General features: G+C 40.4%; 3 protein-coding genes across 3 annotated transcripts in view; 2 read left to right on the top strand and 1 right to left on the bottom strand.

The window, feature by feature from the left end:
• The first annotated feature begins 7,420 nt into the window (after nt 1–7,420).
• On the top strand, nt 7,421–65,850 carry meis1a (Meis homeobox 1 a). Its single transcript, XM_037543152.1, has 13 exons — nt 7,421–7,669; nt 23,932–24,053; nt 24,953–25,091; nt 25,186–25,236; nt 25,649–25,699; nt 26,040–26,186; nt 31,373–31,481; nt 35,897–36,042; nt 49,911–49,987; nt 58,014–58,072; nt 59,689–59,778; nt 61,306–61,393; nt 63,268–65,850. The coding sequence occupies exons 1-12, from the start codon at nt 7,658–7,660 to the stop codon at nt 61,350–61,352; spliced, it is 1,050 nt and encodes a 349-aa protein (XP_037399049.1). The 5' UTR covers nt 7,421–7,657; the 3' UTR covers nt 61,353–61,393; nt 63,268–65,850.
• Nucleotides 65,851–78,378: 12,528 nt separating this feature from the next.
• etaa1 (ETAA1 activator of ATR kinase) lies at nt 78,379–85,228 on the top strand. The gene is made up of 6 exons (XM_017720688.2): nt 78,379–78,793; nt 79,976–80,122; nt 80,236–80,309; nt 80,619–80,728; nt 81,150–82,894; nt 84,621–85,228. Exons 1-6 carry the CDS (start codon nt 78,532–78,534, stop codon nt 84,740–84,742), a joined length of 2,460 nt encoding a protein of 819 aa, XP_017576177.2. The 5' UTR covers nt 78,379–78,531; the 3' UTR covers nt 84,743–85,228.
• Nucleotides 85,229–97,331: 12,103 nt separating this feature from the next.
• The window catches only part of ppp3r1b (protein phosphatase 3 (formerly 2B), regulatory s1ubunit B, alpha isoform, b), a 39,804-nt gene continuing 29,915 nt past the window's right edge, over nt 97,332–107,220 (bottom strand). The window contains exons 4-6 of the mRNA XM_017720681.2: nt 107,019–107,078; nt 105,381–105,565; nt 97,332–101,791 (exon numbers count right to left, since the gene is read on the bottom strand). Coding sequence (XP_017576170.2) covers nt 101,594–101,791; nt 105,381–105,565; nt 107,019–107,078 — 443 coding nt within the window. The 3' untranslated portion in view covers nt 97,332–101,593. The remainder of the gene's footprint in view (nt 101,792–105,380; nt 105,566–107,018; nt 107,079–107,220) is intronic.

Raw genomic sequence — 107,220 nt, 5'->3', positions numbered from 1 at the left:
TTATTCATTGTAATCAACATAATCAAGAATTCCTCCAAGAAATGTAGTCCCTTTAGACTATGGTATCATTGCCTCGCAACCACGGACAGTTGAATATGAGTCTGTCATCACTGAATACTTCGGTCATCTCATTAACGTTTTAACTTTATGTCGTAGAACATGGAACATTTGATGACCCAGCACTGTTTATAGCAAAAACCTTCACTTTATCAGTACTTTTAGATCACCAAATTACAACCATAAGCTTTATTTAGCACCAAGCTAATGCCCCTAATACCAGCTGGGGCTGAATCTCAAATGGCTCCCTGCTCCCTGCAAAGTGCACAACGTAGGGATTTAAATACTGGATCCTGCATCCCAACAGTGCTTAATTTAGCAAATAATAACTTGGGATTCAGCCACTTCCATACTGGAAAAATAAGGCACTACCTGGCTGTAGTATCACTATTTAGGGAATATGGAGACTCAACGTGGTTTCGAGCTACTTCTCACTGAAACGTGAACATTTGAAGCCTGTAAATCATTCAAGTGACAGTCTTTAGACTTTAATATTGCCGTTTTACAGAGAATCATATCGCAATTACATTATTTTAAGCATGTGATATTAATGATGGAGCTTTCTAGAATGTTTGCTATCTTTTAGCCTGTTAGCTCACTGACCAGCCTTGTTCTAGTTGAGAAAATAAGCTGTCAGCACCTTAGTTTGAACCAAAAACAGGTTCTTACTTTATCAGAGCACTCGGTGGTCCACACAAGCAGCATTAGCATGCAGCATGCATTTGTAAAGTATTGTACTGCACTTATGTAGTTTATAGTATTTCTTTGTTCAGTTCTGTTCCTTGTTCTCTGGGTATCAACTGTTTCTAGCAGTATCTGAGCTCAGGACCGTCTTTCTCTCTAATCTATTGTTAACTAGCAAAGATACTTTCTCTAGATAGACAAAGCACTTCTTGTAAATCACTCTGCATAAGAGTGTCTGCTATATGCTGTAAATGTAAATGTAAATGCAGTGTCAAAGATTGTTCCATTAACAGTAAACAAACATAAACAAGGATTTTTCGTGACGTGGCGCAGTGATACAGAGTTCAGCTGCTGTGAGGCCGTCATAGGTGTGTACAACAATATTTTACAAGGGATTTGAACACGGCTCAGCCAGTCAGATTTTAGGACCTGAACTATTCATTGGATTAAAGTCAGAGCCGGTTTATGAAGAGCCTCTTGCGGTTTCCCCATTTTATCAAAAATATGACTGCTAAACAGCAGAAGGCACCTGCGAGCAAGTCCTCAACGGATGGGAGTGAATGGAGCTCAACTGCTAAAAAGGAAAACGTTTCTTTAATTTCAGAAAGTAGAAGGATGTATTTAAAAACAAAAACAAAAAAAATCAAAGACATCTCACCTGTATGTTTCCTTCTTTCTGCAACAAGCCGGTTTTGGGCAGCAGGACGCTGGCATCACTGCTACTGAGTGCTGATTGGTTGGTGAACGGAGCAGCCCATTGGCTGTTTGTTCTCACTGACGTCATGAAGGTACACGAGGCGCCGTTTTAAACTCCTATAGCTCGAGTTCAAAAACTAAAAATATGACTGCACCGTTAAATGTTTTCTACTGTTCTGCGTTCAGGAAATTAATGTATTCCTGTGTAGTAAAAATCTTTAAACATTTATAAACCGTGATTTTGCTCATACACTCCATCTTAACCCATTCATTTTGGACTTGCTCAGAGCGCCCTCTAGTGTTTGAGAAACGTGAAAGACACAAGAACTACAAGCTCTCTGTTAAAATGTATTAAAAACACTGAAAAACTCATGAGTGTTTATAGCCATAGTGTAAATACATGGCTGTTACAAGCTAATGATATGTTTCAGATGGAAAGCGAATGAAGAATGAAGTCAGTTTGTCATAGAGTTCAAGGGCAAACATTACAGACAGAATGTTTTAAAGTGCTGGGACTTTGTATTGTTGAAAACATTAAAAAATCTAAACTGTGTATCTCCTGCAACTTGTGGTCATATCAGGCACATGCATTATATTTCTTGCTTAGCTCCCATGTTTCCTGTAGTCCACTGCACTGCACATTGTGGTGGGACAGTGTGACTGCAGGAAAAACACAAAGCAAATGTGATTGGACTATAGAACTGGTCTTTCTGCAGAAGTACCTGCTGCAGAGTCTGATGATCCACTTCTACACAGTGATAATGAAGTCCATCCTCACATCATCCATAATCTCAATCTCGCATGAATGAGCTAAACTCCAGTGCATAATCAGGACAGCGGAGAGGATAACTGGATGTAGTCTACCAACTCTTCAAGGTATCTACAGCTGCAGGGTTGTGAAAGTGGATGTCACCTCTTCCTGACACTTCCCTCTAAGTAGAAGGACACAGGGCCATAAAAACCCGAACAACCAAACAAGCTAACAGCTTTTCCCCCAGAGCTCATCAACCACAGTGGACACCTCGCCCTTTATAACTAAACCATCAAAACTCCTACTGTATTACGGTAACTCCTCTGTGACATAATGCTTATTTGCACAGCTGAACAGATTTTCACTTTTACAAATGTTCATTCCACTCTGTAATAATCTGTCTATAACAGTTGTTATAGTATGTCTACTCAAACATGCATATGTGTAGATATTCATAAATCTCTGTAGGTCCTTTCACACTGGCCCTTTATTATTTATTTCTTGTTCTTTATTCTATTTATTGTATTCTTGTTTTATTTGTCCCTTACCCTCTTAGAAATGTTGGTTCTTCAAAGGTTCCTTAGTAAAGACAGTGGTTCTATATAGAACCCTGAACACTCAAATAACCATTTGCATGCTTAAACAGTTCTTTCCATGGTGAAATGTTTAGATTCCAGATGCAGAATATGTTGTATATGGTTCTATATAGAACCTTTTTACGTAGCACCAAAAAGGGTTCTGCTATTGTTCCAAGCTTGACTATGCAAAATAGAAGAACCCTTTTTGGTACTATATGGAATCATTTTTGGAAAGGTTCTAGAACCATATACAACACATTCTCCATCAATTTAGCATGCAAAGAACAGTCATCATCTGAGGGTGAGAATTGCACAGCGTTGTACAGCAAGAAGCTCATTGGTTGTCAAGCCGGTCCAGAACGCTGGTGAGCAGTGGCTCCCGATCAAGGCAGAAGAGGTAACAGCATCAGACTCACAGGATGGGCAGCTGATCAACTCGGCAAAGAAAGGAAAGAGAAACGCAGTCAGTTCTGTAAAGAGCGACTGACACAGATTACAGTATAACAGAGCAGCAGAGACTCCAGCAGGTCTAGACCTGACAGGGAAGACTAATCACCAAAGGCTTCACTGTACAAGTAAGTTTTTAGCCTATACTTAAAAACTGAGGCTGTGTCTGAGTCCAGAACATTAACAGGAAGATTATTCCAGAGCTGGGGGGCTTTGCATGAGAAAATTGTCCCCTCTTTATTAATTCTAGGTACCAGTAGTAAGCCAGCACCTTGTGATCTAAGTAGGCGTGATGGTTCATAGTAGGAGAGAAGTTCACTCAGGTACTGAGGAGTGAGTCCGTTTAGAGCTTTATAAGAGAATTTTATAATCAATGTGAAATTTAACTGGTAATCGGTGTAGGGCTGATAAAACTGGGCTGATATGGTCAAACTTTCTGGTTCTCTGGACTCTGGACTAGCTGAAGCTTGATAAGGCTTTTGCTGGGACATCCAGACAGCAGGGCATAGTAATCCAGCCTTGAAGTAATACATGCATTACTAACTTTTATGCATCCTGTAGAGATCATGCATTTCTTAATTTAACAATATTGCGGAGATGCAGGAAGGCTGTTCTAGTAATATCAGTTAAATGTCCATCGAAGGACAGATCAAGGTCTATCACCACACCCAGATTTTTTACAGAAGAGTTTGATTTAAGTTTAAGTGTAAAGTTAGACAGTTTGTTTCTACCTGCTTTTGGACCAAGAAGCAGAACCTTTGTTTTATCCAAGTTAAGTAGGAGAAAGTTACTAGACATCCAGTCTTTTATGTCTTTTATACAGTCCTCAATCTTGCTAAGTTTAATTTTATCATCCAGTTCACTTGATATATATATATAACTGAATGTCATCGGCATAGCAGTGGAAATTTATGCTGTGTTTACTGATAATGGTGCCCAGTGGTAGTATATATATTGTGAATAATATAGGTCCTAAAACAGAGCCTTGTGGAACACCATACTTTACTTTTGCGAGGGCGGATGATTAACGAACTGATAGTGATCAGTGAAGTAGGACCTGAACCAGGAAAGAGCTATTCCTGTTACCCTGTTACAGGGTTTAATAGTCTATCTAGTAATATAGCATGGTCTATTGTGTAAAATGCTGCACTAAGATCGAGGACTAGCATAGACACATTTTCTTGGTCAGAGAATAATAAAAGATCATTTACAATTTTTACAAGTGCTGTCTCTGTACTATGTGGCCTAAAACCAGACTGAATTTTTTCCTGATTCCTATACAAATAGGAGCTTAATTGTTTTGCTACCGTGTTTTCCAAGATCTTAGATATAAAGGGGAGAATTGAGAGAGGTCTATAATTTGATGCTTCACAGGGAGGTTACCTTTCTTATTTAGCAGTCTAATTACTGCTAGTTTAAGATTTTTTGGGATGTATCTAAGGCTAAGAGAGGAGTTTATTATTGACAGAATAGGCTATAGGACTGTTGTCTTTACTAAAGAACCCTTGAAGAACCATCTTTTTAAGAGTGTAGTTAAATATTTGTTAATAGTCTGAGCGCTTGCCTGGTCTGCTCAGCGTGTTACATGTGCATGTGTGCACTAACCAAGACGAGAAATCTTTCTATGTGTAACTTATTTGGTGACACAATGATTTTGATTCTGATTCTTCTGATTCTTCCTCAGTTATCACACCTCATTTAACTCATCAGCTCAATATGAAAAGTTTCATGAGTTGAATTGGACTTTGTGAGTTGAAGTGCTGTGTGGAGCAATGCCATAGTACGTGCGTCAGGCTCAAGTCCTCGAATGAATGGGGTGGTACATTGTGTTGCGTGTGATCGTGTGATGAGGTCCACCAGATTTCTGCATAATTCACTGGTTGAGATGTGAACAAAGTCATTGTTTGCTTAGTACATATTGCTGCATTCAAGCAGCCAATCAGGTTGCAAGGTTCTGTGAGTGAGTCACATTGCAGAAATCTACTAATCAATCAAAGTGTGGAATTCAACTAGCCATTGGGGTTACAGGAATCCACTATCCAATCAGAGGGCAACTAGCCAATTCAACTAGCCAATTAGGTTGTGGTCAGAGAACAGCATTCAACAAGCTAATCAGATTGCAGGTTCCACTGGCTAAAGACCAGCAGCTTAGTCAATCCAGTTGGGTTCTACTAACCAATCAGAGCACAGGATCCACTTGCTAATCAGAATGCAGCATTGAACAAGCCAATCAGATTTGCCTCAGCTGCCAACACGTGATAAGGAATGGTTGCCAAAAGCACTATAAGATGTTTTGCATGGTGCATTTGATGTTGAACGACTCCATAAAGGGAAAACGTTGTACAGACAAGTTTAATGAGTTGCGTTGCTAATCTTGAAGTTAATTCTCACTGTACAAGTGAATGTAGGTCATTTGGTTCAAATAGCCTGCTCTATGGTGCAGACAGGGCGATATTCATTTGTGCCAGCAAGGGGCGCCAAATGCATTGAGTAAAATCGAGCTTTGCGTTTTATGAAAGATAATGCAAACAAAGCTCCGTATTTATCGAGATCAAAGCGATTCTAAGACCACGTGCCTGAGATGTCAGGGTAAAAAAACCTCTTTTGTCCTGGGTGGGTGGGTCCTGTTTTGTGTAAGCCATCTTTTTTATATCGTTTATGCATCTTTTGTAAAATGTTCTAGTTTGAGTTTCAGTAACACGAGGTTGCATCTTCAACATTTCTCTTATACATCATGACGAACTGACCAAAAGGGCAACTTTATAAATCAGACCATCACTAAAATGTAGACTTGTATATATTTTTAAGGGTAAACTTGGCTTTAAGATTTCCCACCTTTACGAACAGCCTAACTTCTGATATAACGAAGAGAGTAACGTGAATTTATTCAGTATTTCTATTTTTCTGCTTTTCACTGTTTTAATTCATCTGCACCCCGAACAGAGGAGACATGTCGTTTGAGGCTATTTGTGAATTAAAACGTTTTGCAACGGCAAAAACCGCCAAAACTACTCAAACTTGAACTGTGTTTTGTCTTTGCGTGATGCCAAGGTACACATCAGAACTCTCATCATGTGGACACGACGAGAAGGAACTGTTTACTTGCGTATTTGAGATCTGACGAAGTAGAAAACATTTGGAAAAAAAAATATATAGCACCTCACTTTCAGGTTCTTCAGAACATTGCTGAGAAGATCCAAGCTTCCACATAAACTAACTCTAAAAGTTCATTTCATTTACTTCTAAAAATACCCCAGAAAATCTGAGGTCTAAGGCTGCGTTCACACCGCAGACAATACTAATTAGTTTCGTTTTAATCAGCTCTCCAGCTCTGTTTAGGATTCTGTTTAGCTTCCAAGCCACCAAGCACTTATATTCATTTCAGTAGTTTCAATGCTTGCTGTGGTAACGGCTTAAGCCTGGCCAATGACATACAACAATGGTTCTATGAAGGATTATGACGTCAAATATTTCAAGAGGGCTATAAAAAGACGGAATACATTTGAAATCGGATCCGAGCCTAAAACGTGTAAACTGAAATGCGATTTGAATCAATCATATTGCAAACCCATGTTTTTTTTAATATCATTATGATTTGTATATTATGATTCCATGTAACCAAAATGTGTCCAAAAATGCGATTGAATTAGTGTTTTACAAAGTCCTTTGAAATTGTTCCTGTTCTGGTTTCACCAAAACAATTCGGATTTCCTTTAGATATGCAAATGCGTCATAGGTTCAAAATGTAACTTGAATCCTATTTGAAACCACATGTCAATGTGACAATGTCTCAATTTTTTTAAAAACACTCTTTAGATTTAATTCATAAAAATCTAAACCTGATATGCAAGAAAAGCGGATTGGCGCTGCGTGTGTGAACACGGCGTAAAAATCCCATTCCATAAAATCTCAATTTCACAATAATTTTATAGGCCTGTTAGGCGTTGTTTCCGCGGTCGCACACTGTCACACATACGGTCCACTCGCTGCGGCTCCTTTAAGGCCTCCAAAACACCCTCCTCCTCCTCCTCCTCAGCCCCAGACACACTATTGCATTAAGAACAGGCGAGTTGAGTGATCGCAGACGGGAATGGCGCTTCATCTGGAGTTTATGGACACTATTGATCACTTCACTGATCGATATTGATTAATACCTGCGGGGACAAGAGGAGGAGGTGGAGCGGGGGGTGGGGGGGCAGGGGGGGCATTTCAGCTAGCACTAACCGGCCTTCTGCCCCAAAGCCTGCGCGAGCCTCTCGCTGGATTATGTTGTTGTTGCTTTCAAGGAGCCCACGAGTCACGATCGGGAACAGAGCCTGATGTAGTGTGTGTGCGCGAGTGTTTGTGTGCGTGACAGTGTGTGTGTGTGTGTGTGTGAGTGTGTGAGTGTGTGTGAAGGCCGAACTCGGACGGAGCGGCACGCGGGAGCAGCAGCCTCGAGCTCATGGCTCAGCGGGTGCGTAAAGGAGGGCACGAAACAAACCTGGGAACGCTATCTAGAACCTGGAAAACGTGTGTTTGCACGTGCTGGATTAACGCGTTGGATTAAGTCTCGCGGGCGGGGATTAAGACCTGTAGTGTTGGATTAACACCTACACCGCTGGATTAAGTCGTGTCGTGTTGTGTAAACGCGATTACGGTCGGATTAAGTCCAGTAGGCCTGTTAATAAACACTCACAGGGCGTCATTAATTTGCAGTGGTCATTTAAATGTAGCTCGTCGTCCAATGAGTGAACTGAAAGTGTTGATTCAGCACTACGCGCTGATTTAGCACCGCAGATATGAAGTAAATATCAGACAGAATTTAAGCTTAAAAAGTCAACCATTGTAAAAATTGATTTGTTGTAAAAAATAAAAATAAATGTAAAAAAAAATTCTGCGAACTTTTTTTGAAGTTCAGCCCAATTTGAATTTGAAAGCAGCCACGTTCTCATAGCTCTGAAGTGAAAGAGATTACAGTAAAAGTGGTGCTTTAAACTGAGCAAGCTGGCTCTGATGACGTCTTAAAATTTAGATTTTAAATTTCAATTTGAATTTTTTGAAATAATGATCGCATAAAATGGGCAGATTTTTGTTCTGTTAATTCACAGAAATTCAGTGAAGTCAAACTCTCAAGGCAGCCCAGGCACCTACGCTCCGAGTTAAAAATACTGTAGTTATGAAAAAGCATCGTGTAGTTATTAAATAGGTAATAATCAAACGCTGTTTCTGTTCACACAGAAGCCTGAATTTTGATCGGCACGGTGCAAATCCACGTTTCCAAATGAAGATAGTTAGCGATCAGTTTGCACGACCAAATGTAAACTCTTGGCTTTTTTAGGACCAAAGAAGGTTCTGCTACTTGTAACCGTTTCATTGCCCCATAAAAGCTTTTAAAAAGATTTTAAGAAGGTTCTGCCTCCTCAGAAAAACACTTCACCCTGCAGGGATATTTTTCTGCCCTCATGGTTCTACATGTGACCACAGTCTTTACTGAGGAACCCTGAAGAACCGTATTTAGGGTGTGTGGAGCGCTCTCAGGACTGTGTGTGAAGCTCTTTGGGCTTTTGTTGGATTATTTTGGCTCATGTCGGCTGGTTGTTTGCAGGTTCAGACTAGGTTAAAAACGGCGTCTTCAATTGTGGCAAAAATTGTGATGATTTTTTCTTTTGTGTGTTTGACTGGGCAGTCATGGTCAATCACTGATCTGCTACAACAACCTAATCTGGGAGCTTTTCATTTAAATATTTAAATATTTAAATATTTAAACATTTAAATATTTATTTGTTCATTTCAAAAAATCTCATTTTGTTGACACAAAAGTTTCTTGGCTTTTTAAAAACGAGTTCATTTCTGATTCGGTTGCTTAAAGGAAAGGAAATGTCGGAGGAGATCAGCTAAGAAAGCAGAGGAACATCTGCTGCTTTCAGTGATCACAGCAAATATGGGTTACTATCAGAATATCAGGGGTTCTGTATAGAACCCAAAGAAAAGGGTTCTGAGACTTGTAACAAAAAGAGGAAGCCGTTTTGGGCGCTATAGAAGCGTTCTGGAGGAGGCGACGGGGTTCCTGCCGTGGAGAAGATCCGAGGAGCCTTTTAAAAGTTGCTATTAATGTTCAACTGAAAACGGTCCTCAGGGTTTCTGCTCTAAAAAGTCGAGGCTGCCTGAGTCCACTGAGCTCCTGACGGCCAGTGAAATGTTCCCGTTAACCTTTTATTTCAGGTTCTAGGAGCTCTTTTGCTCTTTTTGTTCAGCTTTTTTTGTCTTAAAGCATCGAATCATTTTTTACATTGTGCTGAATTTTTAAACTGTCTTTTTTTTTTTGGTCAGATCTTTTAGAGAACCAGTTTTCCATCCGCTCAGAACCACGTAACCGCGTAAACACTCACTCGGTTCTCCGAGTGCTCTCTGTTCTAGGCACCCATCTTTACAGGACCCTCGAAGAGCCGTGGTCTTTAGGGTGAGGGTCCACCAGACGCACGTCAGGCTGATGAGATCCGTGTATTTATTTATTATATTATATATATTTCGATGCTGCTCAAGACTTTTAAAACCCTTTTCTCAGCCCGAGTGGAAGCGCGTTCGCTCGGCTGCAGCGCCGCGCCAGCTCCGCCAGCCTCCTGCTGACCCGTCCTCCTCACCGGCGAAGACGGCGAAGCGCTCCGTCGTTCCGCGCGCGCTCAGAGGGTCCTATCATCTATGATTTTTTTTTATATGACGCCACTCTAAACAGCGGAGCGAGGGCGCGCGCGCGCGCGCTTTACCGGCCTCCATCCTAAATGCAGGGAGGACGTTTCAGGTTCGCCGCCGCCCTGCGGTCTTCGCCCCTCGCGCTCCGTCACTGAAGGCCGTTCTAGTGATTTGTGTTTATGGCGCACACGGTCGCACGCAAAAGTTCGCGCACTCCCGGTCAAATGAGCTGCTGTTGATTTTGTGATCATGTCGAGCCGAGACTGCACCTCTGCTGCCCGCTCGCTGGAAAACACTGAAGCCTTCCTGTTTGATCAGGCTATACACTCTTTAAAAGAAGAACACATCCTGTCTCTAACCAGACGCACCCGCGTGCTCAGTGTGTTCAGAGTGTTCAGAGTGTGTTCAGTGTGTGTTCAGTGTGTTCAGAGTGTGTTCAGTGTGTTCAGAGTGTGTTCAGTGTGCTCAGAGTGTTCAGTGTGTTCAGAGTGTGTTCAGTGTGTTCAGAGTGTTCAGTGTGTTCAGTGTGTTCAGTGTGTGTTCAGTGTGTTCAGAGTGTGTTCAGTGTGTTCAGAGTGTTCAGAGTGTGTTCAGAGTGTGTTCAGTGTGTTCAGAGTGTGTTCAGAGTGTTCAGAGTGTTCAGAGTGTGTTCAGTGTGTTCAGAGTGTGTTCAGAGTGTTCAGAGTGTTCAGTGTGTTCAGAGTGTTCAGTGTGTTCAGAGTGTGTTCAGTGTGTTCAGAGTGTGTTCAGTGTGTTCAGAGTGTTCAGTGTGTTCAGTGTGTGTTCAGTGTGTTCAGAGTGTGTTCAGTGTGTTCAGAGTGTTCAGAGTGTGTTCAGAGTGTGTTCAGAGTGTGTTCAGAGTGTTCAGAGTGTTCAGAGTGTGTTCAGTGTGTTCAGAGTGTTCAATGTGTTCAGAGTGTGTTCAGTGTGTTCAGAGTGTTCAGAGTGTGTTCAGAGTGTTCAGTGTGTTCAGAGTGTTCAGAGTGTTCAGAGTGTGTTCAGTGTGTTCAGAGTGTGTTCAGTGTGTTCAGAGTGTGTTCAGAGTGTGTTCAGTGTGTTCAGTGTGTGTTCAGAGTGTGTTCAGTGTGTTCAGTGCGCTTAGAGTGTGTTCAGTGTGTGTTCAGTGTGTTCAGAGTGTGTTCAGTGTGTGTTCAGAGTGTGTTCAGAGTGTGTTCAGAGTGTGTTCAGTGTGTTCAGAGTGTGTTCAGAGTGTGCTCAGAGTGTGTTCAGAGTGTGTTCAGAGTGTGTTCAGAGTGTGTTCAGTGTGTTCAGAGTGTGTTCAGAGTGTGCTCAGAGTGTGTTCAGTGTGTTCAGAGTGTGTTCAGTGTGTTCAGTGTGTTCAGAGTGTGTTCAGTGTGTTCAGAGTGGGTTCAGAGTGTGTTCAGTGTGTTCAGAGTGTGTTCAGTGTGTGTTCAGTGTGTTCAGAGTGTGTTCAGTGTGTTCAGAGTGTGTTCAGAGTGTGTTCAGTGTGTTCAGAGTGTGTTCAGCGTGTTCAGTGTGTTCAGAGTGTGTTCAGTGTGTTCAGTGTGTTCAGAGTGTGTTCAGTGTGTTCAGAGTGTGTTCAGAGTGTGTTCAGAGTGTGTTCAGAGTGTGTTCAGTGTGTTCAGAGTGTGTTCAGTGTGTTCAGAGTGTGTTCAGTGTGTTCAGGGTGCTCAGAGTGTGTTCAGTGTGTTCAGTGTGTTCAGAGTGTTTTCAGTGTGTTCAGTGTGTTCAGAGTGTGTTCAGTGTGTTCAGAGTGTGTTCAGAGTGTGTTCAGAGTGTGTTCAGTGTGTTCAGAGTGTGTTCAGAGTGTGTTCAGTGTGTTCAGAGTGTGTTCAGTGTGTTCAGAGTGTGTTCAGAGTGTGTTCAGTGTGTTCAGAGTGTGTTCAGTGTGTTCAGTGTGTGTTCAGAGTGTGTTCAGTGTGTTCAGGGTGCTCAGAGTGTGTTCAGAGTGTGTTTAGTGTGTGTTCAGAGTGTGTTCAGAGTGTGTTTAGTGTGTGTTCAGAGTGTGTTCAGAGTGTGTTCAGTGTGTTCAGGGTGCTCAGAGTGTGTTCAGAGTGTGTTTAGTGTGTGTTCAGAGTGTGTTCAGAGTGTGTTTAGTGTGTGTTCAGAGTGTGTTCAGTGTGTTCAGTGTGTGTTCAGAGTGTGTTCAGTGTGTTCAGGGTGCTCAGAGTGTGTTCAGAGTGTGTTTAGTGTGTGTTCAGAGTGTGTTCAGAGTGTGTTTAGTGTGTGTTCAGAGTGTGTTCAGAGTGTGTTTAGTGTGTGTTCAGAGTGTGTTTAGTGTGTGTTCAGAGTGTGTTTAGTGTGTGTTCAGAGTGTGTTCAGAGTGTGTTTAGTGTGTGTTCAGAGTGTGTTCAGAGTGTGTTTAGTGTGTGTTCAGAGTGTGTTTAGTGTGTGTTCAGAGTGTGTTCAGAGTGTGTTTAGTGTGTGTTCAGAGTGTGTTCAGAGTGTGTTTAGTGTGTGTTCAGAGTGTGTTCAGAGTGTGTTTAGTGTGTGTTCAGTGTGTGTTCAGAGTGTGTTCAGTGTGTTCAGTGTGTGTTCAGCTGGCGACGACGCGTTTTTTTTCCTTTTTAGACATTTGTTTTGACATATAATTAGACATTTATATATTGAAATATTTAGAGACCGAGTTTTGTAAAATACATTTTGGCTTCATTTTAACGCAGAATGTGCTGAATAAGCCAAGAATATGACAGACAACGTGTGTAAACAAAGAAGGTGAAACAAGTTAGCGTGTTGTTGTTCAACACATCCTTTATAAAGCGCGTGTTGATGCGTTATTAAACCCTTATATATGCTGTATAGCGCCGTGAAGGTCTCGTATGGTGTGGACTGTTAGTGAGCTGTTAAAATGTCACTGAATCGTTTTTGTAGAAGGTTCTTTGAGCGGGTTTTCCATCTTCGTGCGAACATCCGCATGGTTCTCTCAGACTTTACAGATTTACTGAAGAACCCTTTGCACATCAGAGGTTCTTTATAGAGGTTCTATGTGTGAAACAGGTTCACAGTTTAGTTTTAAAAATCAGTAGGAAACATCACATGTAAGTGTGTCTCTGTCGAGGACGTTTTCACTTATTATCCCTTAGAAAATCAACACAACTGGTGCGCAGACAAAACTGGGGGGGGGGGGGCTCAGACTTTCGCACGCGACTCTATATGTGTGTGTTGTTGTTTATCGTTTAGTGCTCTGTTACATGTCAGTACTGTGTGAATGCCAGTGTGTCAGTGTGTGCACGTTGTTGTTGCTGTTGTTGTTGCTGTTGTTGTTGTTGTTGTTGCTGTTGATGATGTTTTATTTGTGTGCGTGCTGTGTGTAAATATTCACCCCCCCTCTGCGCCAAAAGGGTCCATAGAAGAACCGCTTCTGATCTCCTCATGCCTGGTTCCTTAGCGAACGATTTCTTTTCCTACAGTGTGAAGAACCTTTCTAAAGTAGGACCCTCCACAGAATGCAAAGAACCCTTAAATTGGTGGAGAACCTTTTGATTATGTGACAGAAGTCTTGGAAAGCTTCTTCGCTCTCCAAGTCTCTTGTTCAAACGTGGTTCTTTAGGGAACCGAGCACCACCTTCTTCTGTGGCATCGCGAGAAGAACCCACTGTGGTGCTTCTTTATCCTTGAAGAGTGAACAATACAAGGTTCTTTCACCTGGAACAATCGTGGAATGCTGCCTTTGGTGCTTTAATTGGGCACGTAACCCTTGAAGAACCCCTTTTGAGGGCGTAGTTGTTTTTCTTTTTTTTCTTTTTTTTTCAGTACCAGGACTCCTTATGCCCCCACCTTATCCACCCCCTCCCCATCTCCTCCCCATCTCCTCCCCATCTCCCCACCACACTCTCTGCTCCTGTCTTCTGCTGTTATATTAGCCTGTTATTTTACTGTATTTAGCGTTTATTTACTCGTTCGGCTCTGCTCTGTTTCTGTTCTTGCTGTTGATTATTTTGTGTTGAGTCTGTATTCAGAGCCCGGATCTGCCCCTCTAGCCTCCCGCGATAGCATGTGTATATATTTATAGTATATATTTATTAATATTTAAATAGTATTATTTATTGTTATTTATTTCTCCTCTTTCTGCTCTGATTTCTGAGTGGAAGTCAGTGGACACGTCCTCCATAGAGATACACACCTAACCAGCGGTGGACAGTAACTGAGTAAATGTAATTAGTTTCTGTACTTAAGTAGTTTTTGTGTATCTGTACTTTACAGAAGTTTTTCCATTTTGGGGCGATTGTTTAATTTCACTCCACTACATTTCAGAGTCTAATATCTCACTTTTTACTCCACTACAAATCTGATGTTCCTTTTGGTTTATGTGTGCATAAAAACATAACGTGTTAGAAGAAGCGCAAAGCCAGAGCACCAATCAGGGCCCAGCGGTCACTTTGTTTAGAGCTGGTTTTGACCTGTTGGTCATACCGACCCAGTGCAGCAGGTTCAACGTCAGCGCAGCAGCGTAAAACTTTGGGAGAGTCTGTTCAACATAAATGATGAACTAACCTAACTTTGTGTAAATAGAGCACAATATAGAAATATGTCCACATATGCAGTCGAGACTGACGCGGCTTTTTTCTGAATTTCTACAAACACCATTTCATTTTATAGTAAATTAGCTTGAGTTAGTTTATGTTTATGAACAGAGGCCTACAGAGGCAATACAGTACACATGGTAAACTCATTTGTGAACCTTAAAGTAAGTTTTTATTAAACATGAATTATGTTAATCAGTTTTTTAGTACTTTTATTCAAGTGGAGGTCTAAAGGAAGAAATTTACATACTGGAAACATAAAATGTGCTAAAACTTTTTCACAGGCCACATTTCATGTTGTATTGTATCTGTTAAATTTGGGAGATAAGTGGTCAATGCTTGTCACAGCGTGTTCACTGTAGAGGAGAGCATTCACTGTAGAGGAGCACATTCACTGTAGAGGAGCGCATTCACTGTAGAGGAGCGCATTCACTGTAGAGAAGAGCGTTCACTGTAGAGGAGAGCGTTCACTGTAGAGAAGAGCGTTCACTGTAGAGGAGAGCGTTCACTGTAGAGAAGAGCGTTCACTGTAAAGGAGAGCATTCACTGTAGAGAAGAGCGTTCACTGTAGAGGAGAGCGTTCACTGTAGAGAAGAGCGTTCACTGTAAAGGAGAGCATTCACTGTAGAGAAGAGCGTTCACTGTAGAGGAGCGCATTCACTGTAGAGAAGAGCGTTCACTGTAGAGGAGCGCATTCACTGTAGAGAAGAGCGTTCACTGTAGAGGAGAGCGTTCACTGTAGAGAAGAGCGTTCACTGTAAAGGAGAGCATTCACTGTAGAGAAGAGCGTTCACTGTAGAGGAGCGCATTCACTGTAGAGAAGAGCGTTCACTGTAGAGGAGCGCATTCACTGTAGAGAAGAGCGTTCACTGTAGAGGAGCGCATTCACTGTAGAGAAGAGCGTTCACTGTAGAGGAGAGCATTCACTGTAGAGAAGAGCGTTCACTGTAGAGGAGCGCATTCACTGTAGAGGAGAGCGTTCACTGTAGAGAAGAGCGTTCACTGTAGAGGAGAGTGTTCACTGTAGAGGAGAGCGTTCACTGTAGAGGAGAGTGTTCACTGTAGAGGAGCGCATTCAATGTAGAGCAGTGCGTTCACTGTAGAGGAGCGCATTCACTGTGGAGGAGAGCGTTCACTGTAGAGGAGCGCATTCACTGTAGAGCAGTGCGTTCACTGTAGAGGAGCACATTCACTGTAGAGGAGAGTGTTCACTGTAGAGGAGAGTGTTCACTGTAGAGGAGCGCATTCACTGTAGAGCAGTGCGTTCACTGTAGAGGAGCACATTCACTGTAGAGGAGCGCGTTCACTGTAGAGGAGAGCGTTCACTGTAGAGGAGAGTGTTCACTGTAGAGGAGCGCATTCACTGTAGAGCAGTGCGTTCACTGTAGAGGAGCACATTCACTGTAGAGGAGCGCGTTCACTGTAGAGGAGAGCGTTCACTGTAGAGGAGCACATTCACTGTAGAGAAGAGCGTTCACTGTAAAGGAGCGCATTCACTGTAGAGAAGAGCATTCACTGTAGAGGAGAGCGTTCACTGTAGAGGAGAGTGTTCACTGTAGAGGAGCGCATTCAATGTAGAGCAGTGCGTTCACTGTAGAGGAGCACATTCACTGTAGAGAAGAGCGTTCACTGTAAAGGAGCGCATTCACTGTAGAGAAGAGCATTCACTGTAGAGGAGAGCGTTCACTGTAGAGGAGAGTGTTCACTGTAGAGGAGCGCATTCACTGTAGAGGAGCGCATTCACTGTAGAGGAGAGCATTCACTGTAGAGGAGAGCATTCACTGTAGAGGAGCACATTCACTGTAGAGCAGTGCGTTCACTGTAGAGGAGCACATTCACTGTAGAGGAGCGCGTTCACTGTAGAGGAGAATGTGCACTGTAGCGGAGCGCATTCACTGTAGAGGAGAGCATTCACTGTAGAGGAGAGCATTCACTGTAGAGGAGCGCGTTCACTGTAGAGGAGCATGTTCACTGTAGAGGAGCATGTTCACTGTAGAGGAGTGTGTTCACTGTAGAGGAGCACGTTCACTGTAGAGGAGCACGTTCACTGTGGAGGAGCAGATTCACTGTAGAGGAGCACATTCACTGTAGAGTAGTGCCTTCACTGTAGAGGAGAGTGTTCACTGTAGAGGACCATGTTCACTGTAGAAGAGCGTGTTCACTGTAGAGGAGCACGTTCACTGTAGAGGAGCACGTTCACTGTAGAGGAGAGTGTTCACTGTAGAGGAGCACGTTCACTGTAGAGGAGCATGTTCACTATAAAGGAGCATGTTCACTATACAGGAGCACGTTCACTGTAGAGGAGAGTGTTCACTGTAGAGGACCGTGTTCACTGTAGAGGAGCACGTTCACTGTAGAGGAGCGCATTCACTGTAGAGGAGCGCATTCACTGCAGAGGAGAGCATTCACTGTAGAGGAGGGCATTCACTGTAGAGGAGCACATTCACTGCAGAGGAGGGCATTCACTGTAGAGGAGGGCATTCACTGTAGAGGACAGCATTCACTGTAGAGGAGCACATTCACTGCAGAGGAGGGCATTCACTGTAGAGGAGAGTGTTCACTGAAGAGGAGCACATTCACTGTAGAGGAGCTTGTTCACTGTAGAGGAGCGCGTTCACTGTAGAGGAGCACATTCACTGTAGAGGAGCGCATTCACTGTAGAGGAGCACATTCACTGTAGAGGAGCGCATTCACTGTAGAGGAGCGCGTTCACTGTAAAGGAGCGCGTTCACTGTAGAGGAGCGCGTTCACTGTAGAGGAGCATGTTCACTGTAGAGGAGCGCATTCACTGTAGAGGAGCACGTTCACTGTAGAGGAGCACGTTCACTGTAGAGGAGCATGTTCACTGTAGAGGAGCGCATTCACTGTAGAGGAGTACATTCACTGTAGAGGAGCACATTCACTGTAGAGGAGCATGTTCACTGTAGAGGAGCGCATTCACTGTAGAGGAGCACGTTCACTGTAGAGGAGCACGTTCACTGTAGAGGAGCATGTTCACTGTAGAGGAGCGCATTCACTGTAGAGGAGCACGTTCACTGTAGAGGAGCATGTTCACTGTAGAGGAGCACGTTCACTGTAGAGGAGCACATTCACTGTAGAGGAGCACATTCACTGTAGAGGAGCATGTTCACTGTAGAGGAGCGCATTCACTGTAGAGGAGCGCATTCACTGTAGAGGAGCACATTCACTGTAGAGGAGCGCGTTCACTGTAGAGGAGCATGTTCACTGTAGAGGAGCGCGTTCACTGTAGAGGAGCATGTTCACTGTAGAGGAGCATGTTCACTGTAGAGGAGCGCGTTCACTGTAGAGGAGAGCATTCACTGTAGAGGAGCGCGTTCACTGTAGAGGAGCATGTTCACTGTAGAGGAGTGCATTCACTGTAGAGGAGTGCATTCACTGTAGAGGAGTACATTCACTGTAGAGGAGCATGTTCACTGTAGAGGAGCACATTCACTGTAGAGGAGCACGTTCACTGTAGAGGAGCATGTTCACTGTAGAGGAGCGCATTCACTGTAGAGGAGCGCGTTCACTGTAGAGGAGCGCGTTCACTGTAGAGGAGAGCGTTCACTGTAGAGGAGCGCGTTCACTGTAGAGGAGCATGTTCACTGTAGAGGAGCGCGTTCACTGTAGAGGAGAGCATTCACCGTAGAGGAGCGCGTTCACTGTAGAGGAGCATGTTCACTGTAGAGGAGTGCATTCACTGTAGAGGATCATGTTCACTGTAGAGGAGCACATTCACTGTAGAGGAGCATGTTCACTGTAGAGGAGTACGTTCACTGTAGAGGAGCATGTTCACTGTAGAGGAGCACATTCACTGTAGAGGAGCATGTTCACTGTAGAGGAGCACGTTCACTGTAGAGGAGCACATTCACTGCAGAGGAGGGCATTCACTGTAGAGGAGGGCATTCACTGTAGAGGACAGCATTCACTGTAGAGGAGCACATTCACTGCACAGGAGGGCATTCACTGTAGAGGAGAGTGTTCACTGTAGAGGAGCGCATTCACTGTAGAGGAGCGCATTCACTGTAGAGGAGTGCATTCACTGTAGAGGAGAGTGTTCACTGTAGAGGAGAATGTTCACTGTAGAGGAGCACATTCACTGTAGAGGAGCGCGTTCACTGTAGAGGAGCACGTTCACTGTAGAGGAGCACATTCACTGTAGAGGAGCGCATTCACTGTAGAGGAGTACATTCATTGTAGAGGAGTACATTCACTGTAGAGGAGCACGTTCACTGTAGAGGAGCGCAATCGCTGTAGAGGAGTACATTCACTGTAGAGGAGCACATTCACTATAGAGGAGCATGTTCACTGTAGAGGAGCGCGTTCACTGTAGAGGAGCATGTTCACTGTAGAGGAGCATTTTCACTGTAGAGGAGTACATTCACTGTAGAGGAGCACATTCACTGTAGAGGAGTGCATTCACTGTAGAGGAGCATGTTCACTGTAGAGGAGCACATTCACTGTAGAGGAGCACGTTCACTGTAGAGGAGCACGTTCACTGTAGAGGAGCATGTTCACTGTAGAGGAGCACGTTCACTGTAGAGGAGCACATTCACTGTAGAGGAGCATGTTCACTGTAGAGGAGCACGTTCACTGTAGAGGAGCGCGTTCACTGTAGAGGAGCATGTTCACTGTAGAGGAGCGCGTTCACTGTAGAGGAACACGTTCACTGTAGAGGAGTGCCTTCACTGTAGAGGAGTACATTCACTGTAGAGGAGCATGTTCACTGTAGAGGAGTGTGTGCACTGCAGATGAGCACATTCACTGTGGAGGAGCACGTTCACTGTAGAGGAGAGTGTTCACTGTAGAGGAGCGCATTCACTGTAGAGGAGCACATTCACTGTAGAGGAGAGTGTTCACTGTAGAGGAGAGCATTCATTGTAGTGGAGCGTCTTCAGTGTAGAGGAGCGTGTTCACTGTAGAGTAGCATGTTCACTGTAGAGGAGAGTGTTCACTGTAGATGAGCGTGTTCACTGTAGAGGAGAGTGTTCACTGTAGAGGAGCACATTCACTGTAGAGGAGCGTGTTCACTGTAGAGGAGAGTGTTCACTATAGAGGAGCAGATTCACTGTAGAGGAGAGTGTTCACTGTAGAGGAGCGTGTTCACTGTAGAGGAGAGTCTTCACTGTAGAGGAGCAGATTCACTGTAGAGGCTCACATTCACTGTAGAGGAGAGCATTCACTGTAGAGGAGCACATTCACTGTAGAGGAGAGCGTTCACTGTAGAGGAGCGCGTTCACTGTAGAGGAGCGCATTCACTGTAGAGGAGAGCATTCACTGTAGAGGAGAGCGTTCACTGTAGATGAGCGCATTCACTGTAGAGGAGCGCATTCACTGTAGAGGAGTACATTCACTGTAGAGGAGTGCCTTCAATGCAGAGGAGCACGTTCACTGTATAGGAGCATGTTCACTATACAGGAGCATGTTCACTGTAGAGGAGCACGTTCACTGTAGAGGACCATGTTCACTGTAGAAGAGCGTGTTCACTGTAGAGGAGCACGTTCACTGTAGAGGAGCACGTTCACTGTAGAGGAGAGTGTTCACTGTAGAGGAGTGTGTTCACTGTAGAGGAGCACGTTCACTGTAGAGGAGCATGTTCACTATAAAGGAGCATGTTCACTATACAGGAGCACGTTCACTGTAGAGGAGAGTGTTCACTGTAGAGGACCGTGTTCACTGTAGAGGAGCACGTTCACTGTAGAGGAGCGCATTCACTGCAGAGGAGAGCATTCACTGTAGAGGAGAGCATTCACTGTAGAGGAGCACATTCACTGCAGAGGAGGGCATTCACTGTAGAGGAGGGCATTCACTGTAGAGGACAGCATTCACTGTAGAGGAGAGCATTCACTGTAGAGGAGCACATTCACTGCAGAGGAGGGCATTCACTGTAGAGGAGGGCATTCACTGTAGAGGACAGCATTCACTGTAGAGGAGCACATTCACTGCAGAGGAGGGCATTCAATGTAGAGGAGAGTGTTCACTGTAGAGGAGCGCATTCACTGTAGAGGAGCGCATTCACTGTAGAGGAGTGCATTCACTGTAGAGGAGAGTGTTCACTGTAGAGGAGACTGTTCACTGTAGAGGAGTACATTCACTGTAGAGGAGCGCGTTCACTGTAGAGGAGCACGTTCACTGTAGAGGAGCACGTTCACTGTAGAGGAGCGCATTCACTGTAGAGGAGTACATTCATTGTAGAGGAGTACATTCACTGTAGAGGAGCACGTTCACTGTAGAGGAGCGCAATCGCTGTAGAGGAGTACATTCACTGTAGAGGAGCACATTCACTATAGAGGAGCATGTTCACTGTAGAGGAGCGCGTTCACTGTAGAGGAGCATGTTCACTGTAGAGGAGCATTTTCACTGTAGAGGAGTACATTCACTGTAGAGGAGCACATTCACTGTAGAGGAGTGCATTCACTGTAGAGGAGTACATTCACTGTAGAGGAGCATGTTCACTGTAGAGGAGTACATTCACTGTAGAGGAGCGCGTTCACTGTAGAGGAGCATGTTCACTGTAGAGGAGCGCGTTCACTGTAGAGGAGCATGTTCACTGTAGAGGAGCACATTCACTGTAGAGGAGTACATTCACTGTAGAGGAGCATGTTCACTGTAGAGGAGCACATTCACTGTAGAGGAGCACGTTCACTGTAGAGGAGCATGTTCACTGTAGAGCAGCACGTTTACTGTAGAGGAGCACATTCACTGTAGAGGAGCATGTTCACTGTAGAGGAGCACGTTCATTGTAGAGGAGCACGTTCACTGTAGAGGAGCACATTCACTGTAGAGGAGCATGTTCACTGTAGAGGAGCGCGTTCACTGTAGAGGAGTGCATTCACTGTAGAGGAGCATGTTCACTGTAGAGGAGCACATTCACTGTAGAGGAGCTTGTTCACTGTAGAGGAGCGCGTTCACTGTAGAGGAGCGCATTCACTGTAGAGGAGCGCATTCACTGTAGAGGAGCGCGTTCACTGTAGAGGAGCGCGTTCACTGTAGAGGAGCGCGTTCACTGTAGAGGAGCATGTTCACTGTAGAGGAGCGCATTCACTGTAGAGGAGCACGTTCACTGTAGAGGAGCACGTTCACTGTAGAGGAGCATGTTCACTGTAGAGGAGCGCATTCACTGTAGAGGAGTACATTCACTGTAGAGGAGCACATTCACTGTAGAGGAGCATGTTCACTGTAGAGGAGCGCATTCACTGTAGAGGAGCACGTTCACTGTAGAGGAGCACGTTCACTGTAGAGGAGCATGTTCACTGTAGAGGAGCGCATTCACTGTAGAGGAGCACGTTCACTGTAGAGGAGCATGTTCACTGTAGAGGAGCACGTTCACTGTAGAGGAGCACATTCACTGTAGAGGAGCGCATTCACTGTAGAGGAGCGCATTCACTGTAGAGGAGCACATTCACTGTAGAGGAGCATGTTCACTGTAGAGGAGTACATTCACTGTAGAGGAGCGCGTTCACTGTAGAGGAGCATGTTCACTGTAGAGGAGCGCGTTCACTGTAGAGGAGCATGTTCACTGTAGAGGAGCACATTCACTGTAGAGGAGTACATTCACTGTAGAGGAGCATGTTCACTGTAGAGGAGCACATTCACTGTAGAGGAGCACGTTCACTGTAGAGGAGCATGTTCACTGTAGAGCAGCACGTTTACTGTAGAGGAGCACATTCACTGTAGAGGAGCATGTTCACTGTAGAGGAGCACGTTCATTGTAGAGGAGCACGTTCACTGTAGAGGAGCACATTCACTGTAGAGGAGCATGTTCACTGTAGAGGAGCGCGTTCACTGTAGAGGAGTGCATTCACTGTAGAGGAGCATGTTCACTGTAGAGGAGCACATTCACTGTAGAGGAGCTTGTTCACTGTAGAGGAGCGCGTTCACTGTAGAGGAGCGCATTCACTGTAGAGGAGCGCGTTCACTGTAGAGGAGCGCGTTCACTGTAGAGGAGCGCGTTCACTGTAGAGGAGCGTGTTCACTGTAGAGGAGCGCATTCACTGTAGAGGAGCACGTTCACTGTAGAGGAGCACGTTCACTGTAGAGGAGCATGTTCACTGTAGAGGAGCGCATTCACTGTAGAGGAGTACATTCACTGTAGAGGAGCACATTCACTGTAGAGGAGCATGTTCACTGTAGAGGAGCGCATTCACTGTAGAGGAGCACGTTCACTGTAGAGGAGCACGTTCACTGTAGAGGAGCATGTTCACTGTAGAGGAGCGCATTCACTGTAGAGGAGCACGTTCACTGTAGAGGAGCACGTTCACTGTAGAGGAGCATGTTCACTGTAGAGGAGCGCATTCACTGTAGAGGAGCACGTTCACTGTAGAGGAGCATGTTCACTGTAGAGGAGCACGTTCACTGTAGAGGAGCACATTCACTGTAGAGGAGCGCATTCACTGTAGAGGAGCGCATTCACTGTAGAGGAGCACATTCACTGTAGAGGAGCGCGTTCACTGTAGAGGAGCATGTTCACTGTAGAGGAGCGCGTTCACTGTAGAGGAGCATGTTCACTGTAGAGGAGCATGTTCACTGTAGAGGAGCGCGTTCACTGTAGAGGAGAGCATTCACTGTAGAGGAGCGCGTTCACTGTAGAGGAGCATGTTCACTGTAGAGGAGTGCATTCACTGTAGAGGAGTGCATTCACTGTAGAGGAGTACATTCACTGTAGAGGAGCATGTTCACTGTAGAGGAGCACATTCACTGTAGATGAGCACGTTCACTGTAGAGGAGCATGTTCACTGTAGAGGAGCGCATTCACTGTAGAGGAGAGCATTCACTGTAGAGGAGCGCGTTCACTGTAGAGGAGCGCGTTCACTGTAGAGGAGAGCGTTCACTGTAGAGGAGCGCGTTCACTGTAGAGGAGCATGTTCACTGTAGAGGAGCGCGTTCACTGTAGAGGAGAGCATTCACCGTAGAGGAGCGCGTTCACTGTAGAGGAGCATGTTCACTGTAGAGGAGTGCATTCACTGTAGAGGAGCATGTTCACTGTAGAGGAGCACATTCACTGTAGAGGAGCATGTTCACTGTAGAGGAGCACATTCACTGTAGAGGAGCATGTTCACTGTAGAGGAGTACGTTCACTGTAGAGGAGCATGTTCACTGTAGAGGAGCACATTCACTGTAGAGGAGCATGTTCACTGTAGAGGAGCATGTTCACTGTAGAGGAGTACGTTCACTGTAGAGGAGCACGTTCACTGTAGAGGAGCACATTCACTGTAGAGGAGCATGTTCACTGTAGAGGAGCATGTTCACTGTAGAGGAGTACGTTCACTGTAGAGGAGTATGTTCACTGTAGAGGAGCGCGTTCACTGTAGAGGAGCATGTTCACTGTAGAGGAGTACGTTCACTGTAGAGGAGCATGTTCACTGTAGAGGAGCGCGTTCTCTGACTTTCACTCGGCAAATCAATCAAAAGATCTTTAATTTGAGCAGGGGTGCACAAACTTCTTCACAGGCCTGTGCTCATACTCAGTGTGGTCGGTGTGTTCTGAGCGCCCGGACTCTCTGCTTTGTTCAGTGTGTTGTTCTACTGTGTCTGTGCTCAGTATCCGGACCACCTGTACCCCCCGGACCCCCTGTACCCGGAGTTCTCGGCGGTCCGGCCGGTCCTCGGAGCTCCGCTCTCCGCCGGCGAGGCGCTCCGGCGGGACAAAGACGCGATCTACGGGTACAGACAGCGCGAGCGTTACTCACACACACACACACACACACCCACACACCCACACACACACACACACACACACACGTTTATCTGCTTCAAACAACGAGCCTTTTTTGTTAATCGCTGGTGAATTCTGACAACTTTACTGTACAGAGTTCAACAGATATTACAGTTAATAAGGTTCATATAGTTAAATATATACATAGCTAAATGTATTGACATGTTAAACTATATCGATAATAATAATAATAATAATTATAGTAACAACAACAATAGTAATAATAATAATACAACAACAATAATAATAATAGTAATAATAATAATTATTATTATTATACATTTTTTTCTTAGTATCATTATGATAATCAACCTCAATATTATTATAACACATCTTACATCATACACGGTAAACATAGCAGGGTTCAAGTCAATAAGTAAATAAGTAAATAAATAAATAATTCAGAATTTTCTAAACTCATTTAAAAGTACATTTCACTTTTACGAAAAGTCGACCATTTCCAGTGCTGTTCAGAAAGATTCTGTTTTTATGATGTAGTTCATTCATTATTGTATCGTAGTCAACAACAAACAAACAGCATCATAAAAACAGATCAGTTGATTTTTAACGGATTTTAATGGTATTTTAACGGAATCAGTTGAGAAATCCTGCGGGCTGCTGCTCGCATTTTAATCGCTGCAGTTTTCAAATTAAAAGTACTATTTTTAATAGACAGTAGTTTTAATGAATGCTGTAGTGACGTGTCTATATAGCACTATTATATATAATGCACAGAACCTTTTCCCTGCTTATATATATATATATATATATGTACAGTAGTGTGTGGCATATTTCTCTGTTAGTTACAGTTTCCTTGTTTTCGTTTTTCTTTCTCTCCTTTATTTAGCCATCCTCTGTTCCCTCTGCTCGCTCTGGTCTTTGAGAAGTGTGAACTGGCCACATGCACTCCGCGTGAGGGTGGGCTGGGGGGCGATGTGTGCTCCTCATCCTCCTTCGATGAAGACCTCAGCGTTTTCTCCAAACAGGTCAGACCCCCCCCCCCCCCCAAACCCCCCCACCCCCCCCTTCAATATCATCAGCATCTTCACTTCTATACAGTTTATTCTGTCTGTTTTTCAGATCAGAGCTGAGAAGCCCTACTTTCAGCCCAACCCCGACCTGGATAACCTGGCAAGTGATAAACTGCACAGATTAATACCTGTATTATTATTATTATTATTATTATTATTATTATTACTATTACTATTACTATTATTATTACTATCATCATCATCATCATCATCATTATTATTATTATTACTATTACTATTATTATTATTATTATTATTATTATTATTATTATTACTATCATCATCATCATCATCATTATTATTATTATCATTATTATTATTATTATTATTACTATCATCATCATCATCATCATCATTATTATTATTATTATTATTATTATTATTATTATTACTAGCATCATCATCATCATTATTATTATTACTATTATTACTACTATCATCATCATCATTATTATTATTACTATTATTATTACTGCTGTCTCAGTAATTTGATGTATGATTTTGTTTCATAGATGGTTCAGGCCATACAAGTGCTTCGATTTCATCTTCTAGAGTTAGAAAAGGTGAGAATCTCTGGTCTGCTGCCATTCAGGTGTCATATTATTATTATTATTATTATTATTACTATTATTATTATTATTATTAGTAGTAGTAGTAGTAGTAGTAGTAGTAGTAGTAGTAGTATAATTGTTAGACTTTTATCCCCAACATCAACGTTATTATTATTATTATTATTATTATTATTATTATTATTGTTATTGCTGCTGTTGTTGTTATTGTGTCTATTTGTATCTCTATCAACATCAGTGTTATTATTATCGTGGCTGCTTACTTTCCCGATGTTGTTGTTGTTGTTATTTGGTTGTCATTACCGCTGAACTGCGCGTGCTCTGGGTGCTGCAGGTTCACGAGCTGTGTGATAACTTCTGTCACCGGTATATCAGCTGCCTGAAGGGGAAGATGCCCATGGACCTGGTGGTGGACGACAGAGAAGGAGCTTCTAAGTCCGACAGCGAGGAGTTCAGCCGCAGCTCCGCGGGAGCAGATCAGGTCAGCCGCTCCTCCTCTTCTCCTCCGCTGCTCCTCCTCTAACTGAGGCGCTCTCTTCAGAGCAGTCCGAGCTCCGCGGCTCGCGCTGACGATCACCAGCTGAAACATCTGCACTAATCCTGCTTGTTCAGCCTTGAGACGAAACGGGTGTTCGTTTTTTTTTCGTTTTTATAATGTTTATGTAAACGCGATCATTCAATGTAATAAAGCACTCATAAGGCATTATAACGTGGCTATAAATATTTATAAAAGGTATCACATTTGTGAGCATAATGCATTATAAATGTTGTTATAAGACGTGTTACAATGCAAATGAAAACAATTATAGACTTTTAATCCGTTCCAGATCAGTACAATTCATACTTTACAGCTGTTATGAGATTTTTTTGGCCAACTTCCATCTCAGCTATAAGTTAGAATCGCTGCTGTTGGAACAAAACCTTGTATCTCCAATTTTGGTGTTTTTCAGTTTTTGTCATAATTTGAAAATGTCTGTGGTCCTTTACATTGTGTGTAAACTTCATGATGAATGGACCAAAGGAAATGGCCCAAAACGACATGGAAAAAACTCTGGTTCCATTGACTTGCATTAAAAGTAAAGTAGGTTTTTTCCTTCTCCTGTAAAGTTACCATTCTGGAGATGCAAGCCTTTGTTCTGACAGCAGCGATATGTAATTTTAGCAGCAGAACGAAGTCTGATTCACAGCCACAAAGTGCTGCTTTGATTTTATTTGATTCAAATCAGTGAATCACTCATTTTATTCTACATACACTGATCAATATTGAGCAAACGTTCCTTGTAGATCACGCAGTCTTTTCTGTTTTTTTACTGCATTGCGGTCAGAGTCGCATGTCTTAGTGTGACCATGCTGTTCCTGTCAGTTCAGGTTAATGCAGAGCCTGATATCAGCAGAGAGGCGACTCCTGTTCCATCATGAGTTCTTAGCTTGTGTGTCACTGTCGAAGTTTGAGCTTTAGGTGTTTAAGCGTCAGTTGAGCAGCTGGGCTTGTTGAGGTTAGACGTCCTGAGTTACTCGTCTGTGCTTGACCAAGAAAGACTGTAGAGTCTTGCTGATGTATCAGTTGGCCGAAAATAATATTGTCCAGTACCCATGACCTGCAGTTTTGTTGGCATCGACAAAGATTTTTCAGATAATGACAGATTTTGTCAGTCACAGCATCACTGGGATTCAAACCTGAGATCAAGAGAGAGCAACACCTTAAATGTGAATGAATTTGTGAATGAGTGCTGTGAATGATTAAATAAAGTATTCAGTAACTACTACAAATTATTTAATAACTACTCTGAATTATTCAGTAACTTATATGAATTAATAATAACTTCTATCAATGATTCAAGAACTACTGTGAATTATTCAGCATCCACTATGAATTATTTTGGAGCTTCTATAAATTATTCAATAACTACTGTGAAATGTTCTTTAACTATTATGAATTATTCAGTAACTACTTTAAATTGTTTAGTAACTACTCGGAATTATTCAATAACTGCTATTAATTACTCAGTAACTATTATGAGTTATTCTGTAAGCATTGTGAATTATTCAATAATTACTATGAATTATTCAATAACTACTATGATTTTTTTCAACAACTGCTATGAAGCGTTCAGTAACTATTATAATTGTTTTAATAACTTCTATAAATGACTCAACTATTATTAATTATTCAGTAACTACTAAAAATTATTCTTGAACTAATTCGAATTTTTCAGTAATTACTACAAATTATGCATTAACTGCTATGAATGTAAGATGTGAGGTGCTTACGCTTATGAAACTGGGGTATGGACCCTCCAAAGGGTCATTAGAGTTTAAGGGTATAAAATACACACACATGTATACGTATATGTCAATAGCCACAATAAATCAGCATCACGCTCCTGAAATCACACCAGCCACTGATTTCTTAGGTAGTCTATAGTAGACTATGTGTGCTCTGCAAGACGGGGCACTGCAAAAAATCTGGGTTAAAACATTGAAAGTTAGGTGAAAAATCAAACTTAGCCTGTCTTTCACTAATACAGTCAATGCTTTATGATCTCTGATACAGTATGATGTACTGTTGCCAACAGACATATGTATGTTACACAGCTAAAAAACAGTATGGCAGCGATTCGGCAGAGTCCGAGACCACGTGAGTCTGTCTGAGATTACTTAACAACACCATGTCCTCTGAGGCGAGTTAGCATGATGCTAACTGGTGTACATGAGCTTCCATTATTTCTTAGCTACATTAGCCTCACATCCCCAGTGCAAAACTCAAGAAGCAAAGTTCACCGAACATGTCTTGAAGTAAATTTGTTTAAATTTGATTGCGTTGCTTTTTTTATGTTGCCAAAGTATATCGCTTTACGGGAAAAATAGAACGTACTTTGAGATGTGAAGCTAGTTTACATCGGAGAAGGCCAAACTACTAACCATACGCAGCCTGCAATCAGTTTGTATACGGTGAAGTTCTGGTTGTGGTCGTACAGTTTAGAGGAGATTTATAACTGGCAGCTGTTCTGGGGTCAGTGTGGAGCTTTATTTTTGCTACGGTTGGGTCAGAATTGTGGAGGAAGCAGGTCAGGGATCAGCGCTGATATGTAACCTGAACAGTTGCACCCACTAATGATGTTCTCCACTGGGACCGAGCAGCTTACGGAAAACATTCTGGCATTTTCTGCTGAGCTGAAACGGCTGATTTGGGTCTACTGCGCTTCAAAGGCTCACAGACATACTTTACTGAGCCGTTCCTGAGTGACGCCGCAGGTCACGGCGGTTCTGGGTTTGATTTTCTGTGTGATGGAATAGTTGTGTGTTTAAATGAGCATTTGTGTATGAATGTCTCTCTCTCTCTCTCTCTCTCTCTCTGTCTCTCTGTCTCTCTCTCTCTCTCTCTCTCTCTCTCTCTCTCTGTGTATCTCTCTCTCTCTCTCTCTCTCTCTCTCTCTCTCTCTCTCTCTCTCTGTCTCTCTGTCTCTCTCTCTCTCTCTCTCTCTCTCTGTCTCTCTGTCTCTCTCTCTCTCTCTGTCTCTCTCTCTCTCTCTCTCTCTCTGTCTCTCTCTCTCTATCTCTCTCTCTGTCTCTCTCTCTCTCTTTCTCTCCCTCTCCCTCTCTCTCTCTCTCTCTCTTTCTCTCCCTCTCTCTCTCTCTTTCTCTGTCTTTTTCTCTTTGTGTGTTCAAAATGAATATATATATATATATATAGTATATAGTATATATATAAGTCATAAGACAAAACAACATAAGTACAATTTATTCATTTTTTTTAATCAGGAAAAAAAGCAAGAAACATATATTTAATGGAAAATATAAATATCACCAAATATTTCAGTATTTATTGTGTCCACTATTTACCTCTATTAGAGCTTCTGTTCTTTTCAGGAGACTCACTTTCAGTGTTTCAGTGAAATCTACAGGGATGTTTTTCACTCCTCCAAAGTTCAGTCCTAGAAGTTGGTTTAATATTTTCGGCTTCTCACCATCCAAATAATCCCAAACACACTCAGTGATGCTGAGGTCTGGACTCTGGGGGGGTCAGTCCAATGTTCTGAGAAACACCAGCAGCTTCTCTGTTTGATTTCTTCTTTTCTCAGTAAGAGCTTCTTAACAGCTCCACATCCTTTCAGACTCTGAGTGCTGAGTGTCTCACAGTGGAAGGATGGACAGAAGCTCCTGTGGATGTTTTCAGATCTGAATCCAGGGTGGAGCTTGATTTTCTCCTCTCTCTCAAAGAGGAAAGCTTTAAGTGCTGTTTATCTGATAGGGACAGTTTTGGATTCTAACATCTCTTCCAGGTGGTTGTTAGGAGTCTCATTTTCTCTGTAGCTTTTAATCATTTTTTAAACGGCAGTTTTGGGAACTTCTGTTTCTTCACTTATTCTCCTCTAACTTTCTCCTTCCTTTCTCAAGTGGATTATTTTATATCTCCTCATATCTCCTGTAAACTTGGACGTAAGGGCCTTTTGACTGGATATTAAATGAATGAAGGGTAGTTTCTTCATAAAGACTGTATGTGTATCTGAGTGTGTGTATGTGCGTGTGAGACAATATGGGTGATATGTGTGTGTGTGTGTGTGTGTGTGTGTGTGTGCGCACATGCGCACATAAAACCGTACAGCATGTGTTGTATATTATCTCTTACAGCATATGTCTGGTATGCAGTTTCTTTCAGTACTGGAGTAAATCATATATTACTAATATCTATTACTAGAGTCTAAAACAGAGAACAGGACTGTAACCCGCTGACCCTGCAATGATTCAACAGGATCACGATACTTCAGCACCATGAAATTTCAAATGTCACCATGATTAGAGCAGATTGCGATTCTTTAGGAACAGATTTAAAACATGGTAAAGTTTCAAAGTTAGCTACGATTCTTTAGAAAACAATTCAAACATCAAGACCTCCTGAAATTCCTTCACAATTCCAATCTACTACAGTTCTTAGGAAGTGATTCAAAGTAAAATGAAATGCTAAATTTGACTGTAAAACAATTCAATTACATTTCATTAAAAAAGATTGAATCTGATTATGATTCTTTATGAAATGATTCAGAGTATCATAAAAACTCAAAATTCACCATGACTCAGTCTGATTGTGATTCTTAAGGAAATGATGAGTGAGTCTGATAAAACTTCTTTAGGAATTAAAATCATTGAGAAATCTCTAATTCAACCATAATTGGATTCGGTCAAGATCTTTTAAGCAGTGATTAAAAGTATCATAAGTTACATGCGGTCTAGTTCAGCTGATTCAGCTGATTCGATTAGATTCTCATTGAGACTCTATACATCTTTGGACTCTTACATTTCACCACAATTTGATTCAGTCTGATTCATGAATTCAATTCTTTTACTGGTATTAGGAATAAATCTTAAAAAATACACTGAATACAGAAACGTTACTGGAGACATAAACAATAAACTGGAGACATAAACAATAAAAGGGCCCCAAGCATTTATATTAATTTTTGTGCTTTAAAATATGATTTAATATATTTAATTATATATATATATATATATATTGAATATCATCATAATTGATTTGAACAGATGCAGCTGAATCCTCAGATCAATGCATTAATTCATTGTTATCAAAGGATTATTTGTTTGTAATATGTTTATTTAGTTCTCTCTCTCTCTTTCTCTCTCTCTCTCTCTCTCTCTCTCTCTCTGTAGATGTGCTGGAGGGAAGATGACTCCGTCTCTGTCCACTCCACTGAAGGTCATGCTGCTCCCTGCAGTGGACGAGCCGGTTCACTCAATGGAGACAACAGCAGTGAGCACGGTAAAGATCGCTTTACTTAGGCTCTCAGTTTAAAGCTCAGTTGTGTGCAAAAGTTTGTGCGCTGCTGGTCAAATGATCAGAGTCATGTTTCCAGTTGGGATGATTTTGTAAAGGAAGCAGAGAACACACTTCTGTACATGTTAATGTACAATTACTGTTTATTTGCTGAATTTAACATTTTGGATAAAAAAATAAATAGAACATAAAATGAGGTCTGTGCAAAAGGTATAGCATATTTTAATGTTTACATGTTAAATTCAACAAAATGATGCGTGTTTTCTGTAAAGGTGTGTTGATATTTATTTAGAAAATCAGCAAAAAAATCTTATTTGACCAGGAGTGTACAACTGTACACAGATTTTACATAATAAAAGTCCCCTAATTTGTAAAATGCCTCTGTCCAATAATCGTTACAGAATGGAAAAATAAAGAATGTATTTGTCCAAGCGCACACACACACACACACACACACACACACACACGCACACATGCACATATTCCTGTTATATTAGCATGAGTATTTGTGAAATGCTCGCTGGGTGCCAAGTGAAACAGAGCTGCAGAGGTTTTGTCATCTCCTGCACACGTTTACACTTTAGCACCACCCCGGGGGTCTTCTACTGCACATACACACACACACACACACATACACACACGCGCGGGAATGCAGGAACAGTGGTATTTTCAGTGTACAGTGAAGTCTGTTAGCTGCAGTGTAAGTATGTGTGTGTAGATTAGTGGGGAAATGGTGCATGGTGATATAAAGAGTCGTGTCTGTGCTCCTCAGTGCTGTGCACCAAACCATGGCCAATAAAAACCAGAGCACACGCACTTCCCCAAAGAACGCACACACACACACACACACACACACACACACACACACACACACACACACACACACACACACACACAGCTGCTAGCCTGCCCCTTCAGAATAACATACTCCCCTCAGTACAGAGAAGGAGAGAGAGACAAATGGGAGAGAGAGGGATTAGTGATACTGAGAGAGAGTGAGGGCTAGAGATCGAGATCAATTGTGATGATATGATGTAAAGTACTGTGCAAAAGTCAGAGACCACCCTTCATTTACTTAATTTCTAGTCAAAAGGGTTATTCATAAGTTATTCATTTTTGGGAGATATTTTTTCAGGAGATCATATATAATATAATGGGGGGACAGTCAAAGAGAAAATGGGGCTCCTAACAACCTTGTAAGACCTGTTAGACACCAAAACTGTCCCTATCAGATAAACAGCACTTAAAGCTTTCCTCTTTGAGAGAGAGGATACACTCAAGCTCCACTCTGGATTCAGATCTGAAAGCATCCACAGGAGCTTCTGTCCATCCTTCCACTGAGAGACACTCAGCACTGAGTCTGAAAGGATGAGGAGCTGTTAAGAAGCTCTTACTGAGAAAAGAAGAAATCAAACAAAGAAGCTGCTGGTGCTTCTCAGAACATTGGACTGACCCCCCCAGAGTCCAGACCTCAACATCACTGAGTGTGTTTGGGATTATTTGGATGGTGAGAAGCCGAAAATGTTAAACCAGCTTCTAAGACTGAACTTTGGAGGAGTGAAAAACATCCCTGCAGATTTTGAAAACACTGAAAGTGAGTCTCCTGAAAAGAACAGAAGCTGTAAAAAAAGAGTGACACAATACATTCTGAAAGATTTGATATTTTATTTAGTTGTTGAGGATTCAATGTGATGTTCAGTGTAATGTGGGTGTTTTTATTTACCCTGATACTGAAAGGGTGGATTTAGGCTTTTACTGAGTACTGTATGCATTTTAAAGAAGTTAGTTCAATGCAACACTTTTTTCAGTGGGAGCTCAAGGATAACACTGAATACTCTTTCTAATGTGCATGTGTAAATAGTGTGTGTGTGTGTGTGTGTGTGTGTGTGTGCACGCTCCTGGGCCTGAGGGCTCAGTGTAAACACGCATAACTGCACAAACAAACCGAAGCAGTACAGACCAAGCTTTACAGCACAGAACGTGTGTGACTACATTTGTTCCACCGTGTGTTACCTGGGCTGGCTCTAGCATTTTTGGGGTCTTAAGTAGGTTTTTATAGGGGCCTTCCATCTTGCTTGCTGGTGTACTCTAAAATTAAAGGCTTACTTATAATGATGAATACTGTAACGTTTGACAGGGGAGAGACGAACGCGGAGGGACAGGCAAATATGAATCTTACAACATCCCAGGGATAGACAGAATTCATAATCTACAAACCAGTTCCAAGTCTAAACACGGAAAAAGCCAAAAACTGCCAGCAAAAGTACAAGAGGGTGAAACTAAAGACGACGTTGGTATAAACAAGAAAAAGGGTCATAACATGCAATCATAGGAAATCTAGGTAAACGCTCAGTATGTTCTTTGGTTGAGAAGCAATACCCTATTATGGACCAGTCTTAAATAGTGACCAAGTAGGTCAACCTGCACAGGTGCGTCTGTTCAATAATCAGGAGACTGTGAGCACTGGTAGTGACGCGGGCGCTTGTCCCGACTCATGTGATCTCCCGATGCAGTCTGGGAGATGGAGTCCGAGATGGAGTCCGAGTCCGAGTCTGCCTGAGGCGTGACAAATACGACAGTCTGTCTACATCATGCAAATTCATAACTGTATATTTTGTGTATTAGTGATGGTTGGAAGCTGTTTGGGGTTCAAATAAGTCACAATTTAAATTACAGACCTCAGCGTTCTCAAAGTTCTCAGTGTTCTCAGTGTTCTCAGCTTTCTCAGTGTTCTCAGCGTTCTCAGTGTTCTCAGTGTTCTCAGTGTTCTCAGCTTTCTCAGTGTTCTCAGCGTTCTCAGTGTTCTCAGTGTTCTCAGCATTCTCAGTGATCTCAGTGTTCTCAGTGTTCTCAGCCTTCTCAGCGTTCTCAGTGATCTCAGCATTCTCAGTGTTCTCAGCGTTCTCAGTGTTCTCAGCCTTCTCAGCATTCTCAGCGTTCTCAGCCTTCTCAGCGTTCTCAGCGTTCTCAGCCTTTTCAGTGTTCTCAGCATTCTCAGCGTTCTCAGCCTTCTCAGCGTTCTCAGCGTTCTCAGCCTTCTCAGCGTTCTCAGCGTTCTCAGCGTTCTCAGCGTTCTCAGCCTTCTCAGCCTTCTCAGCGTTCTCAGCGTTCTCAGCCTTCTCAGCCTTCTCAGCGTTCTCAGCCTTCTCAGCCTTCTCAGCGTTCTCAGCGTTCTCAGTGTTCTCAGCCTTTTCAGTGTTCTCAGCATTCTCAGCGTTCTCAGCGTTCTCAGCCTTCTCAGCGTTCTCAGCGTTCTCAGCCTTCTCAGCGTTCTCAGTGTTCTCAGCCATTTCAGTGTTCTCAGTGTTTTCAGCATTCTCAGCCTTCTCAATGTTCTGTGTTCTCAGTGTTCTCAGCGTTCTCAGTGTTCTCATCATTCTCAGCGTTCTCAACCTTCTCAGTGTTCTCAGCGTTTTCAGTGTTCGCAGCACTCTCAGGCTTCTCAGCGTTCTCAGTGTTCAGTCAATGTGAGAATTTTATGTGCATGTGTATGAGGATTATTCACGGTCAAAGTATCTAAACCTGGATTAATTGAATTCGTGATTAATATGTTAATAACTGAATATCTAAACCTGGATTAATCACAGACCTAGTATCTAAACCTGGATTAATCACAGCCTGAATATCTAAATCTGGATTAATCGCAATTTAAATATCTAAATCTGGATTAATCACAGCTTAAATATCTAAATCTGGATTAATCACAGTCTAAATATCTAAATCTGGATTAATCACAGCTTAAATATCTAAATCTGGATTAATCACAGCCTAAATATCTAAATCTGGATTAATCACAGCCTGAATATCTAAATCTGGATTAATCACATCTTAAATATCTAAATCTGGATTAATCACATCTTAAATATCTAAATCTGGATTAATCACAGCCTAAATATCTAAATCTGGATTAATCACATCTTAAATATCTAAATCTGGATTAATCACAGCCTAAATATCTAAATCTGGATTAATCACATCTTAAATATCTAAATCTGGATTAATCACAGCCTAAATATCTAAACCTGGATTAATCACCGCCTGAGTATCTAAACTTGGATTAATCACAGCTTGAGTATCTAAACCTGGGTTAATCATGGTGTAAGTAAAAAAAAAAATCACAGTTTAATATGCTAATTTTAGTTTTGCCTTAGTATTGGAAACACACACACACAATAATTGATATTTAAAATACTAGATTTAACTTATATGTACCTGTGATTAAAGCAAATTGAACACATTTAAACACATTGAATGGATTTAAAGCATTTAATACCCCTACCTAGCCTTTCACCATTTATTACATGTTAATTAATTTTATTACTCTATTATAAGCTTGTGATAAACCAGTCAGTGGTCTGCTCGTGTTAATGGAACTCTATGTTTGTTTTATTTTCCAACAGGTGACCTCTTAGACCACAGTGCTGCATCTCCAAGCACAGGAGACGACGATGATATGGATAAGGACAGAAGAAACAATAAAAAACGAGGGATTTTTCCCAAAGTAGCAACCAACATCATGCGAGCATGGCTGTTCCAGCACCTAACGGTAGGCACAAATATTTAACCTTGCTTATAAAGATGAAATTTAAAAGTGCTGCATTGAATTTACTTGATTCAAATGTGTATATCATTTTCACATAAATAAAATATACTAAATCAACAGCACTTGTTCTTTTACTTTACTGATTTTACCAGTAACTGTGTCGAAATATTTAATGTGTTTTGTTCATGTGAAAAGAATTTGCCAGTCAAGTTGATTCAATGCATCATTCTATAATGCTGTAATGAAATGGTTGGGCGAAAAAAATCTAATTTTTGCACTTACAAGACCAGCAAAGTCATGGTAAGTCACCAGCAAAGTCATGTTTGGTATCTAAATTCTGCTGCTATAGTTTAAAATTGCTGCCGTGAGGCTAACATTATTAAAAACACTAGAAGTCAATAGTCACCCAAAATTATTTCTGGAAACACAGCCACAAAACTCTCAAACTGCATCCAGGTATTTATTAAGGCCAAAAAGACTTGCTGGTCTGGTTTAGAGAAAAATATGACTTACAGGGAGATAAAAAAAACACACCCCACCATGTAGCTAATTTATGGAAAAGATATGGGGTAACTAATGACTTCTAGTGTTTGTTAGCAATGCCAACCTCATAGTTCCAGCTATGGGTTAAAGAAGCGAAATTTGGACACCAAACGTGTCTCTGCTGAATGATTACATCTGGACTGAGATGAAAGTTGTTTGAATTTAATTTATTTGTTTTTTTGAGTGATTGCTTTACATGCATAGAAATGACTGTATTGTGTAATGTAGGCGTAGCCTCTTTGAGTTTAGTGTACAGGTTTATTTTAGTTTACTTACAAATTCATCAGGGTCAGAGCACATTTATATTATGTGAGATTACACACACACACACACACACACACACACACACACACACACACTCTCTCTCTCTCTCTCTCTCTCTCTACATACACACATAAATGTAAAATACAGGCTCACACACTTGTGAGTAACAAATCTTCATTTAGAGTCTCCTGGTACATTATAATGCGCTACGGCCTGATGAACCCTCCTGCAGGCCTGAACTCAGGCCACGATTTCTACCTGTCACCACGACTACGAGCTTATGGGATATCACTCACTGCAACGAAAGCTAGAGCTGTTGCTATAACAAAGAGAGTTCCGCGTATGAGTGGAAATAAATAGAAATAAACTCTAGCATCATGTTTATACAGTAGAGAACCCTCAGAACCTTGTTTTCAGAGAAAGACTAATTTATATTTAATATAATCATAATGCTTGTTGTATTCAAACTCTGCAAGTAGTGTAGTAGCACTCATTTCGTGGTTACGTTTTGGGCGAAAACAAAGGGGTTAAATTCTTGAAACATCACTCAGGGTTTGGTATCTATGTAGCCAAGCAAGCTTTTTTAGAATTTCAGGAGCTGAACTGAAAACTGCTGATTACTTAAATTTAGTGGGTTTATGCTGTAAACCTAGGTGGTGTCTAGGGTAGCTATGCAGTTTCTATGATGTTCCTGGTGGTAGTTAGGGCACTGCTTGGAAAGGGTTAGGTGGTCGCTAGGTCACTGCTATGGTTTTGATAGTTGGTTGTGTGGTAAATTTAATCTTATTAATTCTATAGTCGTAACATAAATTTCTATCATATTGGTTAGTATACTGTGTAGATCCTGGTTGATTCTGTGGGCCTCTGACTGAAATAATAGTAGGACCATAGGGTATCAGTGGACCTGAGAAAAGAGGCATCTGGCTTGAAAGGGGCCCCCTGAATATAAACAATGCCTAGATATGGGATTTGGTGACCAAGGTCATTCTGGAAAAGAATGTATGTTAAATACCAAATATGGCTTGAGAGGGGCCATACATCGAAACTGAGGCTATCTTAGCAGGTATAAAAAACCAGGAGTTGGGATGTATGGGAGAGACATTTGGCGGTTCTTTCCAAGCTGATTCGCGAAGGCTTGTTTGTGACTTTGACCTCTCAGAGCTAATAAACATCTTTATGTGCAAGAGACGGGTGTCACCGAAGAGTTTGTTCCTACACCTTCACAGCATCGCTACTAAATAAATCACAGTTGCTAAAGTGTTGCTAAGCAGTTATAAAGGGTAACCAATGTGACTGCTATAGTATTTCGCATGGTTACAGGCATGTTAGTAGTGCTAGGTTATCCTATGTGGTTGCTAAGGTGTTGCTACATTGTTGTTGTGGACTCTTTAGTTGCTAGGAAGTTGCTGTGGTGGTTTTCCAGGTGGTTGATATGGCATTCCAGGTGGTTGTTAGGCAGTTGGTATCTCTGGTGATTGTTAGACTGTTGCTTTGTCTGGAAAACCTAAATAGGTCACTGGCTGTGTTTACATGTGAAAATTCAATATATTCTGATTGCAGATTAAGACTGAGGTGTTTATGTTCACTCTATTAAACAATCCGATCTAAAATCTTCGTTTACGTGCGCTCTACAATTAATCTGGCCCAAAATGATGCGCTTGCATGGAGTACCGCTTAGAGAAAACGTCATGTGAGGTCCAGTTAGAGTGAGATGAGTTTCCAGTTGGCACCAGAAAAATGTACCTCACATGTCCTTATTAAAGAAGGCCGAGAGGAAGACGTCGTGCTCTGAGACACAGAAGCTGGACGTCCATCCCACCGCCGTCTTTTAAAGATCAGAGCACAAACTTCGTCTCCTCTGCAGACCAGTTTCAGCTCCGCCGTGCTGAACGGTATAAACCTTTCACTGTGACACGCCGCGCATGCGCAGAACGTTCTTACACGTTCCAATTGGAGTGTAATCGGATTCAGGCGTTTACACAGATATTATTCTCCTATTTAACGGATTATTTAGAGGATTACCCACCACATTCAGTTGGATAGAAATTGCATTCCGAATGGCCTCAATCTGACTAGACTATTCCGATTGAGGTGTTTACATGGAAGTATTCTACTCAGATTGAGCTGTTAGTCAGATTATTAATGGATTATTAGGCTGCATGTATCCCAGTTAAGACTGCTGGGATAGGCTCCAGCACCCTCCCGCAACCCTGACGGAGAAGCGGCTTAGAAAATGGATGGATGGATGGATGGATGGATAGGCTGCATGTAAACGTGGCTACTGGCTGTTTTAATTCAGTTGTTTCAAAATATTCATGTGAATCACTGTTAGCTTAGTGCTAACACCACTGCTAGATTCAAATGGGAACATTAGCAGAAATTTGCATTATCACAGAAGGGTTTCATTGTAAATGACTGTTTTGGTGCAGACAACATCATTAGTGGACCTCAGGGAGAAAAACAAACGACCAAACAAAAAAACGACGGGCCTTGTTCACCAAAATCTTAATAAGCTTCTTCCTAAAAACGAGAAAGGTCCTAAGAAAAAGTCAAAGTCAGATTCATGATGTGTCCTCCACCCGCAGAACTGTTGTCACCTTTGTGACTGCGTGTAGATTCTGTTCTTAGCTAAGAACAGATCCCAAATAAGAAATCATGAGGCCCTATAATATGATCTCTCTCTGTATTCTCAAATAACCTTGATTATGTGGTTTCTGACGCAGTATGACACATCATCTGTTCTCCATAAACATGGACAAAAGGAAATCTTTGCACCCTTTTACTTTTTTTAATAAAAGCTGTATTGCTTGTGAAAACGGAAAGCATTTCTCCTCGTGGGAAAGCAGCCAAATGTCTCTACAGTAGACATTTGGTCTCCTCAATGAGCTAAATACACACGTACACTCACACAGGCGGTAATATGCGTAGGGTAATTAGTGTGTAATTTGCCACCCTCCTGTTAGCAGATGTGTAGCAGAATGTACTAAACCCCCCACCAGCACTGAACAGAAACAGCAGCAGCATTCAGCTCTGCGCTTCTTTCATTTCTCACCATTTTCACAGTCTATCTGGCGGTTATTGCTGCTGATTTGTTATATTGCTATAATGAGTTTTTCAATAAATTTCCTGTACATTTTATTTACTCGCTGTATTCATAGGTTTAGGTCTGACTTTCTTCTATTTATTTTGGGCTTAAATAAAACAAAAAAACAAGAACATGACAAAACATGTATAGGATGTTTTTTTTTCATTTTCTTCTAAATCAAATCAAATCAACAAGGGGAACATTTATAAACAAACTGAAAGTTGTCTTGAAAGCCAGTTAAATTGCTTGAAAATTTATAGAAAAATATTGATTATTTAACTCTAGTGGGTTTAGGTTGTAATTTCAGGTACTTGCTATACCTGGGTGTTGCTGTGCAGTTGCTATGGTATTCCAGATGGTTGCTAGGTCATTGCTATGTTATTGATTGTTGGTTGCCAAAGTGTTGCTAAGGGTAACCAAGCTGGTTGCTATAGTATATCCTAAGTGGTTGCTAAGGTGTTGTTACATTGTAGCAGTGTTTTTTCTAGGTTGCTAGGGAGTTGCTGTGGTGTTCCAGGAAGTTGCTATGGCATTCCAGGTGGTTGTTAGGTAGTTGCTATGGTGTCTCTGGTGGTTATTAGGCTGTTGTTCTATATAGTTTGAATTCTACTGCTTGCTATGGTATTCCAAGTGGTTGTTAGAACATTGATAGGAGGATCCAATGGTTGCTATGTGGTTTGCTAGGGTATTCCAAGTACCTTGTGAATTTGTATGTACTGGCACTGATGGTCAGTATGAGAGGTGTCCATAGTGACATAATTTGTTGCAGTAAGATTTGAATTTCTGCAATTAAATATCCAAGATGCTGCTGTCAGAACAAAACCTCTTATCTCCATTTTTCTCATTTTACAGTTTTTGACATGATTTGAAAGCACCTATTGTCCTTTACATTGTGCATAATTTTTTTATGATAAATGGACCAACAGAAATGACCCAAAATCACTTGGAAAAAAGTCTGGTTGACTTACATTAAAAGTAGAGTATGTTGTTTCCTTCTCCTGTAAAATTACCATTTTTGAGATACAAGGTTTTGTTCTGACAATTTCCTACACTGTACAAAAACATGTCTGATCAGTTCAAAAAGCACAAGCAAGCCATCAGTTCAGCCAAAGATTCTATGATAGTGCAAAGTTTACTGGTTCTAAAATGAAATTTATACGAGGAGAAAGGGTTTACATGGTCAGCATGAAGTAATACGTTTAAATGAGGAACAGCAAAACCAGCGTGACGTAATATCTAGAACCTAATTTCAGTACTACGTTCAGCTTTGGTCAGAGCTACAATCCAACAAATCCACAACAAACCTTTCAGTGTCAATGCCTGGAGGGTTCAACGGTTCAGGGAGCTTACTTTGGTAGCTAGAACTTCATCTTTGAAGAACATGAGATTCTAGCTTAGCATTAGAAGCCTTTCTAGGTTAGAAATATGGCAACTCACAGTTAATAAATTTCATACAATCACATTCATGTGATCATTTAATGCAGCTCTGCCAGCTTGTCCTGTAAGGACACTTGATTCTAAACTTTGCCCACCAGAAGTTTACCCTAACCCTCACCCACTGAGTGGACAAACCTATTTAATACTCCGTATAGCTTACAAAATTTTCATTTTAAAATGATATATTTTCAGTATTTAGGCATAAAAAAGCAGTGTCATGTTATAAAAACCTTAAAAGCTCAACCTGAAATCTAGACCATTATTTATATGTTGATTTGTTTTTTGTCCCTCGCCCACCATAAACATTGCACTTTGGCATGCTGCGACAAAAAGTTTGGGCAGCCTTGATTTAATATGACAACAAAACCACGGTGTGGTAACAGAAACTGTGACTAAGTGCCTGAATGTTGTATTGTTGAGCCCGACGAGCGGTAACTCCTTACTTCAACCCTGTAACATAACACTAGCATAACCAATAACCATGCCACGCCCACATTTTGATCAGTCGTTATAACAGTTATGTGTAATGTTACCATCACTGTTTGTTTGATAAAGTCTGATGCCATGACAGTTTATATGACATGCTGTTGTTCTCTGACTGTATGGCAATCAGCCATCATGACATCAGACATCATGTCTGATGTACATACTTAAAATATATGGTTCTTCAAGGGTTCTTTAGTAAAGTTTTATATAACAGTGTCATGCTTAGACGGTTCTTTACATGGTGAAATGGTTCTTCAGATTGATAGAGAATGTGTTGTACACTGTTAACAAAAGGGGTCTATATAATACCACAACAGGGTTCTTTGGCTTGTAACAATAGTAGAACCCTTTTTGATGCTGTATAGAGCCCTTTTCACAAAGGTTCTATATAGAACCACCTACAACGCATTCTCCCTCAATCTGAAGTCAACTCCTTGGAGTGTTCATGCTTCTATATAGAACCATTTCTTTTACTAAAGAACCCATTTTTTAGGAATGTATATATTTCTATACATAGAACCTTTCTGAGAATGGTTCTGTATAGCATCATAAGCTTGGCATTGCAACAATGGCTGAACCATTTTTGGTGCTATATAGAACCATTTTCAAAATAGGTTGTATGTAGGACTGTACACAACACATTCTCAATCGATATGAAGAACTATTTCACTATGCAAAGAACTATGTAAGCATGAACATGTTCTATGTTCTATCATGGCTCTGAATATAACCATTTATTTAAACGACATATTAAAGAACCCTCGAAGAACCATCTTTTTAAGAGATAGAAAATATAGAAAAAGGGTTCTGTATAGCATCATAAGCCTGACATGATCACAATAGCAGAACCTTTTTGGTGTGATATAGAACCATTTTCAAAAGAGGTTCTGTGTAGAACTGGATACAACACATTCTCACTCAATATGAAGAAGTATTTCACTATGCAGAGAACTGTTTAAGCATGAAATTGTTCTATGTAGAACTCATGGCTCTTTCTTTTGCTTAAGAACCCTTAAAGAACCATTTTTGAGAAACAAATTCAAAGCTTCTTCTTTTCAGTAAGTAATGCACACATTGAGTCCCACTGGGTCACAGAAGAACCTCCATTGTGTTTGGTACATACAGCAGATACTCTGGGCTCCAGAATGTGTGCTTTACTGTAAAAGACAAATGTGGTGACACGACCAAACTTTGCTAGCACCCTCAGAAGCGTAATAGGGGTCAAGAGTCACTAGAGGATACTGGAGATTTCCTCAGTTAGTCGGCTCGCTCGTGTCCCGTCCTCCACCACACGCATTCCAGCAAACCCATTTAAGCCCATTTCTCGAGTTCCCTTTGATGTCACAAGATCTAAAATATGAAAAGAAAAATGTAATTCATCTTTCATTCGGCCACCCCGGCTGCCCCTAAATTCTCTGTGGACACTTTTTCTATTCGCCCTGATGTTTATAAATTTAATTTCGCTGACCTACGCTTGCTGATTATTCCTTAATTTCATCTTTGGGGTGTCTGTCAGAATCATAGGCGCCAGGCTAATTAGCAGATTTGTGGTGTTACACATGATACACAACAGCAATGCACATTAGCTCAGAGAGCGGCAGGGCTGTCCCTCTCACGACTGACACAGAAAGAAGCTTTTATTACCACAACCCACACAGCTTTTCCTTTATTTTGAGCCCTTTTTTGTCTCCAGCTGAAAGAGTTTTGGCCGATACTTTTTCTGGCCTCTCTTCTTTCTTACTTTGTCTTTGCTGATATAAGACAAAGTCACAGTAAAGCCACTTACAGCTCGTTCAGCCAAATAATCTGAGCACGGGAACACCAGCTGTGGATAGACAAATACTGTCAAATACACTTTCAGAAATAAAGGTACTAAACTGTCACTGGGGCAGTCCCCCTCTAGCCACTGGGGTGGTACCCTCAAGGGTACAACTGAGAACATTTAGTCAGGAAACATAATTGTACCATAATCTATCCATTGAAAATGATATTTTTGAAGTTGTATTGACTCTACACACCCCGTCTCGTCTCCAGGCTTAACCAATAACGTTATGGAAAGGTACAAATACATGCTTTTCACTTGGTAAAACCTATTTATGATTCACAATTGGACCTTAAAACCACTGTTGTACCTTTGAGGGAACATTTATGTTGTTTGTACCTTGAAGAATGAAAAATGTACCTGCACAGAACCTTTATTGCCAACAGTGTACAGTGGGGACCAAAAGGTTGAAACCACATGTAAAATTTGGGATTGTTATAATTTTATGTTAAAAAAATAAACCAGAAATAAATTAGAAAAAAAAAACGCTTAATGAAGAGCCACGAGTTCAATTCAGAACAGTTTTGGGTTTAAATGGTTCATTGGCTTGTAACAATAGCGGATTCCTTTTTGATGCTAAACAGACCACTGCATGTTCAGAAGATGCCGCACATCAGCTGTTCCATCATCTTTCTGCACAAATTGCAATGTCATTATATAATTTATTGCAAAACAAAAAAAAAATGTTGGTTTGAAAAGCTTTGGCTATTGATTAAACAAGTAATGTTTGACATGTTTCTATCTTTAATTTCATGTATACGGTTATGTTTCACCTTAAATACTGCAGTGGTTTCTTGGGCCGATTTTTATAGGTGTGTTCAAACAATTTGAGCGGCAAAAGATCAATAGTGAAAATGTCAGCAGTGTTTTAACTATTTCACAGATTCTATGACGGACATTAGATGAGATTTGCAAACTTTGTTCATGTTGAGCATCAAGAGGAAATACAGCTTCTCCAGTTCAGGCTTGATAACTTGAAAACATGACCTCCAGCTCAATACACTAAATAGTTCAAGACAACAGAAGATGAAAGGAAAGTTCCTGCACGCTGTAGTCACAGTGTTTGAAGTGACAAAAGACAAAATGATCAACGACAATGCCAAAGTGCAAAGTAGAAAACTCTATAATTTATTGCCTTGGATCATAAACCATTCTTTGTTGTTGAGGATGTCAGACATATGCCGTAGCCTACATGCTGCAATCATTTTATTTTGTGTAAACTGTTTTAATTTATTGTCTGAGTTTGTCAGTGTTCAGTTTCACAGATTATCCTGTGGTGTTGGGTGTGCATAATACAGTCTTTACCCCTCCGATCTAATCGCAGTCCATTCAGGACTGGCCTGGTTATAAATATTAAGCATGTTCGACACACAGAATACTTCTGTTTATTGAACTGCATCTGCTGTGAAAGGGATAGCCTTGCCAGTCTCTGAGCTTTATGACAGAAGAACATCAATTTTCTCAAATGAAACACATTGCTCATCCTGCATGATCCACATCTATATCACTTCTGTCAAAATAAAACCTCATATCTTCAAAGAGATAGCTTTACAGGGGGATTTTAAATGTTTTACATTTTTAATGGAAGTAAATGGATACTTTTTTTTTTCATTTTGACACATCAAAAAGAGCAATTGACCTTTTCAAATTATGGCCAAAAAATGAAAAACGCCAAAAATGGAGATACAAGGTTTTGTCCCAAAAGCAGTGGAATGAAAGACTCAGTCAGTGAGAGCCAAGCCGAATAGACATTGTACACAGCTAAACAAGCATTGCTCTAAACCTCGATTGTCCATGTTAAATTCTGTGAGATCTCAAATTCTCAGATGGGACTGGTGGTTGGGATTCTGATTCATCAGTATAATCTGAAGTTGTGCATTTTTTTATTGGGCTGCTCTTGTATCATGGGGGACTTTGATGTCTATAGGCCAAAAAATCAGTGGAGTCTGTCATCAGTGTGGGGGTTCCTCACTATTATCAACACCAGTTATGATTTTAAAAGATCCTGCAGTGTGGGCCAGCCATCAGTAGAAGATTGCCAAAGGAATCTAATTGTAATTACGAACCTAAGTAGTCAATTAATTATGTAATTATGTAGTTATATATAAACAATTCTGTAAAATAATTCAATTTCTCTGAAGGTTTGTTTTTGTTTTTAAAAACTTATTTTTAACCTGTGTTATGTTACTAGGCTGTAAGGTTTGCCACTCACTGCCACAGTCCATGCAAATGCAGCCTGTTTCTCTTTGAAGTGCTAAGACATTTGGAAGCAATGAAGGAGACTCTATTAGTGTCACTAAGGTAAATGGGTGAAAACTGTGAGGAGGTGAGGGAGAGGGAGGTGGGGGATGTTTGAAGGGGAGCCAGGGTGGTGGTGGGGGTTGTAGTAGAGTTTTTTTTTCTTTTTCCCTATTGCAAGGCTTATAGTGTGGGTACAGATTTTTGGCGCCCCCTCCCCTCCTCCTTTCTCCCAATCTGTCCAGGGTCGAACTCACTGTTATCAAAACATCATCCATTACGGAGTTGACAGCCTCACAGGAGGACCCAGGGGCCCTACGAAAAGCCATGGGGAATTTCCGTCACTGTGCAAGGAAAAAAGGGGGGGATGAAGGAAAAGAAAAATGAAGGAGAGAATGAAAGAGAGGAGAGGTGATCCATCATGACCACTCGTTTTTTTTTTTCCCTCTTTGAGGTGGTAAGGCGAGACTGGTAGAGTAAAGAGAGACAGAGAGGGCAACGGACTGTCAGAAAAGGCCTGGCTTAGAGGAGCTGATAAACAGGCCACTGAATACACACATGTAAACCTACTTACAGAGGCTGCTAATGTAATCCAACTTCCTAAAGTTACTGAAGTAGTCAGACATACTTAAACTACGGAGGCACTAAAGTAATCTTACTTACCAAAACTACCAAACTAAACCAATTTACAGAAGTTCCAAATGTAATCCAATTTACCAAAGCTGTTAAAGCAATCCAACTGAATTGAAGCTATTAAAGTAATCCAACCAACCAAAGCTACTAAAGTAATCCAACTAATTGAAGTTGCAAATAAGTAACTTCAATTAGTTGGATTTCTTTAGTAGCTTTGGTTAGTTGCATTTAAGTTACAAATAAATGCAACTAACCAAAGCTACTAAAGTAATCCAACTAATCGAAGCTACTAAAGTAATCCAGCTTTTCCATGCTACTAAAGTAATCCAGCTTTTCCATGCTACTAAAGTAATCCAGCTTTTCCATGCTACTAAAGTAATCCAGCTTTTCCATGCCACTAAAGTCATCCAACTACCTGAAGGTACTAAACGAATTCAACTTTTTGAAGCTACTTTTGTCATTTAACTTCCTGAAGCCACGATTGTAATCCAACTTTCTGAAGATACTATTATAATCTAACTTTCTGAAGCTACTACTCTAATCCAACTTTCTGAAGCTACTACTGTAATCCAATTACTACTGTATTTCAGCTTTCTGAGGATACTATCATAATCCAACTTTCTGAAGGTGTTATCATAATCCAACTTTCTGAAGCTATTATTGTAATCCAACTTTCTGAAGCTATTATTGTAATCCAACTTTCTGAAGCTATTATTGTAATCCAACTTTCTGAAGCTACTAAAGTAATCCAAATTAGTGAAGCTACAATTGTAATCCAACAGATTTATAGTACTGACTGTGAAACATCACAGCTTTTAAATTCAAGTTTCCAAATATATTATTCATACTCCACTGTGACCCCCAAAAATGTAATGCTTTCAAATGAACATTATTCGAATTTGAGTTCAGAAGGAACTCACTGTTAGCTCTATAATTTTGAAGAAATGTTTCCTACACTATCTATCAGTGCTTTACAAGATTCCCTAAACAGACAAAGCTTCCATGTCATTTCTTTAAATTCTTTGAAATCTTGCTAAAATTCCTCTGAAATTCCAGGCAGAATGCCTGTTTTTGAGATTATATGTTTTATGGGTTCTTTTTCACTGTTTTTCACATTAATTATGTCTGTAGAATAGTCTGAGTGTCTCTGTACATCAATGTGCACACAAAAACACAACTCCTGGAAGAGCTTAGTGTGTTTTAGGGGCATTTTAAGTGTCGTTCCCTCAAAATTACCGATAATTAGGGCACTAACAGTTTTATTACCCCCGAAAACAGGATAATCGCCCACCCTCAAAACCCACACAGAGGCCTACCTCCTTAACACCCAGGGAGCAAACTCGACTCATTCAGCTATAAACCACTAAATCTCACCCACCATTTGCTACCAGCGCAATAGCAGCAGGTGTTGGCTTGTAGCTGAGCTGTTAAAACAGCTGATCTAGAGTCAGATTTGGCACTGGCCTGTCTGTACCTCCAAATCCAGCTGTGGTTCAGGAGCAGATCCAGGATCACAGGTTCAGATTTCCCCCGAGCTTACAGTGAGGCCCAGTGGTCACTAGAGGCGTTGCCCTTAGCTACGGGATTGTAATTCGTAATGAGTTTGTGGCTTGGCATAAAAACTGGAGTGTAAAAATACTCAAATTTGCACCAGGGTTTCCTGTCTGTTGTCCTGTTTTCTTATTTTTTCAGACACATTATCACTGTGCACCCATTTTTCAGTGGGTGACCCTGTCACACTAGATGTAGATGATACAGTGCGTGTGAAACAAGTAGGAAAGAGCAAGGCTCAGGGAAGTGCTGGGTAAAGTATAACACAGATGTTTATGTGGTTGGTGTAGTGTAGTGGGTAACACCTCAGCCTTCTATACTGTAGGCTGGGGTTCAATCCCCCACCAGGGCAGGCACCCAGACTCCTTACACCACCTTGACCTTTCTGTGTAAAATGACTGTAAGTTGCTCTGGATAAGAGCATCTGCCAAATGCTGTGAATGTAGCTAAACTGGTTCAAGTAGAGTGTGCTTTTGGTTATCTTTTTGTGTTCCCATAGCAACATCTTCTGCCATTTTCGACACCAGTCAGACAGATTCACCCTTTATATGTACCATAAAACTTTTCTCATCATAAGTTTTTACCAGTTACTCAGTTGTGTGCGTTAAAGTCAGCAAATAAACAGTAATAGTGCATAAAAATGTGCAGACATGTATTCTGTGTGGAGGATGTGCAACTGTTATACTTACAAAATGAACAAAACATGTCATTTGACCAACATTTGCATATAACTGGATATTATTTTAATCCAATTTTGGTGGCTATTAATAATACTGTATTTTGAAGCAAGTAAATGACTTATAGTAAGAGCTAGCCAGGCACAAGTACAGCCTCCAAATGGTGGGGGGTTGGGTTTCAGTGGTACAACTAAACCTGTCAAAATAAACGAGGGAAGCCCATGTCCCCTTTTTAATTTAAAACATTTATCACTGTTGTTGGAAGAAAACCTCAAATCTCCAAAGTGGTAACTTTACAGGAGAAAGAAAAAACCTACTTTACTTTTAATGTAAGTCAGTGGAACCAGATTTGACTTACATTACTGAGTCATTTTAGGTCATTTCTTTTAGTCTATTCATCATGAGATTTACACAGAAAAATGTACAGAAATTATGTCAAAAACTGAAAAATGATCAAAATGGAGATGTGAGGTTTTCTTCTGAGAACAGTGATTTTTTTTAGTTTGGAAGTAGTAGTTAGGTTGTATATCTTCTACCAGTATATTCTGTTAAAAAGTGCCTAAATATGTGGTGAAACTATGTTATACCTATAGTTTCCTGAACTGCACATTCCTCCTTTGCTTGATAGCTGACTGTTCATGATACAGATGTAGGCAAAAGTTTAAAGGCTCCTGGTTTTGTTCTTTTTCTATGTGAAAGCAACTTAACACTTCCTCTACAGGGAACACACACATATGGGCCTTTTCTGCAAATTTTAGCTAACAATTTCTGTTTATTTGCTGAGTTTGAGTTATTGGAAAAAATAAAACATGTGCTGTAACTTTTATATTAAATTTTTATTAAATTTTATTAATTTTTATTTTATATTACATTTTTTTCCTGTATGTCAAACACCTGTCATTTAACCAGGGGATGTGCTATACTTTGCATGTGACTGTATATATGATGGCATCATTGCTATGTAAACTAAACAAAATGATATGTATATTTGTATATTTTGCTATGAATTAATGAATTATTATGAATGAATTTTCAGTCTATTATACAGAACTATTAATTAATTAAATTAATTAAATTAAATTCATTAATATGGGATTTTCTGTATAAGCTCCTCTTTTCCTCTGCTGTGTTTTAGCACCCGTACCCATCTGAGGAACAGAAAAAGCAGCTAGCTCAGGATACCGGACTGACCATCCTGCAGGTCAATAACTGGTGAGTGGTCCAGTGTGTTTACATTCAGTTTCTCAGGCATGAAGACCAACTGCACTGGAATCCAACTTACCGAGGCTACGATTCCACCTTCAGTCCTCAGGCAGGAATTTGTAAAGACATTTTTGTTGGCACTGAATGCGCAGCTTATTCTGATTGATTGTGACAGGAGACATATTTTATACACAATACTTCATTTTCTGAATTGTTCTGCCACACTGTGAACCAGAGTATTAGATGTTCACTGTTACTTCAATGGCAAAATGAACTTCTTCTGGTTTTCATTAGAGCCTCCTGACATGAGTTTAACGACGTGAAGTGTGCTGCATGCTTTTGTCCCGTAGAGTTTTCAGTTGAAGTGAAAAACTTGTGTCATAACTAAAAAGCATTTTTTGGGGTCAAAAAATATCTCACTAAGATGCCCAGATGGAAACGGTTTTGGGATAAACGTACTGCACAAGAAGGAGGGCCTTCAGGAAAACACAGGGAAAACTGGTTTTAACTACCCTCCTAATAAGATGGTTCTTCAAGGGTTCTTTAGTAAAGAAAATGATCCTATATAGAGCCATGGTCACTCAAAGACTCCTTGCATGGTTAAAGGGTTCTTTGCATCATGAAATGGTCCTTCAGATTGATGGATATGGTTCTATAAAGAACATTTTAGAAGGGTTCTGTGTAGTTCTGTGTAACTTTTTCTAGTTACAGGCTTGATAACCCCTTCAAAAGGGTTCTGTATGGAACTGTCTATATAGACATTAGGCCTGATTCATGTGTTTAAAATAGATGGCTCTTCATGGGTTCTTAAGTAAAGAGTTCTATTCAGAACAATTTCATGCTGAAATGGTTCTTTCCATGGTGAAATGGTTCTGATGGAGAATGTATTGTACACTGTTAGCAAAAAGGGTTCTATGTAGCACTAAAAAGGGTGCTTTGGCTTAACAATAACAATAGTGGAACCATTTTTGGTTACAAATAGAGCCCTTTTCTAGATAAAACACCTTCTTTATCAATCAGAAGAACCATTTCATGCTGCAAAAACCCATCAATCATGCAAGTTCTTTGAGTGTTCATGGTTCTATGTAGAACCATTTCCTTTACTAAAGAACCCTTGAAGAACAATCTTTCTAAGAGTGTATATGTTTCTATATAGTGAACCTTTTTGAAAATGGCTCTGTATAGCACCATAAGCTTGACATTTTTAACAATGGTAGAACCCTTTTTGGTGCTATATAAAACTTTTTTCAAAATAGGTTCTATGTAAGACTATACAGAACACATTCTCAATCAATATGAAAAACCATTTCACTATGTAAAGAACTATTTAAGCATGACATTCTTCTATATAGAACTCATGGCTCTAAATATAACCATTTCTTTCACTAAAGAACACTTGAAGAAGCATCTACAGCACATTATCTAGCCATCAGAAGAACCATTTCATGATGCAAAGAATCCTTTTATCATGCACTTTCTTTCAGTGCCCATGGTTCTATATAGAACCATTTTCTTTACTGAAAAACATTAAAGAACCATCTTTTTACTTTGATAGTATCACATTATATAACGTTCACTCGCTGTTCTGCTTTAGAATGAGTCACATTTAAAATGTTCTTTAGGAAGATGAGGAGGTGAGTAGTTAGTTAGCTACTGGATGAAAAATGCTAAAGGAGAATTTCATCTATTTTTCAGAAATTCTGCAAAATTTACAGATTCAGATTTCTTTACAGTGGCCCCAGGGGGTCACAATGTCTACAACACAAATACAGACATTTTATTTATTGTATAAAACCACTAGTGAAGCTACACGTGTCTTCTCAGCTTCATATATAATGTCAATGATGGTAAAATGCTGCTAAGTGCAAAAGAGGCTTGCTTTTGGCACTTTTCACATCAACAATGCCCTGCAAGTAGTTAAAAAATATGGTTTAGGCCAAAAGCGTGTTGCTCTGGGCAATGTATTTGTAACCATTTTATGTAATCATTTTCTGTGAGTTAACTTTTACAAGGTATTAAATTATACCTCATACGTAATTAAATGGTTAAAATAAAATCGTGAAGAGTATTTCAATGTGAAATGCTCTGTTCATAGTCAGAATTATTCACAGTGGTGGTGATAGGAACCAGACAGCTGGAGAGTTTAATGTATCTAAAAACAACCACATGAAATGATTCTGATCATACTGCTTGAAATATTGTCTTACAGTACACTCTAAGAAAAAAAGGGTATGACACTGTCACTGGGGCAGTAGCCTTCTTGTCACTGCACTGTTAGAAATAAAGGTACAGTGCAGTATAAACGTTCCCTCAAAGGTACAACAGTGGCTTTAAGGTCCAATTGTGTACTTTAAATAGGTTTTTCCTAGCGGAAAAGTAGACATTTGTATCTTTTTATAAAGTAATTTTTTTTAAAACGGAACCATTTAATAAAAAGCCTGGAGACGAGATGGGTTGCGTGGCGTCAATACAACTTGGAAAATATCATTTCAGTGGATTATGGTACAGTTATGTTTCATGAGTAAAGGTACTGAGATGTATCCCTGAGGGGACCACCACAGTGACATTGTCGTACCTTTTTTTCTGAGACTGTGGGGTGGCACCCTCAGGGCTACATCTCAGTATTTTTAGTCAGGGAATGTAATTGTACCATAATCCACTGAAATTATATTATAGCGAGACTCCACACACCCCGTCTCGCTATATCTGTGTTGGAGACATAGTGACTTCTGGTTCCTATCACCACCACTGTAAAGAAATCTGAGTCTGTATGTTTCTCTAAAATAAAACATTTCACCCAAAACAATCTGAATAATGTTGTTTACATCCCAAAGAATGAATTATATATGAAGTTGATATAAAAAATCCCCTTTAAACACTTTACACGTCTGGTTCCCAGGACCACTGTTGTGAACAACTCCGACTAAGCTTATCTAGAATGCCAATCTAGAAACCACTCCTGACATTGTGGAAAAGTAGTGAATGGAGCCGTTTATAATTGTCTCTTTTAATGAACAGACTAGGCTTAGTTTTGGATGTAGTTACACTGGAAATCGTGGACTTTCCATTGAAAATCTGCAGTCTAGAACCAGGCTTAATCTCTGACTTAGACTTTAAGGACATCAAGAAGGTTTAAGGTGTCTTGAACGGGACCCTGAGTTTTTCATTAGATTAATAAACGATTTATTCCTGGTTCTATTTGAGAATAAGTCATACATGTATGTATTTAATGCTTTAATCCAGCCTATTAATTTACTAGAAAGCCTCAGTTATACTGGATCACTATTATTACACGTTGCTTCCCCGTGTTCCATTCCTGCACTCTGGAACGTTCCCAGATCATTCTTCAATGCTTTGTTGCTTGGCAACAGTGTGTTCCGCTCTCAGAACAGGTGAGGGGATGTGGTGAGGAGTGCAAACGAGCACTTGTCACATTAAACAAAAGTTTCATGGTGAACAGCTGGACTGGTTTATTTAAACCCACCCACATACGATGGTTGACCGCTGAGTAACCCCACATTACGCTGCAGCCAGACGCACATTTTATGGTTCGACCTGACCAAGTGTGTCTAACAGCGCATTCATATAAATTCATTCCGATATATATGAAAGTCCTGGATTTAACATTTGGCAGTGGAGAGTTATTACTTTTATTTTGCTGGAAGTCAAATGGATTCTTTTCAATAGACGTTTCTAAGTAGATTAGATAATAATCCACTTGCACAAGGAAAATAAGTGAGAAAAAAAAACAGGAGTTAAAAAAATTATTAGAAGTTCTAAAGAATAATGAGACTCCTAACAACCACCTGGAAGACCTGACAAACACCAAAACTGTCCCCATCAGATAAACAGCACTTAAAGCTTTCCTCTCTGAGAGAGAGGAGAAGATCAAGCTCCACTCTGGATTCAGATCTGAAAACATCCACAGGAGCTTCTGTCCATCCTTCCACTGAGAGACACTCAGCGCTATGAGTCTGAAAGGAAGGGGAGCTGTCAGAAAAGCAAAAAAGCAAAAAAAAGAAGAAATGAAACAAGCTGCTGGTGTTTCTCAGAACATTGGACTGACCACCCCAGAGTCCAGATCTCAACATCACCGGGTGTGTTTGGGATTGTTTGGATGGTGAGAAACAGAAAATGTTTAACCAACTTCTAAGACTCAACTCTGTGAAAAATATCCCTGCAGCTTTCACTGAAACACTGAAAGTGAGTCTCCTGAAACGAACAGGGAGCCTAGGGAGCATCTTGTCTTGATAAGAGAGTTGGATGCTGTTCATGTTTATTAGCCCTGACTATACTGGGGCTTATATGTCACCATCCTGTTTGAGCTACACTCATACACAGATCAGCTTAGCTTTACAGCAAAAACCCTCATCCTCCCCTAAAATAAAGCTACATAATGCTTTTACCGGAGAAACTGTGACTAAGAGTGAACTGTGTGCCATGCTGTTTGATCTCCAATCATCACACTTGTGTGAGCAGACTGAAAGACTAATCTGTGCTCCTGTGTTTCATGTTTGAGAGTGGGCCTCAAATAACTGTAGCACACGTCCCACCCTTGTACGTTTATGGTACGTGTTTGGCATGTGTGTGTGTGTGTGTGTGTGTGTGTGTGTGTGTGTGTGCATGTGTTCAGGGTGAGAAGGCAGGGCCTGCAGCTCGTAAACTCAACCTCATGGTGTGAAGTAAGGGGTCAGCCAGGGGTCAAATTTTACCCCCCTAAAAGAGGGGGCAGTCTTTTCACCATATGGGCCTCTTTTCTTGTCTCTGATTGGCCACTGGACAGGCAGCTTGTAGGGGGGGTGCTCGGCAGACAGAATGGATTAGGTCTCATTGTAAGAAAGCTGATCGAGGGTCCGTTTTTTTAATGGTCAAATTGCTGTAAACTGTAAATTGGTGCATTTGTTATGGAATGTTTGCACAATGTAAAGAGCAGCTGATATTTTCAAATAGTGTAAAAACAAATGAAAAGCTATAAAAGCTACAGTATTCTGACATGATGGTAATAAAAACCAGTTATATGAAAAGGGATGTTCAGTCCTTCATCGGTCCTCAGGCTGAGATTACGAGTATTTTCTCTATTTATTTCAACCTGCTCATTGCTATAATCTGAAAAAAACTCTGGTTAACGTCTGGTTCTTTCATTTTTTAAGACAATGGAAAATGCTAGATGCTCCTTACATTGTCTGATCATGATGAATGGACCAATAGAAAGGTCCCAAATGTACTTAAATAAAATATTTTTTTTCTTTCATCTGAAATGAGGTTTCCTTATGATAGTGGTGTTATATATCAGCAGCTTTAACTAACACAAAGGTAAATATATAATTACCATTCAATTCATGCATTCTCCATCCATCCATCCATCCATCCATCCATCCATCCATCCATCCATCCATCCATCCATCCATCCATCCATCCATCCATTCTCTAAGCCGCTTCTCCGTCAGGGTCGCGGGATTCATGCATTGTCTCTGAATAAAGGTTAACATTATGTGAAGGTCCATTAAACTATGTTTAAACCCTCTTTTCACTTGCACATCTCTAAAGAATCATCCACAGGAAGGTTCCTTAGGAAAACCAAAGTGGTTCTTCAGCAACGTCATTCCAAATAATTCCTTTTGGCCAGTATTAGCCGTCTTGTTAATTTTTAGCTGTGCTCTCTTAGGGCCATAAAGAGTTCCTTGAGTGATGCTGTAGAGCAACCCATTTTATTTCCCTGAAGAACCATGTTCAAAAAAGAGATATGAATATGTGAAGGAACTTTCTAGTGGAGGCTTAAAGAACCTTCACATAATGTACAGTTTCTGTAAAGGTTCTACAACAATTTAAGGGCTTTTCAAAGAACCTTCAAGTAATGTGTTAAAGTTGTAATAAGGTTCTTCACACTTATTTGAGTTGTTTATTGTCTCAAAATGGGTTCTTTCACAGCATGCAGGGAACCCTTTGCTTCTCTCATTCACTAAAATTGTTTTTTATTTTATTTTATTTTAAGATTTAGACACGTTCTGTCTTCACTTAAAGTTTTGGACTCATTTCAATATTTTTCTTCACGATTCAATTCATGCATTTAGTCCACTCTAACGGTTCCTAAACAGTTCTAGGAGAAACCTGTAAGTGGTATAGAACCCTTAGAGACAAATGGTTTATATATATTTGACGGAAGCCAAAGCTGTTTGTTCTGTTGCATTGAGGAACCTTTTCTGGCACCTTTATTTCAAAATAAAGAGAACAAAATCTTCGGAGTAGATCTTCATTTCCTCCCATTGCTGCTGGACGGGCCTCGTTAGCTCACTCCCATCGTTTGCGGTGTGTGAACTGACGCTGTTCTGAATGACCCCCACCTCTCTGGGAGAACATGAAATAGAAGCGGCCCGCCTGGGGTGAAACAGGGGCGACATAAATCATGTGCCGACCAGGGCGCTGGCACCTGGAGGTCAGAGGTCATGAGGGGGTTTTTAGGCTGAGAAAGACCAGAGCCGCATCTCTGCTCAGCATGTGAGGTCATCAGGTCACCGAGTCATAAGGTGAAAGGTGAAGCATTGCAGGGGAGCTGATAGTAAAAGCACTCTGAGCTCATCTGTACAGTGACATCATTTACATTAACTCACACTGACCCTGATGATGGGGCAGTAATGATCTGTCCAGAGGTGCATATGATTCCACTCAACTCTGATTCTTCAGGAAATGATCCAGTGCCTTTCAGATTCCATGATTCAGTTGGGTTCAGTTACTTGGGTACAATAATATAGAATTATATTCTGAAAATGTCACCACAGTTTGATTTGATTCAGTTCTTTTGGTATGATTCAGAAATTAAATGTACCAAAAATGCACAACGATTCAATTTGGTTCAGTTGATTTATTTGATAAAATTCACAGATTTTCAGTTGGATGTGATTAGACCGTTTTGGCGCACTTCAGAAATATAATTATCATAATTATTTCACAGAGAGTTGACTTCATTTTTTCTGTACCATTCAGAGTTATTTTTAAAATACATCAATATGATCGATATGATTTAATTTGACTATTTCGGTACAAAATGCAAACTAAAACATATATAAATAAAACATTTCATGAGAATTCAATTCTGAATCATTTGATTATTATGCTAGGACAGAATTTGACATTAAAAAAATTTCAGTGTGACTTGATTTGATATGATAATTTTAATGCAATGCAAATATTTTAAAAAATCATGATGATTAAGTTCAGTTGGATTCGATTATTTTGGTATGATTCAGAATCATGTTTAAAATATTTCAGCATGATGAGATTAGATTATTGTGATAAAATTGACATTTTTTTGGTTTGATTCAAAAGTATGTTTAAAAATTTCAACATAATTTGATTTGTTTAGACTCATTTGGTACAAATTTGTAATTTGGTAAAAATTGGTAAACATTTTTTTTTTGGTTTGAATTTCAATTGATTTTATTCTGTTTGATTTTCTTCTAGGTGAGTGTGTGATTCAGAATTATATGTTACCAAATTGTTAATATTTTTTGTCAAATTAATTTCTGAATCATACCAAAAGAACTGAATCAAATCAAACTGTGGTGACATTTTCAGAATATAATTCTATATTATTGTACCCAAGTAACTGAACCCAACTGAATCATGGAATCTGAAAGGCACTGAATCATTTCCTGAAGAATCAGAGGTGAGTGGAATCATATGCACCTCTGGACAGATCATTACTGCCCCATCATCAGGGTCAGTGTGAGTTAATGTAAATGATGTTGCTGTACAGATGAGCTCAGAATGCTTTTACTCTCAGCTACTACCAGAAAATAAAGCGGACTCTTCACTGAATATTATTAAAATGTATTCTGATCAATTCTAACGTCCTCTTTCACACCTGTGTGAATATGATGTTAACATTGTCGGATTGCTACTGAAAAGATGCTGTATCTGAAATGTCCTGTCTTTTGGGGAACAACAGGAAGTTATTAAATGATAATATACAGTAACTTTCTATTTATTATAATTTCTTGTTGAGAGATTTGATCCCCACTTTTATCTCTCTCTGTAGGTTCATCAATGCCAGGAGAAGGATAGTCCAGCCGATGATCGATCAGTCCAATCGTGCTGGTAATCTGCTCTGTTATTATCTTTCTTCTTTAAAGCCTGCATTTCTTCCTGCTCAGACCTCCACTTATCTCTCCTGCAGTCTCCAGCACTTCCACTAAGTGGGTCGAATCCAAACAGGAAAGTCACCTCATGGTTCTGAGGGCCTGTTTTAAGTGATGGAAAATGAATCGTTGGACCAAAGTGATAGATTTCATCCTCCTGTTCTTCTGTCTTCAAATCTATCTTGTTCATTTCTCGCTACACTCTCTGGCTCTCTACCACTCTACCCGCTCTGCCTCCCTCTGTCGCTCTCTCTCTCTCGCTTTCTCATTTTCTCTCTTTCTGTCTGAGCTGTCAGAGGGAGCTGGTCTTTTTTCTGTTGAGCTGTAGTGAAGTTTATGGGCTGTGAGGGGGGGGGCGTGGGGCGGTGAAGGTTTTGGCTGAGCTGGAGGGATGGAAGGAGGAGGTATGGAGGGGTGGAGGGATGTGGAAGGGTAGTTCAAAGACATTTCTGAACTGTTGCCCTTATGCCAGTTAACCAGACACAGCTCACAAACCCAATACAGACTATACTGTAATCTGTAATAGGGGAGACAGAGAGAGAGAGAGAGAGAGAGAGAGAGAGAGAGAGAGAGAGAGAGAGAGAGAGAGAGAGAGAGAGAGAGAGAGAGAAAATGTGGGAGAATTAGCGAGAGAAATAACTTAATTTGTTTTATTTTTAACTACTACAACACTTTATCTTGAGTGTCCACTGTAGATGCTTTGTTGTTGCTCACCTTGCTAACATTCAACTACACATATATTAAATGCAACTGTTAATTGAGTGTATTAGGTTTTATTAAATCTAAACTTAACCGTAACTTCAACTCAAAACTGAAACCTATTCCTGAATCTGTTCAACTGTAAACCAAGCTTAATCCTAAATATAAGCCTAACCAGAGCTTCAACCAAAGCCTAAAATTAATCCTAAATATAACCCTAACCAGAGCTTCATCCCAAAACCTAAGATTAATCCTAAATATAAGCCTAACCAGAGCTTCATCCCAAAACCTAAGATTAATCCTAAATATAAGCCTAACCAGAGCTTCAACCCAAAACCTAAGATTAATCCTAAATATAAGCCTAACCAGAGCTTCAACCCAAAACCTAAAATGAATCCTAAACACAATCGTAACCAGAGCTTTAACCCAAAATTTAAGATTAATCCTAAATATAGTCATAACCATAATTTCATCCCAAAACCTAAATTTAATCCTAAATATAATCCTAACCGTAAAACTTCATCCCAAAACCTAAACTTAATCTTAAATATAATCCTAACCAGGGCTTTTACCCAAAACCTAAGATTAATCCTAAATATAATCCTAACCAATAACATTATCCCAAAACCTAAACTTAATCTTAAATATAACCCTAACCAGAGCTTTAACCCAAAACTTAAACTTAATGCTGGACTTAACCCTAATCCTAGAAAAACTGAGGGCATGTTGTAAAGCATCTGTAGATAATCTGTAGGAAACTCTCAAAATAAAGTGTGACCACGATTGTTTGTATGTAAGATGCCCTGTATTTATACTGTATATAAAAATGATTTATTTATTGATTTACTGATTGATGTTGATCCTCTTCCTGTGCAGTCGGTCACAGCGGGCCGTATCCTCCTGACGGTCAGTCGATGGGAGGTTACATGCTGGATGGACAGGCTCACATGGGCACCAGACCCCCAGGTTACTGCTTTAAACTCTCATTACACGTTTCAATACATAGTACTGTCTACATGTTGAAATGCATTAAGTACAAAAGTTCAAATGTTTTCCATCAGCCAAGATCGGATTATCCTCCAGTCCTTCTTTAGTTTTTGCACGATGAGGCTAGACATGGGCAAAAGTACACTTTTTTTTAAAAAAAAGACGGTTCTTTAAGGGTTCTCTAGTAAAGAAAATGCATCTATATAGACCCATGAACACTCAAAAAACGCTTTGTGTGATTAAAGGGCTCTTTGCATCGGGAAAGGCTCCTCAGATTGATGGAGAATGTGCTGTAGATGCTTTTATATAGAACCTTTGTGAAAAGGGTTCTTCTATTGTTATGATGTCAAGCTTGTAATGATAGTAAAACCCTTTTTGGGGCTATATAACCTTTTCGAAAAGGTTTTATATTGAACCATCTACAGCATATTCTCCATCAATCTGAAGAACCTTTCACAATGCAAAGAGCACTTTAGTCATGCAAAGGGTTCTTTAAGGCCTTCTTGGTTCTATATAGAACTATTAATAAACCCTTGAAGAAACGTCTTTTTTACATTTACGGCATTTGGCAGTTATCCAGACACTTATCCAGAATAACTTACAATTTGATTCCTTTACACAGGTAGGCAAAGGTAGTGTTAGGAGTCTAGCCCAAGGACTCTTATTGGCATAGCGTAGGGTCCCTTGCCCAGGCAGAGGACTGAGCCCCAGTCTTCATACAAAACATTCAGGGTGCCAATACTGTTTCAGCTATTCCACATGCTGTTATCCATTATTATGATGACAGGGTGTTGTGAAGTGTCAGAAACCACATTAGCCAGTCGGGATGCGCCAGTGTGGGAATTGTGGGCTGCAGCTGAATTCTGATATTTTGCATGCACACATCTGCTGATGTCGCATCTACTGAACATTCTGCTCTTCCAGAGGACAATAAATACACGTAATATTGGTTTGCAATGTTGGCCAAATTCAAGCATCTGTCAGGGGCTGATTTTTTTTAATCAATTATGTGCTGCTACTGATGATATTGATACTGTTGTGCATCTCAACAAGCAAGTCCATATGACAGTCCTTAACACCTGAAAACAGTCAGAGGCAAGTATACAGTCATTAGATATGCAGTTTGCATGATGCTAATTGGTGGAGTATAAGCTGCCTTACATATTTAGGTTTTATTTGTATAAATTAATTTTTTAAGAAGCCTCACATATTAACTGTATGACAATGAAAAAAATAACTCTCTCTCTCTCTCTCTCTCTCTCTCTCTCTGTCTCTGTCCCTCCCTCTCTCTCTCCCTCTCTCTCTGATTCTCTTTCTCTCTCTCCCTCTCTGTCTCTGTCCCTCTCTTTCTCTGTCCCTCTCTCTCTCCCTCTCTCTCTGTCCCTCCCTCTCTCTCTGATTCTCTTTCTCTCTCTCCTTCTCTTTCTCTGTCCCTCTCTCTCTGTCTCTGTCTCTCTCTCTGTCTCTGCCTCTCTCTCTCTCTCTCTCTCTCTCTCTCTCTCTCAGGATCACTGGCTGGGATGGGGATGGACACGCAGTGGCACTACATGTAATCTGTGAGGGTTCCGTTCAGCTACACCAACACATGAGAGCGGTGAGCTCAACCTTTTTTACTGTAAACAGATACGATTTATTCAAGTTTGTTTTTGAAAACAGTGACACAAGCTGCAGAGACGACGAGAATGAATCATACAAAGAGAGAGAGAAAGAAAGAAATAGTTAAAGAGAGAAAAAGAGAGAGAAGGACAGAAATAGTTTAGAGAGAAAGAAAAAGAGGAGAGAGAGACAGAGAGAAAGATAGAAAGAGAGGAAAAAAGACAGAAATAGTTAGAGAAAGAGAAAGAAAGAGGAGAGAGAGAGCAAAAGAGAGACAGAGAGAGAGAGATAAAGAGAGGAGAAAAAGACAGAAAAAGAGAAAGAGAAAGAAAGAGAGGAGAGAGAGCAAAAGAGAGAAAGAGAGAGATAAAGAGAGGAGAGAAAAACAGAAATAGGTAAGAGAGAGAGAAAGAAAGAAAGAGTCTTGAGAGAGAAAGAGAAAGGGGAGAGAGACAAAAATAGAGATAGGCAAAAATAGATCAGAGAGAAAGAGAAAGAGAGGTAAGACAGCGAAAGGGAGACAGAGAGAGATAAAGAGAGGAGAAATACAGAAATAGTTGGAGAAAGAAAGAGAGGAGAGAGAGACTGTGAAAGAGACAGAGAGAGAGATAAAGAGAGGAGAGAAAAACAGAAACAGGTAAGAGAGAGATAGAAAGAAAGTATTTAGAGAGAAAGAGAAGGGGGGGAGAGAGAGAGGAGAGAGACAGAAATAGGTCAGAGAGAGAGAGAAAGGGTGGAAAGAGAAAGAAAGAAAGAAAGAAAGAAAGGAGAGAAAGACAGAAGTAGTTAAAGAGAGAGAGCGACAGATAAAAAAGACAAAGAAGAAGAGGTGTGCGAAAAGAAAGAGAGAGAGACAGAGAGAGAGAGAGTAAGACTCCCGCAGAGATACTAATGAGCTTTCTCTTTCTGTGTCTCTGCCGCTCTCTCTCTTTTTCCTCTCTCTCTCTTTGTCTCTCTCTGTCTCTGCTTTCCATCTGTCTGTCTGTCTGTCTGTCTCTCTTCCTCCTCTCTCTCTCTCTCTCTCTCTCTGCTTTCCATCTGTCTGTCTGTCTCTCTTCCTCCTCTCTCTCTCTCTCTGAATGCACAGTCTCCAACGTCTATTCAGACAATACATCTGTCATATCCCATAATGCCTCGCTGCTCTAACAGATGACCCTCCGCCCCACTGCATGTGGACCCCTGCGCGGAGGGCCTTTTGACCTCTCTAATCTTCTCGTTCCTTTCTTTGTCTCTTTTGCTCTCCTGATGTGGGAGCGGCTCAGTTACTCAGTTATGATTTCTCCTCGCCTCACAGTCAACGACTGTTCAGTGTGAATAACGTTAAGAGTCTTGAACAGTAAAATCATCCAGTCTGATTTTCCGCTTACAGATAGGAGCTCTTACGTTGTACACCTGAGGGTAACAGTGCGCGCATACACTTGAATTAAACGTGCACATTATTTCCACACGAATATAATCTATTAAAAATACACTAAAGTATACAAAGGTTCAAACACCCCCAGTCAAATGACGTTTTGAAAATAAGTGAACACATCTTCTACAGAGAAATCACTTCTGCACACTTTAACACACAATAACTGTTTATTTGAATAAATGAATTTTATATATTGAACAACTAAAAAACAGAAAATATGACCTGTGCAAAAGTTATGACACATTTAAAATGTTGTTTTATTTATTAATTTATTTATTTGAATGTGCTAGACTCAGCAAAATACACGGAAATTGAGCCAATAACATTGGCTGAAATTCTGTCGTGAAGATTTTCCCTGTAAAGCAACACAAAAAAAAACAACAACAACAACATAATAGGACTGTATGATGCCAAGGCACGAAATCCTCATTCCTTGCCTGTTTTTCTTTTTCCTGCAGTATCGTAGATGGCATATCATCGACACCAGAAATCCCAGAAACCCAAATGAATTACCTCTCTGTGGCTTATGAAGTGCTGCTGCCTCACTGCTACAGCAACACAGAGACTGCTATGCTTCAGCTGACCATTAAAGCCTTCACATTCAAAACAGCCACCTCAACTGGAGTCTGGTGTGGAACGGGAGATAAACTACACTATCTGTCCAAACGTATCCAGACATCCCTTCTAATTAGTGAACTCGGCTACTAAAGGTGCACCCATTGCTGATTCGGGTGTTCAATTTTGCGGACACAACTTGTACAACCTCCATAGAAAAGCACTGATCATAGAATGGGACACTCTGGAACAGCTGCAGGTGACTCACCATGCCCAGTGCCAGGCTTCAGCTACAGGCATATAAGGCGCCCCAGCACTGGGCTGTGCAGTCGTGGAACAGTTCTCTGGTGTGGTGGAGCTCCTATCAATACCTTTGGGAGGAGTTGGAGTGATCCAGAACTAATCACCCAACATCGGTACCTGGCCTCGCTAATGCTCTTGTGGCTGAATGCAATCAAATCCTCACAGCAATGTTCAACATCTAGTGTAAAGCCCTCCCAGAAGAGTGGAGGCTGTTACTGCAGCAAAGAGCAGGCAAGATCTCTATTAATACCCTTGATTTCAGAAGAAACATTGTCTGTTGGACAATATGGACACATATGGACACATATGGACACATATGGACACATATGTATCAATAATAAAAACACACCTCTGCATCTGACTGTACCTGCTGCGAGCCTGGAGACATAAGAAACCTTCCGCCAGAATCAGGGGACGTCCCTTTGGTTGCCTTAAGGAGTCAAAACTGTTTTTTTTTTCTTTTCACCAGCAATAGGAGGCCTACCTGCAATGTGGAAACACAGTTAACGACAAACTCCGCTACCACATGACACTGCAGGCTGAGTGAAGAGCGAAGACTGCAACGCAAAGAACATTTGACCTATCCATGCTCCGCCCACAAATGCCTTCTGCACCGGCAACTGTTGCTAGGTTGAACAAGCTTTACAGGAGGTTGGCAAACATCACATTCAGCCTCATGAATTTGGGTTTGAGTGTGGATCTGTCACATTTTGTTGAGTTTCCAGCTTAAAAATGCTGCGCTACTGAGCTGATTTGTGCTGTTGTAGCGACTGAGTCTGGTCAGGTTGGAAACCACCACGCTAATCTCAGCTTCTTTGAAAAAAAACTCAAAACTTTCCTAACATTCAGATAGATCAGGCGTTCACACTTAAAACAGATGGTTCTTCAAAGGTTCATTGGTTAAGGCACCTGTTTAATACCATGAGCTCTGTATAGAACCACTTCATGCTTGGGTGGTACCCCTGATAGCTAGAGGACAGCGAGCCACTGTTGGCCTGCTGATGGCAAAGCTGACGGTCCACTGGCGGTTTGCTCAGCGTTTTCTGGGGGTCCTGCTGGTGTTTAAACAGCACATTAGACAAAATTCCACTTATCGCTCATTTTCCACTCACAATCCAATTTACTTATTTTTCCTTGCTTTGCTTACTTTAGTTATAATTTGTAACATAGTTTAGTCAATATATTTAATCTAGCACAATGTCAGCAACATTTCCTGTAAAATCTTTTTACATTAGGCCTAGTCTTTATTTTGCTCTCTCTCGGTTGTTCCTAGTATTTGTCTTAGTTTATTTTCCAAAACAAAGGTCTGTGTGCATCTAAAATCTGTTTGAGAAGATTAAAAACTAGTTAGAGCTTGCATGCAGGACAGTAGTCTGGGTGGTCCGAGGACGGACCAGCAGCGGCAGTCAGTCAGCGGGTGCTGACCTTATCAAGCCAGCGGACCCATGTATGCTGCATGGTGAAACGGTTCTTCAGACTGATGGAGAAATGTGTTATATTTAGGCCTATATATCTTATATTGTTACAAGCTGACACCGTAACAATAGCAGAACCCCTTGTGGTGCTGTATAGAACCATATACAGCACATTCTTCATCAATCTGGAGAACCATTTCATGCTTGAGTACCACCTAAGCATAAAGTGGTTCTATACAGAATTCCTTTACTGAAGAACCTTTGAAGAACCATGTTTTTAAGTGAGTGGCTAGTTTTGTTGTTGTGTAATCAAGCTAATGTTAGCATGGTGGCAAAAACCTCCTGTTTTTTTCCTAGAGTTAGTCCTGCTGCCTCTGTATGAAGCACAGAATATGAAAATGAACATAATCTGAAATGGATAACGAGCTCTAAATGTCTATATTTTGACTAAAACCGAGTGGTTTTAACCAGTTTCTCGTTAAATTAGCTAAACAGGAGTTTGGCTAAGGCTCTGAAAGCTCGTCCAGCCTAGTGACGGTTGCTAAGAAGCAAGGCGTTAGTGGGCGGGGCTTGGCTCAGTGAGTGTTGTCATGGTACCGTTTGATTTAGTGACTTTAGGCACTGACTGTAAGTTTGCAATAAAAACAGGTTCTTGTATCATTTTATAGGGTTGCAACACCAAGAGCAAAAAATATGTTTACCTTTATAAACAAGTAGTTACTAATGTATTAACGTCACACTTTGAAATGAATGTGTTTGCGTTTCTAATGTGATCTGCTGCGTCGTTTATCTCAGACAGTAAGACTCAAGAGAGACAAATGCTGTTTGTAGATGTTCTGGTTTTTCATTGGTGTATCATGTTGTGTATTTCTCACTATGTGTGTTAGTCTGTGTGTGAGAGAGTGTGTGTCTGAGTCTGTGTGTGTGTGTTTGTGTCTCTGTCTGTGTGTGTGTTTCTGTATGTGTGTGTCTGTGTCTCTGTGTGTGTGTGTGTTTGTTTGTGTGTGTATATATGTGTGTGTGTGTCTGTGTGTGTTTGTTGTGTGTATATGTGTGTGTGTGTGTGTCTGTGTGTGTGTATTTGTGTGTGTTTGTTTGTGTGTGTATATATATATATATGTGTGTTTGTGTGTGTGTTTGTTTGTGTGTATATATGTGTGTGTGTGTGTGTCTGTGTGTTTGTGTGTATATATGTGTGTGTGTGTGTGTGTGTGTGTGTGTGTGTCTGTGTGTGTTTGTTTGTGTGTGTATATATATATGTGTGTGTGTGTGTGTGTGTGTGTGTGTGTGTGTGTTTGTGTGTGTGTATATATGTTTGTGTGTGTGTCTGTGTGTTTGTGTGTATATATGTGTGTGTGTGTGTGTGTGTGTGTGTGTGTGTGTGTGTGTGTGTGCGCGCGAGCGCGTGCACGCGTGAGTTTTGCTGTTTTCATAAAACTTTTTACCTCAGCAGCTCGTGAGACTCCGCTGTTTCTCAGAGCGCCGTTTGTTCTGGCTTTATTTAGAAGCCGCTGCGCTGCCGAAGTGAACCGGAGCGACACCTGCAGGACATTACAGTCACTGCAGTTAGTCTTTTCAGAACAGCGCTGACTGCTCTCTAGGTGAAAAACACAGAGATCAGTGAGTCAGTCAAGATGGAAGGAAGGAGAAAAAAGAAAAGAAAACAAACAAAGATGACAGACGAAGAGACACACAAAAAACCTATATAAGAAAAAGGAGGAAGAAAGGGACAAAGGATATAAGAAAGAGGTAGAACACAATGAAGAAAATGAAGAAGAGAAGAAAGAAACAAGAAAGAAAGAAAAGAAGAAATATGTAAAGAAAACGTGTAAAGACAAAATAATAGAAGACAAGGAAAACAAAAAAACTTGAAAAAGCATTCAAAGGACAGAAATAATAAAGAAGATAAAAAGGAGGAAAAGAAAAAATATATACATAACGGTAGAAATAATAGAAGACAGAAAGTTTTTAATAGAAGACAGAAAGACAAAGAGAGAGAGAGAGAGAGAGAGAGAGAGAGAGAGAGAAAGAGAGAAAGAAAGATGGAGAGAAAGGGAGACAGAAAGAAAGAGAGAAAAAGAAAGGTAGAGAGAGAAAGAGAGAGGGAGAGAAAGAGAAAGAGAGAGAGAGAAAGAGAGAGCAAGAGAGAAAGAGAGAGAGAAAGAGAGAGAAAGAAAGAGAGAGAAAGAGAGAGGAAGACAGAGAGAGAAAGAGAGAGAGAGAGAGAGAAAGAAAGAGAGAAGAAGAGAGAGAGAAAGAGAGAGAGAGAAAGAAAGAGAGAGAGGAAGAGAGAGAAAGGGAGAGAGAGAGAGAGAAAGGAAGAGAGAGAGAAAGGGAGAGAGAGAGAGAAAGAAAGAGAGAGAGAGGAAGGGAGAAAGAGAGAAAGGGAGAGAGAGAGAGAGAGAAAGAGAGAGAGAGAAAGAAAGAGAGAGAGGAAGTGAGAGAGAGAGAAAGGAAGAGAGAGAGAGAGAAAGGGAGAGAGAAAGAAAGAGAGAGAGAGGAAGGGAGAGAGAGAGAGAAAGGGAGAGAGAGAGAGAGAGAGAGAGAGAGAGAGAGAGAGAGAGAGGAAGACTTATTTATTTATTCCAATGTTTAAAAACACAGAACAGTAATGTGACCTGCAGTTACATCACTAACCCAGTGACATCTACATTACATTGTTGAAATATTTACAGTGGGCACTGGCACAGATACAGCACTGTGTAAATGTCAAAGGCTTCTCATTTATTTCACTTCCAGTCGAAAGTATAAACATTCAGTCAACGTTCATTTTCAGGAGATATTTCTGAGGAGATTAGATATGAGATAATCCACTTGCATTTCTTTTTGTACAAAAAACTGTTGCAGTACTCTTCCACAAAGTCTACTCCAAACTGGAGTTCCAAAAAATGATTGAAAGCTACAGAGAAAATGTGACTCCTAATAACCACCTGGAAGACCTGGTAAACTCCAAAACTGTCCCCATCAGACACACAGCAGTCGTCGTTGAGAGAGAGAGGAGAAAATCAAGCTCCATCCTTCCACTGTGAGACGCTCAGCACTATGAGTCTGAAAGGATGTGGAGCTGTTAAGAAGCTCTTACTGAGAAAAGGAGAAATCAAAGAAAACAAAGAAGCTGCTGATGCTTCTCAGAACAATGGACTGACCCCCCCAGAGTCCAGACCTTAACATCACTGAGTGTGTTTGGGATTGTTTGGATGGTGAGAAGCAGAAAATGAAACTAACTTCTAGGACTGAACTTTGGAGGAGTGAAAAACATCCCTGTAGATTTCACTGAAACACTGAAAGTGAGTCTCCTGAAAAGAACAGAAGCTGGAATCACAGTAAAGGCACAATACTGAAAAATCATGTCTTGTACTTAATGGCCATTTTGACTGGAAAACAAACAGAGGACAATAAAATAATAATAACACTAGAATCAAAAGCATTAAAAGAGTTTATACATTTATTTATATAATCACAGTAGTGATATAATTAGACAAAAGCTCAATGCTTATATTTCATTGTGATTCGTCTTTTATCACATCACAGTAAAATGAGACGGACAGAAGCCAAACAGCTTCACTGTAAAACAGTTTGTGTTGTAATTGATAAATGATAAAAAATAAATATAAAGAACGAACGCAAAAAAATACATTAAAAAATGATTTTATGTTAAGTTGCTGTGCAATTTTCTGTTAAATATGTTGCTGTTTTTGTCCTGAAACTGAAAAATGAAAAACGTACATTTAATGGTCATTTTTACTGGGATTTAAATGCGTGAGTGGTGGTCTCTGACTTTTGCCTTATTGTATTATATGCTGCAGAGCAAAGACTGTATTTCGTGTAATACTCCATCAGCCAGTGAAGTCCCATGTAATTAAGAAGCGTGTATAGACCGTGTGTAACGAGTTAGATGTAAATGATGTATAAATTGAGGGCAGTCTACCATACAGGAAACGAGGGGATCAGATATCCACCTGGATCAGTTACACTGCGCCTCTGCGTGAGTGTGTGTAGTGTATATGTATAGCGCGAGGAGCTCGGGTTGCTCCCTGAAAGCCTATATAAGGGCAGGAAGTTGCCCTCATTTGAACGACTCATTAACATCATTTAACCAAGAAACAGAACGTGTCAAAGCAATCAGTTTAGATGTGGAGGCCTCGCTGCTGCAGAGACTAATCAGCCCATATGGAAACCTATCCATGTGACACAACACAGAGGACCAGTTTACAAGGCAATGCCCTTAATCCATTAATGGTCATATGTACAGTTTTACTTTTTCTTTGTTGTCTTTGTTCTCTACGCTTGTTTGAGCTCAAATCTGAAGACATTTTTCACTTTTGTCAAGCTATAAGGGTAAAAAGTGGGTTTTTAATCACTTAATTTATGATATTTAATTCAGTCTTTTGGTCCAGAAATCCAAATTTGATTGGGAATAAAAGTTAGAAAATCATATCTAACAAAAAAATCCAAATGGATACTATTAGATGTTCATTCATGGCTATACACAATTTCATTGCTTTAGACCAGAAGTTGGCAACAAAATCAAACCACCTTGGGAGCCACAACATTTTATGTCCATTTTACCATCTTGGCTGTAAATATGTTAATGTGCTAGTACAGGCTAAAAAATATAAATGAAAACTAAGACTTACTTTGCTCTGCTTTAAGCTTTAGCTGTGCTATAGCCGCTTTTCTCACATCTCTAGCAGGAAACTTGTCCACAAAAGTGAAATGTTTTTTTGTAAAATGTCTCTTAACGTTTTGGACTATCTCTTAACTATTTGACTGATTTTAGTCTGGGTTCTGTTACTGGACAATAATGTGGTATAGACATCAGTAATTAAAATAGTGCCCCATATGGTTCTCAGCAGGGTTGGGGTCGATCCCTTCAATTCCATTTCTTATTTAGAGTTCTGCATTAATCTTCATTAAATATATCAGTGAAGGTCATTTTACAAGTAGAATCACATGTGTTTTAATTAATTAGAATCTAAACTGAATTAGACTGAATTGGTACAAACGGGACTGATTTTAAAATGATGGTTTGGCAAAAAAAAACAAACAAAAAAAATCACTATACCCAAAGTATATTGTCCATTAGCCAAGACATGTTTGGTCTTTGCTTCTTTAGTTTAGTTTAGTTTAGTTTAGTTTAGTTTAGTTTAGTTTAGTTTAGTTTAACTTTTTTTCCAAAGCCAGGCCTTCTACCTCTCTATGGAATATGTAACTGAACAGAAAGTCATCCTGCAGAATACATGCTAAACATCATTTTGCATTAATGATATATAAAACAATTTCCAAGTTTGGACAGTAGATAAAATGCAAATAAAAACAGAAAGCAGTGATTTTTAAATTTACAAAGCCAATAAGACAATATAGAAACATGATATTTACTGTTTCATCCTTTCAGAATCAGAATCCAGCTTTATTGGTCAGGTATGCTTACACATACAAGGAATTTGGTTTTTTGGTTACAGGAGCTCACAGTGATCAACTTATTATTCTTTTTTTAAATATAAAAACATGCTCATTATGAAGGTTATGCCTGCAACACATTTGAGAACAGTTGGGACAGGGATAATGAAAAACTGGAAACGTGAAATGTTACAAAAAACATCCTGAACAGGTGATGCAATCACGCTTGGGTGTAAAATGAGCATTCAGTAAAAGCTGAGTATTTATGAGTGATGGTTGATTCAGGCCGTCAACAACAATATTCCAAGTATAATTTCCTTAGCAAGCTTTTGCAAGGATTTCCAATATTTCACCCTCTGCTGTGCAGAATATCATCAATAGATTCAGAGAATGGAAGTTACGATTCTACTACATATACATGGACAACATCCACAAATGCAGCTAACTCATTTGATGTGCTGTGGTCTGAGGAAAATGATCATCTTGATTGTTGCCAGCATAAAGTTCAAAAGCTAGCATCCGTGATGGTTTGGAGGGGGGCGGTAGTGAGTAACTTGCACTTCAGTGATGGCACCATTAATGCTGAGGGGTGCATATATGCTGCCATCTAGATGGCGTCTTTTTCAGAAACATCACTGCTTGTTTCAGCAAGACAATGGCAAGTAACATGTATTTGTATGTTTTACAATGGCTTCATAGTAAAAGAGTGCAGATGCTAGACTGACCTGCCTGCAGTCTGGACCTGTCTGATATTTAGCTCATATGAAGTGCACTGGAGACCTGGGACTTTTGAGCAACATTAAGAAAGAAAGATTACTGAATATTTTTAAAAGGAAAGGTGATGCAACACAGTGGTCAACATGCGCCTGTCCCAATGTTTTTGGAACCTGTTGCAGGCATCAATTTCGTTATTTAGTCAAAGTTAGTTGGAACATTAAATATTGTAGCTCTCTACTGTTTTTCAACGGAATACATCAAAAAGAATTTGCAGATCATTTCTACTGGTTTTTATATACATTTGGCCTAAATTGTCCATATTTTAACAATGAACTGAGTTCATGAGTTTGAATGGGATTTTTGTCACCATTCTGGAAAGCTTGTCAAATGTAACTACGAAAGAATGTATTTATGGGTGGAGAGAATGGATCCATTTCAACTGATACGATCACATGATAGTCAAATAATTCATTTCAACTCTGTAGTCATACCTTATAGTCAAAGTGTCTGCCTATATTTGAGATGCTTTCACTTGCCAAGATGTCTTTCTTTTGCAATAAGAGACTGTTACCTTTTCCTGATGACATCATCAGGAGTTGGCTAAAGTGAACTGTTGCTGTTCAGTAAATCACTGACCTCTGCGACCCGCTGGTCCAGAGAAAGGTCATCCATCAACTAAAATACTACATAGATCTGAGTGTGTATATGTGTGTGTGTGTGTCTTAGTGGGGCACACCCGACGTGGACAGACACATAAAGAACATTTAGGCGCTGAGCTGGCCGAGTGAAGAGAGCAAGACAGGCTGAAGAGATTTACAGGCCGTGGATCAATGCTACCTCATGAATTCAGCCTTGTTCACTGTGAGCTAACAGCACAGAGCGAAACAGCCTGAGCGCCTGTGATATACTACACAGAGGCTACAACAACACTGGGCTAGTCTTTCCTCTGAATACCGAAAGACCCAGGGCTTTTTTCCACTGGCTTTTGTGGCTGAAAAGGGTGTTAAGTTTAGTCATCAAGTCATGAAATGCTCAGCTATAAACGATAAGCGGAAAGAGGGCCATATGATAAATTATTGCATCACATTAGGCTTTTCTGACCGTCCGCATATCATATAATCAGTATCTTCTGGAAAACCTTATTCTAGACAAAGATATTTTGTTAAAATTTAAAGTAGCATTTCTGAGCAAGAAGATAAAACAGCCTAAAACATGATGTGATTTGCCCCGTAAAGCCAGAAATGGCCAGAAATAAAAGTCAGAGGTGATTTTGCAGAAGTTTGGAGCACTTTGCACGTCTCTACATGTTACCGTCACACGTCACTGACTCAAAAATAAGATCTGACTCGATGTTTAGGTCTCAAACGCAAAACCAACATGCTCTTTCAGCACGTTCACAATCATCAGATTCATCCACTTGGCAAAGGGGTCTGAAGCACAACTTCACAAATTAATCTTCCACATGAAACATTTCTGAAGTTTTAGAAAAATACTGTGAGACACACACTCACCTGCAGTTGCTTGTTAACACAAATAGCTAATCAGCCAGACCACAGCTCAGAGCATTTAGGCATGTAGAGGTGGTCAAGACAACTTGCTGAAGTGCAGACCGAGCATCAGAACGGGGAAGAAAGGGGATTTAAGTGACTTTGAACATGTCGTGGTTGTTGGTGCCAGACGGGCTGGACTGAGTATTTCAGAAACTGCTGATCTGCTGGGATTTTCATGCAAAACCATCTCTAGGGTGATACACCCAGGGAGCGGTCAGTTGTGTGGATGAAAATGCCTTGTTGATGTGAGGGGTCAGAGGAGAATGGGCAGACTGGTTCCAGATGATAGAAAGGCAACAGGAACTCAAATAACCAACCAAAATCTCTGAGGAACGTTTCCAACACCTTGTTAAAAGTGTGCCACGAAGAATTAAGGCAGTTCTGAAGGCAAAAGGGGGTCCAGTCTTTTACTAGCAAGGTGTACCTAATAAAGTGGCCGGTGAGTGTATTGCGTGTTGTGAATTTGTCTTTAAGTATCGTGATGTTTTATATTTGTCAAATCGCCCAACCTTAGAACACATTAACCCCTGAGTGGTAATGATAAAGAGAGGGCGGCTGACAATTAATGAGGCCATTAAAATGATCCAAGTTACTGCAGCACTGTTGATGTTATCATGTTATATAGTGAACCACAGGCTTGTGGCTGGGTCAGCTTACATACATGACAGCGCTTATTATCTTATGACGTATGGCCTGGTGTTGGCAGGTGCACTGGGGTTATTTGTGGACACAGCATAGTGAAAGTTCTCAGACAAAAGAGTCCACACAGAAAGAATGGTAGGCCTACAAATGAGACATTAATATTTATTTTATATATTAATGTCTCAGTAACACAGCGTATGCACTGCTTCTCAAAAATGGAGCGACTAGATTGTCATATTAACTATCACATCATGGAAAATACTCATTACTTTAGAGTTATTTTGGAAGACCTATACTTTATTTAGTGTTTATTAAAATGAATACTTATACTTCTTCTCAATTCTATATCCAAAATGAAAAAAACAGACTTTTTACGTCATGTTTTCATTTACAGCTCGATTTTTATTTGGATAGCCAACTTCATGTTTTGAGTAGTGAAGGAAGCAACTGGCTATAGCACTGCTAGGCTGGATGTTCCATATTAAATGAGCGGTATACAATATAATATTCATGGATTTTAGAAAAAACACTTCTGAAATATGTCTTGGCAGATAAAAAGCCATTCAACAACGTAGAAAGTTTAGCCCATTTTTACTTCTTCTTTTATTGAAAAAAGTAGCACATGGCATCAGATACAAATCAAGGAAAACACATTCAGCAATACATATACATATAAATACAGTTGTGAAAAGGTTTGGGCACCCTGGCCATATTACAGATTTACATTTACATTTACAGCATTTAGCAGACGCTCTTATCCAGAGCGACTTACAAGAAGTGCTTTGTCTATCTAGACGAACTATCTTAGCTAGTTACAGATAGGTTAAAGAGAAAGATGGTCCTGAGCTCAGATACTGCTAGAAACAAAGTCACTGTAGATACAGAGAGAAACAGTAAACTACAATACACAGTGCATTCAATAATACTGTAAACTACAATACACAGTGCATTCAACACTACAGTAAACTACAATACACAGTGTATTCAGCAATACAGTAAACTACAATACACAGTGCATTCAATAATACTGTAAACTACAATACACAGTGCATTCAACAATACTGTAAACTACAATACACAGTGCATTCAACACTACAGTAAACTACAATACACAGTGTATTCAGCAATACAGTAAACTACAATACACAGTGCATTCAACAATACAGTAAACTACAATACACAGTGTATTCAGCAATACAGTAAACTACAATACACAGTGCATTCTACAATACAGTAAACTACAATACACAGTGTATTCAACACTACAGTAAACTACAATACACAGTGCATTCAACACTACAGTAAACTACAATACACAGTGTATTCAGCAATACAGTAAACTACAATACACAGTGCATTCAACAGTACAGTAAACTACAATACACAGTGCATTCAATAATACAGTAAACTACAATACACAGTGCATTCAGCAATACAGTAAACTACAATACACAGTGCATTCAACAATACAGTAAACTACAATAAACAGTGCATTCAACAATACAGTAAACTACAATACACAGTGCATTCAACACTACAGTAAACTACAATAAACAGTGCATTCAACACTACAGTAAACTACAATACACAGTCCATTCTACAATACAGTAAACTACAATACACAGTGCATTCTACAATACAGTAAACTACAATACACAGTGTATTCAACACTACAGTAAACTACAATACACAGTGCATTCAACAATACAGTAAACTACAATACACAGTGCATTCAGCAATACAGTAAACTACAATACACAGTGTATTCAACACTACAGTAAACTACAATACACAGTGCATTCAACAATACAGTAAACTACAATAAACAGTGCATTCAACACTACAGTAAACTACAATACACAGTGCATTCAACAATACAGTAAACTACAATACACAGTGTATTCAACAATACAGTAAACTACAATACACAGTCCATTCGACAATACAGTAAACTACAATACACAGTGCATTCAACACTACAGTAAACTACAACACACAGTGCATTCAACAATACAGTAAACTACAATACACAGTGCATTCAACAATATTGTAAACTACAATACACAGTGCATTCAACAATACAGTAAACTACAATACACAGTGTATTCAACAATACAGTAAACTACAATACACAGTGCATTCAACACTACAGTAAACTACAATACACAGTGTATTCAGCAATACAGTAAACTACAATACACAGTGCATTCAACAATACAGTAAACTACAATAAACAGTGCATTCTACAATACAGTAAACTACAATACACAGTGCATTCAATAATACAGTAAACTACAAAACACAGTGCATTCAACAATACAGTAAACTACAATACACAGTGCATTCAACACTACAGTAAACTACAATACACAGTGCATTCAATAATACAGTAAACTACAATACACAGTGCAATCAATAATACAGTAAACTACAATACACAGTGTATTCAACAATACAGTAAACTACAATACACAGTGCATTCAACAATACAGTAAACTACAAAACACAGTGCATTCAACAATACAGTAAACTACAATACACAGTCCATTCGACAATACAGTAAACTACAATACACGGTGCATTCGACAATACTGTAAACTACAATACACAGTGTATTCAACACTACAGTAAACTACAATACACAGTGCATTCAACAATACAGTAAACTACAATACACAGTGCAATCAATAATACAGTAAACTACAATACACAGTGCATTCAATAATACAGTAAACTACAATACACGGTGCATTCAACAATACAGTAAACTATAATACACAGTGTATTCAACACTACAGTAAACTACAATACACAGTGCATTCAACAATACAGTAAACTATAATACACAGTGTATTCAACACTACAGTAAACTACAATACACGGTGCATTCAACAATACAGTAAACTATAATACACAGTGTATTCAACACTACAGTAAACTACAATACACAGTGCATTCAACAATACAGTAAACTACAATACACAGTGCATTCAATAATACAGTAAACTACAATACACAATGCCTTCAACAATACAGTAAACTACAATACACAGTGTATTCAACACTACAGTAAACTACAATACACAGTGCATTCAATAATACAGTAAACTACAATACACAGTGTATTCAACACTACAGTAAACTACAATACACAGTGCATTCAATAATACAGTGAACTACAATACACAGTGCATTCAACACTACAGTAAACTACAATACACAGTGCATTCAATAATACAGTAAACTACAATACACAGTGTATTCAACACTACAGTAAACTACAATACACGGTGCATTCAACACTACAGTAAACTACAATACACAGTGTATTCAACACTACAGTAAACTACAATACACAGTGCATTCAACAATACAGTAAACTACAATACACAGTGTATTCAACACTACAGTAAACTACAATACACAGTGCATTCAATAATACAGTAAACTACAATACACAGTGTATTCAACACTACAGTAAACTACAATACACAGTGCATTCAACACTACAGTAAACTACAATACACAGTGCATTCAACAGTACAGTAAACTACAACACACAGTGCATTCAACAATACAGTAAACTACAATACACAGTGTATTCAACACTACAGTAAACTACAATACACGGTGCATTCAACAGTACAGTAAACTACAATACACAGTGCATTCAACACTACAGTAAACTACAATACACAGTGCAATACAATAAAATATGATATTTTAAAATGTGATATTTTTTAAAATATGATATTGTTGATTGTGTTGATCTGAAGTTGAAAGAAGCAGAAGACAAACAAAACAAAAAACACATTTTTTTGGGGGCAAATGTTAATGTATTAATGAATAACAGCTGATGTGTAATGGAAAACATTTGTATTGCTTTAATAACGGCGGTATTAATTATAATAACATTGATAATTCTGGTGTGTGTGTGTGTGTGTGTGTGTGTGTGTGTGTGTGTGTGTGTGTGTGTGTGTGTGTGTGTGTGTGTGTGTGTAACTCTCTCCCAACAACACATGCCAGGAAAAAAGTGAAAATGGTCTTTAATGCGTTTGGAAATGAAGCCCTTCACCTGTTATTTAACTGAAAATATTATTTGGTTTTAAAAATGGTTTAACTAGATAAGATCACTGAAGTCAAACAAGCAAACAAACGCATACTGTACATTGAAAAAAGTCTAAAGCACGCAGGCAACATCTAGATAATAGAGTCATTTGGAAACAAGACGAGAAATAAAAAGGGAAAAAAATGATTGGCTTATAAACTATTAGACAGCGCTGGACACTGGGCCTGTGTTTACTGCCTGTTTTAATGTCTGAGAGACTCTAAAATGACATCAATTACATACACATTACGTTTCTCTGCTGTCTTCACTGTTAAAAGGCGTTTGTTTGCTTGTTTCATTTCAGTGATCTCACCTAGTAAAACCATTTTTAAAACTAAAAAATGTTTTTAAATGAAATGACATGTGAAGGGCTTCATTTCAAAAGGCCTTACAGAGCATTTTCACTATTTTCCTGTCGTTCAGAGCGAGTTTTACACACACACACACCAGAAATATCAATGACATTACGGTTAATTCCACCTTTACTGGAGAAATTAAAATGAATATATAGTATTTAGTACATACGGAGCCCCGCTGGTGACATATAAATAAAAAATAATGCGTGGCCACGACTTAGTAAAGCGTGGGAACGAGATCCTAATGCGTGGCCTTGACTTATTAAGCCACAATCTCGTTCCCATGCCTTACTAAGCAGTGGCCACGACATAATCATCTCATTCCCACGCCTTGCTAAGTCAGGGCCACGAGTTAATAAGGCGTGGCCACGCATTATTTTTATTCATACAGGCCTCCGTGAAGTAAATGCATCTCTTCGTGTATTTTCCTCCTTCGCCTTAACTGCGCATCTTTGCGCAGTGTGTAAGTGCTTGAACGCAGACACGCGCTGGCTCATGGGACCGAGCTGGTTTGGCGGCTAGCTTGAATTCGTAAACAAACCAAACGCGCTAACTCGGGGCAAAAAAACACGCGATAAAGGCCGAAAACTCGGAGTTAAATCGCACAAATAATATTCTCTGGGCTGTACGGCTATTTGCAGATATGCCACGCGGATGTGGTTAGTTTTCAAGCAGTATGAACGACGGAAAGAAGAAGGGTTTGAGCTCCAGCCCGGAGGAGGGAAGAAGAGACGGCGATCAAAACAGCGAGCTTTCAGAAATCGTCCAGAGCAAGTCGAAAATAAACAGGCTGAGGAGGAGTCCGCGAGCAAGCCAGCCCCAGCCCCGGGCCCAGCCTCAGCCTCAGCCCCGGGCCCAGCCTCAGCCCCAGCCTCAGCCCCAGCCCCAGGCCCAGCCCCGGCATCAGGAGCCCTCCAACAGCTCCAGCAGCGTACCGGGTAAATCCGAGAACATTTGTTGTGCTGAAGTTACTTAGATCAACTTTTACTTCATACTAAATGAAGTGTCATCTGCTTAAACACACACCGATCATCTATAACATCATGACCACCTCCTTGTTTCTGTGCTCACTGTCCATTTTATCAGCTCCACTTACTGTATAGCTGGTCTTTGTAGTTCTACAGTTACAGACTGTAGTCCATCTGTTTCTCTGATACCCTGTTCTTCAGTGGTCAGGACCCCCATGGACCCTCACAGAGCAGGTACTGTTTGGGTGGTGGATCATTCTCAGCGCTAGTGTAAAGCCTTTTTAAAAGAGTTTTAAGAGGCTGTTACGGCAGTAAAGAGGGGCAAACGCCATATTAAGTCTTCTGATTTCAGAAGAAACACTATATGAGCAGGTGTCTATAGACTTTTGGAGAAGCGATGCATTGAATCCGGCTCCTCCTTTAAAATGACAAACATGTAAACAGGTGAAGATTCGGGTCATTCCTATTAAGCAGTCGCCTCTTTTAGCTCAAGTTGTCCAGCTAAACTGAGAAACCCTGATTTGTGAAATGGGCAACAGCTTTGCTTAGTGAAGTTACGTAATGTGACTTGGATCACTGCGGGTGCCTTTAACAAAGGAGTATTTCTGAGTTAGCCTTGTAATTAAAGGCCACCCATAAGCCTGTCCGATCAGGATACACTATTTTATTTTTTATTTATATTCTGATTGTGATTTCCCAGCAGCAAAATCGGCCAATGGCGGATTTTTATCAGCCGTTTTTAAACCCAAGCTCACACTAAGTGTGCTGAATACACGCATGACCAGCACAGTTCCAGTGCTTTAAACTGGCATTTTAAGTTGAACAAAAATAACACAAATCAAATAAAGTGCTGGCTGTTTAGCACAATCGTTATAATTATGCTATGACATTTTGTTCACCTGCTACACCTGCACCTGTTATTTCTGTAATTAAACCTTTGAATTTGGCTGAATTCCAGTCGCATGTTTGGAAAGAAACATCTGTAGATTCTGATCTTGGCTGATTCTGATTGTGTGTCTGTACCGGCCAGCTACACTGAGAACTTTACTCTTTTGAGGTAGCTCCATGGAGAAGTGGACGTATACATTATAATTTAGCCTGTTTTGATGTGTGTGTGTGTCTGTGTGTGTGTGTGTTTCTGTTTTTGTTCAGATTTCAAAACACCCGTCCGTCTGCCCGCCCGTCTGCCAAAGGGCAGGTTTAGAAGCTCGACTAGCGACGAGTCTCCAAACAATGATTCTGAATTTCAACATGACATCATCTGGGATCCAAACTCTCCAGCGACTCCCCATAGAAACAGCAAGTGCAGTTCATACTGAAAATACTGAAAATACCATACTGAAAACCTCAGTGACTGGCTGTTTAAATATGTGACCGTGTTTCATTAACACGTTTGTTTTTGTTTTCCTCAGGACGAGGCCGGAGAAGAACTACAAACGTCAAACTGGTGGACATATCAGAAATTGTCAACCGGATAGCTCCGAAGGTTTGTTACCCAAAACATGCTCTGGCTCTGCTGTACAGATGCACAGTGTATGTGTAGTCATCACAACAGGATGCAGTATTGCAGTACTAACAAATCACACTGTATTATGTGCGCTACTTCACGTCCGATCTTTCTGTTGGTGTGATGAATTTAGCCAATTATGTGAGGCAACAAATACTTTTTGTTGAAAAGCACCAATTTTTAATATATGGAACACCTGTGTGCTTTCATGTGTTACAGAACTTATTGCAGTTGCATTGTGAAACAAGAAATATGTTTTTATTTATCATAATGTCTTTGTTATTTTAGAGTCGGAGACCTGAAGAGGCAGAGTCTTCTTTGCTGCAGTGGATTGGGGACAGTGCCATTCCATGCACTCCAGAGGTTCAAGATCCCAGGACCAAGCCCAAATCAGCAAGGTTCATCCTTTCACATACTGTACTGGCAGTTTATGATAGAAATTAGCCTGTAAAATGCACAGAGATTCTGGTTTATTAAGTAAACTAAGTATTCTGAGGCCCTGTTTGGGGACATATTTGAAAATAAACATTTTAATGTAAATTTAAAATGTTTTGGAAATAATTTTGTACATATTCATCAACATCACTGTTTACATTTGTCTTAGGAACTTCTTTTCCATTTTAGGAAAAGCCTTTACATCAAAATGTCTTTTAAGATGATTTATAATAAAAAAAGCGTGCACAGTTGGGCATATTCAGACTTTTGACTGGTAGTACAACGTAGCCTAGGTGTACCTAATAAAGTCACAGCTCGCTGTATATCTCGCTGTACTTCACAAACCTGGAAATATCTCTAATGCTGTGTTTTCTGCCTGCACAGACCAAACGTTGTGGATGACCTGCTAAAGCTTGCAAAGCAGTTTGACTTCAACATGATCCGGCAGGATGAATCTCATTTCGAGACCAGACAGCAGAGCTCTGAGGAAGCAATGGATGAGGACCTGGAGCTGTTTTATGATGAGAATCACCCACCAGCTCCACCGCAGAAGGACTCTGAAGCTGAGAGAGCACCGCAGGAGTTGCAGGAGGCTGACACAAGTGGTGGTGTTGATGTTATGGATGATGTGGCACTTGGGCAGGAAATGGAGGATGATCTGGACTTGCTTTTTGATGGTTCAACACAGCAAATCAGTGGTTTTCTCAGCCAGGGTTGGAGTGGCTGTTCTCAGAATAGGCCTGAAATCATCCAGGGTACAGCGGCTCCCAATGGAAACCGCACTAGTGCTACTAATGTGGCTGCTGTCACAGCAGCGCTGTGCAGTAGTGGCAGTCGTCAAAGTCTTGCGGCTGGAGTGGGCAGTGCCTCCGAACCAGGTATTGCTAGTGTGTCGGCAAAACTGCAGCCTTGCAGTCCTAACGATTTTGAAGACGACTGGAGTAATGATGACTTGCTAGAGGATTCACTGTTGTTTGAGATGACACAAAACCCACAGCTCTTCTCTGCGCCTCAGCATAGCTCCACCCAGAAACAAGTGAACAAAAAAGAAGGCGGTAGTTTCACCAACAACATGAATGGCGCTTACCATCACCAGCAAACTGGCAACAAAGAAAAGTCTAGTGCATTACAAGAGTTAAACCAGAAGCTTGGTCACCAATGGAATAAGGCTTTGGGAGAGTTGTCTAGCAACAATAACAATTTAGGATTTGCTAAGAACAGTCAACAAACGCAGGTTCTTCCTTCCTGCAAGGCTCCATCGGTGGTTCTAGGTTCAGGTAACTCGCATCCAGACCGGTGGCAGGGTTGCATATCTAAAGCTAGCAACCAAACACCAGAACCAGTCAAAGTGCAGAAACCTTCAGGAACAGCTAAGTGGGCAATTCAACCTGGGACTAAAACCTCATTAGTTTCTAGCTCTGCTTCACCCAAATTCGTTTCTCCTTCCTCCAGCTTCGGGTTTGATAGGAACATTGAGATCATTGAGAAAAAGCAGAGTCAACAAAGCACAGAAGAACATGGCCTGAGCGACATCGCAGATGAGGACCTGGACTCCATCTTCGCGTCAGATGATATCTGGGACGACGGGGCAGATGACGACCTGTTCTGTGACGTGTGCGAGAAGGTGGAAGAATTCACAGCTGATTCAGACTCTCATCTGGAGGCATCTGTAGCAAAGACCCCTACAAAAAACAGCACAGTACAGAGCAGGACATGTGTTTCCTCCATGGAGACTGGTCAAAACACTGCTGCTAACATGTTTCCCAAACAGGACAATATGATTTCACAACCGTATCCACCTAATAGTTGGATTAATAATAGCAATGCTGCAAATATTAAGAACAAATCTGTTCTTCCCGCAGTTAACGCTCTTAACTTTAGGAGCACGACGGGAGGGAATTTGCTGGACGACAGCAGGAACTCTTACACCGGTACATCAAGCAAAGGGCCTTACAAATTTACCCATGTGAAAAACACTTCAGGAGTTGGGTATGGAGCCTTTAGTGCCATGCCACAACAGCCGGTCAGCGAGAGGGGAGCAGGAACATCCAACCAATCAGCAATTTCAGATAATCATCAGTTCAAAACGCCTTTTAGCACCTTTAATGCTGGGCCTGCTGTCACCAAAGGTAAAACCTTTTTTATTGATCATATTTGTAGTTGTATAGTACCCTAAATACCCTGTAGTTGTACCCTTAGAAAGTTTGCAATTAATTTGGAAAATATTTCTATATGGAGATAATTATAATGGGTTATTTATTCATTACCTTCTTTCCAAAATGCTTGAAATACTGAATGCAGCATCTTACAAGTACCTTACTGTAGATCAGGGTTGCCCAATCTTGGTCCTGGAAATCTACCACCCTGTATAGTTTAGCTCCTGCCCTAATTAAACACACCTGATCCAAGTAATAAAGGCATTCAGGGGCATCTGAGCTTTAGAGTCAGGTGTGTTGGATCTGAGCTCTCCAGGACCAGGACTGGGCACCCCTGCTATAGATACTCTGTATAATAAATATATCGCTGCTGTCAGAGCAAAACCTCATATCTCCATGTTTTCAGTTTTTGATATAATTTGAAAATGCCTGTTGCTCGGAAACGGCCCAGAATGGCAAAAAAGTCTGGTTCCATTGACTTACATTAAAAGCAAAATACGTTTTTTTTTTCCTTCTCCTGTAAAGTCACCATGTTGGACAGCGATTTATTAATATGAAATGTGATATCAAACATTGGAATGGAAATTTGTTTAGCGCATATATAGATTTTTGACAAGAGATGAGTGAATAAGAGGTTGTGCACTCATGAACTGCCTGTTAAATCAGACTGGCTATATGATTTACGATCTTGTAGAAGAAACTATGGGTGCACAAATATTACAATTAGCCAATAAATGGGAGACTTTACTTACTTTATATGTGTATTTATGCATCAACAACAAACTACTTGCTGCTTTGCTTACCAGTGTATAAGGCAGGATAGTGAAGTAGACACTCTAAGCTGAGGGCTAACGGTGATACATGCACAGTGACTAATGACGACAAATTTTCTGTGGTGGAAAGCACAACAGAGGGAACAGTAGTTTTCTTTAGTAGCCAGAATTCGAAGAAATCCCCTGTGCATTTTTTCACTGGCGGTGATTAAGTCAGTCTTCGTTAGTTTTAGTTAAATTCGACTTTGGTATTTGTGTGCAGCTTCATGAAAACTTATAAGTCATGTTAGTTCATTGGTCTTTTTGGATAACAATTAAAATGGTGATATTCGTAGTGCAGATATATGGATGTCTGGCTCCTGGTACTATAATGGTGAACAATTTGGACTCAGTACATTTCTTCAGAAAGGCACATTTCACACCCAACCTCTCTGAATAACTTTACATCTAAACCACTGAATGATCATGTGATTTTTGCAAAATCCGCATCAAACGCTTTCTTTTTAGTGGTCTGAGTTTCCAAGCTGCTGTTTCTTTTGTAATTGTTTGTGGTTCACAGTTGTTAACTGTAATTATTTCTGGTTAATTCTAGTTTAAGTTTAGCTGGTTTAGGGGCAACAACAGGTCAGAAGTTTTGAAGTGGTCCTGCTGTCATACTTCTTGTCAGAATCTGACCAAACGAGCTGCAGGTGGAATGTTATCTCCTCGAAACGGTGTGTTCATTTTAGGGAATGCGTTAATTTTCTGAAAAAAGGTCAAATGATTGGTTTTGACCATCAGGGTATTATTTATGGGTTACTATAGTGCATCTCTATAACAAACTAATGAATGAATGATTGAATGTATGCATGAATTGAATGAATTAAAACGCAGCAGAACAGATGAACACAAACGCAGGCAGTGACTGGTTTTGTCTGTTTTCCCAGACGTCGGTAAGGCGGCGGCGAGCAGGTGCAGTGATGCTGAGATTGAGCGGAAGAGGCAGCAGGCCATGGAGAGGCGGAGACTGCGGATGACGGCCAGTCAGAACCTTCGGGCTCCGATATGACACAACATGACCAGGGAGAAAGACAGTATATGGTGATGTGCAGAACGTCAAGCACTGAGTTGGACCTTCTGGGGGACGAAACAGCAGCACATGGTCAGTTGTGTTCGGCTGAACCGAGACCTACAGCTGAATCCATTTTCTGCTCCAGACCTTGGAAACTATCAGTCTGACAGACATCAAGGAATATTTGGAAATTTGCTGTACAGTTGTCTACCTTTTTACGCAGTTCATCTCCCCCTCGGTTCTTGGTTAGCTGTGCAGTTTGTACAGATCTTTCCTGCACGGTGTCTATATGTAGTTGTGTTCTTGATGATGGGGGTCCTACGTTTTCTTTTTATTTGTTTAAATGTCTTTTATATGTTGTCTTCTTGTTCCTGTACATATTCAAAAAAATCCAAGCTTTCAAATGCACTCATAATGTTTTAATGGGCTCTTTATTTTTAAAAAAATTATAATAAAACATGTTCTGTTTTGTCTGTTTTTGAAGAACTAAATTCTAATCATTTTTGTGGGATTTTAGGATCTTATTTTCAATCACAGCTTTAAAAATTACTGTCCAAAACGTGATGCTAAGCACAATACAATACAGAAGTATCTGGCTGGTTCAATCAGTCTTGCACTTCATCTGGTGCCGTGCACTGCACACTGCGTCACACATACCATTAGCTTATGATCAAGTCCATATAAAGCAGGAGGTGTCAAAGAAAACGAGCTGGCCTCCAGGACTGGAAACAGGCAAGGCTGAGATACAGTGGCCCTGAAAGGTACATAGACACTTTCAGTTTGGTAAAGTTTTATGAAGTTATTTAAGAGAAAATACTTTCAGCACATCAGACAGACGACCTCTGGGTGGAGGAAGCCTGCAGAAGAGTTCCAGCCAGGCTGCCCTGAGGCTACCGTAGAGCAGAGAGATGGAGATGTGAAAGTCTGGGGCTGTTCTTCTTACAGTGGTGTTGAGTTTGTTTACTGATGGGATCGTGGGCTCAGAAGTGTCCGGTGCAGAAATCTGAGAACATCCGAACAAACGAAGAATAAAAATAAGACTAAAACTCTCCAGCTGACTTTTTCAAGAAAAGGAGAGTCTAAAATAAAGGACACGTGGTCTCCTGACATGATTAACATGGACAGTATTAACGTCCAGAAAGCCCCTGAGGCCGCTGTCTGACACTCTTACGTCTCGGACGGTCACGCAGAGGCGCTTCAGTGATGTGGAGAAACGGTTTGGACCGCGTCTTGGCTGGTTTACGCTGGTCTGGGGCTGATTTTGTTGACCAGCATACGGACATCAAAACACAGCACAGTCAATGACACAGTCTGACCGTCTGTCTTTCTCTGACCGTCTGTCTCTCTCTGTCTCTGTCTCTCTATGGTCTTTTCCTTTGTTTCTTTCTTCCATTGCCTTTTCATTTCTTTCTTTCTTCTAGTCTTTTCCTTTCTTTCTTTTCCTTTCTTTCTTTTTCTTTCTGTCATTTTCTTTTCCTCTTTCTTTCTTTCTTTCTTTTCCTTCCTTTCTTTTTCTTTCTGTCATTGTCTTTTCCTCTTTTTTTTTCTTTCTTTTCCTTCCTTTCTTTTTCTTTCTGTCATTGTCTTTTCCTCTTTCTTTCTTTCTTTCTTTCTTTCTTTTCCTTCCTTTCTTTTTCTTTCTGTCATTTTCTTTTCCTCTTTCTTTCTTTCTTTCTTTCTTTCTTTCTTTCTTTCTTTCTTTCTTCTATTGTCTTTTCCTTTCTTTCTTTCATTTTCTTTCTTTTTTCTTTCTGTCATTGTCTTTTCCTCTTTCTTTTTCTTTTCCTTCCTTTCTTTTTCTTTCTGTCATTTTCTTTTCCTCTTTCTTTCTTTCTTTCTTTCTTTCTTTCTTTCTTTCTTTCTTTCTTCTATTGTCTTTTCCTCTTTCTTTCTTTCTTTCTTTCTTTCTTTTCCTTCCTTTCTTTTTCTTTCTGTCTTTCCTCTTTCTTTCTTTCTTTCTTTCTTTCTTTCTTTCTTTCTTTCTTTCTTTCTTTCTTTCTTTCTTTCTTTTCCTTCCTTTCTTTTTCTTTCTGTCATTTTCTTTTCCTCTTTCTTTCTTTCTTTCTTTCTTTCTTTTCCTTCCTTTCTTTTTCTTTCTGTCATTGTCTTTTCCTCTTTCTTTCTTGCTTTCTTTCTTTCTTTCTTTCTTTCTTTCTTCTATTGTCTTTTCCTTTCTTTCTTTCATTTTCTTTCTTTTTTCTTTCTGTCATTGTCTTTTCCTCTTTCTTTCTTTCTTTCTTTCTTTCTTTTCCTTCCTTTCTTTTTCTTTCTGTCATTTTCTTTTCCTCTTTCTTTCTTTCTTTCTTTCTTTCTTTTCCTTCCTTTCTTTTTCTTTCTGTCATTGTCTTTTCCTCTTTCTTTCTTTCTTTCTTTCTTTCTTTCTTTCTTTCTTTCTTTCTTTCTTTCTTTCTGTTTCCCTTTGCGTTGTGTTAAAGCAGCATTTTAACTTCCGTTACATTAGAAAGGTTTTTCATTCTCCTGTGCTGTTGCCGGAGTTTATTCCGACAGTGACGTTATGCGAATTTTAACACCACACATGCTGGTTTTGCTGGTGACTTTGAGCAAACAGCATGTCTAAATCGCCACTATGTCTAAACCGGACTCACATCACCTCGATTTGTCAAATAGCCTCATACAGAATCGCTCGTGTGGTTCCTGACATTACACAAATGTAATCTGTAGAAAAAATCTGCCTTAAAGACGTCTCCTGCTACTGTGTTTAGCTGTGCTGCACTTGTCTGTTGTTCTAGATAACAGTATGCCATGCAGTGTCAGGACCCACAGTACGTCTATTTGCAGTAGTGAAACAGACTATTGGAGCGAGGCCTTCAGTTCTGGTCAAAAACACCTCTATGGCAAAGCTACTGCTAATCTCTATGGGATTCTAGTAGTATGTTAGCATTAAGCTAACAGTGATTCACATGAACAGTTTTAACCGTTCTAGATTAATTAGAAGTTTGTAGATGTTAACATATTGCTGCATCTACATTGTTTTTCAGTTTTTGACATGATTTGAAAATGCCTGTTGTCCTTTACATTGTGTGTAAATTTCATGATGAATGGACCAAAAGACACGGCCCAAAATGACATGGAAGATTTCTGGTTCCATTGACTTCCATTTAAAGTAAAGTACGTTTTTTGCTTCTCGTTTAAAGTTGCCATTTTGGAGATACAAGGTTTCTTCTGACAACAGCGATCTATTTACTTTATATTGTAAATTTCTGATTATGCTGGTAGTTCATTTAGCATAAAGCCCTCAGTTCAACTCCTGGAGTCCTAACCAGTAGCAGAGCTCTCTCGGCTGTATTTTCCCATTGGTCATTTTAAGTATTTAACCCTTTGGTGTTAAAGGCCTGCAGTTCGCATGATGCTAATTGATGCCCTTATGCTTCCATTTCTATTGTTAGCTATATTAGCCTTGCAGCTCCAGTGCAAATTAAAGTAGTGAACTTCAGACCCCGAACGTTTTGGCAGATATAACATTTAGAGTAAGAGAGAAAACTTTTCAATTTCCTAAACTGTTCCTTGAAGATTCGATTGTCTTTGGACCGACATCAAGTCTGCTGCTCTAGACAGGCAGAGGTGGATCCAGGTGACGGCGGACTGCGGTCGGTGTCTGTAACTCGCTGACACCTGCGTGACGTTGCAGACTGTGGCACACCTGAGCACACCTGAAAGCTGAGTACCGTTATCAGAGCACAGGTGCGTAACCGTAGCCACCCCACAACACTGTGAATAAAAAAAACAAAAAAAATAAAAAAAAACAAAACAAGGCCTGGCCGGTTGTGTTTGGCCGTGTACAGCCTGTGTATTATGTTTGCTCTGGAGAGTGTTGTAGTGCATTGGTGTAGACTTGGATTCATTAATGTTTAATGTGCTACAAGTAGACCTGGTGGCAGCTTTTGAGGAGAGCTTTGTCCCGGGTGACGGTGAGGGCAGTACAACCTATATGCAAAGGAAACACATGGGTATGAGATCCATGTCAAATACACTGTTCTATTCCAAAGACTAAAGGGGAAGCCCAGCCCACCAATTTTTCAAAATCTCTGCATAATTAAATGGTTAATATAAACAAAGCCATTCAGGGTTGTTTGATGTGAAATGCCCAGTTCTAGAGAAAGTTGTTCACAGAGGTATTGATAGGAACTAGATGTCCAAAGAGTTTACTTAGTGTATTGAGTTGAATACAGGTTGAAAAGGATTTGAAAATCATCGTATTCTGTTTTTATTTGTTTTACACAACGTCCCAACTTCACTGGAATTGGGGTTGGACTATGTTAGGTAAACCAACTGTTCAGAATTTCTGCCTAATTAACTTGTTCAGAGTAGCGTCGTGTGATGGTTCACTTACTGACTCAGATTTCTTTACAGTGGTGGTGGTGATAGGAACCAGGGTCACAATGTTTACAACATTTTTTGCTCTCCGGAATAACAAGTGAATCTACACGTGTTCTGAGTTTGTATATGTAATCATGATAATTGTGAAACAGTGGTAAATCTGGAAAAAAATGATTTGCCTTGCAACACCCAGTACATGTTTTAAAAACACAAAAGCTTATATGATATATTATCATAAATTGTGTATCAGGCATCGTATTGGTAAATAACTTTTAGAGGCCCCAACTGCTCCCCGGGCGCCGTGGATAGGGCTGCCCACCGCTCCAGGCAAGTGTGCTCACTGCCCCCTAGTGTGTGTGTACTCACTAGTGTGTATGTGGTGTTTCACTTCACGGATGGGTTAAATGCGGAGGCGGAATTTCCCCGTTTGTGGGATTAAAAAAGTATCACTTAAATGCTTCACATGTCTGGTTCCCGTCACCATTGCTGTGAACAAATCTGACTTAGTGAGGTTTTGTAGAACTAAGCATTTCACATCAAACCACTCCGAATGATTTTGTTTACATCTTTACCATTGAATTAAACACACATTTTGAAAAATCTGTGGTATTCCCTTTTAAGACAGTAAGGGTTGAAGTGCAGGTCCCCATACAGGACCAAGTTGTCTATTTGAGGTATGTGAAACATAAGCTACGTTCGCAAATGTCATTGTTTCCCAGCTCTGGCTAGACATAATGAGGGCTGGTCTGACTCAGAACAGACTGGACTGAAAGCAGAATCTGAAAGAGGCCTAAAATAGCGCTCCTGTGTCCTCAGTGTCCCTTTCCTCCGCTGATGATAAAGCAGTGTTATCAGAGAAATAAAGTCACCTGAGAAAAGGCCTGAACTTAGAATGAACCCGCTCAGAGATCCTCTCACTTTCATCAATGATCGCTGCAGATACTGATACTGAATACCCAGCCACAGAGAACCATGATGGCCTGGTAGTGTGACTGGACAAGGGCAGAGAGGTAAGAGTTTGTTTGGCCATGTATTTACCCCTTTGTGGGGACCAGATGTCTCCAGGACGATGGAAAACACGTACATTGGGAAATTTTGGGCGCATGTGTTTGAACCTTTTTTTGATTTGTTTTCCAAAAATGCAGAAAAAAAAATCTTCCTGTTTGTCTGTAATTGTGGAAACATTAAAAAAACATCACAACAATAGAATCATAAATTATAGCTGCTTAAATCCTGCATTCCAGTTTTATATTTATTGAATAACCATAGACAAACTGTACTGTGTTTTAAATTGAGCAGATTGTGCAAACATCACAGACATGCTAAGTGTACTACAACTTTTATTAGAAAAGGGAAAGAGCCCAAAGATTTTGAATCCTGTGGTTAAAACGATCACATCATGCATAAAAATGCAGTGCATGTAGGTTTGGTGTATAGAGTTTGCTTCTTTAGCTACCAGGATAATTTTGCTAAACAGTAACATGCATATTTTATCAGAAAGCAAGTCCGACAACTTAACAGCTGAGCACAGTTTGAGAGAAACGTGCAATGATTTAGAGGATTTTGGTCGGCACCCCAAATGTTAAGAAGAGACATTTTGTCCTTTCAACAAAACAAATCACTTTGGGAGCCACATTTTAAGTCCATTTTAGCATCTTGGCTGTAAATATGTCTCAGTATGAGCTGAGGTGCTTGTACAGGCTAAAAATATAAAGTTTAAAGAAAACGCAGACTTACTTTAAGCTTTAATGCAGCTATAGTCGCTTTTCTCGCATCTCTGGCAGGAAACTTTTCCTCGAAAGTAGAACAGTTCATTGTAAAATGTCTCTCAATGTTTGATTTTTTTTTTATGAGGCTGAAGTCGCTGCTCATTCGCCAGCATGTTGTTCTAATGTAGGTCCCCAGTATGTAACCGCTGCACCATTTAAGGTGTAATGGGAAAATTTGAACAAAAAACTAGTAAAGGAAACTTTGACTTTTTAGTAATTGATGGTTTCTTTTTGCAGATTAAATGCATCAAGAAACCAGCTGGAGTGATTATAAACGCAAATATCTAAACTACAATAAAACTTTTGTCTCCGAATTATCGATGTTCATCTAAAACCTTTTTTTTGCCACTTGTTGGCTGCTAGCTAGGTGAGACTGTTGTCAGTGTTGCTATGATGACCAGCAGTCTGCACGCCAACCTTTAGGGTTAAAGGTTGGTGAATGAGCAGACGCAGGCTACAGTAACTCCAGCGTTTAAGACAGTTTACTGTTAAAACAGTGTTAGAACGATCAGCAGAGCATTATTTTACAGCAAAGTAGCATTTATAGTAGTAGTTATTTTATTTTCATCTAAAATCTAATTCTGCTGTGGAGCCACAACAGGGCTGTAAAAGAGACGCATGTGGCTCTGAAGCTGCACGTTTCCGAGGTGTACAATTAGCATGATGCTCATTCATGGTTACAGCCCTAGGCTTCCTTTCCTGTTAGCTACATTAGCCCAATAAAAGGTTTTAATGCAACACACATTTCTACCTTTACTTCAAATGCAGTCAGTCGACTAAGACATTTGGTGTTCAAAGTTTACAGGCAATGCAAACTCCTCAATGTTACAGACTACAGTCTGTACTTTAGCCTCTTTTTACAGCCAACAGCCCTGCTGAAAAAAACCTGACGCTTTGCTTGTGAACTTGGGGCACGGTCCGAGGCAACTGTGCAATGATTTAGGCAAACAGTTTGTACCATTCGTGGTTATAACTCAGCCTATAAGCTTAGTTTGCATTACTTGTTAGCAACATTAGCCTTGCAGCTCCAGCACAAAAAGAAAAAGCAAACCTCACCTTGGCTGGTCGACTAAATTGGGAGTAAAAGCAAAAAATAAGAAGAAAAAAATTTTTTAATTGTGAATTTGATTAGAAGGCAATGGAGACACCCCACAGCGACAGGAATACAAACCAGTGTGTGTGTTCATTTGTGTATAGGGGATAGCTGTAATTGATAGAGGTTCTAATTTGTCTGTTGTCCCTATAACCTGATGATGACTGATAGGACAGGTATCACATCTCCGAGAGCCGATCCACATTATCAGCTCTACACTGTCCGTGTAACTGTGTTCGTTACAATATGAAAGACAAAAACGACCCTAGACCTGCACTCTCACTGACATGCATCTGATAAGCTAACATGCAACTCAACATCTGTTCTGCAGACACTTTCTGCACCTAACCTGGAGAAAAACAAACACTGTGCTGGAAAATGTTAACCTGTGATATCGTACCTACTGGGTTACGTTTACCTCTACCAACCAAAGTGATAACCCCCTGGGGCAACAGCAGAAAGCTGAATTCCTGAGCTAAGGATGAGTTTAACTTAAGGCAGCTCTGAGGTGAGCCCAACCTCCGCTTCTTGGGTTTTACACTACAGCTATGAGGCTAATATCTAAAGGAATATAAGCAACAGGAGCTTATATCCAACCAAGTAGCATGGAGCTAATTGTGTGCATCAGGCTTCATGGGTACTTCAAATAGTGAGGCTTACTGCTGTGTATGAGAATGAAGTAAAGTAAGTAAAGCAAAATTAAGGCTTCAGCTGCTGTTTTAAGATTAAGTTAAGTGATACTTCATTAATCCCACAACCGGGGAAATTCCACCTCCGCATTTAACCCATCCGTGAAGTGAAACACCACATACACACTAGTGAATACACACACTAGGGGGCAGTGAGCACACTTGCCCGGAGTGGTGGGCAGCCCTAACCACAGCGCCCGGGGAGCAGTTCGGGGTTAGGTGTCTTGCTCAAGGACACCTCGGTCACGGACTGTCGGTGCTGGGGATCGAACCGGCGACCTTCCGGTCACAGGGCCAGTTCCCTAACGTCCAGCCCACGACTGCCCCCAAAGCTGGGCTAATGTACTTTTATTCATTTTTGTATATAACGGTAAATCGTGCAGTATCAGAAACCACATAAGCGAGTCTTTCTTGAGATTACTTAAGCTTTATTTAGGCCTCAAAGTTCTCACAGCTGGTGTGGTTTAAGCATCTATTACTTGTTAGCGGCATTAGCCATGTTGCTAAAGTGATTTTAGGCACCAAATATGTCTCAGCTGATCAAGTATGTCTGTGGTAAAGAGGGAAATTGTTCAATCTGTTTAAAACAGCATAATAGTTAGAACTATATACATTATTTTCCTTCATGGCTGTCATTCAGAACTATGTGCTAAAACTGAATTTGCATATGGGGGGAATTAACACCAAGGACAAGCGATGTAACTGAAATACACATTACTGGAAAACATATTTTTACATATTTTTTAACCACTGGCGAACAAAATGTCACTTTACATTGCTGTACTCAACACTCAAAGCCGTTTCTTAAGCAGCACTGTCCACAATGATTCTGGGTCAAAATCCTGGCCACTTTAGGAATTATAGCAACGTAGTTGGATGTTCTAGTATAAGACAAACAGATAAGGAAACAACATAGATTAGGCTTCACTACAGGGGGGTCGGTGCTAGAAAGGAGGGAAAAAAAAGACAATTTGATCCAAAGCTCCAGGAGCAGGAAACTAATGAGTTGTTTAATTGTCAGTGACGGTTCCAAAAAAGCTCACAGTCTGCAGAAGTACAATTAGGAGGAGTCCGGAAACACTGACTAATGATGTGAGTAATCGAAGAGGCCTCAGCACTGTAGGTCTAAAGCGATGGGGATTCTCAGGCCTCTTTGGAGGCCCCAGGCAGCATTTCGTCGCACTTTATAGATCACCACTACAATAGATCAGGATTTTAGCTTTAGATTTGACCTCTGCAATATCTTTATGAAAACAGCTGTCTCAGATTCTTGGTGAAAGAAAGGTTCTCCAGGCTTTTTTAACCTTTAGTGCAGGTTTGCTTTGTAAGTATTCTGAGCCATGTGGCTTCTCTTTCACATTGACTGACTTTCAGATGCCCTTATTCAGGTTGACTTACACAATTGGTCATTTTATGCATCAAAACAGCATGAATTTGCCTCTTTACCCTATACCTATATCTATCTTTTGCATTAAACAAGCTGTTTTTGTTACTGTACAATATACAATATGTGTCTATGTATGTATGTATATATATATATATATATATATATATATATATATATATATATATACACATATATACATATATATATATATATATATATATATATATATATATATATATATATATATATATATATATATATATATATACACACATATACATATATATATATATGCATACACAACATAACAGCCTGTTTAACTGTAAGGGTTAAAGAGAGTTTGGACGATGACTGTCTGTGTGAATGGAAACACTCTATATTAAACTTCCCTGTGAAAAGGCGGTTATATGTAAATGTATTAGTTTTGGTGACATTACTAAATAATTATGTTTAAACTGGCTGTTTTGTAGCTTAGCTTCCATAAATGGACTGTATGGCTGTTTGGATTTTGAAACTCTTGTTAAACTTTAAGCCTCAAGATCCAAAGCTACAAGCATTGCCTACCTTAAAGAGTTAATGGGCTTAGAGTGATACTTGGTTTTATTTTGTGTGCATGTTGCCTTGAAGTCAGTCTTTTACAAAAAGACCTTAAAATACAAAAGACTCAAACTGGTAAAGCACAAAAGTGTCAAGTTATATTTTGCTGCCACCTGGTGGTGGATTTATGACACACCACCTCCAAGGACTACCTTACTCATAAATGTATTGGGGTGATATGGTAAAATACATCACAATATTTAGTTTTTTTTTCTGAGGGGTGACAGGTTGGAAAGAGCAAAACGTTTGTTAAAAAACACCATAAAAACTTTAAATATGCTATTTTATTCCTTAACATTATAAACACTGCACTGCAGTAAATTCACTTAAAGGACTAATTATGTTCTCTTTGTAATGAAACAGGCAGTTAGTGTTCCTCCATAACTGAGAATACTCACAATATGCTCAGAATAGTGTGGCAGATGACATAAGCTCTGTTCAGAGAGAGAGGGGGGGACACTGAAGCGTGTGCCGCAGCCCCACAATTCAACTGTGATTTGACCCTGGAGTGACAAGAAAGTGCTTGTGGACTTGCCTATGGAGCAGCATGGTGACCTCACTGCACTGACCAGGGCTCTCCAGTGGCGGTTGGGGTTACTAGCAGCGCTGTCCGTCAAGAAACTGCCTCTGGAAATAGACGAAGAAGACAAAGAGCAGTGCAGGAGGAGTTGCCTTTGGAGTGCTTCTTTTACGCACTGCTGCCAGAGGAGCTGAGGAGACATGTATGGCTTCCCAAATGGACTGGCCTCCAAGCTGCTGTTGCAGAAGCCAATGCAATGGAGCCCATCTTCATTGATGGGGCTTTGAAGCGAGTAAAACATTGCTATGCCACGGAAGAGTCTGGAGGTGGGGGTGGAAGGAGGCAGCGTGTGAAATGATCTCTGAGTGAGTGACGGCAGCATGGATAGTGTGCTGGTGGTGTGGTAACAACAGATATCACACTTGCAACTGGCGTGAGCCTGAGCAGGTAGAAAATGAGAACGGTGCTGCCCGGTGAGGGTTGAGTGAGGGTCTCTCTCTGAGGGAGTAACCCTCAGTGTCTCTGCCGCTAGAAAGAGCAACCGCTGCCACAGGCTTTGGATAGAGTGGGCTCTGTCATGGGCACAACAACCATCCTGTTGCAACCAGGCGCATCTCCTCACCCCACAAGAGGTACGCTGGACGGCTGGGACTCTACCACCATCCAGCTTGGCTGTTACCGACAGAAGAGTCGACCTGAGCGGGAGAAATTGGTTCCTGGTTGCCTTGGGTGGTCTGAGCTGAGTGCAAGAATTCTGACTCCCAACCATACATTAAGCCTGTATACTTGGCTTAGGCTGCTATGAATGAAACTGAGGTAAGGAATCCTGCGAGGGACTCAAGGCGGAGGGTAGGCTCCCTGACAGTGAGCAACTGAACACGTTGTCTAGAGTCACCCAGGGACACTGCCAGGTCAAGGGAACCATGATTTCTCATGGCTAAAACCAGGAGCTGAACATGCAACTCCACTACTGGTACATAGATCCCAGAGGGACATGGGCAGCATGTGAAATGCCAGTGTGAAAGACAGCAGTAGGGGGCACAACACTAGAGTGGTGCATAAGCATGAGTTATGGCAAGGGAGCGGGTCACGGTTAGCTGAAGGGCACAAACAGCAGTTGTAAGAGCTTTTGAGCCATTATAGTGACATTTTCCCAGCTACAGAGGGAGACTACGTGGGCAGATTTGGTGCAGCGTAGAATTAACACTGGCGACAGTGCTCTAATTTTGCTCCACCCTCAAGCCGTTGAATAGCCTTTGAGTGATGCTGGTGGTCCAACCAGTGACAACACCCAACTCATATCCACTCCCATGCATTGATGATTCCTTGGTGCGCACTGCATGGTTCAGTTCGCTGGCCCTGTGGCGTAGATACTGGCAGGTGGCATTCGCTGAGGCTGAAGCTAAGTGCGTGTTGTCCTCTGTGTGGCACTGGTTTTGGCATTTGCGAGTGCAACAGTAACTCTGTGAAGGTTCCTGTGTGGTAAGAGCGCCTAGGTGAGGTGGTGCACAAGGGGCGGACTGTTGTAGTTCTTAGAGATAGGTTAGCCCTGTACCAACCCCATTCTGCCAGGCCAGGTGGAACTATTGCAAGAGGCCCCGAGGAAGAGTTGCAAGCACCCAGGGTCGAGGGGCACTGCCCCCCCCCCCCCCCCCCGCCTGCTCATGTTAACCTGGACAACAGACATCCTGTGCACTTGAAGGACTTTGCTTTAGCTGTGTGGATTGCTGGGACAGCTGACCTTCAACGATGGGGCTATGTGGCGACTGCCACATGTGTCAGAGAGAGACTTTACGGGCGTGATATGCAAAGTCTAAGCTGTAGCACCGCATGCCTGCAAAACGGACTGTTGGTGCTGTTTTTGACGTTTGCTCTGTGAGTTGTGTGTGCATTTGTTGTGGCTGTTGTTATGGGAGCCAGGGAAGTGGTTTATTTGGTGACTTCCACTGTTGGTGATACTGTATCTATATATATATATCTATATATATCTATATATCTATATATATATATATTTTTTTTTATGTCTCAAATAAAAGAATATTCTTCAAGCAGAAATTCTGGCCTCTCCTTACTCTGCTTCTGCACAACGCCCCGACAGCAAAGTGCGACATAAGGACAAATTATCCTGAGACTGATGCCATCATATCGCCCAGCCCGTATATTATTCTCATACAATAAACGAACAAACGAAGGTTTTACAAGTTTCAAATGTTTTATTTCTCATTGTCATGAGTGACATTTCAATGGTTCCCACAGCATATGACGCAGCATGCAGAGATGAAGAATAGGCCTAAACAAAAACAGAAAATCCTAAGACTGAAACATTTTGGTGTTTTTCAAAGTTTCAAACCCCCCCCCCCCACCCCCCCCAAAAAAAGAGCCACCGTCTCACCGATATCATAGCAGATATAACAAACAGTCCACCCCCTAACTTAAGTTATACAAAGCACTGAAAATCCAAAGCAAGGAGCACTAATCGTACTACGTTATTAATAACAAAGTCTGTACAAAACAATTCGACCAAATCATTAACGAAAATAAAAATAAAAGAGACCCCCTTTTCAACAGCATGCTGCTTCAAGAGAGGGTAAAGGTGAAGCCTTGCTTAATGTGACACTGATTTAGATTATTATATTCATCTCATTATCATAAGAATTATGGATACATGTAGTGGAGTACTTTTTTTATCATTTCAATATTGAAAACATTTACCAAAAGTTTGGCAACATCCATATATTTATATGTAACTGTCATTCATAGCCTATAATATCAATTGTACGATTCATATGTAAACAAGAGGATCGTTTTCCAAAAGTAGGACCTACATGCACAACAAAAAGAAAATAAGTGATCATAATACTAACAGAGAAAGAAAAAAAAGACACCCTCCCATTATCATGCAAAGCACATCACAAGACCTTAAAAGGTCTTATTTGGAAAAGAAGTTTATAAGAGCCATCGGTCGTGCAGAGAGAGAGAGAGAGAGAGAAAAAGAGAGAGATGGTAGAGAAAAGAGAGAAAGCATGAGAGGCGCCGTTCTGCACTTGTGCATTCGACCTACTGCCACAGCAGCATGCACGCGAGGCTGCGAGATCAAGAAAGCTTTTTTTTTTTATTTAACTTTGTATTTGTTTCAATTTTAAGATTTCAAAAACATCCCCTCAACCATATTTCAACAAATAGAATGCAGACTGTGCTGTGATTGGCTGCCTCGAGTTCTGTACTGCGATTGGCTAGTAACAGTGTCTCCTGCTCTGTGATTGGCTGCTAGAACATACCCGCTGATTGCACCTTAGTGGCATTTATGAAACCTACTTTTCCACCTCAAAGTGTTCACTAAACTACAGTGATTTGAGGTTTGGAAAAAAACCGAACGCTCACACCAATCTAGTGTTTGTTTGGCTACTTGTGGGTGTATAAAAAGCTCTTTAAAAATCTTTTACACCAGAATGGTGTATTTACACACCACGTATTTTCATAGTCAATGTCAATTCAAGGTTAATATAGCACGGAAAATGATGACAGCACGCAGTTTGATTAAAAATCTTGTGCAGAACATCTCGATCTTACAATTCTCCAGGCATCTCCCAATATTTAGCAATATCACACTAAGGTAGTATAAAAGATCTGCATCAAAAGCATAAGGTCAGAAACATACTTCACAAAAGCAGGTGAACACAGATGTGACCAGCTACGCAGACACATTATTGTGCATCGCTGCGTTTTAAAAAAGTGTTGCCATGCAATTTATAATGCAACGCAAGCTGCATTCTGAGTGTTACAGCAATGGGCACTGTAGCGGCAGCCAAGCCTGGCCAAGCTCGTCAATCCATATATCTCATCTTCTCATTCTGATTGAACAGACTGTAATTCAGTCATTTAGACTGAAGCACCTAGCACTTTTCTACCATTCACCTGTTTAGAAGTTATGACTCCAAACTCAAACCTATACATCACACCCTTGAGTACTGAGTGTTGTACCTGCCACAGTAAATGTAAGAATGCATGGCGAGTTTGTACAGAAGAGCTGTCCCATTGCAAAGCGCTGACTGAGCGTCATCATCTGCGCTCACGTTCTTGCGTTGAATGTTTCTGGCGAGTTTCTATGACGATGTGAAACAAGAGGTAACTAGAGGTTGGGTGGCCGTTAAAACAGAGTCTGAAAGTCTAGTTCCCACTTGGCCATGAACACAGCACAACTCTGTGTCAATACATGCCCTCATATACCACACCACACCGCACCACACCACTCAGAAACACATGACAAAACCACCTGCCAATGACCAGTGGATTTTTCAAAAGAAAACGACCTCGGCTGGGTTAGCAACAGTTAGCAAGCCAAGTTAAATCAGTAATACAAAACGGCCACATCTGCCATTTAAAATTTTTAGTTATGCTCACGTGATCCTTTCATTTAAACTTTGCTTGAGCCATTACAGTAATGAAATGGCCCTTAAATTTGTGTTGCGTATTCTCAGAAGATAAAATAAGTCGATGTTAAAAAAGGCATTGAAAATAACTACTGACTACTAGCCAAGAGGAGACTACTCTATCAGCCAATCCCAGCACAGGGGAAGCAGTTTAACGCAATACAAGTTGAGAAACGTGCAGCAAAGCGGCAAGCGATGTGCTGAGAAGCCAGTGGTTTCCATGTAAAAAAGCTAAGCAAACAGTCGTTTGTTTTATTAAGTTATACGTTATTTCTATGCACTGTCGTTTACGGCATCGTTTTCATCTTTCAACGCACCTATAAATTCACTGACCCCTGTCAGTTAGTTATCTCATAAAGCATGAGAAAGTAATCTGAGTAAACGGGTTTACAGGGAAAACTGAATCCGTTCCCACAGCCGATTCTACTGCTCTAATCGCTCTGAATCCAATTTTTTTTCTAGAACAAAACCTGTAATGATTACACTTCTCAACTTTGCATTTTACTAGTCTGTCATGTTGTAGCTTCCCAGCCTACGTTTTTCAACAAATGCTAGCCTTTCAACTTCAGAGCAGTCCTTCCTTCAGTCCCATTTCCTCAGTTTCTAATATACAAATATTATTCAATCACATTTTTTACAACGCTGCCTGCAGTCAAGTTGGAAAACTGATTTTTATTTTCTTTTTCAAACAAAATAAATCATATCTCACTGTGGGGTATTCGTGTGACAGTAACCTATGTGCTGATCCTCCATACATACTTCTTTGAACGATGAGTGGAAAAACAATCAGTTATTATATTATAGTAAATGTTGCAAAGTTGATAAATGCAAAATACACACACACACACACAAAAAAAATGTTGATAGGGATGCAGATGGCACTATTCCATCCTATAGCAGTGTATGTGTCGCTATCTGACAGCTGAAAAAAAAAGAAAAGAAAAAAAAAAATCTATATCATAAAAGTAAACCATAAAATCTGTGTATGTGCACAACTTCAAATGTTTTTGCATTTTATTCTAAACCACTGGATATCAGAAAGCAAGGACTGCATTTTAACACCCTGACAGTATAAACAGTGCACACATACTCACACACACATACATACATACACACATACATACGCACACCCCGTATTACAAAACACTAATCAACTCCTTTCGTTTCGTGATATCTGATGCAGACGTCCCATGAAGAAACAACTTTTTGAACCTGTTAGCAAACTCGTGTTGGTGTATTTCGTGCAGTACTTTCCGACAGAGCCCAAAAACATCTCCCAATAACATTAAACAGCTTTAGATAGTAATGTATATGTATATATATTTATATATATTTATATATTCACCTATTTTTATAAACCACACACACACACACACACATATTATATAATATATATATATATATATATATATATATATATATATATATATATATATATATATATATATATATATATATATATTTATGCTTGATTGGCACTTGATGCTCTATCTGCGCGTTTGTGATGAATCAAGTATACATCGTGTTGCGTCTCAACTGCTTAGACAATTTTCCCTGTACACCTACATCCTCACTTTTAAAAAAGACAAGACCAAAATAAATATAAAAAAGTCCCCCTGCAAAAACGAAAAGAAATCGTAACTAACGCATACATACAGACACTCATACAGATATAAACACATGCTCTCTCTTCCCCTCCTCCACCAAACTGAAATGCTTGCTCAGTGTCAGAAAAGCCTTTTCTCCAGCTGTCCTACCCAACGCCAGAACATCGTTAGCAGAAGATGCTCGTTAACACTTAGAATGATTGGCGTCTTGAGACTACTTTTGTTTGTTTTTTTTTGGGAGGTGGGGGGGCGTGGGGATAATCACACAAAACAAAATACTTTCATTGGAAAAAAAAAAATAAGAGGGGGAGAGAGAGAGAGGAAGAAAGCAAGAGAAAACCAGGAGGAAATAAAGGGGGAGCGAGAAACAGAGAGATAAATAAGGGCAGCGCATTAGCCAGACACTGTTAGCTGATTCTCAGACATGGAGTAGAAAGCAAAGAGAAAAGAAGAGAACGAGAGGAGCAGAGTTAGAAAGGAGAGAGTGAGAGAGAGAGTGAGAGAGAGAGAGAGTGAGAGAAAGAGAGAGAGAGTGAGAGAGGCGTTTGGTGAAGGGGCCGTCTGTCCATTTACACATCCACGACCATCTTTTGTGAATGTCTAATCCACCGACCACCTGAAAGACACAGAGGAGAACGACATTAGTGCAACACTAGTAGACTGATTTCATAGATAGATATACTGACTGACAGAGAGATAGATAACAATATCACTATATTAGCTTCAGCTCAGTTTTTTTAATACTTGCTTGATTAATCTGAACTTCGTTCTGTTCCAGTCAGTCTGTAAAGCACTTCACACATCTTGTTTGTCGAATTATATCATTTGTTTCTGGTTAATTCCAGATTGTTTAGTTGTTACAATCACAGCTGCTGACTGAATAGCTTGATTAGAGGCAACAGCAGGACTACAAATTGATGCTGTCCAGCTGTCATACTTGTTATGAATCTTATCAAATGGCCTGCAGGCTAAATACTTTATAGAAGTAATCTAAAACTTTTTACTGCTTCCGTATGCGCTAAAGCAGAAATGCAGTAACCTGGTAACAATCAGCTGCAGCATAAAGAGAGTTATTACTTGGTAGCCAGTGCTCAGTAGAATGGTACTGTAAAAACACTTCACTGTTATCACAAGATACCATACTATTATCTGTAGGCTTTCGAATCCCAACTAACTGATGCTCTAGCAGGGGTCTATACCATATTGTTCCTTGACCCAGATAACATTAATCAGAGCAGTTAGCAAAAAAGGGCCATGCCAGAGCCCTGCCTTCTCAGATACATCCTTAACAACATATCCTTGGCAAAGTACTTCGTGCCATGGAATCCACAAGATGTTGGAACTGTGAATGTCACTGAAGACACTGAACTGAACTCCGGTCAGGCTGACGTAACCAGTTAGAAATGACTTTTGCTTTGTGACATGGTGTATCATCATGTTGGAAGTAGCCTTTAGAAAATGAGCCATGGGTTGTGTAAGGATGCAGCACACAAATTCAAACAGGCTGTGGCATCCAGGAATGACTGATTGGTACTAACAGACCCAAAGTGTGCCAAGGAAACATTCCCCACACCATTACGCCACCTTCACCAGCTTGGACTGTTGACACAATGCAGGTTGGGTCCAAGGTTTCATGCTGTTGTTGCCACATTTGGGGCTCCATCATCTGTGTACCTCCCGAAATGAAGGTTTTGAGACCAGGTTACATTTTCCCAGTGTTGCAATGTCTGGTTTTGTGTGAGCCCGCCAACGCAATCTCAGCTTCTGTTCTTGGCTGACAGAAATGGAGAACCCACTGCTGCTGTAGCCCTCTGCTTTAAGGTTCAATGTGTTCTGTATTCCATGATGCTTTTCTGCTCAGCACAACTGTAGAGTTGTTATACACTGTATTTCCAAAAGTTTTCACTCACCCATCCAAATGACTGAATTCAGGTGTTCCAATCACTTCCATGGCCACAGGTGTATAAAACCAAGCACCTAGCCATACATTAGCGAAAGAGTAATACAAACATTAGTGAAAGAATGGGTCACTCTCAGGAGCTGAATTCCAGCGTGGTACCATAATAGGATGCCACCTTTGGCAGTCCAGTCATGAAATTTCCTCACTACTAAATATTCCACAGTCAACTGTCAGTGGTATCATAAAGTGGAAGCGATTGGGAACGACATCAATTTGGTCACAAAGTGGTCGGCCACATAAAATGACAGCGTGGGGTCAGCAGATGCTGAGGCGCACAGTGAGCAGAGGTCGCCAACTTTCTGCAAAGTCAATCACTGCAGACATCCAAACTTCATGTGGCCTTCAGATTAGCTCAAGAACACCGTAGAGAGCTTCATGGAATGGATTTCCATGGCCGAGCAGCTGAATCCAAGCCTTACATCAACTAGTGCAATGCAAAGCGTCAAATGCAGTGGCGTAAAGCGCCGCCACTGGACTCTAGAGCAGTGGAGACATGTTCTCTGGAGTGACCAATCACGCTTCTTCATCTGGCAATCCGATGAATGACTCTGGGTTTCACGGTTGCCAGGAGAACGGTACTTGTATGACTGCATTGTGCCAAGTGTAAAGTTTGGTGGAGGGGGGATCATGGTGTGGGGTTGTTTTTCAGGAGTTGGGCTCGGCCCCTTAGTTCCAGTGAAAGGAACTCTTAATGCTTCAGCAGACCAAGAGATTTTTTGACAATTTCATGCTCCCAACTTTGTGGGAACAGTTTGGGGACGACCCCTTCCTGTTCCAACATGACTGCGCACCAGTGCACAAAGCAGGTTCATAAAGACATGGATGAGCGAGTTTGGTGTCTAAGAACTTGACTGGCCTGCACAGAGTCCTGACCTCAACCTGATACAACGCCTTTGGGATGAACTAGAGCGGAGATTGCAAGCCAGGCCTTCTCATCCAACATCAGTGTCTGACCTCACAAATGTGCTTCTGGAAGAACGGTCAAAAATTCCCATAAACACACTCCTAACCCTTGTGGAAAGCCTTCCCAGAAGAGTTGCAGCTGTTATAGCTGCAAAGGGTGGGCAATCATATTAAACACTATGGATTAAGAATGGGATCTCACTCAATTTCATATGCATGTGAAGGAAGATGGGCGAATACTTTTGGCAACATAGTGTATATAGTTTGCCATGGACCAGACTGGCCGTTCTCTGTTTACCTGTCTCAGCAAAACCTGTTTTCATCCGCAGAGCTGCTGCTCACAGGATGTTTGTTCATTTCAGGCCAATTCTGAGTAAACTCTAGACTGTTGTGCATGAAAACCCAGGGGGATCAGTGCTGTCTGTGTGTCATCTGGCACCAACAATCAGGCCACTGTCAAAATCGCTGAGATCATTATTCTTTTACCAGTAGGTGTACAGGTTTTCCTAATAAAGTGCTCGATGAGTGCATATGGAATATGTTGACACTGTCCACTGAATAGAAAATGCTTCATGCACAAGATGGGAAATCTCCATTAGCATCCAAACATCCAATGCTGTAATGTAAGCTCATTAGTGTTAGTTCTGAATAGGCAGCTTTCTTTACTCTTCCAGGACAAAAACCTACTGATTTCTCTGGGCTATTATTAAGTAATAAAACATATTTTTTATTTTTAAATTCCAGTGCTATCATCTAAAAAGTAAGCCAAAATCCCTTTGCTAACTTGCCCAAAGTCCTTTTCCCCCCTTCCGTTGATCATTTTATTTCTTCCCTGTGGCCGCCTTCCAACTCTTATGGATATGAATATCAAAACTGAATGCACATTCCTAAACGGTACATCAAATAGCTAAAAACAATATCAGCCATCATGAATTTTGTCCTTACTTTGGTCTTTTTACTGTATGCTATGCAGTGTCAGAAACCACAAACCTAGTTGAGATTCCTTGGTAACTTACTTAATTAGCTAAACACTAATGTGGTGGCTGCCAGCTCCCATTACTTGTTAAGTACATTAGTCTTGTAGCTCCAGTGCAAAACTAAAGAAGCATACGTCAGATACTAAACATGTCCAGGCTGACAGACCACATTTGGGGTAAAAGGGAAAAATCTATTGGTAACTTTCCAGTGTGAACCTCACTTGGCTGTTCTCCTATTGTACAGGCTGGATTTGCGGCTTAGGTTGTGCGACTAACTGAAATCTCTGCTTTGTGAAATGGCCTTCAGCACTGGAGAACACTGTTGTACAGCAAAACTTCCTTGACCTTGGAGACTCCTCACTCACCGCACAGAACTCCTCAAAGGATATCCTGCCATCTCCATCCTTGTCGGCATTGATGATGGTCTTGTCAACGATCTGCTGAAGCTGCGTGTCCTTCAAGTTGTTGCCTACCATCATCTTCAGCACCTGGAAGAGCTCACCATTCGATATGTAGCCGTCCTTATCCATGTCATAAATCCGGAATGCGACTGTGGATACAGAACAAGGATGAATAAAAGGGAAATATAAACAAATGAGAGAAAGAACGACATAAGCATGAACGACGCAACACAAAGGTATTCAGAAAGAGGTCGTTTAGGTTCAACTTTCGAACCGATACTCACTTAATAAACACAAACTTGACCTTAGGTTTACTTTATGCCACTGCTGTATATTACAGCTGTTATTAATAGAAGGAAAATGCTACCGCCAGTTAGCATTGATCTTTTATCAAGTGATCACAGAATTTCTGGGTGAACTATTCCTGTGATGCTTACTTAACACTTTAACAATACATTAAATACTATTTCTATTTCTTTTAATACAATATGTAGTGCACTCTATTTTTATATCCCAGCAAGGAGGGCCTGGGTTCGATTCCCCAGCCGGGTGACCGGGGTCCTCTCTGTGTGGAGTTTGCATGTTCTCCCCGTGTCTGCGTGGGTTTCCTCTGGGTTCTCCGGTTTCCTCCCACAGTCCAAAGACATGCAGTCAGGCCAATTGGACATGTTAAATTACCCCTAGGTGTGAGTGACTGTCTGTGTCTGTCTGTCTTCCCTGCGATGGACTGGCGACCTGTCCAGGGTGTATCCTGCCTTTCGCCCGAAAACTGCTGGGATAGGCTCCAGCAGCCCCCGCCACCGACCCCCCCCCCTCCCCCTCCGCATCCGCGACCCTGACAGAGAAGCGGCTTAGAAAATGGATGTAATCGTTAGTGGTGCCCAGCTGTTGTGTTAGCATTTGACAAATGATTGATTATTACTTCAGGTAACACTTCATGAAATATTTCAGTCATTATTAGCAACACTGGCAGCTGTATTCTTTTCACTCTGCTGCAGTATTCTGTACAGGGGACTCCTCTTCAAGGAAGACCTTGAAATCAGAGCCAAGGTTTCATACATGGAGGTCAGTACTACTCAGTTTCACAGTTTTAATCATATATTTGATGACTTCGTACTTTCCAATGGCAGTACATAAATATATTTGTGAAAAAAGTCATTTACATTAAACTTTTAATTACTTTTTTGTGTTTTTTCTTTCTTTGTTGTTTTACACTGTATGACTTCCAAAAGCCCAAGAAGCTCCAAAAAGAGACGACCAGAGCCTAAATGTCTGCTTACATGCTGACAGATGCTGGATGTACCAGGAGGTTCCCCTGCAGTTCTATAATCACACAGTACTTAAGTAGCTTTTGACCTGCTACTCTTCTATGTCTATTCAAGCTACTTTCACTGCAGTTATTATTTCACAGAATCACAGAATATTTTTTTTATTTTTGGCAACTAAATATAGTCTTTTGAACAGGCTGTTCATAACTGAATTTGGTACTTCAGTTACATCGCTGTGAACAACACAAAAGTGATGAATACACTTAGGACGAATGATTTCATAATGACATATCATAACGAGGGTCAGGATGTGGTCATAAAGCTTTTCACTCACAGCGTAATTTCTGCTCCTTGTCTCCTTTGACACTGAACTGAGAGACTCCCTCAATAAACTCTGCAGAAAGAAAGAATAAATGAAAGCAGATAAGATTCATACCTGTTCAGTTAAAAGACTCCTAACATGGGTAAGTATAACAACAGATGATGTTCACAGGCTGCTTATCAGTTCAATAAAGACTAATAATAACTCCTTCATA

This window comes from Pygocentrus nattereri, chromosome 12 (genome assembly GCF_015220715.1).
Source record: "Pygocentrus nattereri isolate fPygNat1 chromosome 12, fPygNat1.pri, whole genome shotgun sequence".
Lineage (NCBI taxonomy): Eukaryota > Metazoa > Chordata > Actinopteri > Characiformes > Serrasalmidae > Pygocentrus > Pygocentrus nattereri.
This window is presented reverse-complemented; position numbering and strand designations above follow the sequence as displayed.

Excerpts from the sequence above, each read along its gene's own strand:
- etaa1 (XM_017720688.2), top strand. The coding sequence starts at position 78,532 with ATGAACGACGGAAAGAAGAAGGGTTTGAGCTCCAGCCCGGAGGAGGGA. Across the intron at positions 78,794-79,975 it reads CAGCTCCAGCAGCGTACCGG|ATTTCAAAACACCCGTCCGT; the intron begins GTAAATCCGAGA and ends GTTTTTGTTCAG. Across the intron at positions 80,310-80,618 it reads TCAACCGGATAGCTCCGAAG|AGTCGGAGACCTGAAGAGGC; the intron begins GTTTGTTACCCA and ends TTGTTATTTTAG.
- meis1a (XM_037543152.1), top strand. Across the intron at positions 31,482-35,896 it reads AGACAACAGCAGTGAGCACG|GTGACCTCTTAGACCACAGT; the intron begins GTAAAGATCGCT and ends ATTTTCCAACAG. Across the intron at positions 58,073-59,688 it reads CGATCAGTCCAATCGTGCTG|TCGGTCACAGCGGGCCGTAT; the intron begins GTAATCTGCTCT and ends CTTCCTGTGCAG.